Source organism: Tamandua tetradactyla, chromosome 4 (assembly GCF_023851605.1).
Source record: "Tamandua tetradactyla isolate mTamTet1 chromosome 4, mTamTet1.pri, whole genome shotgun sequence".
NCBI classification, from domain to species: Eukaryota; Metazoa; Chordata; class Mammalia; order Pilosa; family Myrmecophagidae; genus Tamandua; species Tamandua tetradactyla.
The window spans coordinates 90,290,290-90,434,468 of record NC_135330.1 but is presented as its reverse complement, the minus strand read 5'-3'; the positions used below and the strand labels follow the sequence as shown (position 1 = coordinate 90,434,468).

Here is a 144,179-nt window from a genome sequence, read left to right as displayed (position 1 = left end):
GTAGACTCATTTTTCATGCAAGCTCAATTCAATAGGAATAATAAGAATAGGAGGTGGAAACCTCAGATCTGTCTTTCAGAACTTCAAAAACGTTGAGAGTTTTGTAGTATTCAAAGGCAGGTACATCTAGGATAATGAGTATAAGAGCTCCAGATAATGAAGTTAGAGCTAGTCTAATTATTGGGCATGCATGGATTGTTTACATGCTTAATCTTAGAATATATATAAGAATATGGTGGACGTAAAATTACGGGCATGATTTTTAGTATTATAATAAGGTTTAGGTCACCTTTAGTATAAGGTTTAAGCTACCGCACATGTAAGGTATTTGGCCAAGTTTTGTCTTGTATGATAGCCTAGTAATTGAGGTGAATAAGCTCTGGGCTAACTCAGGTTTCTTCATTAATAACACTAAGAGGCTGTCTATAAGAACTCAAGACTTCAAAGTGATAAAGAAGGTAAGTGATACAGGTAGACCCAGTCATGAGTTATCATGAGGCCTTATACTTAAAGCCATGATTATGCAATTTCAAAATAAGGCATCATCATCAAAACCTCAAGGCATCTGGGTTTCAGTTCAGTGAGTTATACAGTTGCAGGCATTTGTTCTTGGCTACTTCAAAAGGTTAACAGTCATCAATACTATAGTTCAGTGGTTTACAATTATCAGAAATTTTGCCTTCTGATTATATTAAAATGCTAACATGCATCTATATTATAGTTCTGAAATGTTCAATGGTTTAGGTATTCTACAATATGCTAGAAACCAAAAAAAGCATTTATATAAATAAAACTATAATTGCTTATTAATTCTTGAATACTGAATTACAAGAGTTTTCCAGGGTTGCTGTAAAAACTCCACACACTGGCTGGCTTAAAGAACAGGGATTTATTTTCTCACAGTTTTGGAAACTTGACATCCAAATTTAAGGTGTTGATAACATCATGAATAATCCAGTATCTAAATGTTCTGTCAGTGGTTTTTAGGCAGTTCACAATTCAATCTCTGCCTCAGACACAAGGCCATGTCTCTCTATCTCTATCTCTATCTGTCCCTTAATGCCTCTAAATTTCATCTTTTTATAAGGAGTTCTTTCATATTGGATTAAGATCAATCCTGCTTTGGTTTACCCTCTCCTTTATTAGTAACATCTTCAAAGATCCTGTTTAGAAATGGACTCATGTCCATAGGACTGGGGGTAAGAGCTTGAACATGTATTTGTGGTGGTTGATTCAATCCACAACATCCCTCTAGTGCATCACCTGTGATTCTATGAGCCATTCTGTCACCTGCTGAACAATTCTGGTGCTGTCTGTGCTGGGGCCCTATATCTGGCCTCCTTCAAAAGGATTCAAATATCAGAGCACTCAATGTCTATGAATGTGCAACATAAAAATGTGGGGTGATGATTTCCCACAGGGAAAATTTTGGATAGTGGGGGACTGTATAAAGCTGATAAAGTTTATCAGCTTATATGGATCTTGGAAGATGGTTCTATGAGGTTAAAATCATCAGTTGCATTTAGCAGAGATTTATTTGGTAACATATCACTAGGTCTTCCCTCTATCCTTCCAGCCTCATTCTTTGTTTTATAAAATCTTGCTTCCCTGGAAAGGCAATCCACTGTAAAATAACAGTGGAAGCAAATTATTACCAGGGCTTTGTTTTTTGGGGGAATCCAGAGTATGGAAGTTTGTTTCTGAAATTTCACTTCTGCCCATTAATACAACTATAGTGTTAGTTTGTCTTAATTATAGTCAGGGTAATTCCTGAAAATTTTTTCCATGACCTTAAGATTGTTTTCTATTTTCATGGCATTTTTTCATAGATGAAAATGTTCATAGCTTGCCAGTTACACTCATGATGACTAGTTTGAGAATTTGTTTGTGATTACATTAAATCATTTGATAATTTGGAGAACAATGTTAAAAAAAAGATTTTGAAACACCAATCCATTGATTTGAGTCTTCACTATTGCCTATCTCTGATGTGTAACATTTTCTTGCAAGATCCTCTCAAATTTCCACTTATCTTAAATATTTCTTGGTAGTTTTTTTTAACTATTTTAAAAGCGTATGTACAGGGTCGTAGATTGTAAGCTCTTATAGCCCTCACATTTAGTCTGGAGTGGTAATTGTTATTTATGGATTTTGAAAGACTGTTTTAGATATGTATAACCTAGAATTTAGGTGGGAATTAAGGAATTGCATAATGCAAGGATAAAGATCACATTGTCTATATTTTAGAACCACATCTATGCTTTGAGAACAAAGGAAGAAAGCTTTATTTTGTCTAGAAACTAAATTTTCTGTAGCAGATAATCTAAATCAACCTGTCTGGATAGATTATTTAAACAACCCAAGCACAGGGATCCCAGAATAAGAATAAGCACCATTAATCTTGTATAGCTTAATGTAATGCCTGGATACATCCCAGAGTATATTAAGCAGATAATCAAAAAGTTTTGGCAATGTCCCTTGAGGAAAGGGAGAGAAATGATGGAGCTATTAAACTTTACCACTTATCAAGCCCCTGATCCTGTGTCAAATATTAGGGACACCCAGATCATTAGGCCAAGCCCTTGAAATTGAGGCTTGCTCTTATGAAGCTTATGTATATAACAGAGAAGCTTAGCCTACCTTTGGTATGCCTTCGAGTTACTTCTGGAGGACCACTTTTGTTACTCAGATATGGCCAATCTCCCTCTAAGCCCAACTCTGCAAATGAAACCACTGTCTTCCCTTCTATATGGGACATGACTCCCAGCAGTGAAAACATCTCTGGCAACATGTGAGTGACTCCCAGAAATGAGCCTGGCCCTGGCACTATGAGATCAACAATGCTATTCTTACCAAAAGTGGTAAAAGAAGCATAAAAATAAAGCATCAGTGGCTGAGAGAGTTCAAATAGAGTCTAGAGGCTACCCTGGATGTCACTCTTGTGCAAGCTTCAATTAGACAATGTTACATCTTATAACTTGCCAAACAACAACCAACACCATTCCTGCCAATCCTAAAGTACATCTAGGGCATTATATAAGATTCTACAATGTTTCCATGCACTAGAGTCACTTTCTAGAAACCTACAACCTCTAGATGGGTCCTGGTAATTCCTGAAATGCAGAGGAGCCAGCCTTTACAGAATATCTAGTTCCAACCCCTATCCCATATTATCTGAATTCACTTCTAACATGAAAAAAATAGAATGGGGCATAGCCCAAATACCCTTAAAGAGTGGGAGAAAGATCAAAGCTGATGGTGGAGTTATACTGAGAAGGTAAGGTTTAACAAATGAGCATGACTGCTGAATCATTGTATCCATATTTCCTTTAGTCTCCAGTATCTTAAAGCAGTTAGAAGTAAAAACCTAACGTTGTGAAATTGCAACCTGTACCAAACTCTGATAACTGTTACACAATTAATTGTCATGATGTGCTTTGAAATTTATTGCTTTTTGTATATATGTTCTTTTCTCAAAATAATAAAAAGCTAAAAAATTTTTAAAAGGACACATAGACTTATCACCCAATATGAAATCTAGGAACTTAACAGAAATTTTCAACCAAAATGTGCCATTCTTATACTTCATTTCCATACTTCCCCTACAAGAATAAACCCCATCCTGAACTTTGTGTACAGTATCACCTTGTTCCCCTTTCCATTTAGCTATATCCCATCTCACCATAGATATTTTTAAAACTTTGTTTCAATTTTAATGCTTTATAATATTATATTTTAAAGTTTTATGCAGAATTTAACCTTCTTGAATGTACTATTTTGGCATTGTATTATAGAGATACACATTACTCTTTTTTTTATACACGGTCAGGCACTGAGAATCGAACCCATGTCCTCTGGCATGGCAGGCAAGCATTCTTGCCTGCTGAGCCACCATGGCCCACCCCACATTACTCTTTTGTTTATTCTTTGGATTACTGCTGTGAATTAATTTTGACCATTATAATATATTCCATTGTTTGAAAACTTCACAAATTATTTATCTATTTTTCTTTGGATGTATCATTTGATATTTCCTCTGTAAAGAAGTGTGTTTTTTAACATTCCTTCATATGTATCCTAGTGTACTTGGAGAAAATCTCCCTTGGATGCATACACAAGAATATACATGATGTATTGTATGAAATGTGAATTTTCCATATACAAGGTAGTGCCCAATTGTTTTCCAATGGCACTGATGCCAGTTTTCATTCTCTTGAGCAATGCTGCATTATTCAACCAATGCACATACTCATGGACATGAAATATTTTCTTAATATTTTATTTTTTCCATTTGAATCATGCTAAAATTCCTCCTTGACCATTGTTTCAGATGCTTATCAACCATTTGGATGTTCTTTTCTATGAAATAGCTGTTTATGTATTTTTCTTAGAAAAGATCAGAGAAGGTCAACTCAAGAAGAGAGGGTTTTCTTTAGATTGTTTTGCTTTGTTTGCTGGAATTTGGACATAATTTGGACATAACTTGAACCCTGTGAATTTTGTTTTATCTCTGCACCTCCACAATACAACTACAGAAACTTAATTCTTTGGACTTAGTTAAAGCAAATATTGCATATATTTTCACTACTTTATCATGGACCATTTCTAAATAAAAGTCACCACCCCATTTTATATGAAAATGAAAACTTATCATGCTAACAGTAATTCCACAATGTCACCTATTAACTTTTCCACAGTCTGGAATCATTCTGATTATCTCAAAGATAATTCATTTTTAAAATGGGCATATTTGGATCAAGATATAAAACACTGGATTGTTGCTGGTGTTGTAATGGGTGGGTGTGGAGACTGACTCTTGCTTCTTATATAATAATCTTTTGCTTGTGCTCTGAGACCCACCTACATCAGCTCAAACTGCAAGGAAGGTCACTCTCTCAATGTGTAACAGGTTGGATGTTTTAGAGAATGAAAATATCTAACAGAGATGGTCTCAAACAATATTGGTGAAGTCAATCATGGTCCATGTGCTTCTGTGATTGGCAGGGTCAATTCTGAGGAGTTTATTTCACACACTTTCTCCAAGGTGAGCCATGGGTTTAGACTGTGATCACAAACTGGTAATTTACATAATAAGGCATTTTTTATGAATTTACATAATAAGGTATTTTGTATCAATTCTGTATGCACCTAATCTCAGTTAAACATCTTATTTCAAATTGCTGTCCTAGTGTCTGCTTCTAGGGAATCCTAAGCTAAGGCAAGCTTGACTGTCACCACTCTGTGATAGTGCTATTGCAATTTTAGAGATGTTTGTTCTATAGAATAACACATATTCTATATTTGACTGATTTTTCTGTCTGGAATCATTTCATTGTTTTCCCTCCTTAGTGAGCTTCTGGTTCTGGTTCAATGGTACTATCAAGAAAATTTCAGAGATGATGCTGTGTGTTTTTTATTGCACCTAATCATGTGGTCATGATTTCACTTGACTCATTTTTACTCATCCCAAATTTGAACTATGGATTCACTTATTGTCAGTTTGAATAATTTCTTATAAATTCCCAACTTAAGGTTTTGATTAATTATGAGCAGTCATTGATGGCTATTGCCTAGATTCATGATTTTATCAGAAGAGGTAAAATGAAGATATTTCTTCTGTCATTTCCTCTGCATTTTCTAATGAATCTTTCTCTAATAATCATTTTGTTAAACTGATATAATTCATAATCAGAACCCAAGATAAATGGTCTTCAGGTGGTAAATAATATATTTAGTGGTGGGGCAAATTAAGAACTAGGAAATTTCTTTTAAACTGATATATATCTTAAAGTATTGTTGGTATTTTGATGTTTAAATTGTACTATATTTGGTTAGTGAAGCCCTTTCAATCAATGTTTGTGGAACTATGATGCTCATAGTTACTGAATTAGCATGGCTTCTATTTTTCTACAACAAAGAGTCAGAAAATATATTTTATCTAAAAAGACAAAATTAGCCTTATATATTACATTTCTCATTCAAATAAAAAATTCCAGATTTTTACTTAAATTGATTTTATATTTTAAATGATTTACCCCTATGCTAAAAATCTTGGTTCTTTTCAATATTAGCAAAATTATTTACTGCTTTTTTGATAATAAGCAAGAATCAAGATAATAAGACAAACACTATTACAGAAAACATGGCTACTTAATATAATTTGACATTTTTTGTTGTAATTTTGTCCTGGGGGAGATATAAACATATATATATATTACATCCCACTATGGGTGTGTCTGTCAAAGAGTGTGTTTAATATTTGAAATATTTTTACTCAACTTTGCCTATTTGAAGTATGTTTTCAAATTTATGAAAAATATGATTATAATATACTGTTAACATCTTTTAAATGAATGCATAATCTGTGCTTATGTATCATTTTGTTGTTCTGATATTTTCATTTATCTTTTCTTACTGTATTTTGATCCATCTCAATTTGTGTATTTTATTAAACTAACCTTCAGCTTTGTGGAGCATCTCAATTTTGTGCTTTCTATTAGTTGCATGTATATATGTTCTGCAATTTTTTGTCCCATTTCTTCTTGTTCCTTTGGATATGTTTTGCTGTGATTATTTTTCTTTGGTCAGATAAATATTTCATTTTTTATAGTTTTTCCTAAATTTATTATTTATATTTATTTTTATTATATATAATACTATATACATTCTTCAAAAAAACTACCTATTTACATCACCTGAGCTTTTAAAAGTGAAATTGCTGATGGAAGTATGCCATGGGTTTAGGCTATGATCACAAACTGATAATTTACATAATAAGGCATTTTGTATCAATTCTATATGTGCCTAATCTCAGTTAAACATCTTATTTCAAATTGCTTTTTGATTTAAAAAAAATCAAAGAAACATGGGCTTTGGTATTTTTTTTCACAAAATGATCACATTATGATTAATAATAGCACACAATTAACATTACAAAGCACATTGTCGTAGTTAGGTTCTGGTTTCAACTTGGCCAGGTGATGTGCCCAGTTGTCTGGTAAGGCAAGCAATGGTCTAACCATGGCTGTATGTATATTTCATGGTTGACTGGTTGATAAAACAGAAGGCTGGTGTATTAAGTCATCAGTCATTTGATTGCAGTTGTAGTTGTTAAGTCTTCAATCAACTAAGGAGTGTTCTCCCACAAATATAATCATTTGAAGACTTTTAAAGACCTTTCCACTGCTTTCTACACCAGTGAGTCTCTCCTGTGGAGCTCATCAATTCTTTTCATAAGAGTTGGCAGCTTCACAAACTACACTACAGATTTTGGTCTCTTCCATTCCCATGGTTGCACGAGACACCTTTATAAATCCCATATTTACAGATATCTCCTGTTTGTTCTGATTCTCTAGAGAGCCTTGATTAATAAGGCTTGGTACCAGGAGTGGTTCTTGAAAAACCAAATCCTAAAAATGTGTTTTCATAATTGGCTTTTCACTTTTTTTAGTACCTATGGCACTAATGACTGTGCATCAAATAGTCCATGGTGAGTTGGCATAAGATATGCAAAATATCACCATTTTGATAATGCTAATTGTACACTCACATGAGACAAGGCTTTGTGTGAGAGTATTTTTGACACCCTTATGGATTTTGATGGAATTAATAGGTACAGTGATGTTGCCTGGCTGTTGTTATATATGCAGGACACATTTATGAAGGAAAGAGAGCAGCTGAAGGCTTCAAATTTGCAACTTAAGCATTGCATAGAATGATGTAAAATTTCCATGTGTGCCCTGAAAGAAAATACTACTTCCTATGGTTGAAGATTTCCAATGTCTGTAAACTAGACTCAGAGTCTCATTATATGAGTAGCAGATTCACAACATAAACTAAAATCTCAACCTTTCAGGTTCTCTGCTATTAACATAAACTTTGATTGGAAAAGACTGGGATCCTTAAATTTGAGATGGTGACATATGGCTTGATAATGATGGTAATGGGGAGATGTAATCCATGGAATCTGCTGAGATTTTGCTAGACAGACCTGTAATGGACTGTTCTGATGAATGAGCTTCCCAACCTCCAGCTTGCCTTGGAGAAACAGCTTCCTGGCCTCTACATGGCCCAGATGAGTCTGTTACTCAGCCTCCTCCTAATGATATTAACTATTCAGTGCCTGCTAATCATGTGGTCACTTTCTCTGGTGCCACAGCCATCACCCCTCTATCTGGAATGACTAATCCTGTTTTACCAGATGATATTGCAATGGGATGCCCTGAAGTAATGGGCTTGAAAGATACTTCCATCTGCTTTCATGAGCCACCACCACCACCTCTCTTTCCTTCAGGAACTATAACTAGAATAAAATTCCAACTGGCCCAAAGAGGTTATGTACAATGCATGATCCATAAGAAGGTACACTATACTCCAAAATAACATGATTTTTCCAATACATATAGATATTAATCAGGGGAATATATGGGAATGGATTATAAGGTTATGGGATAATTTTGGAAGGAATATAAAGTTGGATTAAGCTGAATTTCTTTATAGGGGCCCACTAAGCAGAGATTCTGTATTTGGTATTGTAGCTTAAGGGGTTAAAAGGACATTTATAGTCATATAGATAAAAAGGTGGCTGAAGGTGATGCAATGGTGGTTCAGTGGCAGAATTCTCACCTGCCATTCCAGAGGCCCGGATTCAATTTCCAGTGCCTGTCCATGCAAAATAAATAAATACATAAATAAAAAATTAATAAAATTTAAAAACATGGCTGACATTAACTGAGGTTGAAATGCCAGAGCTGTCCTGGTATGATGTAGATCATGGGAACCAGAGGCATAGAGAGATTGGAATGTACAGTGGATTTATCATGGGAGACCTGTTCATATCCCCCAGGAATGTTCACAGGACACATCTTTCAATGGAACCATGAGTATTAAATTCATGATGCTAGATCCATCAGCCTGAAAAGCTCTGTAGTTGCCCTTCTCTGTAGGTCAGATATTACTGTAGGAACAGCTGGAATCCTTAAACACAGTGGGCACGATATAATTCTGAGTTGACAAAAGTCATATGATGACAATTAATCAGCATAGACAAGGTGGGCATTACTATCATAATGGACAGTGGATTCAATTAGCAGTCAAAATAATCTGACACATAGAGACTTGTGGCATTGGCTTGTAGATCATGGAATACCTGGAAGTAAATTAGATGGACAATCTACTAAATTCTTGCTTGAGCTGTAAAGGCAGAAGAATTCTAGGTAAAATGAACAAAATTCTAACTTGAATTAGAAAAACAGAGAGAGAGAGGGACACACACTCTTAAGCACTTCTTGGACTTCAGGCATTTTACAGACCTAGAGTGAACCAAATGAGGGGAATGCCCCAAAGATTCTGCTCCACTGCTCAATATCTACACTGTTAACTTTCTTTCCAGCCTTCCCTAAGGAGAACTATGGCCTCTTACCAGGCTGACTGTGAACTGGGGAAGAAGAAATGATCTGATATTACAGATATTACAGGGATTATTAGACATTGGCTCAGATATGACAATAATTCCAGGAGACACAAAATGTCACTCTGGTCTACTAATCAGATTAGGGGCTTATGGAGGTCAGGTGATAGAATTTCAACTCAGATCCATCTCACAGTGAGTCCATTGTTTCCTGGACCCGTTCTGTAGTCATTTCTGAAGTTCATGAATGCGTAATATGGGTGGGCCATGGTGACCCAGCAGGCAGAGTTCTCACCTGCCATGCTGGAGGCCCAGGTATGATTCCTGGTGCCTGCCCATGCAAAAAAAAATGTCTGATAGGAATTAACATGCTTAGCAAATGGCAGGATCCCAACATTGGTTCTCTGACTCATGGGAGTGAGGAAAGGCCAATAGGATGCAAATAGATCTGCCCCTAACTAGCAAAAGAAGAATCAGAAGCTGTACTGGATTACTGGAGAGATTGTATAGATTCATTCCACTGTTAAGGACTTGAAGCATGCAGGGGTGGTGATTCCCACCACATCCCCAATCACTATCTTATTTGGCCTGTGCAGACAAGACATGAATCTTGGAGGATGACAGTGAATTACTGTAAACTTAAACAGATGGTGACTCCAATTGCAGCTGCTGTTCCAGATGTTCTATCATTGTTTAAGCTAATCAACACATTGCCTGGCATCTGTTATGCAGCTAATGAACAAGTACATGCATTTTTCTTAATAGTTGTCAGTAAGGACCTCCAGAAACAGTTTGAATTCAACTGTCAAGACCAGAAGTGTACCTTAACTCTCTTCAGTATACCTTCACTATACTGCCTCAAGGGTACAAAAACCCTCCAGCCCTAGGCCATAGGCTTCAGGGAGATTGATTATTTCTCTCTCCAAAAAGACATCACACTGGTCCACTGTATTGATGATTTTGTGTTGATTAGACCTACTGATCAGGAAGTAGCAAATATTCTAGACTTATTCATAGGGCATTTGCATGTCAGGGTATGAGAGATAAATCCAACAAAAACACAGTGTCCTTATATCTCAGTGAGATTTTTACCTGTCCAGTGGTGTGGGGCATGTTGAGATATCCTTTCTAAGGTGAAGGATTAACTGTTACATCTGGCCCTTCCTATGACCAAAAAAGAAGCACAGTACCTAGTTGGTCTCTTTCAATTTTGGAGACAACATATTCCTCATATGGGTGTGCTTCTCTAGTCCATTTACTGAGTGACCAGAAAAGATGTTAGTTTTGAGTGGGAATCAGAACAAGAGGAAGATCTCTGACATTTCCAGGTGACTGTGAAAGCTGCTCTGCTACTTGGGACATATGATCCAGCAGATCTAATGGTTCTGGAAGTGTCAGTGGCAAATAGGGAGGCTGTCTGGTGTCTTTAGGAGGCCAATTTAAGAGAATCACAATGTAAACCCTTAGGATTTTGGTGTAAAGCCTCACCATCCACTGCAGATAATTCTCCTTTTTTGAGAAAAAGCTTTCAGCATGCTACTGGGGCTTAATAGACTAAATATTTAGCTGTGGACCACCAAGTTTTCATGAAATAAGAGTTGCATGTCATGAGCTGTGTGTTTTCTGACCCACTAAGCCATAAAGTTTGTCATGTATGATAACACTCAGTCATAAAATAGAAATAGTATATAAAAGACAGGGTTTGGATGGGTCATGGTGGCTCAGTGGAAGAGTTCTTACCTGCCATGCTGGAGACCCAGGTTTGATTCTCAGTGTCTGTCCCTGTAAAAAAAAAAGGGTTTGAGCAGTTGGGGTCAAATGCCCATGATGCCAACTCTTACCATCTTATCTTCTCTTTCCCAGATCTAGGGCCTTTTGCAGTCAATTAACTGAGGAAGTGAAAACTCAGGTTTACAGATGGTTCTGTACAATATGCAGATACCACACAGAGATGGGCACCTACAACACTACAATCCCTTTGTGGGATGTCCTTGAAGGACAGTGGTGAGGGGAATTCCTTCCAGTGGATGGAACTTAGAGCAGTGAACCAGATTGTTCATTTTGCCATTTTTCTCAGAATGTGAACTGGCCAGAGGTGTTTTTGTATACTGATTTATTGGTTTTTTGTTTGTTTCTTTTTTTGCAGGGCAGGCACCAGGAACTGAAACACATTGGCTTTTGCTAATGGTTTGTCAGTATGTTCAGGGACTTAAAAGAAGCATGATTGGGAAACTGGTGACAAAGAGATCTAGGTGGAGGTATGCAGATAGAACTTTCTGAGTGGGCAAAAATATGAAGGTATTTGCATTCCATTTAAATGCTCACCAGAGGGTGATCTCAGCAGCAGAAAGTTTTAATAATCAAGTGGATAAGATGACTCATTCTGTGGATGCAAGTCATCCTTTCTCCAACCACTCCTGCAATTGTCCAATGAGTTCATGACATAGAGGGCATGGTGGTAGTGATGGAGGTTTTGTATGGGCTCAGTAACATGGACTTCCACTCACCAAGGCCAAATTCCTACAGTCACTGCTCAGTGTCAAATGTGCCAGCAGAAGAGACCCACATTCATTCCCCAATATGGCTCCATTCCCTGAGGTGATTAGTCAAATACTTGGTAGCAAGTTGCTTACATTGGACCACTTCCATCATGAAAGGGGCAATAATTGGTTCTAACTGGAATAGACATGTACTTTGGATATGGGTTTGCCTTTCCTGCATGCAGTTTTTCCACAAAATCTACCATCCATAGACTTATGGAATGCCTTTTTGATCATGATGATATTTCACACAGCATTGCTTTTTTGTCAAGGAAACCACTACATAGCAAATGAAGAATGCAAATGGGAACATAGTTATGAAATTCTCTGGTCTTACCATGTTCCCCATCATCCAGAGGCACTGAGTTGATAGAACAGTAGAATGGCCTTTGAAGACCCAGTTATGGTGCCAAGAAGTTGGCATTACTTTGCAGGAGGTGGTATACACCCTGAACCAGCATTCAAGCATTCACTGTAAGGTGCTGTTTCTCCCATAGCCAGGATTTACAGGTACAGGATTAAAGAGGTGGAAATTGGAATGACACCAGTCATTATCACCCCCAGTGATCTGCTAGAAATTTTTTTGCTTCCTCTCCATGAATCTTTAATCTCTGCTGGTCTATAGGTCATAGTTCCAAAAGGAAGTATACTACTGTCAAGAGACACAAGAGTGATTCCATTGAACTGTCAGTAAATACTGACAATTATCCACTTTGTTTTTCTCATGCCACTGAATGAACAGTTATAGAAGGAGATTACTACACTGCACTATCTGGGGTGGTTGACCCTGACTATGAAGGTGAAATAGGGCTGAAACTATGCAAGGGAGGTATAGGAGAGTTTACCTGGAACACAGAAGATCCCCTGGGGTGTTTCTCATAATACCATACCTTGTGATAAAAGTCAATGAAAAACTGCAGCAACCTCATCCTGGAAGGGCCACCAGTTGCCCAGAAACTTCAGTAGTAAAGTTTTGGTTAACCTAAACTGGCACAGAATCATGGTTAACTGAAGTGCTTGCTGAGTGCAATGGGCATGGAATGGGTAGTAGAATAAGGTAGTAATCAATATGAATTACAACCAAATGACCAGTTATAGATGTGAGGGCTGTGAAGGTATGAATATTTACTCCCTGTTTTCTTTGAGTATGATTGTATCTGTGCATAAGAAAATACCTTGTTTTCCTCTTATCATATAACATAAGTTGTATTGTTCATGTTATAGTATTTAAGTCATAGTATATAAAGTTTAAGAATGAATGTTTCCTAAGGAAGTTCACAATGTTCTGTAGAGATGTAGTGCATTTTTGGTTGTACAAAGGACAGTTGAATGTTATTAGGGGATGTGTACTTCTGCTATTGTGTTTTATTTGAAATGTAAGCATGTTTCAACATGATGTGTGCAGCTGCCAATTTGACAAAGGTGGACCTTGATGGCTAAGTTTTGGTATTACCTTGGCCAGTTGTCTGGTCAGGCGAGCACTGTCCTAACCATTGCTGCAAGCATATTTCCCTGCTGTGTAATGAACCAGAGGCTTGGTGTATTAAATCATCAGTGAATTGATTGTAGATTTGGCTTATTACATCTTCATTCATCTAAGGCACATCTCCCATAAATGATATAACCCAATCAGTCCAGGATTATCAAAGAAGATATGAGCCTTTTCCACTGCTTCTTAAGCCAACAAATCTCTCCTGTGGAGTTTTTCAAGACCTTTCATTGGAGCTGCAAGCTTCACAGACTGCCCTATGGATTTTGGACTCTTCCATCTCCATGATTGTGTAGACACCTTTATAAATTCCATATTTACAGATATCTCCCATTGGTTCTGTTTTCCTAGAGAACCCTGACTTATATAGTTATACACGATGCTATATATTTTCTCTTAAAAACTACTTACCTACATCACTCAAGTTTTAAAAATTGCATTGCTTGAGGAAGTATGTAATATACAAATAAAACATGCACTTCAATATTTTTTCCAGAAAAATGAACAGATCTCTTTAATAATGTAACCCATGACAAAAATTACCAAAGCTTATTGTGTCTACTAAAAATCCCTCAACACCCATCTTCTATAAAGGAAACATCTCCATTACTTCATACACCCTAGAGTAATTTCATAATTTAGTTTAATAGAATCAGAAGCAATACATTCATGTCCAGAAATTTGTAAAAATATATATTTGTGAGAATTATCATCATATTCTGTATATTTTTTGGTGAAAAACCCTTTCAAAATTTTGTTACTTTTTAAATTGGTGAGAAATTTGAAGCTGTTAGATATCCCAGAAAATGCAATGTGTTTTAATCCATTCCTGAGGGTGAAGACCTATTGTGGGTGGAAACCTTGGATTAGGTTATTTCAGTTGAGATGTGATCCACCTTCACAGTGGGTCTTGGTCCTCTTGATAATTCCTTTATGACTGGATAATGCACATACAGAAACTAAGAGATTAAATTAAGAGATGCTCACAGACAAAAGCCCCAGAGAAGCTAAAAGCGAATCCATGCTATCTCAGAGAGGAATCCACTGAAACCAGAATCCTAAACCTTGTAGTGGAGGATCAGTAGAAGCAAGCTATGAACATTCCCATGTGACACAGGGTCCCAGATGAAAACAACTAGTAGTCAGAGAGAGTATCATCCTGCCGATGCCTTAATTTGGACATTTTAAGCTGTTAGAATTGTAAATTTGTAAGCTAGTAAATTTTTATTGTTAAATACCAGTCCATTTCTAGTATATTGCATTCCAACAGCATCAGGAAACCAAAACAATTGAATTATTTTAGTTGTTGTTATCGAATTGTAAGAGCAATTTATATATACTGAAAACATGAAGTTGAGCATTGTATAGTTAACATAGCAGGTCTGAGCCTGCTGTCTTTAGAAAGGCTTACTTCCAAGATTGACCCTTCAATTGCAGCTAGGAGTGTGAGTCTCAGAGTGTTTCCAGGCAACAGCAAAATTGTAAATGTGCTTCATAGAGCCTAAAACATTTGTATAATATTTGTGTAACAATATGGTTAATGCAAAGTACATGATTTCCTTCTACCAGATGGGACTTTTGAAATATTCATGGCAGAGGGTACCTATGTTCCAGCTTCAATAAAAATCTCAGATATTGAGTCTATAATGTACTTCTCTCAGTAAGACATTACATACATTTACCTGTATGTTTGGTTGCTCATGGAAATGTGCAATCCTGGTGACCTCTCACAGATGGAGAGAAGGAAAACTTCATATGGATTCCTCCACATGTATTTTAGAACAATCCTTATTATTCATGTTATTCCACTGGTTATCATACATATCTCACTATAGTAAATCTTAGCATTGAATTCAACTATATTCAGAGTCTTGTAAGACCTATAGTTAATATCCCAAATAATTGGGAGAGCAATCAGAGGAGACAGAGAGTTATAACAGAGAACATAGGGCATAACAAATGAATATGAGTGCAGAATTTATATCAGTTTTCCTTTAGTCTCCAGTGCCTTTAAGCAGCTAGAAGGGAAAACCTAAAATTGTGGAACTTTGATGCATGCCCAACTCTGAAATCTATTCTGTAACTACTTGTTACAATGCACTTTGGGATGTATTGCCTTTTTTTAGTATATGTATTATTTCACAATAAAAATAAAACAACAAAAAATAGGTTTGAATAGTGAATTAGTACTGAAATGATAAGAGAAGTAAGGGAATTCTCAAAGTGTTAAAAAATAATAAATGATGAATGAGAGGTCCCTATGGGAGGAAAATATATATATGATATGTGATTGATGGGTGGTTTCTGAAAAGCAGTATTATAAGGAGGAATACTTGAGTTCACCATTGTAAAAACAGAGCTTTTTCTTTGCTGTTTTAAAGTAAACTACATGTTATTTCATGATGGTCTCTCTCTTTTTCATGTGTCTGAATTTGTAAAGACGGCTGCAATGATTTAAGGTTCTCACTTAGTGGGTGATCATTTCATTGGGTGAGCAAATGAGATTGGGTTAATAAAAGCAGAAATATATTCAGAAAACATATTATGCCTGACTCAATCTCTTTCTTAGGAAATGAATTATGCTTTAAAAATGTGCATTGGGAGAGTATTGTAGGAATATGGTAGAGTAGGAAGCTCCTGGAATCAATATGTTCAACAAAACAATTATTGAACTGCCAGGAACTGTTGAAACAACTGTTTTGGAACTCCATAGCATAAAGGAACAATGTGCAGCATCCAGAGTGTGAGGGGGGGATGAGACTGTTAAATCACAGTAAACACCAATGGCTTCTCCCTTAACCTGCAGGATCTACAATACCCCATCTCTTAGCCTCATGGCAGGCAGCACCAGGGACAGAAACTTAGGCCCCTGGAGCAGATTGCTGTTGAGAGGGAAGGAGAAAAGACCAAGTTCTCTAAATTCTGGTGAAATTTGGTTTCTTTGTTGATCACTGCTTTTGATTAGCTATTTCAGATCATGCAATGTCAGCTCTGAGGACAGTCATCATTCACACCTTACTTGGACAAAGGCAACTAAGGAACCTAAAGGCAATCACCATCCTCAAAACTATGGAAAACAGGTAAAAGGTAGATTAACTGGCAAGTGCTTTTCAAACAGATTTTCAAAAACCATAGAAGAAGCTCCTGGCAACTTTGCTGACTCCTCTCCCACCTCCATTATATGGGTTTAAGATAACTTGCATTCCAGGTGTGTGGGTCACTGACTCTATTCCAGAGGGAACAGAGTGGCCTCCATGGACAAAATTGGGTGTATGTTTGTCGGTGTGAATCTTTTAGTATGAGGTATTGAGATGGGGAAAATATCTCATATTCACCTTCCCAGACTTGGTCCTGAAGGTTGGGAAGAAGCTTGCAGACAGGATAATGTAGGAAGCAAGTTATCATGACCAAGACAGAGGGCTAACTGAATTAAGACATGCAAGAGAGCACCCAGAAGAGAGTAAATGTCTATTTCAAAGAGAGCAGAGAGGATGATCACCTAACTGCTGTAAACTGTGATTGATACAGAGGATAATTTCTAGGGCCACCAAGAAGAAAATACCCAGAAAAAGAAGCAAGCTTCTAGACTCCAACCAGGCTAAAACAAGACAGAGAGGACCCTGCACTTTGCATTTGCCTTGGTCTGGTTTTGATAGGAGGGCTAAGCTCTGAAAGAGACAATGAACCAAAACAATGCCAATTTGTAAAGCCTGAGGAAGGTATCATCTGCTTTGGTTTGTTTCAATTTACTTCTGAGGTTCAGAAATTCTCTGCCATATCACAAGTAGGATGCGCACTTAAGGAACACATGACTCAGGAACTAAATTCCAATGTTAGCACTAACACTTTAAAATATTAAAAAGTAAACTATTCAACAAGAGAACACAAGACAAAGAAACAGGAGATGATGGCCTTTCCAAAATGTACAAGATAAAGATCAAGAAACCATCAAAGAATAAGACCAGCCTGAGGACTTATTGAACCAAGATTTAAAAGGAATTATGCTAAATATTGCCAAAAAAGATGGAGGACTACATGAGGAAATAACTAAAGGATATGAGGAACATAAGAAATGAACAAGAGTAAGGGAAAATTTATGTATATTGGAGTCTCAATAACATTAAGTGTCAATTTCTCATGAGAAATTGTGAAGGCAAAAAGGAAGTGGTACAGAGCATTTTAAAAGCTGAAAGAAAATAATAACCAACCAAGAATTTTCTGTTTGTCAACTCTTTCTTTCAAAAATGAGGGTGAGATTAAGACATTCCCAGATAAACAAAAGCTGAGGGAGTTCCTTACCACTAGAAGTGTGCTTCAAGTAACAATAAAGGAAGTTTCTCAGACTGAAGGAAAAGGACATCAGAGAGCAAATCAACATGTCATAAAGCTAAAAAGACACCTGGTAAAGGTAACTATATGGGTAATTAAAAATGTCAGGATTATTCTATTGTATATTTAATATGCAATACTACATATTTCCTCACACAGGTGCTAAAATGTAAATTCATAAACATAATAAAAAATGTATGATTTTGGACATAAAATGTATAAAAGTACACTTTTACACAAGAATGAAAAATCATGGGGTAATAGGGGTTATAGGAATAATGTATGTGTATGCTATTGAATTTAAGGATGAAGAAAATCAAATATGACTGTTAAAGATTTAGATGTTGAATTCAACACTATAGTAACCACAAATATTGAAACTATATTCAGAATGAAATGAGAAGAGGCTCAAATTGGTAAACTACAAAAAACAGATAGACATGAAAGTTGACACTAATATAAGAATTCAGTATCAAAATTTTGACCTTACTAAGAAAAAATTGGAAAATGACAGGAGAAATTCCTGCATAATTATATTTTGAATTGAAACAAATTGATCTCTCCAGCCAAAAGGCAGAGATTGGCAGAATGCATAATAATGCATGACCCAACAAAACATTGCTTATAACAGACTGACCATAAATTCAGAGATATAAGCACATTGAAAGTGAAAGGATGGAAAAAATATATCATGCATGTAGTAAGCCAAAGAGAGGATGGGAAACTATACTAATATCCATTAAAATAGGCTTTATGTCCAAAAATTTTATGAAAATAACATCAGGTGATTATATAACCATAAACAGGTCAGTTCAACAAGAAAACAGAACAATTATAAATATACATGCATCTAGCAGCAGAGCTCCAAAATACATGAAGTGAACATTGACAGATTTGAAGGAAAGAATAGATGACTCCATATTACCAGTAAAATACCTCAATTCACAACTTTCAAAGACGGATAGAACATCTGGACAGAAGATCAATAAGGAAATACAAGACTTGAATGAAACTCTAAACCAATCAGAACGAGCACACATATATAAAACACTTCACCCAACAACAGCAGAATACACATTCTTCTTGAGAACCAATGGATCATTCTCCAGGACCCTTAAAACATGTTGAAATCATAAAATGTATCTTCTCTGACCACAGTGGAATGAAGCTAGAAATCAATAACACAGAGGAAAATGGAAAATCCACATGTATGTGGAATTAAACAGGTACACTTAAACAATCAATGAGCCAGAGAAGAAATCATGAGAGTGCAGGAGACATATTGAGGTGAATGAAAATGAAAACACAATATATCAAATTTTATTGGATGCAGCAGAAACTGTGCCAAGAGTGTAATTTGTAGCTACAAATGTCCACATAAAAAGAAGAATGATATAAAGTCAGAGACCTAACCTAAAAATTGGAAGATCAGGAAGAAGAGGAGCAACATAACCTTGAGTAAGCAAAAAGAATGAGTCAAACAATGATTAGAGTGGAGATCAATGAAATAATGCATTTTAAAAATGCACTAAATGGGATCAACAAAACCTAGAGTTTTTACTTTGCAGTATCAGTAAAATTGAAAATTTATAAACAATTTTGCTAGAGTAACAAAGAAGAAAAGAGACAGGATACAAACAAACAAATATCATAAATTGAAAGGAACATTACTAATAATTCTTAAGAAATAAAAGTGATTTTAAGAGGATACTATGAATAACTATATGCCAGCAATTTAGATAACCTAGATGAAGAAGACCAATTCCTAGAAACGCAAGAAAACCTACATTGACTCTAGAAGAAATAGAAGATCTCAAGAGATAAATTACAAGTAAAGGGATTGAATTATTCATCATCATCAACCTCCCAAAAAGAAAAGCCCAGGTCTAGATGCTTCACAGATGAGTTCTGCCAAACACCCCAAGAAGAAATAGCACAAATTATACTCAAACTATTCTAAAAATTAAAAAGGAAGGAACTTATTCTATCAATCCAATATCCTCTTCTATCAAAGATAGATAAAGACAGGACAAGGAAAGAAAACTACAGACCAAAATTCCTTATGAATATAGATGCAGATATCCTGAAAATACCAGAAAACTGAAGTCAATAACACATTAAAGGAATTATGCACCATGATAAATATGGCTTATCTCACTTGTGCAAGCATGGTTCATTATAGGAAAATCAATTATTTAATACACCACATTAACAGGATAAAGAAAAAAACAAATATCTAAATTGAGGCAAAAGTGGCATTTGATAAAATTCAGTATCTCTTCTTGATAAGAGCTCTAAGGTCAGGGAAAAGACAAGGATGCCCACTTCCATCACTCTGCTGTTACTTAACATTGTTCTGAAAGTTATAGCTGCAGGTACTAAGCAAAAGAGAGAAATAAAGGACATCTAATTTGGAAAAGAATAAGTGAACCATCCCTATTTGCAGATGACGTGATCCTAAAAAATCCTAAATAATACATGAATTCAGAATAGTGATAATATACAAGATCAACATGCAAAAATCAGTAGTGTTTCTACACACAAGTAATGAACAATGTTAAGAAATCAGGAAAAAATCCCTTTTACAAAAATAACTAAAAAATGGTTCAGTGGCAGAATTCTCATCTGCCATGCTGGAGAACTAGGTTCGATTCCTGGTGCCTGCCCATGCCAAAATTAATAATAATAATAATAATAATAATAATAATAATAATAATAATAAAACTACAAGAATAAAAGAGTTATGACTAAAACTAATTGGGAATATAAAGGATTTATATGCAGAAATCTATAAAATATTGCTAAAAAGAGATCAAATACTTAAATAAATGGAGGGACTTTCTGTGTCCATGGACTGGAAACCTAAATATTGTTAAAATACCAATTCTACCCAAAGCAATTTGCAGATTTAATGAATCTCAATCAAAATTCCAACAGAATTCTTTATAGAAGTGGAAAAGCCAATCCTCACATTTATATGGAAGGTCAATGGGCCCCAAATAGTCAAGCCATGTTAAAAACAAAGAAAGAAGTTAGAGAATTCATTTTCTGATTTCAAACTTATTATAAAGTCACAGTAAACAAAATGGCATGTTATGGCTACAAGTTCTACACACCTCTAGAGATAAATATTCTATACATCTGTATGGGTGTATAGAACAATGGAATCAAACTGAGGGTTCAAATATCAAACTTCATGTTTATAGCCAACTGACTTTTGACAAGGATATGAAGTCCATTCAACTGGGAAAGAATAGTTTCTTTAACAACTGGAGCTAGAAAAATTGGAGATGAATATGCAAAAGAATGAATTAGATTAAGGAGGCCCTTATCTAATAACATGTTTAAAGGTCAATTAAAAATACATCAAATGCCTAAATTTGTTAGCCATATCAATAAGATCATTAGGAGAAAATTTAGGGAAGAATCTTCAGGATATTAGGCAATGGTTTCTTAGACTTACACCCACATTACAAGTAGCAAAAGAAGAAATAAATAAATATAACCTCATTGAAATTAAAAAAATATATACTAATTAAACATTTGTGCCTAAAATGATTTTATCATGAAAATAAAAAGACTATCCTAAAGAATAAGTTAAAATATTTAGAAACTGTATATCCAATAAGGGTTTAATATCTAGAATATAAATGTAAACACTACAACTCAAAAACAATAAGGAAAATAATGTAATTAAAAATGGGCCAAATACTTAAAGAGACATTTGTAACAAGAAGATGAACAAGATAGCAAATAAAAAGAATTTCAGCATCATTAGACATTAGGGAAATATACTTCAAAACCACAAAGAGCCAGCATTTAGACCCTCTGAAATGACTACTATTCCAATAATTGAAAATGACAATTATTAGAGAGGATGTGGAGAAACAGGAGCAGTCACTCACTGTTGGTGGGAATTTAAGTTGGTGCAGCCAATCTAGAAGATATTTTGGAAGTTCCTAAAAAGTTAAGTATATAATTACCATAAAGCCTGACAATCCCATTTCTAGGTATATGTCTGAATGATTTGAATGCATTGATTCTAACATATCTAAACACTGATTTTCATAGTAGCATTATTTACATTTGTCTAAAATATTGAAGCAACCCAATTGCCCCATCAAGTGATAAATAAATAAACAAAATATGGTATATATACACAATGGAGGGTTATTCAGCTATATAAAGGAATGAAGTCCTGATACATATGACAACATGGATAAAACTTGAAGACATCATGTTGAGTGAAATATGGAAGGCACAAAAGGATATATATTACATGGGCTCACTGATATGAAATAATTTTAATAAGAAAATTCATAGAGTTAGAAACTAGAATATATGTTACCCAAAGCTAAACAGGGATAGGGAATGGGGAGTTAATGCTTACATTGTATAGAGTTCACAGTGATGAAAAATTTTGAAATGCATGGTTGTGATGGTAGCACAACATCAAGAAAGTAATGAACCACACCTAATTATATAGTTGAATGTGGTTAAAAAGAGGAATTTTATGTTGTATGTATGATACCAGAAGAAAATAAAGAAAAGAACCTTTAGAAATATGCAATACAAAGACTGAACCCTTGTGGACACCAGGGTCTATAGCTTATAGTAAAATTTTATAATTTTTAAATCAATTGTAAGAAATTTATCACACTATTGTAAGGAATTAGTAGTAGAGTGGTTATGTGGCAGATCCATGTTTTGTGAATGATTTTTCTCTAAATGCATAACTTTTCTAATAAAAATAAATAAAAAACCAAGTTTGCATTGCCCATATTAATTTACACAAAGTGTTAAGAATTTTGGCATAAATAAAATTACTAAATCTCATGAATATTTAAAGAATTCTCTCTTCAGTTAATTTCAGTGGCAATATTGGAAGTAAAAATAACTAATTGCAAAATATTCTCAGTATTCTATAAATACCAAATTCCAGATATCAATGATGAGTATTATCTTACTAAAATAAATTATATTATGTTGATGTTTGCTCAATGATGCATTGTCTTGTTTCCAATTATTTATTTTCTTGTTTCCATAATATGTAATTTAGATGCCTCAGTTAAAAATGAGGCAATTACAATAAAGCAACTGTAGATTATTATTTGTTCCCACAGCATCTCATTGTGCATTCAAAACCCAGTCAGACAAATAAAAAGAAAAAAGGAAAGATAAAAAGAAACCAGTCAGAGCAGAGTTCTCAGTGAATATGGCATATCCAGTGCTTGCCCAGCTCTTATGGTTTGCACATGTACTTAATTGTTCCCAAATACCATTTCAAATGTCTTTTCAAGGATATCTCTATTTATACAAAAGTCAGGTAGTCATCCCAATGATCCCATGGAATCCTGTCAGGTGACTTTATGGACCTAAACAGTAAAAATATAGATCTGGAAGTAAGCAGTGATGAATGAATTATGCATTATGCAATCATGAAGGAAATAATTTTCATGAGAGATGTTTATAAATATATGATAGTGTCTCAAAAAGGAGGAAGAGTGAAATGCAAATGCTAATTATAAACATGTCAACGAATGGCAATTACTAATATGCCAAGAAGTTATATATTGACATTAATGATGAGCAACCTGAAAATGGAATTCTGAGAACAATTCTTTTTATTATAGTAATAAATTTAACAAATTTATGTGAAAATTTTAATAAAATAAGTACAAGTCCTACACACCAAAAATTACAAAACATTTCTGAAAGAAATTAAAGTGGCTTAAAAACATAACCTGTGTGTTATTTATAAACTGAAAGACAATATTTTTAAACTAGTAATATTCCCAAAATTGATCTATAGATGAAATCCAATTCCTCATATTTTTGCAGAAATTGACAAGTGGATACAAAATTCACATGAATATTCAGGGGACATGAAATTATAAACACAAATTTTAAAAAGTTGGAAGCTAAAATAATATTGACCACAAAGCAGAAGACTAACATTTCTTTAATTCCAAACTTACTGCAAATCTATGGTTATCAAATAGTGAAGTACTGGCATAATGAAAGATACATAGACTAATGGAATTAACTTAGTAAAAAAATGTATAATTCCATATTCAATTAATTTTTAAAATTTTAATGTAATTTTATTGAGACAGATTCAAATGCCATACAAACCATCCAAAGTATACAATCAATGGTTTGCAGTATCAGCACAGAGTTGTTCATACATCTTCAGGATAAATTTTTGGGGGGCTGCATGGTCCAGGCATCAAACCTGGGTTTCCTGCATGTAAAGCAAGCATTCTACCACTGAACCACCCATGCACCCAATAATTTTTTTTTCTGTGCATAGTCTGGGAATTGAACCTGGATCTCCTGCATGGAAGGCAAGCGTTCTAACATTAAACCATTGATGCACCCCAAATTTTACAACATTTCTATTGCTCCAGAAAATAAATAAGAAAATAGAAATATCCCCATTTCCTTTATCTCCCCTGTATTATTGACCCATGATATTGATGTGGTTTATTTGTTACTGTTGATGTAGAAGTATTAACACAGTAATAATTTTGTTGCATTCTAAGACAATGTGTTGGAGTAAAGAATAGTGTCTTTGATAATTGTTGCTGAGACAACTGGATACACATGCAAAAGAGTAAATTTTTGCCTGATAAAGCTAGTGGTGTGAGAAACTTCAGAGCTTTGCTCTCCCATAGAAGTTTTGAAGAACAAACATGTACTAGCTGGAATATCTCCCTCAGAGTGCAAAAAAAGAAACAGTTAAATTATTGCAGGAATAGAGCAAGTGCCAAATCTAAAAAAGGGTAACTAAAAATGGTAGGATCTCATGGAGCTCCATCTTGTCCCTTCTTCTTATCCTCCCCTGTTCAGCAAAGAATCTGCCTGTGCTCCCAGTGTAGATCCATGCTCTATTTCCAGAGGGATCAATGAAAATCTTGTGCACATATTGAGAGCATATATATCTGGCCAAATCTGGGTGGCAGTGCTTTAGGGTAACAGGCTTGCTGTCATGGAAATTGTCCTGCTTGTAGAAGTAGCTCACAGCACTATCATACAGAAAACTCTGGGGAGCAGTCAAGCCATAGCTATCTGAGACAAACAATTGCTAACTGTAGGATATAAACTACAGTGCCCAAGCTATGAACACTGTTCCCTAGGGAACAAGGAACATTCATATCCATGCAAGGGGATTCCCAAGGCCATGCTCTATGCCCAAGACAAGATGCAAGTGCAGGAAGAAATACAGAAGCCCTTCTTCTTTGTCTCAGTTAGATCTATTAACTCATTTTATGGGTAATATCTTGATGAGAGCACACCCAGAGGTCAATTAGTAAAGACTGCAAAAGCATATTTTCCCTTTTTATTTTGTTAGCTCCTAATACTAAAAGAAAGCTTTCTTATGTTATTAGCTGGACTAAAAAGGAATGCCTCAGAGTCTAAATTACAATACCACATTAAAATGTCAAAATGTCTAGGTTTAAACAAAATACTATAAAACATATATAGAAAGAAGAAGAATTGACCCAGACAAAGGAAGTGATTAAATCATTTGAATCCATTTATGAGAGGGCCATGTCTTGGACATAGATCTTAGGAAAAAATCTCCTAAATATGCTCAAAGAACTGAAGAAAATGGACTAAGAACTAAATGATATCAGGAAAATGATACGCTGACAGAAAGAGAATATGAATAGAGATATAGAAATAATGAAAAGCAACCAAAAAGAGTTGAAGACCACAGAGACCAACAAAAATTTAACAATTCTGAAGATTTCAACAAATTTTAGCTGGCCCAAGAAGGTATCAATATACTTGAAAGTAAGACAATTGAAATCATTCAATGTGAGGAAGAGAAGGAAGAGAGAATGAAGAAAAATAAATTGAACGTGGAAACCCTTGCAACATATCAAATGTGCATCTATTCATTGTGGGAAACCCAGATGAAGGATAAACATAAAGAGAATTAATTCAGAGTTAATAGCTGAAGTCTTCCCAAATTTAATGAAAGACATGAGTACACACATCCAAGTGGTGAAGTGATATTCAAATAGGAATAAGCTAAAATAGATCTACACTGAGTTCTTATGTTAAAATTGTTAAATGTTAAAGATAGAGAACTGTGAAAGCCACATGAGTGAATCAGTGTTTCACATACAATAGAGCCTCCATAAGTTGATGTCCTTATTTCTTATAAAAAACCATAGAGGTGTGACAGTAGTGTGATAATATATTTAAAGTGTTGAAAGTAAAAGAAGTTTTCTACTGAGGATTTTATATCTGTCAAGTCAGTCTGATAAAAATGAGGGTGAGATTAAGACATCACAGAAAAACATAATTTGAATGAGTTCATCAGTATTAAACTAGCCCTACAAGACATGCCAAAGGAGCTTTTCAGGTTGAAAGGAAAAAATATATAAACAACAGACTGAGGCCATATGACTGAACATCTGCAGTAAGGGTGCATGGGTAAATAAAAATGCCAGTGCTATTATATTTTTGGTTTGTAATTCCACTTTTTCTTCCTACAGACTGTAAAAGACAAACCTATAACATGTAATGATAAATCATTACAATGGTTTTGAACTTCTAATATGTAAATATGTAATTTGTATCAAAACTAAATTAAGGTGTAGGGACAGAATGTTATAGAAACAGTGTACGCTATTGAATTTCAGTTGACATCAAAGCAAATGTGATTGTTACAGACTCATGATATTAATAACTACAAAGAAAGTATCAGTTAATAAGCAAGCTTATATGGACAGGAGCTCAAGTACAGGTTGCCTGGAGATGGCATCAGTGGGAATGAGGTTTAACAGAAGGTAGTGAGGATACCACAACATTGTGAGAGTGATTAAACCCACTGAATGGCAAACTTGGGAGTGTAGAGGTATGAAAATTTATATTGTATATATCTTCACACAATTAAAATAAAGAGCAACTAAAGAAACAATGACATTAAATGCAATACATGATCCAATGTGAGAACTAACAAGAGAGGAAAAAGGTTCAAAAAGAACATTATTGGTGTACTTGAAAATAATTGCAATATAGACTGTAAGCTTTATAATGATATTAAATGTTTAAACTTGGTGACTGCACCTAAGGTGATTACAAATGTGACTATATTTGTTCTTAGGAAATGTGCACATAGTATTAAGTATCCAAGGAACATGATATATAAAACAGGCAAGCATTCAAAATAGCTGGATAAATGAATAGTTATACAAACAGATGATGATAGACATATAAGATGATAGCCAGCTAGCTAGCTAGAGCTAGATGGAATAATAGATGAATGAATAGATACAAATATGACAAATATGGCAAAATGCTAAAATTGGTGGATCTAGGTATGTAGGGGAATTTTAGAATTCTTTGTGTAGAGTTGATATTATTTTTTAAAGCATCCTGTAAATGTGAATGTATTTCAAAACAAAAGGGCAAAAAATAAGAATAAAGTTGGCACAGTATCATAACATACAGCATGCAATACAATAATTCATAATGGATAATGGCCTAAATACAAGAGATAAAACTACAAAACTGCATAAAAGAAAAGAAAAAAGTAAATCCCTGAAACCTTCTATTTGACAATGGTTTCTTAGACATGACACCAAAAGCATAAACAATAGTAGAATAACAGATATATTGTACTACATCAAAATGAACAACTTTTGAGATTCCAGATACACCATCAATAAAGTGGAAAGACAACTCTTGGAAAGTAAAAATGTATTTGCAAACAACTTATCTTATATTAATATAGTATCCATATATAAAGAATTCTGACAAATCAATAATTAGAACAACAATGAATTCCAAATGATTTGAATGGACATTTCTCCTCAAAGGCTGTATCAGTGGACAATATGCACATGAAAACTTGTTCAACATCATCAGTCATTATGGAAATGCAAACTAAATACAAACATGGTATCACCTGACAACCACTAGTTTTTAGTTGAAAACTTCTTCTACTTTGAGCACATTAATTATTTCATCCCACTGCTGTCACAATTCCATGGTTTTTTATAAGAAATAAGCATTTCAACTGATGAAGGTTATTATATGTATTTTGGTTGATGACTATAACCAAAACAAAATGAACAAATAAAAGCAACATGAAAAATGGGGAATAAGAGCTTGAGAGGGTGTGTAGCTGTTGGTACTCTCATACACTGCTGGTGGGAATGATCTACAGCCACTGTGGAAAATATTTTTGTATCCTTCAAAAATTAAACATGGAGTTAGCGTATGACTCATGAATTCGCTCATGGTATTTTACTCATAAATACACTCAAGAGATTTGAAAACAGGTCCATACAAAAATCTGTATATTAATATTCATCACAACATTTTTCATAATAACTAAAAAGCGGAAACACCTGAAATGTACCTCAATTTACGAATGAAGAGACAACATGTGGTACAACATTATAACAAAATATTATTTAGTTAAATAGAGAAATTTAGCATTAATGCATGCTTCAACCTGATGAAACTTTGAAACCATAATGGTAAGAATCCAGTCACGGACTTCTGGAGAAGATGGCGGCTTAGTAAGTCATGCGGGTCTTAGTTCCTCCTCCAGAACAACTACTAAAGAACTAGAAACAGTGCAGAACAGCTCCAGGAGCCACGACAGAGACCAGACACACAGTGTACCTCATTCTGGAATGGCTGGAATGGCTAAGAGACTTCACTGCGGTGAGGTCCCCAAGAGGCACGCGCTTCCACGGGCCACGGCGGCTGGTGGCTGGAGCCCCTCCCTCCTTCCTCCCTGGGCCGGCTGGGAACTTTGGACTGGGGGCTCCCCAAGCCGCGGTGGCCAGTGCTGCTCCCCCACGCATGGCTTCCCGGGCCAGCTGGGAGCCTCGGATCTGTGGTTCCCCAAGCCACGGTGGCTGGCGACCGGAGCCCCTTCCACACACGCGGCTTCCCGGGCCAGCTTGGAACCTCGGATTGGCGGTTCCCCAAGCCACAGCAGCCTGTGACCAGAGGCCCTCCCCCATGCATGGCTTCCCAGGACAGCTGGGAGCCTTGGATCAGTGGTTCCCCAAGCCGTGGTGGGCGACTGCAGACCCTCCCACACATGCGGCATCCCGGGCTGGCTGGGAGTCTCGGAACAGCGGTTCCCCAAGCTGTGGTGGCTGGCGCCCCTCCCCCAAAGGCGACTTCCCAGAGGGAAAAGAAAGAGTCTCCAACAGTAGTAGAGACTGAGCCCAACCTAACACCAATAGTGGCATTAATGAACAACTTCTGACTACTAACAATAGGCCCTAAGCTCAGGCAAAACTGATCAAGTCAGAAGTGGCCAATTGGGCTAACTGAAAAAAAGGAAAGGGGGCGAAACAGAGCCTTCTGCGGCTGTTTCTATGGAGGCTTCATTGCCTCTGGGCTCAGCGCTGGGATTACACAAGTTGCAACTGCCCCGAACACAGAAACAGACTGCTTTCAGGGCTCTCTACCACCTGAAACTTCCCCGAGGGAGGGGTGAAACCCAACTCAGGTGGAATCCCTTTCTCAAGGAATTTAGATCACAGGACTTCACAATTTGAAGCCATTAAAACCAACCTACAACCTTTCCATTGTCTCCACCACACACCCAGCAGTGAGAGTTTTCCAAAGTTAAAGGAGCCACAACATCTTTTGCTGGTAGGACCCACAGATAGACAAGCACCACATACTGGGCAGGATAAGAAAAACAGAGCCCAGAGACTTACAGGAAACTCTTTCAACCTGCTGGGTCCCACACTCAGGGAAATCTGATTAAATGCCCAGGTGCCAGCAAAAAATAACAAATCACACCAGGAAAATGGAAGATATGGCCCAGTAAAAGGAACAAACCAATAGCTCAAATGAGATACAGGAGCTGAGACAACTAATTCTGAATATACGAACAGAAATGGTAAACCTCTTCAAAAACCAAATCAATAAATTGAGGGAGGACATGAAGAAGGCATGGGATGAACAAAAAGAAGAAATGGAAAGTCTGAAAAAACAAATCACAGAACTTATGGGATGGAAACACACAGTAGAAGAGATGAAAAAAAATGGAAACCTACAATGGTAGATTTAAAGAGACAGAGGCTAGAATTAGTGAACTGGAGGATGGAACACTTGAAATCCAAAAAGAAATGGAAACTATAGGGAAAAGAATGGAAAATTTTGAGTAGGGGCTCAGGGAATTGAATGATAATATGAAGCACACAAATATACGTGTTGCGGGTGTCCCAGAAGGAGAAGAGAAGGGAAAAGGAGGAGAAAAACTAATGGAAGAAATTATCACTGAAAATTTCCCAAGTCTCATAAAAGACCTAAAATTACAGATCAAAGAAGTGCAGCACACCCCAAAGAGAATAGACCCAAATAGGCATTCTCAAAGACACTTACTAGTTAGAATGTCAGAGGTCAAAGAGAAAGAGAGGATCTTGAAAGCAGCAAGAGAAAAACAATCCTTCACATACAAGGGAAACCCAATAAGACTATGTGCAGATTTCTCAGCAGAAACCATGGAAGCTAGAAGACAGTGGGATGATATATTTAAATTACTAAAAGAGAAAAACTGCCAACCAAGACTCCTATATCCAGCAAAATTGTCCTTCAAAAATGAGGGAGAAATTAAAACATTTTCAGACAAAAAGACACTGAGAGAATTTGTGACGAAGAGACCAGCTCTGCAAGAAATACTAAAGGGAGCACTAGAGTCAGATATGAAAAGACAGAAGAGAGAGGTACGGAGAAGAGTGTAGAAAGAAGGAAAATCAGATATGATATATATAATACAAAAGGCAAAATGGTAGAGGAAAGTATTACCCAAACAGTAATAACACTAAATGTTAATGGACTGAATTCCCCAATCAAAAGATATAGACTGGCAGAATGGATTTAAAAACAGGATCCTTCTATATGCTGTCTACAGGAAACACATCTTAGACCCAAAGATAAACATAGGTTGAAAGTGAAAGGTTGGGAAAAGATATTTCATGCAAATAACAACCAGAAAAGAGCAGGAGAAGCTATACTAATATCCAACAAAGGAGACTTCAAATGTAAAACAGTTAAAAGAGACAAAGAAGGAAACTATCTACTAATAAAAGGAACAATTAAACAAGAAGACAAAACAATCATAAATATTTATGCACGGAATCAGAATGCCCCAAAATACATGAGGAATACACTGCAATCACTGAAAAGGGAAATAGACACATCTACCATAATAGATGCAGACTTCAATTCGCCACTCTCATCAATGGACAGAACATCTAGACAGAGGATCAATAAAGAAACAGAGAATTTGAATATTACAATAAATGAGCTAGACTTAACAGACATTTATAAGACATTACACCCCACAACAGCAGGATACACCTTTTTCTCAAGTGCTCATGGATCATTCTCAAAGATAGACCACATGCTGGGTCACAAAGCAAGTCTCAACAAATTTAAAAAGATTGAAATCATACACAACAATTTCTCGGACCATAAAGGAATGAAGTTGGAAATCAATAATAGGCACAGTGCCAGAAAATTCACAAATATGCGGAGGCTCAACAACACACTCTTAAACAACGAGTGGGTCAAGGAAGAAATTGCAAGAGAAATTAGTAAATATCTCAAGGCAAATGAAAATGAAAACACAACATATCAAAACCTATGGGGCGTAGCAAAGGCAGTGCTAAGAGGGAAATTTATTGCCCTAAATGTCTATATCAGAAAAGAAGAAAAGGCAAAATTCAGGAATTAACTGTCCACTTGGAAGAACTGGAGAAAGAGCAGCAAACTGACCCCAAAGCAAGCAAAAGGAAAGAAATAACAAAGATTAGAGCAGAAATAAATGAAATTGAGAACATGAGAACAATAGAGAAAATCAATAAGACCAGAAGTTGGTTCTATGAGAAAATCAACAAGATTGATGGGCCTTTAGCAAGATTGACAAAAATAAGAAGAGAGAGGGTGCAAATAAATAAGATTAGAAATGGAAGCGGAGACATAACCACTGACCTCACAGAAATAAAGGAGGTAATAACAGGATACTATGAACAAGTTTATGCTAATAAATACAACAATGTAGATGAAATGGACAAGTTCCTAGAAAGGCATGAACAACCAACTTTGACTCAAGAAGAAATATATGACCTCAACAAACCAATCACAAGTAAAGAAATTGAATCAGTCATTCAAAAGCTTCCTAAAAAGAAAAGTCCAGGACCAGACAGCTCCACATGTGAATTCTACCAAACATTCCAGAAAGAATTAGTACCAACTCTGCTCAAACTCTTCAAAAAAAATCAAAGGGAAGGGAAAGCTACCTAACTCATTCTATGAAGCCAACATCACCCTCATATCAAAACCAGGCAAAGATATTACAAAAAAAGAAAACTACAGACCAATCTCTCTAATGAATATAGATGCAAAAATCCTCAATAAAATTCTAGCAAATCGAATCCAGCAACACATTAAAAGAATTATATATCATGACCAAGTAGGATTCATCCCAGGTATGCAAGGATGGTTCAATATAAGAAAATCAATTAATGTAATACACCATATCAACAAATCAAAGCAGAAAAATCACATGATCTTCTCAATTGATACAGAGAAGGCATTTGACAAGATTCAACATCCTTTCCTGTTGAAAACCCTTCAAAGATAGGAATACAAGGGAACTTCCTTAAAATGATAGAGGGAATATATGAAAAACCCACAGCTAATATCATCCTCAATGGGGAAAAATTGAAAACTTTCCCCCCCAAGATCAGGAACAAGACAAGGATGTCCATTATCACCACTATTATTCAACATCGTGTTGGAGGTTATAGCCAGAGCAATTAGACAAGAAAAAGAAATACAAGGCATCAAAATTGGAAAGGAAGAAGTAAAACTATCACTGTTTGCAGACGATATGATACTATATGTCAAAAACCCGGAAAAATCCACCACAAAACTACTAGAGCTAATAAATGAGTACAGCAAAGTAGCAGGTTACAAGATCAACATTCAAAAATCTGTAGTGTTTCTATACACTAGCAATGAACAAGCTGAGGGGGATATCAAGAAATGAATTCCATTTAAAATTGTAGCTAAAAGAATAAAATACTTAGGAATAAATTTAACTGAAGAGACAAAAGACCTATACAAAGAAAACTACAAAAAACTGTTAAAAGAAATCACAGAAGACCTAAACAGATGGAAGGGTATACCGTGTTCATGGATTGGAAGACTAAATACAGTTAAATGTCAATCCTACCTAAATTGATTTACAGTTTCAATGGAATACCAAACAAAATCCCAGCATCTTATTTTTCAGAAATAGAAAAACCAATAAGCAAATTTATCTGGAAGGGCAGGGTGCCCCGAATTGCTAAAAGTATCTTGAGGAAAAAAAACCAAACTGGAGGTCTTACGCTGCTGGACTTTAGGGCATATTATGAAGCCACAGTGGTCAAAACAGCATGGTATTGGCATAAAGATAGATATATTGACCAATGGAATTGAATAGAGTGCTCAGATATAGACCCTCTCATCTATGAACATTTGATCTTTGATAAGGCAGTCAAGCCAATTCACCTGGGACAGAACAGTCTCTTCAATAAATGGTGGCTAGAGAACTGGATATCCATATGCAAAAGAATGAAAGAGGACCCGTATCTCACACCCTATACAAAAGTTAACTCAAAATGGATCAAAGATCTAAACATTAGGTCTAAGACCATAAAACAGTTAGAGGAAAATGTAGGGAGATATCTTATGAAACTTACAATTGGAGGTGGTTTTATGGACCTTAAACCTAAAGCAAGAGCACTGAAGAAAGAAAGAAAGAAATGGGAGCTCCTCAAAATTAAACACTTTTGTGCATCAAAGAACTTCATCAAGAAAGTAGAAAGACAGCCTAAACAATGGGAGACAATATTTGGAAACGACATATCAGATAAAGGTCTAGTATCCAGAATTTATAAAGAGATTGTTCAACTCAACAACAAAAAGACAACCAACCCAATTACAAAATGGGAAAAAGACTTGAACAGACACCTCTCAGAAGAGGAAATACAAATGGCCAAAAGGCACATGAAGAGATGCTCAATGTCCCTGGCCATTAGAGAAATGCAAATCAAAACCACAATGAGATATCATCTCACACCCACCAGAATGGCCATTACCAATAAAACAAAAAATGACAAGTGCTGGAGAGGATGAGGAGAAAGAGGCACACTTATCCACTGTTGGTGGGAATGTCAAATGGTGCAACCACTGTGGAAGGCAGTTTGGCCGTTCCTCAAAAAACTGAATACAGAATTGCCATACGACCCAGCAATGCCATTGCTAGGTATCTCCCTAAAGGACTTAAGGGCAAAGACACAAACGGACATTTGCACACCAATGTTTATAGCAGCGTTATTTACAATTGCAAAGAGATGGAAACAGCCAAAATGTCCATCCACAGAAGAGTGGCCAAACAAACTGTGGTATATACATACAATGGAATATTATGCAGCTTTAAGACAGAATAAACTTATGAAGCATGTAATAACATGGATGGACCTAGAGAACATTATGCTGAGTGAGACTAGTCAAAAACTAAAGGACCAATACTGTATGGTCCCACTGATATGAACCGACATTAGAGAATTAACTTGGAATATGTCATTGGTAACAGAGACCATCAGGATTCAGAAATAGGGTTAGATAATGGGTAATTGGAGCTGAAGGTATACAGGCTGTGCAACAGGACTAGATACAAAAACTCAAAAATGGACAGCACAATACTACCTAATTGTATTATAATTATGTTAAAACACTGAATGAAGCTGCATCTGAGCTATAGTTTTTTTATATATATATTTTTTGTATTTTGTATTTTTATTTTTTCTCTGTATTATCATTTTATTTCTTTTTCTGTTGTCTTGCTGTTTCTTTTTCTAAATCGATGCAAGTGTACTAAGAAATGATGATCGTACATCTATGTGATGATATTAAGAATTACTGATTGCATATGTAGAATGGAATGATTTCTAAATGTTGTGTTAGTTAAATTTTTTTAATTAATAAAAAAATGATCATGGTCATGATACACAGCTATATGATGATATTGTGAGCCACTGATTATACACCATGTGTAGAGTGTATTTGTGTGAAGATTTCTCAATAAAAATATTTAAAAATAGAATCCAGTCACTATGGGTCACATATTGTATAATTTCATTTATCTGAAATATCCAGAATAAGGAAAACCAAAGAGATGAAATAGTTTAGTGATAATCAGGGGCTAGTGCCGAGGAAATGTGAAATGACTGCTAATTACTATGACTTTTTTGTTTGAAATGAAGAAATTGTTTTGAAATGAGTTGTGATGCTTGAAGAATTATTTGAATATTCTAAAATATTCCAAAATATCTCTGAATTGTTCAGTTAACCAGTTGAATTTATGGTGTATAAACTTCACTCCCAAAATCCAAACAAACAATCCTCACATTGAGAATGTTCTTTTTGCCTCAAAACATTTTATTATGTTATAAATGATGCAAAAGGTTATAATTCACAGCACATGTGCTTAAAAGATAAAGTCCAATTTAGTTTAAAACAGTTATATAGAAATAGAATATTAAAAATAAATAATCATTGCAGTAAAATTGTGCATAGATAAAACAAGGTAGCCCACATGGAGCCTGAAATCATTTTGGTTAACTTTAAAACCTATAGAGTATTTAAAAACATGAAGTTCAACCCATGATGACAGTTTGCTTACATCAAGGATTTCATCAAACAGTTGGTACTAGTGACACATTAAAGAAATTGGTTTAAATAGATTTAGGTCTCATGAACCTTCAAGTAAACTTTTGCAAGTTCATCTTGTAATGCATAAATAATTTTGTGACATAATTATTAAGCAATCATTTTATGAGTTATATAAATGTTTATGATTAATAGTTTCAGGAAATGATAGTGCTCTTATTTTTTCAATAATCATGATGGAGATGAAGTTTGTTCAGTAAAAACAAATAGATATGTTATCTGGAATATTATCCATTGTCAAACAGAGGTTATAATATGAGGCATTTCAAAGAGATTTTATAGACATGAGATTTGATGTGAAGATGTGCTGATACTTAATGCCCCACATCTACAGGCTTGGGAATGTAGTTGAGAAGATTCAGGAATAAAACAGTCAATAACCTGGAGTGAAGAGAGATGAAACTAAAAACAGTACTGGCAGGTAAATAATCAGTAAACAAAAGAACATCTCATCATAAACCATGGAACAAATTCAACTTTTACGCCTTGGATGTGGCAAAGACCATTAATTCTTAAACCTGATATGAAAGGCAAGTATTCTAATTCAGGTGCCACTGACAGCTAAAAATCAATGCCATAAGAAAAGTTCATATAAGTGAAGCAGTGTATGCTAATATTTAGATTCAGCTCACTGTACTCATTTTTTTATAATATTAGGACAACAAATCTTTAATTTGACAAAAAAAAAACATGGAAAAAATAGACCATCAGGAATGAATGCTTCAAGTGTTTCCAATTTCCTGGTGGAGTACTGGCCACATAAGAAATAAAAAAATGTTCCCTCAGTGAAATAAGTCAGGCCCAAAAGGATAGCTATTCTATGATATTGTTATTATGACACAGGTAAAGGACATCTCAAAGTTTACACTGTAGAATATAGCAAACCTAGAGGTACACAAAAGCTAGAAATAGATGGCAGGTAACCCAAAGAGGTTGAATCTGCATGCTAGGGAATGGATAGAAGTAATGGTAATAATTAGCAGTTTTATAAGTAAAATTCATATTGAAGGTGAATATGATTGAAAGGGGATGTATCCCACCGATTAAATCTGCAGTTATAAATACATTTGCACATGAACTAGTTCAAAGGTTAGATAGTGGATATAGCCAATAGTAGAGGGATGTAGGGAGAAACTAAAAATATGTGCTATGGCCAACAGTTATCAGCAAGACATCAACAGTACCACAGCACTAGGAGGTAAAACTAATTGGGGGGAAGGGGCAAATGATAAAGTATAGTTCAGATTTGATCGTTGGTGACACTGCATTTGCAAGTTCTTTTTCACTATGAACCAGTGAAAATTGTCTATAATTGAGATGCTGATGATTGTACAGACAAGCAAGGATGCTATAAGACATGGTTGTTTATTTTGGACATTATCCATGATGTCCAAAAGATAGGGGGAGCTGAAGAGTACAATGGCTGAGAAGCAGAGTGGTGAACTGTGATACAGTTATATGATGGAATGTGGTACAGCTAAATAAAGGAAGGATGTCAACATAGACACAATGAACTTAATAAGCCTTGTGGACAAAATGTGTTGTCTGAAAGAACAAATATAATAATGTGTCTCTCAGAAAATAATGATATAAAAATGGAAGCCTGGACTTTAGTCCCTTATAGCAGCCACATTTAGACAGAAATTTTAAATGTATTCCTGGATTCTGAAATACTGAGCTATTTGTGTATAAGCTGGTATTTCTTTGGAACTTGGAGAAACACTGTGACATCGAAGACCCAGACATGGAGTGCTGCAACCCGGAATGTTAGAAAAGCTATATATAATAGCAGTTGAGGGAGTCAATAAAGAGATCAGACTTTGATTAGAGTTTAAAATGAATCCGATCTGGCTGGGTCTAAGGTAAATTAGAATACAGGTTAAAAGACAATAGTGTAAGTACACTAGACCACCTACAGTATGGGACCAATGGTAGAGAGGTTTATTATGTCTACAACCTAAATTTTCTGTAGAACATAGTCTACATCAACCTATCTGGAGAGCTCATTTAAGCAATTCAAACTCATAATCCAGAACAGGAATGAATCCATGCATTTCTTATAGCTTGAAGTAATACCAGGATTACATCTCAGGCTATGGTAGGCTGATAATTAAAAAGCATTGGTAGAGCCCCTTGGGGGTCCAAAGGGGGAATACATATCCATGGAACTGTAAAACTTTTTTATCTGGGAAGGCCTGGGTATGCTCTCAAAAACTGGGGACTCCCAATAAAATTGGCCAAGCTCTGAATTTGTGGCTTGACCCTGTGAAACTTATTTCTGTAGGGGAGAGGCTAAGAATATCCATAATGAGGTCTAAGAGTTGCTTCCAGGAAGCTTCTTTTTTGCTCAGATGTCCTCCTTCTTTCTCTAAGCCAAACACTTCAAGGAAAATCATTAGCCTCCCCCATACATGGGACATGACATTTAGCAGTGAAAATCTTCCTGACAATGTTGGACATGACTTCCAGGGATTACTCTGGCCATGGCACCATGGGATCAACAATACTTCTGGACCAAAAGGGTGAAAAGAGGTGTAATAAAATAAGGCATCAGTGGCCAATAGAGTGCAAATGGAGTCAGGAGGCTACTTTTACTCAAGCTTTAATTAAGTAGTGCCATTTGCCAAGGTTTGCTAATCCCCAACCAACATCACTCCTGTTGACTCTTAAGAACACCTAAGGCTTAAACTGAGACTCTATAAATGTTTCATGCACTACGTTTGCCTTCTTGGAACCTATAATTTCCAGAGGGCTCCTAGGTCAGATAAGTCCTGAAGCTCAGAGGGCTCAGCCTCTCCAAGATTATCAATTAATTATATTTCCCTAGACTGTAGTGTTGACACCCCTTCTAAACATGAAAAGCTCAGAAAGGACACTGCACAAAGATCCATATAGATTGGGAGAAGAATCAAGGAGAAGGAGGAGATATAACATAGAAAATAGGATTTAATAATTGAACATGACTGCAAAATTACCATATTAATATTCCTTCTAGTCTTCAGTGTTTTGGAGCAGCTAGAAGGAAAAATCTGAAATGGGTGAATGGTAGCCCATGAGAAACCCTGGGAACTGTTCTGTAGCTACTCGTTGGAGTATGCTTTGAAACTTATTGCTTTTTTCCTTTGTATATGTTATATTTTACAATAAAAATCATTTAAAAGGTGTTTGATAGAATTACAAAAAGCTTTCCTTTTCTGAATAGTTTCTTAAGTCCACTGGATACTTCTTTGTCTGGGAGGCTACATATGAGCATGGGAGTGAGGATTCATAGAAGGTTAACATCACCATGTCCTAGTTAGAGGTATGGCTTAAGGCTTGTCTCATGTACATGAACATAGCAGCACCACAGGAAAGTCCAACCACAGCTGCGGGGAGGAGCAAATTGTGAAAGTCTAGTGATGCCTTTTCCCAAAGCCCCCGCATATGAGAACTTGAAAGACTTGAAGCTTAGCATCACCGCACAACAGATGAAAAGCAATCTTTCAAAGAAAGAACTGTCTGTGTAGGATGAAGGTAGAAAGGCAGCTACCTCACAGAAGAAGTGATGAATTTCCAATGATCTGCAGTACGAGAATGACAAAGCAGCTGCAAACACAATAATGCCATCACGAGATTCCAAGACCCAGGAAGCAATAGTCATGAATACAGTTTCTGATTCATGAGGACAGTTTATTTTAGAAGGAGCTGTATAACAACATAGTGATCATAAGCCATTACAGCCAAGAGGAAACATTCAGCTCCAAGTAGGGACACAAAAAAGAATACCTGGTTTATTAGTTAGGGTTCTCTAGAGAAACAGAATCAACAGGGAGCACATGCAAATATAAAACTTATAAAAGTGTCTCACGTGACCACAGGAATGCAGAGTCCAAAATCCACAGGGCAGGGGGGGTGAAGCTGACGACTCCAATGGATGGTCTGGATGAACTCCACAGGAGAGGCTCAGCAGCCAAAGCAGGAATGGAACCTGTCTCCTCTGAGTCCTCCTTAAAAGGCTTCCCGTGATTAGATTAAGCATCACTCACTGTAGAAGACACTCCCCTTTGGCTGATTACAGCTGTCGATGCAGCTGATGTGATCATGACCTAATCCTATGAAATCTCCTCATTGCAACAGACAGACCAGCACTTGCCCAATCAGATAAACAGGTACCACAACTTGGCCAAGTTGACACGTGTCCCTAACCATGACAGTCCACCCATTGTCAACTTGGCACCTATATATATATATCACCTTAAACCATACTTAATTTCCAAATGAAAACAAATAAGCACACATTTTTTCTTTCACCTGACAATACTCAACTGTCCTGCATATAACTGGAAAGACATTAAATCTCTCCAGAATAGGGTGCAAATCCTTGGGCAATATTCATTCTTAAACTTGATATCTTACAATTTAAATAGTATAACATGAAAAAAACAGCACTACAGTCCTCGTTTCTGTAACTCATCACGTGGTCGAAGTTCATATTTATCACTTCCTTCTTCCACTACCCATTCCATGTTCCCTTTTCCCTCAGCAAGCACTTCAGCTGGCCGTGGTTCTTTGCCTGGCGGGGTGACCCAAGCCTTCATTCCTGAAGTTTCAGAGCCATTAGTAGTCCTGCTTGGATTGTGTTGTTGCAGCTTTCCATTGATTTTAATCACAGGGCATGGTAGTACTAATAGATGCCCTAGGGGATCTCCTATATTCCAAGAAAACTCTTCTTTACCTCCATTATGTAGTTGCAGTCTTACTTCCTTCTGATAGTCAGGGTCAATTACTTCAGAAAGTAATGTAATCCCCTTCTTGGCTTGTTGATCCAAAGGCATAAGTAACCCAAAGTGACCAGGTGGCAATCTTAACTTCCAGTTCAGTGGTATCACTGTAGTTTCTCCTGAAGGAAGCACACCCCATTTTGGAACTAAAACCTGTAGGCCAGCAGAAGTCAGGGTAGCAGGAACAGGAAGCAAAAATTTTCCTTGTGGATCCCTAGGGGTAATAGTGAGTGGCACCACACCCATTTCCACCCCTTGGTTCCTGGACCCATGGATCCTGGCTATGGGAGAAACAGCACCATACAGTGGACGCTGATTCAGAGCATACACAGCTTCCTGGAGAACTTTACCCCAGCCTTTCAAGTTTTTGCCACCTAGTTGGCACTGTAATTGAATTTTCAAAATGCCATTCCACCGTTCTATCAATCCAGCTGCTTCTGGATGATGGGGAACATGGTAAGACCAGATAATTCCATAAACATGTGCCCATTCCCACACTTCATTTGCTGTGAAGTGTGTTCCTTGATCCGAAGGAATGTTATGTGAAATATCATGACAATGGATAAGGCATTCTGCAAGTCCACAGATGGCAGTTTTGGCAGAAGCATTGCATGAAGGGGAAACAAACCCATATCCAGAGTATGTGTCTATTCCAGTTAGAACAAATCACTGCCCCTTCCATGAAGGGAGTGGTCCAATGTAATCAACCTGCCACCATGTAGCTGGCTGGTCACCTCGGGGAATGGTGCCATATCAGGGGCTGAGTATGGGTCTCTGCTGCTGGCAGATTGGGTACTCAGAAGTGACTGTAGCCAGGTAAGCCTTGGTGAGTGGAAGTCCATGTTGCTGAGTCCATGCATAACCTCCATCCCTATCACCATAACCACTTTGTTCATGAGCCCATTGGGCAATGACAGGAGTTGCTGGGGAAAGAGGCTGACTGGTATCCACAGAACGGGTCATCTTATCCACTTTATTATTAAAATCTTCCTCTGCTGAAGTCACCCTCTGGTGTGCATTCACATGGGACACAAATATCTTCGTATTTTTAGCCCACTCAGAAAGGTCTGTCCACATACTTCTTCCCCAGACCTCTTTGTCACCAATTTTCCAATTATGGTCTTTCCAAGTCCCAGACCATCCAGCCAAACCATTAGCAACAGCCCATGAGTCAGTATACAAATGCACCTCTGGCCAGTTTTCCTTCTGAGCAAAATGAACAACCAGGTGTACTGCTCGAAGTTCTGCCCACTGGGAGGATTTCCCCTCACCACTGTCCTTCAAGGACACCCCAGAAAGGGGTTGTAATGCTGCAGCTCTCCACTTTCAGGTGGTACCTGCATATCATGCTGAACCATCTGTAAACCCAGGCCTGAGTTTTCTCTTCCTCAGTCAATTCACTGTAAGGAACTCCCCAAGAGGCCATAGCTCTGGTCTGTGAAAGAGAAGGTAATGTGGCAGCAGGAGTTGAAACCATGGGCATTTGTGTCACTTCTTCATGTAACTTACTTGTGCCTTAAGGACTTGCTCTGGCTCTATCTTGTATGTACTATTTCCATTTTACAATAGAGTGCTGCTGTGCACGCCCAACTTTATGGCTTGGTGGGTCAGACAACACCCAACTCATGATAGGCAACTCAGGTCTCATGGTAACTTGGTGACCCATGGTTAAATGTTCAGTCTCTACTAAGGCCCAGTAGCAGGCCAAAAGCTGTTTCCCCAAAGGAGAGTAGTTATCTGCAGCAGATGGTAAGGCTTTGCTCCAAAATCCACAGGGCAGGCTGCAAATCCAACGACCCCAATGGATGGCCTGGATGAACTCCACAGGAGAGGCTCACCAGCCAAAGCAGGAATGGAACCTGTCTCCTCTGAGTCCTCCTTAAAAGGCTTCCCATGATTAGATTTAGCATCACTAATTGCAGAAGACACTCCCCTTTGGCTGATTACAAATGGAATCAGCTGTGAATGCAGTTGACGTGATCATGACCTAATCCTAGATCTCCTCATTGCAACAGACAGGCCAGCACTTGCCCAATCAGATAAACAGGTACCACAACTTGGCCAAGTTGACACGTGTCCCTAACCATGACATAAGGTCAGAGGACCTGCCCTGAGTTGTACAACCCCTCTGCAGTAATGACATACAGTCTCATACCTACTTTGGGAAGTAATTGACTGGGATTCAGAAGACATAGGTCCTTATTATAGCAAGACACCTTGCTCTTACCAGTAATAAGAGCTGGAGCTAGATGGTTCGCATCTCCAAGCCTCCATGTCCTCAGTGTACACAGAGATAATAATATCTCTATAACATTGTTATAGAATGTCAAAGACAACTTGGGGAATCATAAGCAGTTCTACTTCTGAAAATAGCCAGCTATCCATAAACAAACATACATTTAAGCATACTAAAGGAGTTCTAAATTTAGAGGAGTTTTTCATTAACAAGACTCCTGTGATGGTGAGAAAAATCATCTCCTCAAAAACAGCTTGTGGGATAAATACAGAGTTGCAGGTCATGGACATGTGTTGGGGAGGAGTGGTTCTTATGCGGAAGACAAGCTTAGGTGACATGACTTGTTTTCTGTCTGAGATGTCGGAGGATAGGACAAGGTGAACTGCCCTCCTCTTCAAAGGTGGCAAGTTATGCAAGGGCCACTTGCTGGACCAAAAAAGTCAGCATTTGAAGCTGTCTTCTGAATGAGCGGACAACAACTCTAGGTTTTGTACCAGATTCAGGGTCCTGAAACTTTTCTTCTAGATCAAGGACCTTGTCTCAGGTCAGGACTGTTTATGTATTAAATACAGGAGTCACCCATAATTTGTAACTTTTCTTTAAATGATACAAAACATTGTTTTGCACTTCTTATGCCTACTTCCAAGGGTCTCAGATGGAGTCACAATGCACAGACTTTCAACAAACATTTTCATCGATCTTGCCTTCCAGCAGCCATACTAGAAACAGACAGCAGTGTGTATGTTTTCTTCCATGCCAACATCATTGACTTTTGCTGATTCAAGGTTTAAATTTATAATTTGCAATAAGGAGAGAAAACTGAAGGTTGCATAGAATTTTCAGTAGCTGGGGTACCTGTGGGCTCAACACATGCCCATTGGGTTCCTTACACACACAAACCACTTCAAGTGCTTAAATGACCTTTCCTCCCTTTCCTGTATATCAAAATTCCAACCATCCTACAGAGACCATTGTAAGTTCTTCTTGTCCTTAAGTCTCCCAGCTGGAAGGGATGGAATGCCTCTATCTCTGTTTCTACCTCTCTCATTACACTGCTCATTTTCTACTTATATTTTAGGTAATAGTATTCACATCTCAAGTCTTTGACTGAGGTATAATTTCCTAAGGATGGAACTGAATTTTATCACATTTTTTTTTTAAATATCCTCCTTCTCATGGTCCATTCTGGAACCTACTTGTCTCTTTACATTTAGTATGCAATCCGACTTTTATTTTAAAAATTAAGAACACAGGTATGAAGGTGTGGAAAACAGGACTAAGTATGCATATCCCTGAATAGGAAAGATAATTTCTTGCTCTCCAAGTAATAACATTTTAAAGGACAGGCATTTGCAATAGGAACCACTTACAATTAAAGTAACCCACAAAAGAAGATGTAAGTAAGTCAAGGGCTATCTAGAATCTCATAATATATTTAGATGTTTGTATCCATTCTGTTTCCATCAGAATAATGAAATATCTTGTTTAAGGACACCCATGGAAGTAGCCTCATTCCTTCAACATAGAAGCAGCCAGTCTGCTCAGAATCAATATACAAAACACGAACTCATCACACTCACTGAGAGATGCTCCCAACCCGATTGGTCAGCCATATCTGTGGGAGAGATGTCATTACTTCTGTTTGTGGTGTCCCCAATGTCATTTGCTGTTGCCCCATAATCTTAAATTGAAGAAAGGGGAAAGAGAAGACACCATAATGTTGTCATTAGTTTGTCAATAATCACAAGAACACAGAATCTCAGTAAGGTATAGAACAAAGTAATACAAGTCACCAAGTTTCCAAACCATGGATTCCCTGGCTATGGGCAATGCAGGATCTGGCTGCCTCCATTAAATCCATTGCTGCATTGGGAGTGTACAATACCTTGAGATTTATTCAACCCAGATCTTTATATCAATGCTTTGGGGTCAAATTCTAAGCCAGGTTCAGGATTGTTTTCTTTGGAAATGCAAAGTGTCCTTTTACTGATGGCATTTAAAATAAATACTAAGAAGAATCGATCATCTAAGAGTTATAGATTTACAGATGTGGAAGGGTTTTTAGAAATTTAGTCTAACCTCCAGGTCTACAACTGAAGAATGTCAGCCAAAGAAAGTTAGATGATTAGTCCACAGTCATGGGACAAGGGACTGGCAGAGTTTAAATGTGAACCTGGACTTGATATTGCCAATACCTATTCCCTGGGCAGATATATCTTATTTGGGTAAGAGGCACACACTCAATATGGAATGTAAGATCAGCATGGATATGGAGTTTTGGTCTGCAAATGAACTTTTGAAGAGTTCTGAATTACTAATGATTCCATTTCAGAATTATTAATTGATAGGGTATTGTGCCAACAAAGTATTTAGAATTGTAAGCATGCATTCTCATTTCACCATGTCTCAAATGTAATTGCTATCTTCGGAATCAATTTTAGTACAAATGAATCAGGCATGGAAATATAGGACTGATATTTTATGAACAGTCATGTTTTTACATATATTTCTTTATGCATCTACACAAGAAAAGGTCATGAAAAATGGTAACCTTTTTAAAGACAATGTTTTTGCAATTTTTTCAAATTTTAATGCTAGTAGGTAAGGTGCAAGCTACCTTGTTAACTTAGAGACCATTGTAAGTGCTTCTTGTCCCTAAGTCTATATTTCCTTAATTAGGAATGTTAGGCTGGGCTTGGGACCAAAAATGTAATTTTTTTTCTGCTATCAGAGTGTTCCTTTGAATGTGAATTAACAGAACGAACAGAAAGCACTTATTTCCTGTTTGCTGTTCTTTTTTAAATTTCAGAACAATATTCTGAATTTTGAATAACTTGTAATGTATTAATTTCAATCCCACACTAACAGACATAATTTGTTTGTCTTTCCTTCAATTAAAATTTAAATAAAGTATCTATAGTTAACTATCATGACACTTTGGCCCAAAGACCAAAATTGAGACCTGAACCATTGAGAAGATGACAGTTTTAAAGTGCTTAAGTCACTAAAGAGTCCCCCCAAAAGTTTAAACTATAAAATCAGAATTCAAACATTTTCCATCACCACCACCCCCTCATCCCATACCACCTCAGCCTTATGATACAATTTGAGACATTATTCCTTTAAATCATATCTGTACAAATAAAAACAAAAATATACAAGTCACATGCACACAATCATCCAAACCACAGCTTGCAAAAATATGACTTAATATGTATAAAACAGGTAAAAACAATATAATTCTCTAGCTAAAATTAGCACAAGTTAAATATGCACACAGCCATAGTAAATATAAAGCCCCAAAATAATTTTATAGAAAAATAAAATATAAATGCATATCTATAAATATATAAAATATTTTCTAGAATAAGCACATCAATAGAACATTTTAATCAATATGACCTTTAATCAGTCTTAATTGTCAACCCATTTCTTAAAATTTAGCCTGCCATCTCCCCACACAGTGGCCCCCTGATCATGAAGGTGGTTTTGAAATCTGTTAAAGGTGGATTTTTCACTCCTAGTGAAATATCCCTGGCATTCAATAAAAATAACAGAATAGAGGTGAGATATCTGGTCAAAAGCTAATACTGGGCAACTTTCAGGCTCTCCCTTTCTACATTCCTATGAGAACCCCATTTTGTTCAAGTGTCCATTCTTTGCCCAGTGAGCCCATCTCCTAAGGAAGGCTGACCTCACCTCCAGGGGTGGGTCCATTCAGTCAAGGGTTAACCACTCTTTAATCAATAATGGGGTAAGAATGAACAGTGACCCATTAAGTCTTTCATTTATTACTATTTTTTGCATGGGCAGGCACCGGGAATCGAACCTGGGTCTTCGGCATGGGAGGCAAAAGCTCAGCCTGCTGAGCCACCATGATCTGCCCTCATTAAGTCTTAAATCAAATACTAGGAGGATTTGCTGGGGACCTCTGGGAATGTTATCTCTCTTCTGGAACGCTTTTCCGAAGCTCTTCCCTTTTCCACACCTGTGTAATGGTCTTTTAGTAGCCCCTCTGCTGACATTGCCTTACACCTGTAAAGGTAACTAGCCTGCAACGAAGCTGATATAGTTGGTGGTGGAGTGGAAGGGGGAAGCGAAGCTGGGCTCCTGATGAAATGGTTGAGCTGCCCTACCTCTGAGGTGAGCCAAACTTTATTATAAAAGAGACATAACTCTGAATTAGGTTATCTGTTTTATCCAGAAACAGGCTAGCAGATACAACTCCTTTTTCTTTGTAGTTATGGCTTTTAAACAGGTAATTAGTTTCTAATTATGGAAACCAAATGTCTGCTGCAGCAGAATGGATTTACTACTTCCACAGACACAGAATGAGAAAGTGCTATTTACAGGCACTGTAAATATCAAGGGAGAAGGGCCATCAATATTGAACTCTTTTTGAAATATTATTTTGGCATATGTAATGCTTGAAGCATATGTTTAGCTGAACTTAATGGTCTTTTTTTGTTTACTTATTTCATTTTAGACAAACATTTTGAAAAGAAAAAAACAAAATAAAGGAAACATGATGGCTACCTTCATAAATCACATCAGGGTTTGCTCCTAAAAAGAGAGAATAAAGAAAAAACCCACAAAGATCTGTAAGTATGCGTTTTGGATAACAAAGAACTAACTTATACCAACTAAAATGAGCTAGATACACTTCAAGGTTTTTAGGATTGAACAGACTGTTTGGCAGGACAGACAAATAAAACCTGAAATTTTCATTGATTTCCCATCAGCTACGTCTCTCCCTCCTTAGCCCCCAGTCTCCCTTCAAAAAAGAAAAGAAAAGAATAAAAAGAAATCGCAAATCATTTTGGCTATAAAAACTTCAATCAACAAATTATGATCATTTCTTTTTTTATACTTTGTTACATGATTGGCCATTTTAATAGCAATTTTGTTAATTTTATTCCAGAGACAAATAACAATGTTCATATCACCTTTATTATTCTTTGATAGTTTAAGGGATTACTTTCAACCATGTTTTGGCAGGTCCATTTTCATTCATGAACATATTATTAACCACCTCCATAATGGCATCTAAAACAGTTCTTCTTTTACTTGGTTTTCAAGAAAGCTTCCAACACTGAGTAAATCTTATTTTTGTTCTAAGCCAACCAGGTAAAATAAAATATACTTTTCTACTGAAATCATTTATGTATAAGCAGTTATAAATAAAGCCATCTCAGAGAGAAATGCGATAGTACACCACCTTAATTTTTTGGCTTATTCTGCAGGCTCCAAGATTAGAATATTTTGTTTTAGGGTATTTCCATGAAAAGTGCCAAAAACATTTAAAATAGTTTTTTAAGTAACAACAAGAACTTGTGACTAAAATACTTGTTACTTATTTTCCAATCAAAGCTAATTGACCTTCTATGTAAATGCCTACTTTGAAATAAAATTAAACTTTGATATAACGTTTAAGTGAATTTATTTCCAAAGTTATTTCCTATGAGTTTTCATCCACACATACAAGTAAAGTTTGTTAACCATCAAACTTACTCATTTTTCATTTCACACCTAAACCCTTTGCAGAAAATATCTATTTTAAAATAAAGTGGAACTTGAGCCAGTTTTCTGTCCATGTATTCCCCTAGTAAATCATCAAGGTTAGTATAAATAAAGAACCAAATAAAAGTGGCCACAATGTTCAAATTAGTATTGAACATATTTTAACTAGAAGAACATATATTTTTTCAGGGAAAAACTTAGTTGAATGGCTAGGCACTTCAATTCAAGGATGCTGCCTGATGCTGTGCAGTCCATGCTTGCACAACTCTAGGGGATGCCATCCATATGTATTCTATATGCATGGCACCACCTGAGTTTATGCAGTTCATAACCTATACATACAGGCAGGGTGGTTCTGCATCAATTCATGTGAATTCACAGATTCCATTTAACAGTATTTTGATTATCCCAAATGCCATGTCATTTTGAGCTATATATATCAATATGTATTTTCAGTATTATTTGTGATTGAAGTGTTGGCCAGAGGACAGACTCAAAGACTGCCCTACAATTTGAGGGGTCACTCAGTGAATAAAGCAGGAGGAAATGCCAGTGGCAGTCCTCTCGATGTCATTTGCATGGCACACATCTGTCCTCTGAAGCCCTTTTTTTTTTTTTTTTTTTTTTTTTTTTTTTTTTTTTTAAAGGAAAGACAGAGAGAAGGAAGGAAGGATAGAAGGAAGGAAGGAAGGAAGAAAGGGAAACATTTTTAAACATTTTCTTGTTTTATTGTATTCTGTTTCTCCGTTTTTGTTACATGGGGTGGGGCCGGGAATCGAACCGAGGTCCTCCGGCATAGCAGGCAAGCACTTTGCCCGCTGAGCCACCGCGGCCCGCCCCCTTTTTCTTTACACAGTCCCTCATCCAAAAGATGTCCCCACACAGGGAGGATTTACTATTCCTGCCAAAGGAAAGGTTCTAGAACCCCAAATGGGCAATTATCCCTTGAACTGCTCAGACACCAATTTTTTTTGCTTGGGCAGACACTGGGAATTGAACCAGGGTCTCCAGCATGGCAGGCAAGAACTCTGCCTGCTAAGCTACCATGGCTCACCTGGACACCAAGTACTTTTGAAGGTCCATTCTCTCTTTCACCCATGTCTCAAAACAGGCAGCCTGAATCAGCAAGGGCATAGACCCATGCAGAGTCCACCTCTCACTTCTAGACCTCCCTCCAGGTGCCTGGAATTTTCTCCCTAAAATGACCCAACCCGCTTTTTAGCCCTGGTCAGTTCTTTCCCCTAGATATGTCAACCCAAGGGCCACATCATTAATATGAAAGCTCTTTGGCCTCTGACCCAAATAGGGGTAATAACTCACCTTTCACACTTGTGAAATCTCTCAAGGTAGAGATGGGAGCTATGGGCAGGGGTCATGGCTGGGGTCAGCCCTACCCAAAGCACAGGGCTTGAGCATGGAACATTGAATCTGAGTATTCCAACTTCAAACCCAGCCTTGCAGGGTGTTAAAAACTTATATTTATCAAGGTAAAAGGATAGAATCAATTTTATGTAACAATCCATTAACTTGACTTAAGACATAGTTATGTCCCTTGACTTGGGACATAGGTATGTGAATGTTTATTTGTATGGGTCACCATCCCAGTTGCCTGGGACTAAGGCAATTCCTGACATACTCAACTTTAAGTTTTAAAGCTGGGACAGTCCTGAGAAAATTGTTTCCACTTGCCCAGGATTGATGGCTTTTCCTAGATATGGCACTTTCAGTGTTGAAAATGGGAAAGTCCCAGGCAAACTGGGATGAGTTGGTCAGCACTTTGTACTGATGAGTGGGCCTTGCACACAGGAGAAGCAGTCCTGCAGTCACCAGTGCACAGGACAGCAAAAGTGCTCAGAGCAGCCTCAGCCACATCAACCTAAGACACAATTTTAAATGGCCTCAGTGAGTATGAATGGCATACAGGTTTAAATGGGCAGCACCCAAAAGGTGAACCCAAGCATCTTTCCCACACAGGGTCCCCAGGGATATCCAAGAACTCTGAGTCAATTCAATGACATATAGAAAAAAACTGAGACCAAAAGCAAATACTTAAGCCCCAAACCTAGAAAGCAGGTCTCTTTTTTTGTATGCTGTATGGCGGGGTCATGTTTCATTATCTTCCCATGTGAGTATCCCATTATTACAGTACCATTTTGTTGAACTTTTTTGTCTGTTGGTTTGTTTTGCTTGTTTTGGGGGGCATGCATGGATGGGGACTGGTTTTGCGAACCTGGGTTTCCCGCACAGCAGGAGAGAATTCTACCACTGAGCTACCCTTGCACCCCTTGAAAACAGGTCATTTTTAGACTTATCAGAATAATAGCACTGCATGCCTTACCTATCAAGTGCACCAGCAAAGCCATTAGGCAGCATCTAATCTTTTCTAAAAAGGACTGTTTTTTCCCAAGTTCATTTTTCTAGCTCCATGCAAAGTATTGTTGCTTTACGTTCATTGTCAGTAATGGCCAAATTTAATGTAAGATTATGAAACCAGCATAAAGTCCTTGTGGGAGAAATATCAGGGCTTTGGTTTTGTTTTCTCCCAGAATACTGTGGTTGGCCTAATGAGGGTATAGTTGCCCCAAAGGAGAAACACCTCTTCTCATACAAAGGTTTAGGAAGCATGGCACAAGTTAGGAAGCACAAATGTAGAGCTTATGAAAAATGAAGTTACATGACTCCAGCTGACCCCAGCTCATCAAGAATAGAATTTTGCTGCTAGCAACTTGTCATTCAAGCAAAACCTCCTATGATGTTTACACTCCAACAGTGAGATAGCTATTAATATAATTTTAAAGGTAGACACAGAAAAAAATTATCACTTTCTTTTCAGACTTCTGGAAATGGCCTAATTTTGAAAATCTCCTATCATTTTAGTTTAGTCTCTATTTCCTCTTCTTTAATTTATGTTTGTTCATTCTATAACAATCGTGATTCTTAAAGTTAGGAACTCCTGTTGGAGCTATTCAGAACAAAATGATAAATGAGCAAAGACAAACGCTGACTCTGAGGGAAACAATCCAATGAAAAGAAGAGAAAAGAATAGCATCAGTTTCAAGAATGCACTTCTTCTGGGGATATGGAAAGATTTATGCTTCCTTCAATACTATCCAGTAGCTCCCCAAAAGTATGAAAGCTCAGATTAAGGTAACGGGAAAGGGCATCAAGTACTAAAGCTTCATGTTAGAATCTATGTAATGAAATATGGATATTTGGGGATGCCATAAAAACCCACTGAAGTAGCATTCCAAATAAACAGCAAATTATACTTCCACATCTCACTCAAGCCCAGAAGCAATGACTTCTTCCCAAATAAAAGAAGAGCAGGGTCAAGTATGAATTTCTGTGAGTCTGATGTTCAGACTCTATTTTCTGAAGATTTACAGAGCGTTTTACAGCACTACACTCATCGTGACTTCGTTTTTGCTCTTACAAATATAGTCAGGACTTATGGGAAGAGGACCAGGCACTCCAAGTGAAAGAACATTAGAGACTATTATAGCCACTGAAGTTGTCCTGACAAAGCTCCTTATTGAATAAGGACAGACTCTTAGCACATTTAGGCTTCTACAATCACCCTTCTCCACAACAATATCAAACCAAAGCATTTCATCAAGTTCTTAATTCCACACAAAATAACCTAAGCTGAGGGTCTTTATATCTTACTTATATCAAGGTAAACCCTGCATCTGTCAGACTCTACACGCAAGGAGGAACCACATTTGTAGGATGAAAAAAATTTGTGGGAGAAGGGAGAGCCCAAAAGTAGGGTTCATTTTCCATTAAGTTGCTAAAATGAAAACATTGACAGAGACCAGGAAGGCCCATCTGTTTCCTTCCATTAAAGGTTTAAGTCTCCCTCTAATGCCCTATTGAGAAACAAGCAAAACAAAGAACTTCTCTTTCAATTCTATTCACAGACTCCAGCGTGATCTTGAAAAATAGTTCGAAGGATTCCATATGAGAAAGCAATAACAAAAGATTTGTTCATTTTAACTCGATGGTTTTTGCTTTGTCAATAGTGTGTCCCAACCCACATTTTCACTTCCAGGTCCTTTTTTTCTTCTTTCTGAATGGAGGCTGAACTCATAACCTGAAAACAGTGGGGTTCTGGATGGCTGGGTTTCATTTCTGGCTGAACCACTAATTTGCTATCTAGCATTAACATTGGGAGTGTCTTCACTTTTTCTGTAACCACCGAGTCTCCAATACAATCAGAAAGGATAATAGCATTCACTTTGGCACCTCCCAGGAGCCTTGGGAAGCATAATTAATTAACATTAGTACTCCTGAGATTTAAGTCATTTAAGTATAAATCTTGATTATCATGATTATTTTAAGTCTATGGCCAAGCCATACATTCTTGATTATTTAAGGTAAAAAAGAAGGTGGAACTTGCTTTCTTTCACTTTCATGACAAGAAATGGGCCCTGAAAAATGGCTTAAGGAAAAATCAGGGTGTGTGTTGGTGCCAAGGGCTGGGACAGAAGGGCTTGTAAGACATAAATGAAACTATATTTTGTGCTTTGTCTTCCTGCCTGGCTTAGTCATAAATTTCCCTTTTTGAATGACCAGCTAGCCCTGCCCTGTGTGTCACCACAATTAGCATGCAACTCTACATGGTTTGGATACTTTTTCAGTTTGCTAAAGCTGCCAGAATGCAATATATTATGAGTGCATTGGCTTTTTTTTCAGGCACCAGAAATTGAACATGGATCTCTGGCATGGCAGGCGAGTACTCCACCTCCTGAGCCACCATAGCCTGCCCTTTTTTTTTGGACTGGCTTTTACAAAGGGGATTTATTAGGTTACAAATTTATAGTTCTAAGGCCAATAAAATGTCCACATTAAGGCACCAACAAGAAGATAATATCTTCACTCAAGAAAGATGGATTGCACCCAGGGTTTCTTTGTCACATGGGAAAGCACATGGTGACATCTGCTGGCCCTCGACTCCTGGGTTTCATTGCTTTCAACTTCTGGTCCAGTGACCTCCTCTCTCAGCTTCTGTGGATCCTCACATAGCTTCTCTGGGGCAAACCCTGGATTTCATCTTTTAGCTTAGTATCTCCAAACGTCTGTGTCTTGGTTTCAACTTTCTGCTTTCTGTGTTGGCTCTGAGATCACACTCTCTCCCTCTGTGAGCTCTAAGGACTCTAGTAAACTAAATAAGACCCTCCTTGAATGGGCAGAGTCATATCTCCATGGAAACAATCTAATTAAAAGGTCTCACCCATAGTAAGTCTGCATCCACAAGATTGGGTTAAAAGAGTATGGCTCTTCTGGAGAACATAGCAGTTTCAAACCAGCACAGATGATAAGAGCTGCTCCTCACTTCTTTTCCAAAACACCCCTTGAAGTGTCTGCCTTCTCATGCCACATAATTTAAAACAGGACAGGTACTTCCCTATGGCTTGGATGGTAACATGCTGCTCTCAGCTTCTCCAAAGGGCCTTGCTGCTCTGGCTTTTCATGCTGTAGAGTTCGAATCTTCTAAGCCCCAGTATCCATGAGAAAATGCTACCCATCCCCTGTGGGTCATAAGGAAGGCAAGAGCCCAGGACCCACATGGGCTTCTCCCCCAGTTCCAATGGTTTCCTCTGCTGCCATCAGTCTCCCCTCTCCCACTCCAGGGCCTTCAATCTAACAAAGCTGTCCTTTCAAGCATTCTTGGCTGGTTTGCAATCTGTGTTTACACCTCATCACCCAAAGAACTTTCACATATCTTACCAAACAGGTCTCTACATTTTCTTAATGTATAACATTTGGAGAAATTTCTTCTCCTTAAATTCTTTGGATGAAGTATTTCAAATCTAAATCTGTCAGTTTAGGATAATTCTAAGTGTTCAGAGAGTTGTAGTTCATGCAGACACCATGAGTCTTTTGATAAAATGGCATAGAATAAGAAACTTCAAGGGAAACTCCACCAATATTTATAGTTTGCTCCTGGTGTGCATTTTGTATAGGAGACAACTGCTCTTGCATTAGGAAGCATAAGTCACTAACTCCCACTGCTTGTGTAGATGAGCGTTCTCAAACCATGACATTCTTCCTGAATGAGTAGACCATAGAGACATTCTTTATGCACTGCCTAAAGAATGCAGAGCATTAAGCCAATGGTACTTTATCACCTAGTGCCTTGACTGGGTTTGTTCCAAGATTAACACATTAAATTATTTGGGTAATGATGAAGATGAAAGAACCTGCTCCTAAACACCAAACATGTTCCTGTTTATGGAAATATCTGACCTTCAAAGCACTTGGAACCTCTGCCATCTGTGGTGGTTTGGAATGGTATGTACCTACCCCAGAAATTCATGTCCTTAGAGCTAATCCATTTCAGTGCTTGTAAACCTGTTGTATGATCATTTGATGAGGTTGCTTCAGTTAAAGTGTGACCCAGGGTAGGTTTAAATCTTCTTGCTGGAGTCCTTAGAATGAAATTTAGACAAAGAGAGAGAAAGCCATGGAAGCAAGAAGCTGAAAGTAATTGTGGTAGTTAGATTCAGTTGTCAACTTGGCCAGGTGAAGGTACTTGGTTTTGCTTCTGTGGACACGAGCCAATGGTACATGAATCTCATCCGTTACTCATTACATCTGCAGTCAGCTAAGAGGCATGCCTGGTGTGATTAATGATGTTTGATTTAATTGGGTGGTGCTTAAATGGAGAGCGCAACATAGCACAGCCCAAGAAGCTCAGCATAGCTCATCTCAGCACTCACAACTCACCCCTGGCCTTTGGAGATGAAGGAAGAAATCACCCCAGGAAAAGTTTTTGGGACCCAGATGCCTGGAGAAAAGGCCAGAAGAGACAACCCTGTGCCTTCCCACATAAGAAAGAACCTCAGTTGAAAGTTAGCTGCCTTTCATCTGAAGAATTAATGAAATAAATCCCCTTTTATTAAAAACCAATCCATCTCTGGTGTATTGCATTCTGCCAGCTAGCAAACTAGAACAGTAATGAAACCCAGAAGAGAAGGGAGAGACCAGCATGTGCCTCTATGTGCCTTCCCATGTGGCAGAGGAGCCAAGGGTTGCAGGCAGTAGGTCTTTGGGAAATAAGCCTCACCTTGATGATGTTTTGATATAGACACTCTCACAGCCTCCAAACTATAAGCTAATGAATTTCCATTGTTCAAAGCCAACACATTTTGTGTTATCTGCTTTCAGCAGCCCAGGAAACTAAAACACCAGATGTCAACAAAGGCTCCAGGTTCCAACAATGCCCACCCACTCCTACCCCTGTCATTAATTTCTGCTTTAAAAGGGGTATAGGAGATCCCACCACTTCTAATCTTCACTCAGCTTCCCAACACTCCGTTTCATGTTCACAAAGGATACATTTCTAATGCAGGATCAAATTCCAATGACAGTCATGGAGTGGATCAATTTCATCTTAGGTAAGTCTTTATTTTTGGCCTGTAAGCTAAATAGAAGATAATGGAATATTTGGAGATAACCTCTCTGTCTATGTGTGTGCAACTGGTTTCTCTACTTGTCATTCATTCTTCAAGGCCTTCTTGAGCCTGTCCTGAATTTACCCTACATTTAGCCAAAACTAATTAGAGCTCTTTCTGAGCATCATCTCTTCTATAATTTTGTCATTATTACGACTTGATATCCTCAGGGACCACCAGTGAGCTAATTTGACAGATACCTGGTAAATTCTTCAAAGGGCTCTCTCAGGTTTGAGGGGTAGTGATAGCCTGAAGGGAGTATACCATCCTCACTACTTGTATTAGTTAGGGTTCTCTAGAGAAACGGAATGAACAAGGAACACTTGCAAATATAAAATTTATAAAAGTGTCTCACGTGACTGCAGGAACGCAGAGTCCAAAATCCACAGGGCAGGCTGTGAGGCCGACAACTCCAATGGAGGGTTTGGATGAACTCCACAGAAGAGGCTCACCAGCCAAAACAGGAATGGAACCTGTCTCCTCTGAGAACTTCTTAAAAGGCTCCCCGTGATTAGATTTAGCATCACTAATTGTAGAAGACACTCCCCTTTGGCCGATTACAAATGGAATCAGCTGTGGATGCAACTGACGTGATCATGACCTAATCCTATGAAATGTCCTCATTGCAATAGACAGGCCAGCACTTGCCCAACCAGATAAACAGGTACCACATCTTGGCCAAGTTGACACATGTCCCTAATGATGACACTACTCAAAGGGTGATTTGTAGACCAGCAGCTACTGAGCACTTGTTGGAAATGCAGTCTTAGGCCCTTCTCCAGGCCTAGAGAATCAGAATCTGCATTTTACCAGCATCGCCAGGTGATCCGAATGCACATTAAATTTTAAGAAGCACTGGTTTACAACACACTGAGAGGTTTTATGAGAGTTAAGGTCCCAGTTAGCAAAAAGGAGGACAACTTTTCAATGAAACATACAGCCAAATTAAAAATAGCTGGATAGCCAAACATAGAGATAGCTCTGGCCATGGCTGCAAAATTCTTTGGGGATAGTGAGAAAGGAGGCTTTATTTTGCTCCCACTGGCATATCTCTGGGCCCTATTCCAAATGGGGAAAAGGAAAGGGAGAAAGAGTTTAGGTACGAGAGAGACCTTACATTTAAATTCCCTCCTTGGGGACCAAACTTGGTCTTAATGTTTTCTCCTGGTAAGGCCACATCTAGAAAGCTTACATAGTAAAATGGCAGAGTCCTGAGGCTCTCCTCTGGGTAGGCTCAAGCTTCTGGATAAGAAGGGCAAGGTCATTGTTGTCTAAAAACTCCCTAATGGCCACAGAGCATCAACACAAAGGGAAGCAAGATGTGGATGTGCACCTTCATGCTTTTACTCTCTGTACCCACCTTAGAAAAGGATGAGTTTTCTCATCCGCTACTGAATTAGGACCTTTCAGGTATACTCACATTTACAACATCTACATCAGGACTGGACTCCCACTTTTGATAGAGAAGGAAAGCCAGGTTCAGAGGAGTAAAGAAAATTTTCAAATAAAGTAGAGAAAATTGTTCAAAACTACAGTCAGTAGAGGAAGCAACTCATGTTCCAATCACATGAGTCCAAACCCTTTCTATGATGCCAAAGGTTCCCTTTAAACAATGGAACTGAACTATGGTGAAAATTCCAAATTCAAACACCAAATCTGAATGAGTGAATTGGATTAACAGTAAGTGACCTCCAAAATTTTATGTTGTTCTCATTAAAAAGTAAAATCTTAGAGGTTCTACTTTTTCTACTTAGCATCTGCTCATTCAGCTTTAACGAAAAAAATATTCAAAGAGGTGCCTCATATAATTTCTTGCCTATATGCAGATACTAGTCTACATATCTTCATGTGAATAATGCTTATACTTTAAATGGGTGGGCCCTGTCCCAAAGTGGGACATTTCTGGGAATTAGAGGCTGATCTCCATGCAACCACAAGGGTTGAAGGCAATCACAAATAGGAGCGAAGGATGGGATGAAAGCCCTTGTGTTTCTACATCTTTTATTGTTTTAGGGGTGGTTGGGTTTTTTTTCCTTTTGGGGGGAAAGTTTGTGTTTTATTCCCCCAGCTGTGCACCTTATCTCCAGCTTTGCAGGATCCATGTGGTCTCCAACTTTGTTACTCACTGCTGTGGGTATCACAGTGCCCTGTTTTTTATTTTTCTCACTCATGGAAAGATCCCAGGAGTGAAATGTTTGGGTTTAATGACAAAGTTAGACAGACATGATTCACTAATCCAGATCCATCCTTTTCTTACTTTGGCCTATTTGGGAAGATTTCTCACTTTTCTAAGCCTTAACTCCCTTATCTGTAAACAGGAAAAATAAGCAGTACTAAAGGAAGTGAAAAGAGGTTTGAGAGGGAGAATAATTTAGTACAGTGTACAGAGTATGAATAAGCACTGGAAGCTATGACCTCTGAGCACAGTGCAGCACAGAGAGGTTCCATTTAGTCTGATATTAAAAAAAAGAAAAAAACTGAATTTGAATGCCTTTATTAAATGGGTGTTTCCCAGCCCTCTGGCTCTCCCCAGCCCATCACTTCCTGGGCTTATAAGACCTGCCTTATAAGATCTACCTGCCAGTCCCAGAGTGGACAAAAGTTTGGTTATGTCCCCAGGAAACCCAAGTTCAAATTCTTGCTGGCTCTCAGCATGGTGAGTCTTTGTTCTCCAGAGTCTAAATTGGTCTACAGAAGAATGGAAAGCTCAGAATATTAAACTGAGATAAATCATCACTTAAACACCAAGCAGTTTGACTACAGAAAGCTGGGAAGCTGACAACAACCAGGCTAATTGTTCCTTATCTCAAAGATGAGAGTGCCAGCTACCAGGCAGCCTGATCTTTTACATCAACAAATTCTTCTGCAGCCCCAGCTGTGCCTCTAGCAAAAGAAGATCTCCCTCTGCTTGTCTTTTGTTGTGTAGAACAGCATTTAGATTTATGGAGCTACAATGTTGGCTCTTGAAGAATGAATCCTGCCCTTCCTGACAGTTGTCTAATAGGCCAAACTTCCCACACTGAGCAACAGGAATGTTAGGCTCTTTTCTGAGACTGTGATCCAGGATCCATTCCTGGATGTATACTACATCTCTCCACACCGAGGCATCCAGATCAGGCCACTGTGAGTGTTGGCTTCATGTGCATGCGCCAACCTTTCCTTACATAAATTTTGCTTGCAAAGTTACACTGCATCTCTGAAACCTTTAATGCATCCATTTCATTGCTGAGAATCCTTAAAATGATGAACCCACCATAAACAATGCTCTTTGCCTAGCATTTATTTTTTAGTTCAATGATGCAAGTTGCCACCATCTTTCCTGTTCTTTCAGTATCTCAACTGAACCCTCCACAATTTGTTTTCAGAGCATCAAACTCAGAGACTGTGTCACCCAATATGATAGCCACGAGCCACATGTGGATGTTTAAGTTAAATTAGATAAAATTTAGAATCCAGCTTCTCTGTCTCATCAAACATAGTTCAAGTGCTCATGGCTACTATAGTGATAGCATGGACACAAACATTTCCATCAATGTAGAATGTTCCATTGGATGGAACTGCATGAGGAGATCAGTTTGCTAACATGGACTGTAGATGCCTTCAGAATACCAAGATTCCAGTGTAACAAGAGGCTAAATGAGACTCTTTCTGCCTCAGTAACTGGCAACAAAGTAAATGTGAGACACTCATAAGCAGAAATCACAAATGAAATGGCTGAGAACTGGATCTGTGTACTTTGAAACCTCTGATTCACACTGGGACATTAAGAGGTGCCCAAGAGGAGAGAAAGAGGAAAGATGTTAATAGAAGTTTCTTTGGGGAGAAGTGTTGTCATGCCATGATGTCACTAGGGGACTTCCATGGAGCTTCTCTATGAACTTGACCTGTTTTCTTTGTAAGTAAAAGTCTCAGAGGACAAATGCCTGGAGAAGGCTAAAGCAGCAGCAAGGTGTAAGTCACAAGTGGGTTGGACCTGTGCTCACAAAAGCTCAGGAAAATGGACCATGAGTATTCCTTATGGACCAGACATAAGCAACTTGAAAGAAATCTTGTGTGGAAAATAATGAATTCTTTCCAATGGGGTCATCTAGAGGGTTAGAGGGACCCCAACAAGATAAAGCTGCATTCCTTGAACCTGAGGAAGGAATTACAAGCCACCATCTATAGTAGAGAAGCATTTGCCCATGTCATGAGATATTTAGGAGAGAGAATTCCAAAGAGAAGAATTTCCAGGGAACACACAAAGTATCCAGAAGAGAAAGCCTGTAGTCTCAGAATTGAACATTATCAGGTCCAAGAAACCGAAGCCAAGAGCTAGCAAACTTCTCTCCATCCTCTCATGCTCATCTTCTTCCACCTGAGCAGCAGGGGCCTGAGACTTCATTAGCAAGATCTGGTCCCCTAAACTGCACAGTCAATCAGAACCTGGAGAAGAGAAGAAAGATATGTTGTTAGAACAAGTCTGAGTTTTGATTTCTATCTCAGATAGGACATGCTATATCCCATTTGAGAATTGTGTTTGCAACCTAAAATGATCAGACACAGAATTGTTTGCTAACACTGAGTAGAAAAATCTTGGGCCAATCAAGAATTTTCATCTAGAACAGTGTACACTAGATCACCTGGAGATCTCAAAAATTAAAAAATGTCAAAGTCCAAACAAATTTCAAGCCACTGAAGTAGAATTGCTAAAGGTGGGCCCCCGGAACATGCATTAAAAATGAAAAGAAGTGAAATTAAATGAATGGAAAGAAAAGAAGAAAGCAGAAAAGGAAACAAAAGAAAAATACAATGGGAGGGAAAGGATAAAAAGGAAAGGGAAGGGAATAGAATGAGTTCTAATTTGAAACAACCAGCAGCAAGCTACTGTCCTAGGAGCTGGGGAAATTACCCCTAGTGAATACATTTTAAATGGACAAGAGAAAACAGCAATGAAGTACAATTGCAATTTGATTGGCACAAGGTGTATTCTTTAGTGTGCTGGAAAAATAAATACTACAATTCTCTAGAACTCAGTCTAAAGATGAAAGTTGCATTTTGTGATGCAAACTAGCTAGAACTAAACTCAGTTCTAAACATGAACTCCAAAATGATCAATCTGGCATTTAGAGCCTGGGAAAGTATTTTCTCCCATCCTCAATAACTAGCCAGGTTTCCAATGATTAACAGATGGGGAAGGCTTTGGCTTGATATGTGGAGTCCTGCTGACATCTAAAGCTCTGATAACAGCTGCTCTTCCACACCAGCACCACATCTGGGTCTGTGTCACAGTCTACATTGTCACAAACTCTCTGAAGTCTGTAAATGTGCATCTTGGCCAGCTAAGCCTCACTCTGTCAGGGCCCCACCTCAGAGCCTCATGCCTTGTAAATAGTGCCCTCTTGGCCTGGGCCAATGTTGTCTTAAAGGCCCATTTACCCATCCTTCCTCCAAGTGGAGAGCGAGTGTCTGCTCCTAAGTCTGGTAGACACACACACAGTAGTAAAGGTGATTTTTTTAATGTTTTAATATTTTTCAAACTCTTCTTTACATATCTCCAAACATGAACTCCTAAGCAAAGCAATCATCACACGGAAAGTTCACTTCTGAGAAGAATGAGGATCTCACTGTAAGAGACAGCCAAGCTGCCACTGGGAATCCCCTGGTTATATGTGGAAGGCACACCAGCTTTAGGGAGAGCCCAGGCTGCCAACTTCCTTGACAGCCAGGAACCTTGCAACAAAAAAAATTTTTGAAAACGATCCCATCAAAACAACTGAAAATCAAAACAGTAATCTAAACTTCACAGCATCAAAAAGAATTGTGAGAGTTAAACTTCTTCATAAATTACTAGTTGAGGACAGCAAAAATACTGAAGAAACATAAAGCAAAAATTGGCCTGTTATTCTTAACTTGGAATGTACCTTTAAACCAGTGGGAAAATAATATATATATCTTTTTACTATTTGTTTATTTTTCTTTAGTTTTAAAGAAGGTTAAGAGGGAAAGGGAACAATACTAAGAAAGTTCACTCTCTGTATGCTATGGCTACAAATCTCATAAATATATTGTCAAAGATTCTATCACACAAGGCAAGTAAGGTCAATTTCTAATTGGTCACACTAGTTTATGGTCCACTAGGGCCATTTATATTCACTATCACCCTGGGCCAAGTGTTCTTTTCCACTTTCATTTATTATTCCTTCATAGCTGGTCTCTGAGTAAATACTTAGAAAGAAAAAAAAATCTTTCCCCAAAGCAAGTATTTTATATTTTAAAAACCTAATAAAAACAAATGAAAAACTGAACAAAAAAGAGGAAAGGGAGAGGGGTAGAACACCATTATTAAGTTTAGTTTAATTTTTATTTTTGACAAATTAATCATTATCTCTTTTAAGAGGAATACTGGAGAGGTTTCAAGGTATTCTTGTGCCCAAAAAACATTCTTTTCCATCACTATCTAAGTTAAAACTAATAGAAACACTTTTGTGCATCAAAGAAAATTATCAAGAAAATGAAAAGATAAGCTATAGAATGGGAGAAAATAGTTGTAAACCATAGATCAGATAAGGTTTTATTATCAAGAATATATAAAGAGCTTTTGCAATGGAATGACAAAAGGACAAACAAGTCAATTAAAACATTGGCAATGCACTTCAATAGACATTTCTCCAAAGAAAATGTACAAATGGCCAATGAGCACATGAAAAGATGCTCAACATCATTAGCCATTAGAGAAATGCAAATCAAAACCACAATGAGATATCACTTCATCCTCACAAAGATGTCTATTATTTTTGCTTATTATTATTATTTTTTAACATGGGCAGGCACCGGGAATTGAACCCCGGTCTCCAACATGACAGGTGAGAACTCTGCCACTGAGTCACTGTGGCTGGCCCCTAAAGATGCCCATTATTTTAAAAATGGAAGATAACAGGCATTGAGGAGAATGCAGAGAAACTGTAAATCTGGTGCACCATTGGCAGGAATGTAAAATGATACAATTCCTCAAAAAGTTAACTATAGGATTACCACATGAGTTGCAATTCCACTCCCAGGGATATACCTAAAAAAAGTGAAAACAGGATCTCAAATAGGTACTTGTACACCAGTATTCATAGCAGCATTATTTGCAATAGCCAAAAGGTGGAAGCAACCCAAGTGTCCATACACAAATGAATGGATAAGCAAAATGTGGTGCTTATTCACAATGGAATATTACTCGGCCATAAGAAAGTATGAAGTTAGGAGACATATCACGACATGAAAGAACCTTGAAAACATATTCTCAGTGAAATAAACAAGGCACAGAATGGCAAAGACTGTATGATGTCACTTACTAGAGATGACCAGAAATAAAAAATCTGCAGAGACAGAAGGTAGATCAGAGGTTATCAGAAATGGGGGGAAGAGATAGGGGAAGTGTTTGATTTTTAAAAAAACTAACAGAATAGATCAATAAAAATGAGGCCACATGGATAAGAGGAGTTCAGCTCTATCAAATATTGGGACCATACAGAAATGTTCAAAAGAAAGCTATATCAAAATCCCATCTAAAATAGAAGCTACTGCCTTTATGTGGACAGTATTGGGCATATATCAAAGAGCACAGATATAGCTCCTGATGGCTTTTAAACTCCAGACCTTCACCCTGAATCAAGTTTCACTTTACTTCAAAAGGCAGTTATTGGTTAAATTCAAATAAAGTCCAAAGATCAGTTAATAGTAAATTAACAATGGCAGCTTCTTCATTTTGACAAATACAACTCGAAAATGAAAGATGTTAACAATGGGGATATCTAGGTAAGAAATATCTGGCAACTCTCTGTACTACCTTTACCATTTTTCTGTAAATCCACAATTATTCCAAGAATGAAGAATTTATTAAACACACAAAAGGCAGTCTTCCCAAATTGAAGTGCCCTGAGTTTAACTCTAAGTTGTTATTCCCTTAAGCATACAAGAAACACAGTCATCTATAGATTTACTTCAGCAAGCATAGCCATGCAGCTAAAGTCTCAATTAAGAGGAATATTTAATGGGAAAGACAATGACTGCCAGGGGTCCCTAGGTAATGCATCCAAACAGAGCTTGTTTTATGTGCTCCTGAAGGACTGTTTGTAAATCACATTTTTATAATTCAAATCACATTTTGAACACACCAAGGAAGCTTGTGCATTTAAAAAGCTGTTTAGCAAATGCCAGGGTAATGGGGAGAGTTATTATGTGGTGAGAATTACTGCATTCCCATCTACTGCTTGGAAAATGTGGCTTTGCCTGGGTCTCTGAAAGGCTGCCTCTGTAAGTCACACAGGTACAGGCCCTCCAAGAAGCCCCTGCCTCACTGGCCTCCAACTTTCTATTGCCCCTTCTCTCTGCCAAGTAATCTTCATGTGACTTTCATTAACACAGTTATTATGGTGAGGAATTCTATTCATGTACAGGTCCCAAATCTAAACATGAGTCTTAGTCTCTGCAATGGTAGCAAGTCTTGTGGCAAATAGATGGAGCAGGTAAGACTACTCCACTGCATAACAGGATCTGTAGTTAAAGTCATAACCATTGTCCCTGTGATGCTGGGGCTCCCACTGAAGTTCTCCCATTGTCCACAGAGTGGACCCCTCATGCTAGCCACCCTTCTCCTCACCAAACCATCAGTTGGATGTGAACTATCACCCCTAGAAAAAACAAGAAAAGATCCAAAAGGAAAAGATGATTCAGCTCATTCGTCCCAGCTAAGCAAAAATGTTCCAGGATATTGACTGCTCATCCATGGATGAGAAAGCAGAATTCTATATTCCAAATGGATAAGGAGCTAAAATAAAATATGAATATGCCATGGATCAACCAAACACTGTTCATATGCTCATGGTTTTATGTGGGTTTTGTGCTTTAGACAAAATAATAATAACAGCAAGAAGAAGAGTAATAATAACAACCCTCTTCTCATGAACTACCCAAACACATTAATTAGTAATCCTGTAAAGAGCAAATGATCATTCCAAAATATTCATGCCTCCTTCACCTCTCCCAGGTCCCTTGATTTGGCTTTGGCCATATGGTTTATTTTGGCCATACAGAATAGAGGCAGGAGAGACAGTGTGCCCACCCTGAACTGAAACCTTAAGAAGCCCTGACCTCTTGCACCTCCATGCCTGCCATAAGAAGCAGACCTATGTGCAGCTGATACTTACTCATCTTGCACCCCATGATAAATGCATCTAGAATAAAACCACCCCAGCTGACCTGCAGATCCATGAGCAAGAATGAATAATAATGTTTTGAGACATGGGGTTTGGGGGTGGCTTATTATTATGCAGAACATTTTGAAAGAGCTGAATGATACATCCTATACAATCCCCAGATGGAAAAACATTAGATACTCACCATCTTCAGGCCAGCCCATGAAAGTGAGCATAAATTTGTTTCTCATCCTTCCCATACTCATTCTTGGCTATAAAAATGTAGTCCCCCTTGTTCATGTGTGTGGGATTATCCAGCTAGAAGCAGCCATGGTACTCCGTATGATTAGTAACATGTATTTTAGTACAGATGTATTTGGACTTATTCAATATTGCCCCATTATAGAACCACTGAAGCGCTGGTTTGATGTTGCCTTTCACAGTGAATGGAATGCACCCGTGGTGGTCTGAGGTTGGAGATTTGAGAAGTGTGATAGTTGGTGCAACTAAATTGAAAGAGAGAAAGTAAATGATATCAGAAAGCTCAGAATTCTCCCCATCTCTAGATGTCTGTGACATCGACAGGGGATGTTCTTCAACCATTGTTTGGTTTAAGAAAACACATAACCAGCAATTCTGGAATCCATGAGTATTTTGTATTATCAAGATTGGTGCAGCTCCCCACAGAGAACTTCAGAGGGATTGCTTTCTCTACTCTACCTAAGTGTGTGGCAGTCATTCTTCAAATCTATTCAGTGTAAGTGTGAGCCAACTCCAAACAGATCCACAAGGCTCTGACAATGGGAAGGTTCAGTTCAGGTTGACCTTTGTTTCTATAGATTCATCACCAGAACAATGAAGGGTACTATTTTTTATAGGGCTTCTTTTCTAAATGATACTACCAACAACAAAAATGACTTTGCAAATCTTGTTCGAAGCTCTGAGCTGACAGAACTTATCCAAAGTAGATCAACCCGATCAATGTAAGGAATGTTGCTACTGATACAGATGGATTATTATAAAATATGGTAAGTTTATACTTTTTCACTATTGTCAATAAGAGATGCAATGGTAAAGAATCACATTTAATTTGTAAGGTCTATTTGTAGGATTCTAGATGCAAAGGGTCAATATTTTGATCCATTACATGTCTGGGTTCTTTTCTAAACCTGACCAGAGATTATTTCAAGTTTAAGCATTATCAGGTAGCATATTTAAAGAGAGGACTTATCCTAGCAGAAGGTATTTCAAATCCCAAATCATGATTTATTTTTACACAGTCCTACTTGGATAATTACAGAATCAGGAAATTCAAAATCTATGAGTATCAATTTTTTCAGGCAAAGAAACCAAAGTCCAGTGAAATTAATTGACTCACAAAGTTACAGAGATAGGCAGAGCTGGAACTGGAATCTGGGTTTTCCAATGCCTAACTCAGGAGTTATTACCTCTCATTATGATCTCTTGATTGTATGTGCTCATCACATAAGGGGAAAAAATCTGAAACCAGTAAGTCCTCTAATACACTCACTTCTGGATGGGGTCCCTGCAATAGCTATGTCAATCGTTAATATCCTGTATGACTTCTTCCTTCTACCATTTAGCTAAACCTGGAGAGATAAAGGTCCACCCTTCAGCTGATTACAATCAGATAGACATTAACTGAACAAAACTCAAGTTTGTCTTTATTAGAAAGCTGATAATCTTCCATTACCCTCTGATCTCCTTCCAGAATCCTACCAAAGAAGTACAAAGCTGATTTTAAAAGTCTAATTAATTTGCATAATCTACAGGAAGATTTCCAGATACCAGTAAAATTCCTCATAAATGAGTAGGTGGAATTTCTGAACTCTGCACTCATATAACAAGGTCCCACACCTTAAGTAAATGTAACATTGCAAAATCTAAATTTACAATGTGTGACTGTTTGCTTTAGCAAATATCTGTCATAAGCACCCTTAAATGGTTTGGAAAGTAAAATAACTCTTAATATATGATTTGATCTATGAAAATTCTATTTAAACACAATTGGGGGAATGTTTCTGTGTCCATTATAAGGTGCACATGTAAATACACAAACTTATGAGTCTGTGCTTCAAATCAATCACAACAGAGACCCCAGGGTGGGTAGGGACCATACTTTCCTTTCCCATACCTACCATCTCAGCCAAACCTCATAGCCCAGAACCCACTTTTTCCAACCACCATGCTCAAGGATCCTAAGCTTTGCAGGAGGTGCTGATTTAAGGTTATAAAGCTGGATACTGGTGGCATTTGTTTGGGGATAACACTGATGTGTCCAAATGATGAGAAAATATGAATCTAGTACCCAGTGGGCATCAGGATGGTTCTAATAGCAACAAAGGATTGATAGTTTCAGCCACCCACATTTTAACAATCACATACTAAATGCAGTGTGTACTAGGAGTGCATGCTAAGCAGTGTATCGACATCAACTATGGGCATATGTCTACATGGGTGTAATTTGTATGTATATTTAAACACATGCACACTCATATGTTTCTCATCCACACCTTAATCCAAACAAAGCCAAACCTCATGAATTTAAACCATGCCAGTTGGGAAATTTTCAGGGATGTGGAGTGCATACGTCATCTTTACTGAATGCCAGTCTGCACTGAACATCACAATCTGGATGGTAATACAGTATGATATACTATTTAGAATACTGGAAAACAATGCACATATGCTGAATTATGAAGCAGTCATATCTTATATCTTAATTTCAGTCTATACAGAAACTTAAAATGATGGTAATAACAATGTTTCTGCTATTATTTGTATTAATAGTTTTCATTTTCATTAATTTAAGCAAGACCCCTCTTACCTTCCCACAGAAATGTAACATAAAACTAATGAGGTTTTATGTTATCAACAGTGCAATTAGGTTTTTATGAGCAGGCAGCAAATACTTTAGATATCATAATTTTAAAGCTTCCCATTATTTTACAGAGTTAAAAAACACTTGGAAATTGGTTTATCAGAATTTCAACTAAAACTTATTAGCATGATGAGGAGTTCAAAACGTGCCCTATCAGAAAAAGACAGGGGGAAGGCACAGGATGAACTAATAGAATCTTCAAAAGAAAGAGACAATGCATGAGCAAGAGAAATTAAGCAAAAATAGAACAAGTGAAACAGGCAGATAAGCATTTCTTAATTAAGTGTGCACAAAACATTGCATATACTTTTAAAAACAAACTTCAGCAGCACCCAGGGTGCCCAAGTGACAGATTTGCTATTAAACACACAGTCTGGTCTTATTACTTATAATGCACAGTGAGGTTGACAGAATCTTGATCTTCTCCTACAATATTTTCTACCACAGAAGAGATTTGTTTTCCACTGTCATCAGATGAAATGTTAGTTTTCCTTAAGGAGCCCTGTGTTTGGCTTGTTTCATTCTACAAATGAATTAACAGACAAAAATAATCTTTATTAGACTCAATCCCCAAGTGACAAGATTTAGGGTTTCTTCTCTTAACTAGAGGAAAAATAAAATGCATAACATTAGAGAAGTTTCCCTGCCTGAATTGGGCACAGGCAAAGGAGCAAATCAGTAGTTATTCTGTTTCACTAGGTTTCAATTGCTTACTCTGTGAAGCTGATTTACTCTTTGAATTCCTACCTACCTTCCACCAAGGGAAAAGACCATGAGGAGAGTCACTCACCTTGCTCATGATGACACAAAGTGCTCACTAGGGACATAGAGCCTCTTTGGCCTATTGGATATACATAACTAAAATCCATTAATTAGTCTTTGTTCATTAAGAATCAATAGAAAGTAAATGCTTATCAAAAACTTGCCTTAAATATCTACATGTAACTATGAAACATTAAATGAGCATAACTAGGTTTAATACAGTCTCCCAAATTCTGAGACATCCTTATTGTCTCTCTATTAACAAAGACAAACACAAGCCTTACCATATGTTTGGTAACCAGATTACTGATATCCCAGTACAGATTAGGAATGGGGTTGCCCACCACACTGCAAGATAACATGACAGAATTTCCTTCCTCCACAGTGAGGTTAGGTGCAGCCAAATTTGCTGATGGCAAACCTGTGGAACAAGAAAAGTAAATGGAAACATTTGCACATCGTTAAATGCACCATCAAAAGAATAGCAATAATAATAATAATAAGGAACAACAACAAACAGAACACTCTTTGTAGTCCCATGTTTAAAATCAAGCATTATTCACTTTTTGAGGCTGAATTATATTGAACTGAAGAAGTGTCAGGTTGATAAACTCTACAGATTTAATGAGGGAAGAAAAAGTTCAATAATAAGCTTTGGAAAAATATTTCACACACATCTTGAAAATATTGCAGAATAACTTTTTATTTAAAAAATTCTACTTTATAGAACTATGTCTACGTTTTCTGTTCTACCATCACTAATCCAATTTTTTACACATAAAAATGAATTGGACTCTTCCCCTCTGCTTTTTAGCGTCAAGAATACAGAAGCGTGAGATGCATCCATTTTTGCATTAAGTGTTATGAATCAGATCCACTACCAGACCTAGATTTTGAAGAAGCCAGACAATTGTAGAAAATGTAGTTTTCAAAATGTTTTTCGAAGACATGAGACTTGAATCACCACAATGTTAAAATGTTTCAAAACTATATGTCACAATTAAACAATGTGGGTAAAATTGGTCATCCTATTTATGATATGATGAAAAAAGGTATATGGACCCATACTCCAAAGAAAAATTCTTTATTTTGAAAAATCTGGAGAATGCACATGTTAGCTGATGAAATTATAAAACTTAATTTCTGGAAAGCATCATTTTTATACTTCTGTGTTTCAAAAGCTAGCTTTTCTTTATTTTTCCCGCTAGCACTTTATTGAACTAAACACATTTATTGGTTGTCCACACCTCTTTAAGTCACAAAGAATTACAATAATTTTTACTTAAGATGGGTCTCTGAATGGCAACAGTATGTCAGATTCTTCCAACTCAGGCTGATCACTTCCTTGATATCAGAAACTCTGCTCATGGCTGCATCCACCCCAACAGCTGTGCCCCATGGAACTAGGATACATCATTAACTCTGGAGTAACCCTGAGGTTGGAAAAGGCAATTAATCTTCAACAGCTGTTAAACTGCAATTGCCCACCCACCTAATAGAATCTGACCTGCCATCTTCACATTACTATGGGTAAGCCCATCTCTTATGGTGCAGCCCTCACCATCAAAAGCCTTGTGTTTTATTATTGAAATCAAATAGAACAAAGTTTGTTAAGTGTCTGGCTCATGACAATCCCACCAAGGATAAAGGGCTACAAAATGCAATACTGAGCTCCTAAGAACCGAGCTACCAAGGATGATAAAACATATAGCAATGATCAAGAGGCAGTTCAGTAAATAGGAAAAAGCATTGGAACAGGGAATCAGGAACTTTAAACCTTGGACCATAGACCTGGCTCCTCCCAACTGACTACTTGGAGTCACTTCTCCTCTCTCAGTATGTCATCTTCTCGATAAAGCAAAGTAGTTCACTTAGAAAGCTCCCCAGATTTCTTCTAGCTCTAGTATTCAGTGATAACTTCTGTGATGACTGGACTTTCAAGTTTGTTAAGAAATTGTCAAGGCAAGATAGAAGAAATGGGCTTAATTGGTAAAAAAAAAAAAAAGAAAAAATTTCGTTGAAGTCAGTGGTATGATCTAGGGGACTTTAAAAAAAGTATTCTATTTTCTTTTGTATTTTAATCTAGTCACCTAGTTCAAAGAGACTATAATCCTACAAAATTTTATGTGAAAAAATACTCAACCTACTGTATAAAAAACAGTAGTCCCACCTTGTCTGTGCAGTTCTACTACCTGTTTCCTAGGCACTCAACTCATCTCTTTTCTTCTTTTGGTATTGCTCACCTGGTCACTCAACACCATACTTACATTGCTACTCCTTGATGATCCTGGTTTAACATTCATCATCTACTGATCTCCCATGATGGAAGATGAGAACTTGGCTCACTTCCAAACAGAATGCCAGCCCTCCCCCACATGACCATTCCACATTCAATACACTCTCCATTTTCACATCTTTCCATATGTTATAGATTTATAGGGTCTACTTATATCTGGACCTTATAATATGTAATAATTACTACATTTCACCTAACTGAAGACAACATCAGTTGTAGGATGTACCACTAATATTTGTATAATTAAAAAAGCAATGCCAATTCAATTATGAAGAGACACTTTCATACCATTTGGAACTCCTATCATTTGGATGTTGGACCTTCTGAAAAGGTCATCCAATTTTCTAATCCTTTCTCTTCTATTTTCCATCTTTTGTCTATATTCTCTACACACAGGAGACTTCCTCAGTTTTATGTCAACCTTTCTTTTGAGGTTTTCATTCCTCTGCTATATTTTTAGTGTCCAAGTCTCTTTTTTTGTTGCCTGATGTTCTTTTGTATGATATCCTGATTTTGTTTTACATATGCAACATCTCTTCTGAGCTCTATGAGATACTAATGATAATTTCTTTTGAAGTTTTCTTCTCTCCATATATATTTTGTTTCTTGCAACTTTTATTCCTCTTTGAATTTTTGAGTTTGTCTTTCATGTTATAAGTTTTTTATAAGATTTTCTCATACATTTGGTGATCCAACACTGTTTATACATCTTCAAGAACAGGGTACTAGAAACTTTGTGCAAGCTTATCAACTGTTGGTTTCACTGTAGGGCAGTATATTTGTCCTTTTTATTGTGACACGCTTCATGTTATTACCTTTATTTTTGCAAGAGTAACTTGTCAAATTCTTTAGATCATCCTCTTCCAGTATTCTGTCTGGAGACAGAAAAGGTTGGAAATATCAACATTCAGTATGTAAATTCCCCACTTTCTCTATGGTTCCCACAGTCTAGCACTAACCCTAAACCTAACCCTAACCCTAACCTCTACCTGGAGTTCCTCAGAACCTCTATCTTATCCTCTGTAAAGAATAAACCTCTAGTTTTCAGCTGAGGAGGCAGAGGTGCAGTCACCCAGGCTGTACAGAATGAAAATGAGTTTAACTGCTTCTTACAAGCATTCAAGCATTCTTCTGCATTTGGCCCTACCTTCACTATCATTTCTCAAGCCTTGTAGTAGTGCTATAATATAAACTAAGTTTCTCCCTGACATTCTCCATTGCCAACTTGGTAGCCCTCAATGACTACTCATCCATTTGGTTTCTGGCTTGTCAGAACCAAATTTTTGTACTTTGAAGAGTCCTCTCCCATTTCTTTTATCCTTATAGATTCATGTAGCAGGCTCTGGAAGGGCCATGGGGTAGGGGCCTGCCATAGGGCTTGTTTTCAGGATGACCTCCTTCACCAGTCAGACCCACCAATGACACATGAAGAGGCCCCTTTAGTACCTCAAGTACTAATCCATGGAATGAATTTTCTACCCTTTGTAATATTCAATAGTTTGCAAATTCTGAGCATAGGAAGATTAAAATAAAGAGATTCTCAATAGAGAATGCTATGTCATAATCTTAATTTTTTTCATAAAATCTAATATCATTTTTTTCTTCAAGCCTAACTTATATGATTAACAGCTCAAAACTGTTTTGTCTAATTATAGTAATGATAATATTGCCATTTGCTTGGTATTTATTGAATCAGGTAATCTTGTCTAGTGCTTTTAATTACTGTTTTATTTAATCCTTACAACTAAAGTAGAATGCAAACGTTTTGACCTCATTTCATTAATGAAAAACATGAGTTTTGGAAAAGTTGGTATGTTTTTCAAGGTCACCTAAGTACACATAGACATGGAATTTTAACCCAAAGCTCAGGGTCTTCACCACTGCACTCTACCACCTCCCTAGGCTGCACATAAACATTTTAGCACAGAGCATAACCATAATTGCTAGCCATGATCCAGGAATCTGGGTCATGTAGAAGATAATTTTGTGTCTATTTCTGAGGGAAGAGTTAGTCTTATTTGTTTAAGTGAAATTGTATCACTCTGTTATAGCAGTTTCTGAAGGAATCTGTGCAAAATTGATCAAGTCTAGATCTTTTAAATGTAAAGTCGTCCACAAATGAGTAAGCATCTGACTCACATTAATTCTAAAGCATTAATATGCTGGCCAAAGATTCAATAATGGAAAAAACAATCTGTACTTGAAATATCACTTGAGGTTTAATTAGCACAATTAAAATGAATTGGAAAGCATGAACAGCCAAGGCAGGATAAACCATTTGCCAGGCACTACTTCCTGACTTAATAAGATTTGAAATCAGAGCAAGTTCAGAGCAAATGCCCAGCAATTCTTCCGAGAGCACCACAATGATGAGGTCTGATTCTAAGCATCATAGCCATCTTCCTTCACGTTTGGGATGCCTCACTGGAGATAAGAACTAACCAACTTTCCAGACAGACAGACACCTCCTTGTCAACATCTCCTGCCCTGGTTGGATTCAGGAAAGACATGTGCTCCTGTAGATCTCAGGGAAAATCATCAGCCATCAGTGCAATCACTAACATTCTTTAGACCAGGGCTTTGAAAACATTAATGTGCAAATGTTCATCAGGGATGTTTTCAAAAATGTGGTAGGTCTGAGGTGGAACCTGCAAGTTTGCACTTCTAACAAGATCCCGGGGGGTAATGTCTCTGCATCTCTGGAGTTCTACAGACCACCCTCTGAAGAACAAGAATTCAGAAAGAAAGTGTTGAACAATTGTTCAATAGACTTGTTTCTACAACTATTTTTCTTCAATCAAATAGGGGCCTGAGCAGTTACTGAGTCCACCAAACTTCTCCCAAAGTGTGTTCTGTGGAACTCTAATTTCTTGTGAGTTTCTGGGAGTAAAAGGATCTAAATTAAAGAAACAGAAAAAAGCTATAGGAAATGCTATAACTCTTGAACACTGAAAATGCACATTACATATCAGAAGTTCTGAGAAATTCTGCTGTCAGGAACCCATTTAACTTCCATCAATTTTCCACTCTCAAAGCTTCTTTGGGCACATAAATATTTCTTTAAATTATGATGTATTTTTATTTTTTGATGTCCAAAAGTTTTATTTTTTCCATTTGATTTTGGAGGATTTTTTTTTATTAGAGAAGTTGTGGATTTACAGAACAACCATGTACAAAATACAGGATTCCCATACACCACCCCCAAAGCAACAGCTTGTTTTGGTGTGGGACAATTGTTACAATTGATGATAGCACATTTTTATAATTGTACTGTAAATTAAAGTCTATGGTTTAACTTAAGGTTTACTGTTTGCGTAGTACAGTTCCATGAAATTTTTTAATAAAAAATTAATTATATTACAATATATAATCTGAAATGTGTCCTTCTATTCATATTCAGATATTTATTTCAATGCTGTTAATTGTATTCACAATGTTGTACTAACATCACCACCATCCATTATCAAAACATTTCCTTCATTCCAAATAGGAACCTTATGTATTGTAAGCCTTAGCTTCCCATTCCCTAGCCTCACTGTGTCCCATGATAACCTATATTCTAGATTATGGCTCTATGAGTTTGCTTACCCTAATTATTTTGAATCAGTTAGATGATATAATGTTTGTCCTTTTGTTTCTGGCTAATTTGTTCAATATGATATCTTCCAAGTTCATCCGTGTTGTCACATGTATCAGGACTTCATTCTGTTTTATGGCTGGTTAATATTCCATTGTATGGCTGAATAATATTACATTGTATGCCTATTGCACATTTTATTTATCCATTCATTGATTGATGGTCATTTGAGTTGCTTCCAACTTTTGGAAATTGTGAATAATGCCCCTATGAATATTCGTGTACAAATCTCTCTTCACATCTCTGCTTTCAATTCTTCTGGATATATACCTAGAAATAGAATGGCAGTTCTATAATAGTAATTCTATAATTAGCTTTCTGAGGAACTGCCAAACTATCTGCCACAGTGACTGCATCATTTTATATTGTAACCACCAATGAAGGAGTGTTCTTATTTGTGTGTATCCTCTTCAACACTTGTTATTTTCCATTTTTTTAAATAGCAGCCATTCTAATGATGTGAAATGGTTTCCAGTGATTGAGTTTGCATTTTCCTGATGGTTAGTGATGTTCAGCGTCTTTTCATGTGCTTTCTGGCCATTTGTATATCTTCTTTGGAGAGATGACTGTTCAGGTCTTTTGAACATGTTTTGATTAATTGCTTGCCTTTTGGTAGGAAAGTTGAAGGATTTCTTTATATATTCTGGATATTAACATTTTATCAGATATGTAGCTCCAAAATATTTTCTCCAATTGGGTAGGTTTTCATTTTACTTTCATGAACAAGTCCTTTGAGGAACAAATGATTTTAATTTTAATGAGGTCCCATTTATCTTTTTTTTTTTTATTTTGTTGCTTACACTTTGGTTATAAAGTCTAAGACCATTGCCTAACACAAGGTCCTGAAGATGCATTCCTACATTTTCTTCTAGGAGTTTAATAGTTTTAGCTCTTACATTTAGACCTTTGATACATTTTTATGCTGATTTCTATATATGGTGTTTGGTAGGGGTGGGGTCTTCCTTCTATTTTTGCAGAGATCCAGTTTCCCAGCACTATCTGTTAAAGAGGCTAGTCTTTCCAAATTGAGTGATCTTTGCACCTTGTCAAAAATCTATTGGCCATAAATGTGAGCTCTCAATTCAATTCCATTAGTCTATATGTCTGTTCTTGTGCCAGCACCATACTGTTTTGATAACTGTGGCCTTGTAATGAATTTTCAGATCAGGAAGTGATATCCTCCAACTTCATTCTTTTTCAAAGATACCTCTAGCTATTTGGGTCCCTTTACCTTTCCATTTGATGATTGCCTTTTCCATTTTTGCAAAGAAGATTGTTGGAATTTTCACTGGGATTGCATTGACTCTATCAGTTGCTTTGAGTGGTACTGACATCTTAACAATATTTAGTTTTCCAATCCATGAACATGAACTATCCTTCCATTTATTTGGATCTTCTTTAAGCTCTTTTAACAATATTTTGTAGTTTTCTGTGTACAAGTCCTTCACTTCCTTAATTGGATTTATTCCTAGATATTTGATTCTTTTAGTTGTTATTTTGAGTGGAATTTCTCTTCTTCCAATTGTTCATTGCTTGTGTATTGAGGCACTACTGATTTGGGGGTGTTGATCTTGTACCTCACCATTTTGCTGAGTTCATTTAGCTCTAGGAGTTTTGTTATGGATTTTTAAGAATTTTCTGTATATAGGATCATATTATGTGCATGTAGGGGAAGTTTTACTTCTTGTTTTCCTATTCGGATGTCTTTTATTTCTTTCTCTTGCATAATTGCTCTAGCAAGAATTTCCAACACAATATTGAATAACAATGGTGACATTGGGCCTCCTTGCCTTGTTCCTGATCTCAGAAGGAAAGATTTCAATCTTTCATCAAGTAGGATGTTAGATATATTTTTTTCATATACGATATGTCCTTTATCATGTTGAGGAAATTTCCTTCTATTCCTAGTGTTCTACATATTTTTATCAATAAAGGGTGCTGTATTTTGTCAATTTTCTATATCAGCTGGGATGGCCATGTGGGATTTTTTCCCTTCATTCTGTTAATATGGTGTATTACATTAATAGATTTTCTTATGTTGACTCACGTTACCTACCAGGGACAAATCCCACTTGATCAAGGTGTACACTTCTTTTAATATGCTCTTGAATTCAGTTTGCTAATATTTTGTTGAGGATTTTTGCATCTATATTCATATGAAGTATTGGTCTGTAGTTTTCTTTTCTTGTGGTAATTTTATCCAATTTTGGTATGAGGGCTATGTTGGCTTTGTAGGATGAGTTAGGGAGTGCTCCCTCCTCTTCAATATTTTTGGAAGAGTTTGAGTTGGAATTAAGTCTTCTTGGAATGTTTGGTAGTATTTTCCTGTGAAGCCATCTGGTCCTGGGGTTTTCTTTGTTGGTACATGATCCACTTTTAAGAAGAATGTGTTTTTTGTATTCATTGAGTGTAGCACTCTATATATGGCCATTAGGTCTAATAGGCTTAATATATCATTCAACTCTTCTTTTTTGAACTTCTGATAGATGTTATATCTATTACTGAGAGTAGGGTGTTAAAATTTCCCACTGTCATTGTAGAATCATCAATTTTCTCCCTTCAAATTTGTCATTAATTGCTTCATATACTTTGGTGCTCTGCTGTTAAGTACTTTTATATTTGTAATTGTTACATTTTCTGTTGAATTGTCCTCTTTATCAGAACATAATGACTATCTTTGTCCCTCACAACTGTTTTTGACTTAAAGTCTGTTTTATTTTATATTACCATAGCTACTCTAGCTATCTTTTGATTACTTCATGCACAGTATATATTGTCATTCTCAATCTTTTTCTATCTTTGACATTAAGATAAGTCTCTTACAGACAGCATACAGTTGCATCACACTTTTTCATCTATTCTGCTAATCTCTGCCTTTTGATTGGAATTTAATCCATTTACATTTAAAGTTACCATTTATAATACAGGACTTTTCTCTGCCATTTTGCCACATAGCTTAAATCTTATGTCTGTTTTGTTACTCACTTCTATTAAAGCCTATTTTGTTTTTATTTCTTCTTTGTCTTGAACTATATTGAGTCACTTATATCCAGATATACTTTTTGTCTGCTTTCCTTGTGGCTACCATTGGGTTAAAATTTAGCACTCTAAAATGCATAACAATTATATTTGTTCTGATACCAACTTAACCTCAATAGTATGCACATATACTTTTCCTGTACCCATCTGTCCCCCACCATTTTTTGTACTTGTTACCACTTATATTTTTATATATTGTATGTCCAAAAACATAGATTTATCATTACTTTATACATTCGCATTTTAGCACCTGTAGGAAGTAAGAAATGGAGTTACATAAAAAAACAATACAATGGTATTAACATTTACAATTATCCAATGCTTACCCCACAGATCTTTATTTCTGTGTGCTTCTTTGAACCACTGTCTAGTGTCCCTTTCTTTCCATCTTAAGAACTCCCTTCAGCATTGCTTGTAAGGCCAGCCTAGTGATGGTGAACTTTGCCAGCTTTTGATTCTCTAAGAATGTTTTAATCTCTACTCATTTTTGATAGTCAGTCTTGGTTGGCAGTTGTTCTACCTTCTTACTTCAAATACTTCAACCCAGTGCCTTCTTGCCTCCATGATTTCTGATGAGAAATTGGAACTTGATCTAATTGGGACCCCCTTATATTGAATATGTTGCTTTTCTCTTGCAGCTTTCATAACTCTCTCCTTATCCTTTGCATTTGATAGTGTGATCGATATACCATGGCATGCTTCAGTTTTCCAAAGCTGCCAGAATGCAATATATCAGAAATAGGTTGGCTTTTTCTATGGGGATTTATTAGTTACAAATTTACCATTCTAAACCCATGCAAATGTCCAAATTAATTCACCAAGAGTAAGAGACCTTCTCTCAGAAAAGGCCACAGGCATCAGGGTTCCTCCATGACATTGGAAAGCACATGTCAATGTCTTCTAGCCCTTCTCTCCTGGTTCTGGGTTCAATGGTTGTCTCCAAAATGTCTCTGAACACTACTTTCTCTGTTAGATTTCCTAGAGCATTTCTGTCTCTTTGCATCTCTGAACTCTCTCCAAAATATCTCTCTGTTAAAGGATTCCAACAAGCAGATTAAGATTGACCTTGAATAGGTGGGGTCACATCTCCCTGGAAACAACCAGATTCAAACCAGCACATGGGGTGTTTTTTTTCTTCATGTTTATCCTGCTTGGTGTTCTCTGAGTTTTGTGGATGTGCATATTCATGTATTTTACTAAATTGGGGATGTCCTCTGTCGTTATTCCTTTAACTATTTGATCTGCTTTTTTCTCTCTTTCTTCTCCTTCTAGAACTCCCATAATGCTTATATGGGTATGCTGAATGGTATCCTATAGCTGTCTTACCCTATTTTTCACTTTCCTTCTTTCTTTGTGCTTCTCAGCCTGATCCATTTCAAGTGTCTTGTCTTCAACCTCACTGATTCATTCATCTGCTGGCTTCATTCTGGTCTTGAAACCCTCCCAGGGATCTTTCATTTCAGTCATTGGGTGTTCCACTCCAGTATTCCTGTTTGGTATATTTTTAAAATTTCTATCTCTTTACTTAGACTCTCATATTGCACATTCATTTTTTTCCCTGGTATCCTCAAGCTCCTTCCACAGCCTTGACCACTGCCTTGCTCTCCTTGGCCCACCCATGCCTCCCTCACAGCACATGTTTCTCTAGGGCCAGCCACACTGACCAGGCCCTTCCAGCACTGGCTCAGAGTCTGTGTCTTCACCTTCTAATAACTGAGGAAGACTAACCCTTCGCCACTTAAGAATATTAAATATGCTTTGTGATCAATGAGATGAATCAATCTGAGTCTTTTTGTTTTCACCAGGAAGTCCAGATTGTGTTCTTTCTCATTTGGTTTCAGTGACTCTGAACCCTGCTCACTTCATGCGGGATCATCAGTCTGAGTGTATCCATGTACTCATGTGGATTATGTTTTTCTCCACTTGCTATCACCTCTCCTCTCACTTCTCTGTGCACACTCACAAAGGACATAAAGCAAATGAAGAGTTGAAATTTCTCAATTCTCTCTCAAAAAAACATTAAAAGTCCATAACCTTCCCCTCTACCCTTTTATTTTCTTGCCATATCTTGCTAATTCTTGTTTTCATAAAGAGATTTATCCTGCAACCAGAAATGAAGAAAGAATGCACCTGACCTATTTAGAGGTGGCAGCTTTATAACTCGTTGCAAAAATGACAGAAAATTAGCAAAGTGGCTTTCCAAGTTCAAATTGGAAGTTGTTCTTCTAAGCTTCTGTGAGCCATGATATGACAGTGACAACAGCCACAAAACTTCTAAACTTAAAGATCTAAACAGCTGACAGTTTAGGGAAAAAGAGCCTCATTTGCATTCTAAAAAGATAAAGAAAAGCAAGAGTCTATTGTGTGCCTTACTTAATTTTAGTTAAAATCTGCTCTCTACTAAAATTAAGACATAGCAGTAAACTAAAGTCAGCTTTGTAAAATTGTTTCAGAAAATAATCAATCCAGTAAACACACTAAGAAAATGTTTTATACCAATCTAACTTACACTAAAGCCATTATGTAGCATCTCCTCTTTTTTTTTAAATTAATTAATTTATTTTTTTATTAATTAATGGAAAAAAGAAATTAACCCAACATTTAGAAATCATACCATTCTACATATGCAATCAGTAATTCTTAACATCATCACACAGATGCATGATCATCGTTTCTTAGTACATTTGCATCGATTTAGAAGAACTAGCAACACAACAGAAAAAGATATAGAATGTTAATATAGAGAAAAAATAAAAGTAAAAATAAGAGTAAAAATAAACAAAAAAACAACCAAACAGACAAAAACAAACAAAACACAAAACAACAACAACAACAAAAAAAAACCTATAGCTCAGATGCAGCTTCATTCAGTGTTTTAACATGATTACATTACAATTAGGTATTATTGTGTTGTCCATTTTAGAGTTTTTTGTATCTAGTCCTGCTGCACAGCCTGTATACCTTCAGCTCCAATTACCCATTATCTTACCCTGTTTCTAACTCCTGCTGGACTCTGTTACCAATGACATATTCCAAGTTTATTCTCGAATGTCGGTTCATATCAGTGGGACCATACAGCATTTGTCTTTTAGTTTTTGGCTAGACTCACTCAGCATAATGTTCTCTAGGTCCATCCATGTGATTATATGCTTCATAAGTTTATCCTGTCTTAAATTTGCATAATATTCCATCGTATGTATATACCACAGCTTGTTTAGCCACTCATCTGTTGAAGGACATTTTGGCTGTTTCCATCTCTTTGCATTGTAAATAACGCTGCTATAAACATTGGTGTGCAAATGTCCGTTTGAGTTTTTGCCCTTAAGTCCTTTGAGTAGATTCCCAGCAATGGTATTGTTGGGTCGTATGGCAATTCTATATTCAGCTTTTTGAGGAACCGCCAAACTGCCTTGCACAGTGGTTGCACCATTTGACATTCCCACCAAGAGTGGATAAGTGTGCCTCTTTCTCCGCATCCTCTCCAACACTTGTCATTTTCTGTTTTGTTGATAATGGTCATTCTGGTGGGTGTGAGATGATATCTCATTGTGGTTTTGATTTGCATTTCTCTAATGGCCAGGGACATTGAGCATCTCTTCATGTGCATTTTGGCCATTTGTATTTCCTCTTCTGATAGGTGTCTGTTCAAGTCTTTTTCCCATTTTGTAATTGGGTTGGCTGTCTTTTTGTTGTTGAGTTGAACAATCTCTTTATAAATTCTGGATACTAGACCTTTATCTGATATGTCATTTCCAAATATTGTCTCCCATTGTGTAGGCTGTCTTTCTACTTTCTTGATGAAGTTCTTTGATGCACAAAAGTGTTTAATTTTGAGGAGTTCCCATTTATTTATTTCCTTCTTCAGTGCTCTGGCTTTAGGTTTAAGGTCCATAAACTGCCTCCAATCGTAAGTTTCATAAGACATCTCCCAACACTTTCCTCTAACTGTTTTATGGTCTTAGACCTAATGTTTAGATCTTTAATCCATTTTGAGTTAACTTTTGTATAGGGTGTGAGATATGGGTCTTCTTTCATTCTTTTGCATATGGATATCCAGTTCTCTAGGCATCGTTTATTGAAGAGACTGTTCTGTCCCAGGTGAGTTGGCTTGACTGCCTTATCAAAGATCAAATGTCCATAGATGAGAGGGTCTATATCTGAGCACTCTATTCGATTCCATTGGTCGATATATCTATCTTTATGCAAATACCATGCTGTTTTGACCACTGTGGCTTCATAATATGCCTTAAAGTCAGGCAGTGTGAGACCTCCAGGTTCGATTTTTTCCTCAAGATGTTTTTAGCAATTCGGGGCACCCTGCCCTTCCAGATAAATTTGCTTATTGGTTTTTCTATTTCTGAAAAATAAGTTGTTGGGATTTTGATTGGTATTGCATTGAATCTGTAAATCAATTTAGGTAGGATTGACATCTTAACTATATTTAGTCTTCCAATCCATGAACACGGTATGCCCTTCCATCTATTTAGGTCTTCTGTGATTTCTTTTAACAGTTTTTTGTAGTTTTCTTTATATAGGTATTTTGTCTCTTTAGTTAAATTTATTCCTAGGTATTTTATTCTTTTAGTTGCAATTGTAAATGGAATTCCTTTCTTGATTTCCCCCTCAGCTTGTTCATTACTAGTGTATAGAAATGCTACAGATTTTTGAATGTTGATCTTGTAACCTGCTACTTTGCTGTACTCATTTATTAGCTCTAGTAGTTTTGTGGTGGATTTTTCCGGGTTTTCGACGTATAGTATGATATCGTCTGCAAAGAGTGATAGTTTTATTTCTTCCTTTCCAATTTTGATGCCTTGTATTCCTTTTTCTTCTAATTGCTCTGGCTAGAACCTCCAACACAATGTTGAATAATAGTGGTGATACTGGACACCCTTGTTTTGTTCCTGATCTTAGGGGGAGAGTTTTCAATTTTTCCCCAATGAGGATGATATTAGCTGTGGGTTTTTCATATATTCCCTCTATCATTTTAAGGAAGTTCCCTTGTATTCCTATCCTTTGAAGTGTTTTCAACAGGAAAGGATGTTGAATCTTGTCAAATGCCTTCTCTGCATCAATTGAGATGCTCATGTGATTTATCTCCTTTGATTTGTTGATATGGTGTATTACATTAATGATTTTCTTATGTTGAACCATCCTTGCATACCTGGGATGAATCCTACTTGGTTATGATGTATAATTCTTTTAATGTGTTGTTGGATACGATTTGCTAGAATTTTATTGAGGATTTTTGCATCTATATTCATTAGAGAGATTGGTCTGTAGTTTTCTGTATTTGTAATATCTTTGCCTGGTTTTGGTATGAGGGTGATGTTGGCTTCATAGAATGAATTACGTAGTTTTCCCTCCACTTTGATTTTTTTGAAGAGTTTGAGGAGAGTTGGTACTAATTCTTTCTGGAATGTTTGGTAGAATTCACATGTGAAGCCGTCTGGTCCTGGACTTTTCTTTTTAGGAAGCTTTTGGATGACTAATTCAATTTCTTTACTTGTGATTGGTTTGTTGAGATCATCTATTTCTTCTTGAGTCAAAGTTGGTTGCTCATGTCTTTCCAGTAACACGTCCATTTCATCTAAATTTTATTTATTAGCATAAAGTTCTTCATAGTATTCTGTTATTACCTCCTTTATTTCTGTGATGTCAGTAGTTATGTTTCCTCTTCATTTCTGATCTTAATTATTTGCATCCTCTCTCTTCTTCTTTTTGTCAATCTTGCTAAGGGCCCATCAATCTTATTGATTTTCTCATAGAACCAACTTCTGGTCTTATTGATTTTCTCTATTGTTTTCATGTTTTCAATTTCATTTATTTCTGCTCTAATCTTTGTTATTTCTTTCCTTTTGCTTGCTTTGGGATTAGTTTGCTGTTCTTTCTCCAGTTCTTCCAAGTGGACAGTTAATTCCTGCATTTTTGCCTTTTCTTCTTTTCTGATATAGGCATTTAGGGCAATAAATTTCCCTCTTAGCACTGCCTTTGCTGCGTCCCATATGCTTTGATATGTTGTGTTTTCATTTTCATTCATGTCGAGGTATTTACTAATTTATCTTGCAATTTCTTCTTTGACCCACTCGTTGTTTATGAGTGTGTTGTTGAGCCTCCACGCATTTGTGGATTTTCTGGCACTCCGCCTATTATTGATTTCCAACTTCATTCCTTTATGATCCAAGAAAGTGTTGTGTATGATTTCAATCTTTTTAAATTTGTTAAGACTTGCTTTGTGACCCAGCGTGTGGTCTATCTTTGAGAATGATCCATGAGCACTTGAGAAAAGGTGTATCCTGCTGTTGTGGGATGTAATGTCCTATAAATGTCTGTTAAGTCTAGCTCATTTATAGTAATATTCAGATTCTCTATTTCTTTATTGATCCTCTGTCTAGATGTTCTGTCCATTGATGAGAGTGGTGAATTGAAGTCTCCAACTATTATGGTATATGTGTCTATTTCCCTTTTCAGTGTTTGCAGTGTATACCTTACGTATTTTGGGGCATTCTGGTTCGGTGCATAAATATTTATGATTGTTATGTCTTCTTGTTGAATTGTTCCTTTTATTAGTAGATAGTGTTCTTCTTTGTCTCTTTTAGCTGTTTTACATTTGAAGTCTAATTTGTTGGATATTAGTATAGCTACTCCTGCTCTTTTCTGGTTGTTATTTGCATGAAATATCTTTTCCCAACCTTTCACTTTCAACCTATGTATATCTTTGGGTCTAAGATTTGTTTCCTGTAGACAGCATATAGAAGGATCCTGTTTTTTAATCCATTCTGCCAATCTATGTCTTTGGATTGGGGAATTCAGTCCATTAACATTCAGTGTTATTACTGTTTGGACAATATTTTCCTCTACCATTTTGCCTTTTGTATTATATATATCATATCTGACTTTCCTTCTTTCTACACTCTTCTCCATACCTCTCTCTTCTGTCTTTTTGGTTCTGACTCTAGTGCTCCCTTTAGTATTTCTTGCAGAGCTGGTCTCTTGGTCACAAATTCTCTCAGTGACTTTTTGTCTGAGAATGTTTTAATTTCTCCCTCATTTTTGAAGGACAATTTTGCTGGATACAGGAGTCTCGGTTGGCAGTTTTTCTCTTTTAGTAAATTAAATATTTCATTCCGCTGTCTATTAACCTCCATGGTTTCTGCTGAGAAATCTACACATAATCTTATTGGGTTTCCCTTGTATGTGATGGATTGTTTTTCTCTTGCTGCTTTCAAGATCCTCTCTTTCTCTTTGACCTCTGACATTCTAACTAGTAAGTGTCTTGGAGAACGCCTATTTGGGTCTAATCTCTTTGGGGTGCACTGCACTTCTTGGATCTGTAATTTTAGGTCTTTCATAAGAGTTGGGAAGTTTTCAGTGATAATTTCTTCCATTAGTTTTTCTCCTCCTTTTCTCTTCTCTTCTCCTTCTCGGACACCCACAACACGTATATTTGTGCGGTTCATATTGTCCTTTAGTTCCCTGATACCCTGTTCAAATTTTTCCATTCTTTTCCCGATAGTTTCTGTTTCTTTTTGGAATTCATATGTTCCATCCTCCAAATCACTAATTCTATCTTCTGTCTCTTTAAATCTATCATTGTAGGTATCCATTGTTTTTTCCATCTTTTCTACTTTATCCTTCACTTCCATAAGTTCTGTGATTTGTTTTTTCAGTTTTTCTATTTCTTCTTTTTGTTCAGCCCATGTCTTCTTCATGTCCTCCCTCAATTTATCGATTTCGGTTTTGAAGAGGTTTTCCATTTCTGTTCGTATATTCAGCATCAGTTGTCTCAGCTCCTGTATCTCATTTGAATTATTGGTTTGTTCCTTTGACTGGGCCATATTTTCAATTTTTTGAGCGTGATCCGTTATCTTCTGCTGGTGTCTGGGCATTTAGTCAGATTTCCCTTGGTGCTGGACCCCACAATTTGGAAGATTTTTCTGTGAAATCTCTGGGATCTGTTTTTCTTATCCTGCCCAGTAAGTGGCACTCGTGGCACACGTTTGTCTGCGGGTCCCACCAGTAAAAGGTGCTGTGGGTCCTTTAACTTTGGAAAACTCTCACCGTCGGGGAGTTTCGTCCTTGGAAGAGTGCCAGCCGGCCCAGGGTCCAAACGCAGAGAGGGTCGCTGGCCACCGCAGCCCAGGAGACTGCCCATCCGAATTTCCTAGTTTGTCCGGGGCGCAAGCATAGCAGGAGGGTGCCAGCCCCTGCAGCCCACCCAGGAGAGTGCACCATTCCTGGGGAGTCACGTGTTTGGAAGCGCCCCCCCATCACCGTTCTCCACGGCCTGGGGATTTCCGATCCAATTCTCTCAATTGGTCCGGGGGGGCCACCCATGGTGTGGGCACCAGCCACCACGGCTTGAGGGGACCGCCTGTCCAATTCTCCCAGTCGGCCTGGGAAGGGGGAAGGGAGGATCTCCGGCCGCTTGCCGCCCCACCCAGTGAAGCCCACGCCCCTCGGTGATCTCACCGGAGTGGGTTTTCTCAGCCAGTCAGCCATTCCAGGATGGGGTACGCTATCTTTTTGATCTCTGTCGTGGCTCTGGGAGCTGTTCTGTATCGTTTCTACTCCCCTAGTAGGTGTTCTGGAGCAGGAACTAAGATCCGTGCGTCTTACTAAGCTGCCATCTTCTCTGGAAGTCCTGTAGCATCTCCTCTTAATCTTCTATGAATGCTAGTGGAGCAGAATTGCTATCAGTCTTTTCTTTCAGTTTAAAGCAAACAAACAAAAAAAAGGAGTATGTACAAATATTCTAAACAGACTCATTGACTACAAACTATGGATGAGACCAAAAGTAAATATTCAAAGAAATCATTAAAAAATCAATTTAACTCATGGAACTGGGACTCTACTTCTATACACCTATGAACTGCCATTAACTTTCATAGAGAGTATTGTTGATATATCTTAAAGGGTTTCTACCCCAAAAGTTTAAAGGTTAAAAAAAGTGGAAAATTATGATTGCAGTTAAAAATTACAAAGATAATAAAGGCAGGTCTGATTTTAATCCATGGATCCTTTTAGGGAGTTTTTATGTAGTAACTGCCTAGTGTTTTAACCATCAGCTGAACCTACCATACTGAATTCATGGCAGGGCTATCATTCTCCATGGTAACTAATTACTAGTAAAATGAGTTGAGGAATTGTTTTGGTATTACTCAGAGGAGTACTGTCTTTCTCAAATATATTTTCCAAGTCTACTTAGAACAAAGCATTCTGTACCCTTCTTGAAGAAGCTCTCTTTCAGATAAGATTTAAAGCATAATAATAGAATTTAAAAATTAAAGTATAAAGTACAACATTCTTTAATAATCCCATCCAATCAAGAAAGATGATTAAAAGACATGTACCACAAGACTAATAACTGAAGATCAACCAAGAATACAGGAATTGAGTGCAAAAAATTTTAAATACTAGGTGATAATTTCATTTAAAAATACAAAAAGGAGTATGGAATGGGAAATTTGCACAGCCTGATGAAACAACTTCTTTTTTTCATTTTCACTTGTGTGATTCAGTTTCAGTATTCAAAATCAGTATTCTTGACACCCCATTATTCTAATTAACATGAAAGGTTTACATGCATATGTTTTGCAGTTTTGCAATTAATGAAGTTTTTCTAAGGTTTAAAAGAGCCTTGTGGAGAAACAGAACATACCATGTTTCACAGCATGAATAAATTTACAGTAATTCACAGCAGGAGGGGACTGTTAGAAAAATATTGTGAGGCATTCTGACTGTGCTGCTAATGGGAATAGCACAGCTAAAATTCCCAGCCCCTCCTTCCACACTTGCTTAATCAAGAAGCTTTAAGCAAAAAGAACAAAGAGCCTCACAATATACATTGACGATAGAAATTTAAAAGGGAACTATAAAATGTTAACATTTGGAATAATTTGGTTAAAATAATATAAATATTTAGGTTCTTTTTAATTAATTTAATATCTTTCACCATTCTATTAAAATATATGGTTTGATCTAATCACTATATAATATGGTTGATGAATTTATTGATTGATCAATTTGGCAAACATTTATCCAATTCCTATGATTTCCAAGGAATACACTGGACACCATAGAGGGTGCATATTTGTATATTATAATGTCAAAAATGTGTTCTCTGTATAAAACCTATATGATGGAATACTAAAGGAGGAAGCTTTTAAGAGAACCCACCCCATAAAGGAACAAAAACCCAGGAGTTCTTTTTTATGAAAAATTAAGGTATTACCAGTTACACAGTAAGTGAAAGGACCAAGGTCCTTGGTGAACTGCTGATTTACAATGATAAAACACACAGGATGATACTCTCACCCCATTCAGAATGTTTCATCTCTCCCCCCTCCTCCCAGAAAAAAAAGGTGGAAATAAGATGAACTCAATGAATCTGTGACAACAGATATGTTTTTAAAATTTACAGACTTCTAAAAGGAAAACCAACTAATCTTGAATCTATTCTTTAAACATAGCATCTAACCTGAAGACCAGTTCTGTCATAAGGCAGCACAAAAGTTCAGCAAAACAGAAAGTGTTTTTTAAAGGTTGAAAGGTATAGAAGATAGAGCCAGAAGTTGAAATATCCATCTAATGAGAATTCCTGAGTGTGAGAATAAATGGTAAGAACACACAGAGCAAATAAGTAAGAAAATCTTTCCAGAATGGAATAAACAAATCCTCATCTTAAAAGGGCACATTGCATGCCATGTAGAATGAGTAAAATTTAAAAAACAAAAGCAAGTTACATTGTGAAGAAATTTAAGAATAATATAGATGAGGAGAAAATCCTAAAAGCTTCTAGAGGAAAAAAAAATAGATTACCTCGAAAGAACCAAGCAACAGACCAATATCAAATTTTACAACAGCAATAGTGGAAACTAAAAAAATGTTACACAATATCTTCATAGATGTAGGAGGAAATTATTTTGAGACCAGAATTTTATACTCACCCAATTCCACTAAAAAGGAAAAATACAGACCTTTTTAGCCAGGCAACAGCATGGAATCTACCTTTTAAATTTCTCTGAAAGAAGTGATAGAGGATGTATTCCAGTAAAAAGAGGACCAATCCAAGAGAAAATATTAGGATACAAGAATCAATGTTATACACAAAAATAATAAATCTTCAAAAATTTTAAGTAACTAAAAATAAAAATCCCAGATGGTAACAATCAGAAATGGGAGGAGGAAACAATGGGAATAAAAAGTATCTTTTCTTGGGAGGGCCATGGCAACTCAGTAGGCAGAGTTTTTGCCTGCCAGGCCAGAGACACGGTTCCATTCCCAGTGCCTATCCATGCAAAAAAAGTATCTTTTTTTGCCTTGTTGGAGGCAGGGTGGGTGGGTAGAGGTACTGGCTAATTCTAGTCACATACAGAAAATATATGTTTAAAAGATGTGCAGTAGCTATTTTGGCATAGTATGTTTTTAAAAACAGAAATATAATTTATAACTTTCAAACCATTATGAAAAAAGCTAAACAAAAACACTATTAACAGAAGAAAAGGAATAGGGGAAAAACCTTACAGAAAAATGGGCAAAGGGATAAAAAAGCATTTCACTGAAGAATAAACACAAATGTCCAGTAAACACACAAAACAATACTCAACAGCAATAAGGAAATTGAAAACTAAAAAACAATGGCATACCATTTCTTTAAAGAAACAACAAATATGAAGTTTGCTAATATCTTGGCATTCCTTGAAGTGTTGCTATAAATTGGTATAACCAATTATTAATATGCACACTACATAAACCATAAATTCTGATTCCTACCACATGCCTTAGAGAAATCTATGCATTTGTACATAGGTCCAAAGATGTTCAGTGCAACACTTTTATAGTAATCAAAAACAGGGAATAATTCAAAAGTCCATCAGTGTGGGACAGTTAATATAATTATGATACATTCTACCATGAAATACCATGAAATGGTTAAAAAGAATATGATAGATCTATGGATACTGGCCTGAAATGGTCACAAGCCAGAAGAAGACAATCTTCATGCAAAATACAGAGAAAAAATTTACAGCAAAATGTATCAATATCATTTGTGTAACTACAAATATGCTTAAATCCTTTGAAAGAAATGAAAAATTAACAGGGAAGGATAAAAAAGTTTAAGAACTCTAAAGTGATAGAAAAACAAGTCTGTCAGTTCATCTGGCACATTCTTTTATAATGTAGCTCTTTCAAAATCTTCATTTACAATTAAATTAATTGTGAACGTTTGCATGTATTTCTATTCAATTCTAATCAATCAATCAAACTGCATACTCTCTGGAGAGTGGATTGAAAGTCTCACTCTCACACACACAATTCATTGACTAACTTAAAGGAAAGAGATGTGAAAAATTGTTGAAATTTGGCAAACATTAGAAAACCTTAGGACCTGTTCACTCCTTACTTATCTATCTCCTCCTGAAACACACGAAGGATGAAGGCCATTTACTGAATGTTTTCAAGACAATACAGCCAAATATTTTCTTTTTTAAATGGACTGGTTTAAAAATAAACAAATAAGTGGGCTGTCTGAGGCAGGGGCAAAAAAAATGTCTATCATGAGGCAGTTTGTGAAACAAGTTCAATAGTCAGCAGCCACTTCCTCTCTCTTCTCAGTGGTTGCAGAAACCAATGTGGTCACCAGAGTTATTGGGATTTGGGTGCTGCCTAAAAGGTCAGGTGACTCAGTGCTGAATTTCTTTTCCCTCTAGGCAATTTCTTGCAGTGGGATGGATTTATATCAGAATAGAGTCACCCTCTTATCAATCAGGAAACTAATATATATTAAAAGTGTGTTTTTTTAAAGTTTTGGATAGAAACCTGAGGAAGGCTGGTAATGGAACAAAGCTTGATTCCTCCATTCCAAAGCCATGAAGCCAAAGGACCCTATTTGTAGCAGAAAGGTCCACGGGAAGGGTAAGTGCTGTCTTCTAAGCCCCCTTGGGGTAAGAAGCAAACACTTGTCTTGTCTTTTATCACATTCCTCATTAACAGCAAGCAGCAGCTATATGTTTCTTAAATAAAAATTGACCTCAAACAGTAGAATCTTCTGAAAACAATGACCTGGGTGATACAAGTAAGTTTTTGTTCCTTGCAGACAAGTACTAGGTGTTCCAGGATTTTCTGCTGTGTTGCCAGCCATGAGGCCAGAAAATAGCCATGATTGTTTGCAGACTGATGGACTGGCTGACTGATTAAAATTTCAGTGGTGGAATAATAAGCGCATGTGGCTATTATAGAGGTGTGTCACAGAAGCCCTTACTGATAAAATCTGAACCAGTACACTGGGTTTTCCTTCCTTGTAAACACAATGGCACTCACATGGACCTGTGATGTTAGCATACAGTGCTGTTTCAATTTCTGGAGGTAAAACTGCTGAGGAAAGGATTGGAGGATGATAGTAACAGAAGGAGATTTAAAATCCAGACAAGGGGGAAAGCACCCCAAGTGGCTGGCCTATGGTGTCCCATCAAGAGATAGTCATCAGGCAATAAGGCAAGCTTCAGGGAGTGTGCGGGTTTGAATTGCATTTTCTCATGCTGCCAAGGCACTTTTGTCACCATAGGATCCTTCCCTCTGTAGGGGCAGAGCCCCAACCAACTATATATGTGACCAATGAAGTACCACATGCTAAGAAAATTTTTTAGAAGGATGGATGATGGATGGATAGATGGATGGATGGGTAGGTGGATGAATGGATAGATGGATAAATGGATAGATAAATTGAAAAAGGAGTGAACAGCGTATTTTTAATTTATGCACTTTAAAATCATCTACCCAGATCTAGTCTTCTACTTGCAAATATATTCAGTAGAGTTGTTTCCAGCTGATTTCTCCACACTGCACACAAATGTGCAGTCCCTAGAGACATCAGTGGCACACCATAGAAAATCTGGGCAGTGGTAATCTTTCCAGATTCCCTACCACACATGGTAATTAGAATAATTAATAGCAACTATAATTCAGTGATTTAAAAGTAAATTACAATCAGGTATCTGCAGTTGTGCCAGGGGAAAATTCTTGCTGCTTTCACTTATGCAGTACAAATCCTGAGTCTCTAACTGGATTTAGCCTCCTGGATAATCTTGATTCACATAATGTCACAGGAGCATGTGAAGGTTTGCCCACCAGAATCCTACATGAAACAAAAATGAAGCCCAATTAGGTTCTTTTTTCATTTTAACTATACCAGTTTTAATGAAATCCTATAAAATTATGAACTCTCTTTAGCCAGAAATGCTTGGAAGTCATACCCACTTTCATAGCATGACAGTACTTACTATTCATTCTTTTATCTAATACTATCTGAGCTGCTATGTGCAAAGATCATCATACAAGCTAAAGGAAGCAAAGTTATGTAAGACTGTACAGAACAACAGGAGAAACAAGATAAGAACAGAAATAGTTATGATATTGGACAGAAAAGGATATCTCATAAGATGGGACCATAAGATCTCATAGCAATTTTATTGTGGTTATTGTATAGCAATTAGGAAGATATTAAATGGAAAGACCAAGGATAAGTTTTCAGGAACTCTCACATATGTATTCCTGACCAGGCTAGAAATGTATTATCCTTTGGTAGGGTCAAACTTCAACAGGGGCAAAACAATTTTGTCTTAATTAAAAACAAGGTTGTAAGTACAATGCTAAGGAAAAAACAAAAGTATCAAAAGGTTACATTTCCATCTGCTGCATTGTGAAACCAAAGTCCAGTTTCAATGATATGGGAAAGTTGAAGTGAATGTGTGAGAGAGCCTAGAAGAGAGATTTTGGCCTTTTGACCTTCAATCTCTCTCTTTTTCACATTCACACACACACACACACACACACACACACAAACACACACAGCAGGCTCAGGGTTTCTGAGAACAAGGGCAATTGAGCTCTGAACTGAGTGCTTAACCCCTTGTGGGAGAGACTGCAAAGAGATGACACAGCTTCAACCTCAGAGAAGCTGCCTGGACTCCTGGGCCCAGAGACTGGTGAAAGAGGAAGCCTTCAAGGGGAAAATAAAAACCACAAGGAAAAGAATCTTTAAATGCTTATTTATAATGCTCTGTGGCCTATTTCAAGATTTTATGGTAATGAGCCTTTAAACGAGGCCATTTAAAATTGTTACATAGGCTCTATCTGGTATTAACCACAATACTTGAGATTTCCTTGAGGACAGGACCTGGGCTTTGCAACATCATGTACTCCTGTGGTTTTCTGGTCAGGTTCTAAGAATCTCTAGCATCCCTGGAGACTTTTCTAGGAGTTCCTCTGGGGAAATTATTGTCATGGCAGACTTGTTTAATTTGTGTCTGTCTGTGACTTATGAGTACTCTGACAACACAAAAATAGGATTTGATGCTACTGGGTATGGAACACAATGTTGGAGAGGTACACAATTTGTTTAAGCCCTGCTCACTGAAGATTTCCTTTGTGTTCTAAGTACATGAAAAGCTAGAGTCTTGTTTAAAAGAAAGTATTACTGAATTAGCAGAAAGCATTAAAAAGTGAAGGGAGGGTGGTATGATGATGGCTCAGTGGCAGAATTCTCGCCTGCCATGCTGGAGACCTGGGTTTGATTCCCAGTGCCTGCCCATGCAAAAACAAAAAGTGAAGGGACCTTTCAAGTATAAATATTGTAGTCATGCTCCTTGACCACATAACATGGGCAGGCATCTTGTTTCTTCCTCCAGCTCACTCTGCAAATTCCTTTTTCTGTGATGGTAGAGGGCAATACACTTATTTTTTTAGGTTTCCATCACTTCCACTGGACAGCAGCCTTCCGGAACACAGAAATTTTTTCTCTTTGTATCCTCCAGTGAGTGTCATGTCTGTTTGATTTGTAGTAGGTGCACAATAAACATTTTTTAATGAATTGATTAAATATGTTATAGGGAGGATATTGGGATGAGTGACTTTGAAATCAGCTCTAGTCTTTAATCCATCAGCAGTCTTCTTCAGTGCAGACCAGAATTTTTAAACTGAATATCCTACTCTGGCCCCCATATCTTGTTTTGGTTTTTCATGCCTAATCTTTGTAAGAAACACTAGGTGTTTCAACTCCATGAATTCATTTTATTCCAAATAACTGCCAATTCCCAAGCCCTGTTACCACCATTACTACTGATTAATTTATCAGTCTCAACTCTAGTGGCATTTTCTAATCTGTACAATTTCCTTGTGAATAAGGATGGACTACTGTAAAAAGACCCTACAAGTCAATCCAGGCAACATTTAGTTTAAGCAAAAGTTATTGCCTATAGTTCAAAAACCTTGTTCATCTGGGCTCTTCTCTAGCCTCAGACACCTCTGCCTTAGGGTTCTTTTGAATGCCTTACGCATAAGAATCATGACAGATCACGCTTGCTTCATGGTGATAACACAAAGAATTGAGCATCCTTGGAAATGCTGGCTGTTAGTCATCAACACATTGCAATATTTTTCCTATCATTTTACAGCAGAAGAAATTAGGACAGAAGGATAAATATTGAATGTAGTCGCAGACCTAGAATAAAAATCTCATAAATATGGGTGGGTAGGGAGAAGGGATACCTCTCCTTCAATAAATAAGAGTTGAGGTAATTATTTTCTTTTTGAATGGGTTTGCTTTACTTTAGGGCCTGGACAGAACATGTCACCATTTAATGAGAAGTTTCCTTTATCGTCATTGGAAAACAAATCATTTATGTAAAAATAATATTTAAAACTCATCAGAAACAATATATTTCTATTAAGAATTCTATTTTATTATTGCATCATGTTTTCATGAGAACAAAACAAACCATCAAGCAATTTCGAGGACAAGTCAGTTTGAAAAAGGATTTTTCTAGAATTGTGTTATAAAAATAGGTCTGCATCATCACTCATTTTTAAAAATATATTTAACCACACTTTTCTTTGAAAAATTTCCCCCAAATGCCACAGAAAATCATTACTTACAGCTCAGACAAGTCAAGGTGATGAAAATGTTTCCTAGACAAACTTGTCAGTTTATTTCGAGTAAAATTGCTGAAAGGAATAAAAAGCATTAAATGTGAAGTTGAAACATTGCATTGCAGGATTAAAGTATTCAAATAGAGATTGTTTTTCAAAATATAATTTTGTTTGATTATTTTAAATGCTTTACTTAGATCCAATATTCTCTTTCTTACACCTGGAGTGATAGCTTAATTTTTCCACTAGTCTCTTCTACAATTCTGCCTTACCTTAGGAAGAGGGAAGGCACATTTTTTAATTAAAATGTCTGTTTTTAATCTCTTTTTTACCCAAAACTTATCTTCAATATGGCAATTCAAAGCCTTTATATACCTCTTGGAGATCTCTGAACTTTCAATTAACAGGAAACTACATAAAAAACTAGAAACTTGATGAAGGGGAAAGATACTTTAAAACTAAAGGGTGGCAGAGATATTTTGCAGTTACATGGCACAAAACTCTCTGAATATTGACCAAATTTAACATGTCTTTATAGGATACAACAAACCTATTGATTGAGAAACTTTGCGGAGATTGTCTATATGTGACTTCTAGGTAACTGGAAATTCCGCAACAAACACCTCTAAGGAATTAGTCTTTATTTGCATTTTAAGAGTAAACACACTAAGGAAAAGCACTGCAACAGGCTGACACAGTGCCCAGTCCCTTTTTTTTTTTTTTTTTTTTTTTTAATTTTTTTATTAATCAAAAAAAAGAAAAGAAATTAACACAACATTTAGAAATCATTCCATTCTACACATGCACTCAGTAATTCTTAGTATCATCACATAGATGTATGATCATCATTTCTTAGTACATTTGCATCGATTTAGGAAAAGAACTAGCAAAACAGCAGAAAAAGATATAGAATGTTAATATAGAGAAGAGAATTAAAATAATAATACTAATAATATATATATTATATATAAGGAAAAGAAAAAACAAAAACAAAAGATACAAACACACAAACAAACAAACAAAAATCCATATTTCAGTGCAGCTTCATTCAGTGTTCCAACCTAGTTACATTACACTTAGGTATTATTGTGCTGTCCATTTTTGAGTTTTTGTATCTAGTCCTGTTGCACAGTCTGTATCCCTTCAGCTCCAATTACCCATTATCTTACCCTGTTTCTAACTCTTGCTGGTCTCTGTTACCAATGATATAGTCAAGCTGATTCTCGAATGTCGGTTCACATCAGTGGACCATACAGTATTTGTCCTTTAGTTTTTGGCTAGACTCACTCAGCATAATGTTCTCTAGGTCCATCTATGTTATTAATGCTTCATAAGTTTAGTCTGTCTTAAAGCTGCATAATATTCCATCGTAGGTATACGCCTCAGTTTGTTTAGCCACTCGTCTGTTGATGGGCATTTTGGCTGTTTCCATCTCTTTGAAGTTGTAGATAATGCTGCTATAAACACTGGTGTGCAAATGTCCGTCTGTGTCTTTGCCCTTAAGTCCTTTGAGTAGATACCTAGCAGTGGTATTGCTGGGTCGTAATCCATTCTGCCATTCTATGTCTTTTGATTGGAAATTCAGTCCATTAACTTTTAGTGTTATTACTGTTTGGATAATATTTTCCTCTACCATTTTTGGCTTTTGTATTATATATATCATATCTGATTTTCCTTCTTTCTACACTTTACTCCATACCTCTCTCTTCTGTCTTTTCGTATCTGACTCTAGTGCTCCCTTTAGTATTTCTTGCAGAGTGGTCTCTTGGTCACAAATTCTCTCAGTGACTTTTTGTCTATAATGTTTTAATTTCTCCTTCATTTTTGAAGGACAATTTTGCTGGATATAGGAGTCTTGGTTGGCTTTTTCTCTTTTAGTGATTTAAATATATCATCCCACTGTCTTCTAGCTTCCATGGTTTCTGCTGAGAAATCTACACATAGTCTTATTGGGTTTCCCTTGTATGTGACAGATTGTTTTTCTCTTGCTGCTTTCAAGATCCTCTCTTCTCTTTGACCTCTGACATTCTAACTAGTAAATGTCTTGGAGAACGCCTATTTGGGTCTATTCTCTTTGGGGTGCGCTGCACTTCTTGGATCTGTATATTTAGGTCTTTCATAAGAGTTGGGAAATTTTCAGTGATAATTTCTTCCATTAGTTTTTCTCCTCCTTTTCCCTTCTCTTCTCCTTCTGGGACACCCACAAACGTATATTTGTGCGCTTCATATTGTCATTCAGTTCCCTGATTCCCTGCTCAAGTTTTTCCATTCTTTTCCCTATAGTTTCTGTTTCTTTTTGGAATTCAGTTGTTCCATCCTCCAGTTCACTAATTGTAGCTTCTGTCTCTTTAGATCTACCATTGTAGGTATCCATTGTTTTTTCCATTTTTTCTTCTTGTCCTTCACTCCCACAAGTTCTGTGATTTGTTTTTCAGATTTTCTATTTCTTCTTTTTGTTCAGCCCATATTTCTTCATGTCCTCCCTCAATTTATTGATTTGGTTTTTGAAGAGTTTTTCCATTTCTGTTCGTATATTCAGCATTAGTTGTCTCAGCTCCTGTATCTCATTTGAACTATTGGTTTGTTCCTTTGATTGGGCCATATCTTCAATTTTCCGAGCGTCATCCATTATTTTCTGCTGGTGTCTGGGCATTTGATCAGATCTCCCTGGGTGTGGGACCCAGCTGGTTGAAAGGTTTTTCTGTGGAATCTCTGGGCTCTGTTTTTCTTTTCCTGCCCAGTAGGTGGCGCTCGTGGCAGTCGTTTGTCTGCGGGGCAGTCGGCCCGGGAAACCGCGCGTGGAGGCGGGGGTCGCTGGCCGTGGCTTGGGGGAGTGCCGGTCCAAATTGCCCAGCTGGCCTGAGACGCCAAGCGTGACGGGAGGGCCCCGCTATCCAATGTTCCCAGTCAGACCGGGGAGCCACGTGCGTGGAGGGGACCCCAGACGCCAGCCACCCCAGCCGGGAAAACGTGCACCCCTCGGGTATCTCACAGCAGTGGATTCTCCCTACCCGTTCAGCCGTTCCAGAATGGGGTACGCTGTCTTTTTTGGTCTCTGTCGTGACTCCGGGAGCTGTTTTGTATTGTTTCTGTTGCTTTAGTTGCTTTTCTGGAGGAGGAACTAAGACCCGCGCGTCTTACTAAGCCGCCATCTTCTCCGGAAGTCCCAGTCCCTTTTTAACCTACCACCTGGAGAGAAATTCAAAGACATTGGGAAGCCACACAAAGGAACACAAACACAGAAATTAGCTGTGGCTCACCCTACAGAGTAAACAATGTGGCCTAATGGGGAACTATTCCCTAGAAACATCTTTGCTCATGTAAGTACCAAGTAAACAAAATGTCGAGCTGTGTATTTGGAATAAATGTGATGTTGGGTATGCTGGCCTCATGTGCAGAGAAGGAATTTTGTTCAGAAGATGACATGACACAGAAAAGGAAGATGTTCATTTTCATCTTGAACCATTCTGAAAGCATATCATCTTGAGATTTAAACCAACCAGACAATGAAAAGATGGTATGTCTGTGATTAAAAAAATAATGATAATGACTTTGACTGACCTGCTCCAAACAGACAAATTTATTCAATGGATGGAGGTTTCCAATGATCAGTACTATGGGACTGTGGGCTGGGAAATTCAGCCATAATCTTGGTGAATTTGTTTGCTGTTTGAATTTATTTTAAAAATGTCCAATGCTAGAACCCTTAGGCAGGAGTTCACTAATAAGTACCCAAAGAAATCATCAGTTAAAGAATTCTTCTGTGTCTGAGCAGTCATCTTAGCAAGGGATTAAAACCTAAGAGGTAATGCAGGAGCTAAAGTTCATCAGCCCACAAGTAAAGAAGTTACCATGTTTAGTGTGTTATAATTTAAGAATGTGTGTCTAACTCCCAGCTGAATTTTATATTGAGCTTTCCATGCATCCAAACCCCTACCTACACAAGAATACCACCCTTCCTTCTACACTTGCATCTTCTTTCTCACAGTGAGTGTCAAGTGCTCACCCACATGAGAAAACTAATCTGCCCAGAAGTTGTAGAACATGCCCACATAAATCATTTCTTTTGGAATGTGAATTAAGAATAGGTTGCTTTGGAGCATAATAAACTGAAGTCAGTCTGTCTGTCTTTTCCACGGTCTTTGGGACACAGATGTTTCCAGCTTCATAAGAAATCCCCATTCTTCTGAAAACAAGCAAACAAACTTGCTTTTCCTCCTGAAGAAGAAGGAAAGAGGAGGCAAAAGAAAGAGAAAGCTTATTTTAAAGGTTGTTGCCATCAGCGAGTTGAGTGTGGGCTCTGGAAGCAGCTGCCTCTGTCAGGCTGCCAGCAGCCCAGCACAGAGCAGGATGATGTGCCAAAGAACAAAATGAGTTTTATGAACCATACTTATTACTGGGGCCAAAAGCCAAAAAAGAAGAGGAAGGGAAGAAAAGAAGCAACAATCCTCTTACTGTTTGATTGTAGAACTTTGCTAAGGAGCACCTCTGTAAAGCCTCTGGAAGTCCAAATACTGGCTTTTCTCAGAATCCTTGGGGCTGGGCAGGAACTAAAGGCACTAAGAAACAAACTTAGAGACCAGTCATAGGGGCTCTGGATGACCACACAAATATGGGTAGGAGGACGAGTAATGAGAGAGTATCCATAAAATCTGAAATGCAATAGAATGCTCTTGTGCACATTTCTATATGGTTGAGGAAACTTGGGGAGATGATCAGAGTACTCCAGGAGTAGAGAAAAACAGTTTCTATATACATTTCTTATACTTTATCTTTTTCATCCCTCTGTGTTGATATTTGAGGTACAAGTGTGATTTACATGTGGGAAATTGGGGGTGATGCAGTCATTCCCTGGAGTTGTCACTCAGGGGCCTGGAATTAAGTTCTGGAAAGGCAGACACATAATTTGATTCCCTCCTCTCTCTCTGTCATCCTCAAAGGCAAGTTACTTTATTTAATTTCATATTTTGGCAATTGGAAACCTTTTTCAAATGCGAATATATGAAGCTTAGTGACATTTTCCCACATCTTCAAAGCTGTCAAAGTAGTAGCCTAATTTCATTCCATCCTACTATTTGACAATGGCTCCACATATCAACATAGGTTTTGCAGCTTTATCTGTGAGTGGGAAGCCCAGTGGTTGTCCCTTTAGTTTCCAGTTTTCAAATGATAACTCTTTGGATATTGAAAAATCAAATGATAACTCTTTGGGAGACAAAGGGAGATATTTGACTTTGTATATGGCAAAAAGAATACCACTGAAATCATCTACCATATAACACCAAGAAAAATACCAAAGGTGGCTTTGGTATTCATATAAAAATATGCAATAATAAAATGGGGGAAATATAAGAGGCATTGCAAAATAATAAATAAATTTCTTAATATAGCTACAATTAACCATAGCCTAATGTACAAATCACAACACTAAGAAAAGTGATGTAAAAGAGTCAGTGAAATGTGGTCATTGAGTAATTTAGGTCTAAGGTCAGCTATAATGAAAATACCCAAACTTACCCATTGAGGTCATTCATTACACTTAAGTGACTGCATTAGAGCATTTTGCCTTCTTTTTCTATCCAATTTCTCTCTTGTTTATGCTATCAAGACCTACGCAGACATCAGATTTGTACAGGCAAACAGACTTCAGAGATAATACCAAAAGCATTTCAGTGAAATGTGTTAATAAAAGTTCCTGAGATTTTTACCACATTTTTGTTGAAAATTTTATATCTTACTTTTACAGACTATTTTTTAAAAGGGAATTTTAGTGCCACCCATAAAATTATAAGTAGCAAAACTGACTTTATGAAGTGAAGGTCTTCCCTAATACCAACAAATCTTCATATAGTGTCCAGGCCCTGTGCTCTGAGATCAATTTCTTTCACAACTGGTGTGGAATGCAGTTGGGGAGCTGCTCTCCCCAAGAAAAGCAAGAGAAGAAACCTTAAATGGCTGATTCTCTAATTACAGGAATGACACAATTTCATTTCCTATGCTCTTTTTGCAAGACATCGCTGAAAGATTGAATCCTGGAAGCATATATGCTCAGAATTTCTTGTCTATTTTTATTTCCACAACATGGAAATAACAAAGATTTTCTTTACCAATTGTCATAAACATCAAGCATGCTAATGCAGTTGAGAGTCTTATATGAAACTATAAACTGTAATGCATAGAAGGTATCATTGAAAAATGTGGCAAAGCCGAAAATGGTCAGTGAATGTTGGGCAACAGTCCTCAGTCAGAAACTCCCACTGAAAACTTAAGGTGTGGGCATCAGTCTAATCTGACCTTAGGGGTACACAGATGTTTTTCACTTGGGTGATCCTCTATTTAATGAAGAAGCCTCTCAAGAAGGCCATACCTTATTGATTAAGTGCCATCATGTTACAGGATTTAGCAGCAAGCAATCTAGTAGCTCTTATTTTCCCATATTTCCATTAGACTTCAGTCTATGACCCAAGGACATGACTTTTTGTATTATTTATTCATGTTATTAATAATCATCCAAACCTTTGGCATGCCCCATGATTGATTTTTCTCCCTTTTTATCAGTCCATGGCAAATAGTTTTGGGAAAATGAAGATTCAAAATCGTATCTATTGGGTGTGTGTATGGAGAGTAGGGAACATTAGCAATTTTCAGTTCCCTAAAAAGGCCAATAAGTTTGATGTCTTCCAGGGAGCATGTTATGCTTCCAAGGAAAAGAATCAAAGACACTGTATCAGGACATAATTTTCACATCAGATTCCCTGCCATTGGCTTAATGTTCTGTCCAAGATGAAAATGGCCCAGAAACTGATGAAAGAGAATAAACAGGCTGTTCAAATTACCCCTCTGCAGCTATTCAGAAATCTAACAAAATCAAAGTGAATGTTTCTAAACTATTGTCACAGCTACACTGACTTTAAAAGGAGGGAGTTTAGTTTTGGAGAGTAAGGAAAACAAACAGAGGAAAGAAAAATGTTGAATGAATTGTGTCCTGGGAAACAAATGAATCAAACTTTACTCACACATGCTTCAGGTTGGCATTTTTCAGAAATGCTTTATGAGCCACAAATTTTAATCCAGAATCCTATGACAACACAAAATTGTAGGCATATTAGAGCCAACCAGTGAATATTCACCTGACTGTAACAGAGCACAAGAAAATCTCTGAGATAATATATACAAGTCCTGAGTGCTCACAGGTTTTTCAGTCCAACATAAGCTTCAATGTCATCTTCATTGATGATTTCTAATCCTTTCTGATTTGCAATGTAACTGTAAAAAGCAGAGAGTCTAAGCCAAACTCTGCAAATAAACTCACTACTTTCTCCCCTAAATGGGACATGACATCCAGGGATGAAAGTCTCCGTGTCAACATGGGACATGACTCCCAGGGATGAGGCTCGCCTTGGCATTATGGGTTTGAGAAAGCCTTCTTGACGAAAGTGGAAATAGAAATGAAACAAAAAAAGGTATAGGTGGCTAAGAGATTTCAAACTGAGCCAAAAGGTCATTCTGGAGGTTACTCTTATGCAAGCTTCACCCAGATATTACAAATTGCCATGGTATGCCAAACCCCAACCAACAGTATTCCTGAAAACTCTAAAGAAAGCAGAGGGCTCTATTTAGGACTCTTTAAAAGTTTTATTTATTAAGTTAATTTTTCAGAAACATAAAACCTCCAGATTGTTCCCAAGCCAGGTAAGGTCTGAAACCTAGAGTCACCAGTCTCTCCAAGGGCATCAACTTAGTTGCATTCCCCCACTTCACAATGTCGACACCCCTTTTCAACATGAAGAAGTTAAAATGGCCATTGCCCAAATGTCCATGAAGACTGAGAGGCTGATCAAATGAGAGGAAAGAACTGTAACAGAGAAGTTAAGATTCGACAAAGGATTATGACTACAAAATCATTATATGGCTATTTCTTTTTAGTTTCTAGTATTAGAATAACCAGAAGGAAATACCTGAAATTGTGGGACTACAACCCATGCTTTATTTTGAAATTTCCTCTATAACTGAATGACAAACTGTATTTTGAAATTAATCACTTTTCTGTATATATGGTATATTTCACAATTAAAATGTAAAAAAAAAAGCAGAGAGAGTAAAAAACAATGACTCGGAATGCAGGCAATGTGAAAGAATGGGTAACTTCCATCCAAGCTTCCTAAGGAGCTCAAGGCAATATCCCCACCTCCACGCCCTTGCCCCACCCCTCATTTTCTCATAACATAACAAGGGGGGAACAACTGAGTGTGACTGAGAAGAAACTACAATTGACCAAGGACACAGGTTCCTCAGGTTTCACTTTTCTCTGATCTTTTACCCTTCTTTCAAACTAACAATTTAAAAGGTTGCCTGCCTTTTCAAGATATCACTTGTGTACAGAGGTAAAAATAACTTGGAAATGCATTCACCACCTCTCAAACATGTATCGCTCTTATCCTGACAGCCTCCAGGATCTTGATGTCACCATGATACAAGAAAAATCACAGCATCCCTCACATCCCAAGAGCAGCAGTTCATCCTTCCTTTGACGTTCTAAGCATCAAAGTGGATTTTCTTCCCTTCTTTCCTCCCTGCTCCTCTCTTTCTGGCCTCATGTCCCCTCCTTTCACTTTTGTTAAATAACAATACTAGTTTTTCCCTTGAGGAAGCACATTTCATGAACCCCACATGGTCCTAGAACATTGTCTGTAGGACTCCACCTCTCACCCCCACTTCTACTCCCTCAAATACAGAAGTAGACTGGTGACCTTGACTGGACAAAACACTCATCCCCTTGGCCTTGATGACTACCTATAGACATGCATGTGGCCCCAACTAGGACAAAGAGAATTTTCCCTAGGATTAAATTGATGCTTTCTCTGTAATCACAGCTGAAGGATGGCACTTGCCTGGGGCTTCCACCGAAAAAAACATTTCCCATAAGGAAAAAGACCATCCAAGAATGAAGTCAAGAAAGAGGTCATTAATCCTGTATAGATTATTGTAATGCCTGGAAACATCCTACAGCATAGTAAGCAGATAATCTAAAAGTATTGGCAAAGTCTTCTGAAGGAGGGAAGAAAGACTATGAAACTATTAAACCTTACCATCAGGAAATCCCCTGATACTGTGTCAAACCTTAAGGATACCCAAATCAATAGGCCATGTTCTCAATCATGAGGCTTACTCTTGTGAAGCTTATGTAGATAGTGGAGAAGCTTAGACTACCTTAAGCATCTAAGAGTTACTTCTGGAAGACCTCTGTTGCTGCTCAGATGTGGCCTCACTCTCTCTAAGCCCAACTCTGCAAGTGAAATTGCCCTCCTCTCAAAGTGGGACATGACATCCAGGAGTGAAAGTCTCCCTGGTGATGTGGGAAAGGACTCCCAGGGATGAATCCAGACCTGGCAACATAGGATCAACAATTCCATCCTGACCAATTGGGGGAAAAGAAGTGTAATTAATGAAGTATCCATGGCAGAGAGAGTTCAAATAGAGTCGAGAGGCTACTCTGAAGGTTGCTTTTATGCAAGCTTCAGGTAGACCATGCTACCTATCATAACCTACAACCCCCAAGCAGGACCATTCCAGCCAATCCTAAAGAACACCTAGGGCAATATATAAGATTCCACAAGGGTTCCAGGCACTAGAATAACTACAGACACCTACACCCTCCAGATGGGTCCCTGGTCCAGATAAGTCCTGAAACCTAGCCCAGCCTGTCCAGAGCATCAGATAGTCCCAACCCCCTACCCTATATTAGTTGTCACTCTTCCAATAGCAAAAATTTGGAATTGCCATAAACCACACAACCCCAAAAAGAGGTATGGAAAGATCAAGGGTGATGGTGGAATTATACATAGAAGATAGGACTTAACAAATGAATATGAATGCTGAATCATTAAATTGATATCTCTTTAAGTCTCCAGTATTTTAGAGCAATTAGAAGTAAAAACCTGAACTTATAAAATTGTAACCCATGTCAAAGTCTGAAAAATATTCTACAACTAATTGTGGTGCTGTGCTTGGAAATTTATAGCTTTTTTTGCATATATGTTATTGTTCACAAAACAAAGAAGGAAAAAAGGTCGGTTGTGATGATTAAGAAGTATTTAAGCCCTCTAGCCTCTTATATTCTGGAGCAGCTAGAAGGAAAAATCTGAGAGGATCATATGGTACCCAAGACAAACTCTGGGATCTGTCCTGTAACCATTTTTTGAAGAGTGCTTTGAAAACTATTGCTTTTTTATTTCCTTGCTTTGTACATACATTATACTATACAATAAAAAAAAAGTTAAAAGAAAAAAGAATGAAATCAGCACATGGAAGAAAGAGCTCAGCACATGGAAGAAAGAGCTCAGTGATGCAAAATGAGACAGAACCCTGAAAATGCTACTTGAACTCTAGGATCCAGCTAGCCCTGGGGTGAGATGTCACAGACCTAAAATTAGTCAGAAATGGTGGGGAGTTGGGGGGTTCAAGAGTAGTTCACTGGTAGAATTCTTGCCTGCCATGTAGGAGAACTGGGCTTGATTCCAGCCCAAGCACTTCCCAAAAACAGACAAGGGAAAAAAACAAACAAACAACAAAAATTCAACAGATGGTGCTGCAGTAATGGGATACTCAGATGGAAAAAGAATAAAATGTGACCCCCACATAAAGCATACAAGAAACAAAAGCCAGTTCAAACTGGATTTCTGTTTCTTGGAAAAAGTCTCTAGTAATATTAAAAAAAAAGCCATTAAAACTAACATCATGTAATTTCTCATATGCTATTGTACCACACACAGTAATTTTAGATCTTAACCTCTTTGAACATAATCAGGCCCTGTTGGAATCTGAATATGCCCCACAGCACCTGGTAAGTGCCTTGCATAAGATAGATAATCAAAGGAAGAAGGATGTATGGGTGGATGGATGGAAGGAAAGAAGTATGACAGACAGACAACAGGTGAAGTTACAAAGGCACTACAGGAGTGCCTTCGTTGTGCCCTTTATGAAAAAGAGTCAAGATACATAACCTATTCCAATTGAGACACTGAAAATAAAGATGTAACTCTGCTATTATAGACACAAGTTAAAATGAAACTAACATTAACCTTAGGGAGAAGATACAGCACCTACAGTTCCCCCTACCCAATCCATGCCCACCCAAAAAGAAAAGACAGGAAGGATGGTAGAAGGGTCTGAGCCCTTGTTTTCATAAAACAAATCTTAAAAATAAAATAAGTAAATGCTCTAGGGGAACAAAATTAAGCCAGAAAGAAATAACTTTTAAGAGACCCACAGGAAGATTGTTGCTGTTAACATAAGAAAGCAACCTCCAAGACAGAAGGGCATCTTCTCCTGAAAGACCCCAGTTCTACCTGCCATCTAGCAGATGGTGCTTTAATATACTGATGTACAGGAAGGATTTGTTCCCTTCTCTCTTCCTGCCACCCAAATAAGGAGCAAATGGCAACTCTCACACTAGGCCTTTATGTAATGTTTCAAAATTATTACACTTTAGGTAAATTTTTTCCCAAGATTTTCATGCCACTAACATTTTCAGTAGAGACCCCGGTGACCTCACCTTTCTAAATCACATCACATAAGAAATGCATTTTAGAGAGCCCTGCCTTGTAGTGCCCCATCCCTCCCTCCCAATGGAACTGGCAGCAAAAAAAAAGTGGATAATGTGGGTAAGGTTTCCTTGAGGACCATACTGTGGGTTTCAAGGCAAGCCTGTCTACTCATTATGACAGGTTAACAAACAGCACTGGTTAAGTCACTCAGTGTTCTTCAGCTCCCTTTGGGATTCCCACGTCATCACTGAATCCTCCAGGCTTAGGGCAGGGTCATGACATGCCACAGGCACTTAACCGATGTCTATGGCACAAATACTTTATTTTGAACATTAATTTTTCTTTTAGTCATTTATGCTCTGTACTGGTTTGAGGCCTTTATGTTCCCCAGGAAAGCATGTTCTTTTAACCCAATCTTGTGGGGGCAGACCTACTATTGCGTGGGACCTTTGGATTAGGTTGTTTCCATGGAGATATGATGCCATCCATTCAAGGCTTCCCTGGAGCCCTTTATGAGAGACAACTCAGAGCAGACACAGAAAGCAAAGAGATGAAACCGAGACACAGACATTTGGAGATGAAGATAGAAATACCCTGGGAGATGTTAGGCAAGGACTCACAGAAATAGCCAGAACCTGGAGAGAGCCAAAGGAAGCTAAGAGATGAAATCCAGAGTTTGCTCTGGAGGAGCTAAGAGAAGTCTCTTAGATGCTTAGAGAGAGAAAGCCACAAGACCCAGAAGCTGAAAAACAACAGATCAGAGAAACAGCCAACAGATGTTACCATGTGTCTTCTCATGTGACAGAGAAATCCCAGACATGATTGGCCTTTCTTGAATGAAGGTATCCTCTTGTTAATGCCTTAATATGGACATTTTCATGATCTTTGAACTGTAAATTTATAACCTAATAAATCCCCTTTGTAAAAGCCAATCCATTTCTGATGTACTGCATTCTGGCAGCATTAGCAAACTGAAACATGCTCTTTATTTTATTTTTGTCATGTATTTAATTTATACACAGCCATGATATATTCCATATAATATAAGTTGATATATTTAAAAAGGAAGGAATAGTGGAGACAAAAGCAAGGGTAGAGACATCAATGGAGCTAGCAATTAGGTTTTAAAAAGCATATTTGAATGGTCTATATATACAAGTTTACTTCTAAGGTTTCTAGTCATAAATACCTAAGTAAAGAAGAGAAAGGGGATAAATATGGTTCATGGCAAAATCATTCTGTTCATGAAATGAAAATAAGCCACAGCAAAGCACAACTGTTCTTAGTGCTAAGGACAGGGGATTTTGCTAAAAAAAAAAAAACCCATGAAAAGTACCATGTGATATCATGAAAATGGTCACTAGTGAATACCCTCCCATTGTAAAGGCAGAAAGGCCCTGGATAAATTAAATGAATTTTTCCCTTGGTTTAAGTGGAAGCACCTACAGTAGAACTAGTCTAAAAGGTTGCTAAGTGCTTCTCAGTAGAAGATCCTAAGAATTCCCCTTCATAAGCCACCATCTATAGAATTGCTCAAAATACAGTTGCTAGTTACAAGTGGTTCCTGAATTTGCCCTGTAAGAAACTCTCCTTAGCTACCATTAAGTGGGGACTCACAGGGCTTGAAGGGAAGACAATAAAGTTAATAACAGGTAATTTGTAGAAGGGGAAATCCAATGGCCAAGAAGCAAATGAAAAGATACTCACCAAGAAATGCAAATTAAGTCAACAATGGCATATCCTTTCTTTCCCATCAGATTCACAAATATTTAAAGTTTGACCATATAAAGCATTTGTAAGGATGTAGGGAATTTTTCTTACATTGTTGGATTGAGTGAAAATTAGTATAACTACTTTAAAGAACAATTTGCTGATGTTCTGGAAAATTATAAATGAGCATGCTTTATGATTCAGCAATTGTACTTCTAGGTATTCACCCTAGAAAAGTCCTCACATGTTCACACAAAGAGACATGACCAAGAGTTATTCACTGTAACATTGTAAGAGTCAAAAGGTGGATGCAATCCAAATGTCCTTCAACAGTCAAAAAAATAAAGTGTGGTAAATACATAAGCTAGAATGAATCAGATCTACATATTTGAGCAGAAAAAGCCAAATTGCATACTGAGATAAGTACATATACATGCACACATATGCATATATAAACATAAATATAATATAAAGCAATTTGTGTGGGTTTTTAAAACAATACCATATATTATTCAAAATAAGGTACATATATATAAAGTATCTTTAAAATAATAAAATACATAAGAATATAAATATAAAATAAATATAACTATAATATATATTGTATAATATACAATACTAAATAAAGCCAAGCTTTAAAATAATTTCTTAGAGTACTTTTTAAAAATGGCATTGCAAGGAAGATCATCTCAGGAAAAGGGAAATGGGTCTGGGGATAATGAAACAAACTATTAAACTGTATTTGATTAAATTACTAAACCACATTTTTATTAAAAGAGAAAAGGTTTGTAACAAGACAAAAAATGAAAGGGAGGGAAGGAGGAGGAGGAGAGGAGAGAAAGGGAGAGGAGGGAAGAGGAAAAAGGAGAGGGAGGAAAGAGGAGGAAGAAGAAAGAGGAGAGGAGAGGAAAGAGGGGAGGGGAGGTTAGAGGAAGGCAGGGAAGGAGAAGAGAAAAGAAAGAGAAGAAGCCAAGTGAAATGTCTGCAAGTATGCTGGACCCAGGGCTTCTCAGTGAGTGAGTAGACAAGTTACACCCCGCTGAAGTTCTTGGTTCCCTGGAAGACAGTCTGCTCCCTGCCCTGCAAACTCTGGGCAGGAACCAGAAAACTGAGGTGCATGCTGGGCTGCCCCCTACTGGTGATTTCCATTTTGGGTCTTGGCAATACCAGGCCTTTCTGGCTTCCTCATCTCTCTGTCACTCATCAGAAAAGCAGCAATGAGGGGACCAATCCAGGGTTAGGAAGAAGGTCAGGACAGATACATTAAAGACTTGCCTCACAGGCAATAAGGTAGACTTTCCCCCAAAGACTATTTCTCATCTATTAGGGCAAAGTTTTGCAAACTCTGTGGGTGCTATACAAAGTCAAGTTTTGCCTAATAAATCACATCTCTAAGCAAGGTTTCATTTCCCCACGAAACAGTGGGAAAGTCACAGAATTTTGTCCCAGGCCTTCCTCACATGCTTTCTCTCCATGACAGCCTCTACCTCCTCTCACCTATGCACACTGTTCTAGAATGTTCAGGCCCTGTGGGGTTAAAGGCAGCTAGGTCCCAGAGTCCATGTGCCAAAGCTTGTCTCATAGGAGTCTTCATATGAGATCAGCAGAGCTTTGGGCCTTCATGGAAAACTAAGCTTCCCCCATTCTGACCTGCTGATATTGTCTTCACTTCAGTTTAGCAATCTTTACAGAGTGACAAAGTGATTTGGTGCATTTGGTTTTTCAATTTGGTACTTCTTCAGAATTTCCCTGAGTTAACTCCTCAGCTTCCCAGTCTCACCAGCTCTCCCCTCCAGCAACCATTTGTCTGGAATCACTGCTGGCCTTCAACTATCCTGTGTTGACCAGAATACACTCCTCTTCCTTTCTCCAGTCCATATATAGGACTCTTGCTAGAACCTCATTTTATGAAAGTTGCAGCACTGTTATTTTTCACCTCTACTAAATCCCAACACCACCATCTACTGCCCTAAAAGTTGGGTCCCATGTTCTAGTGACATCTCAATTAATTCACCTAAGTCTCTTCTAGGACCCTATCAGAACCTTTTTCTTTCATCAACCTAGAAAGCATATTTTAGCTTTTGAGGTACTTCTTACATTTGTACTTAAGAATTAGAGGAAATGGGGGTATACTTTGTACTAACAATTGTCATTTTTCTATTAACCTATCTGACTCCCCAGCTGAACTGTGAGAGCACCAGATATAGACATCTTAATCACCCCACTTTACCTGTTTCCTGGCATAGACCTGCCTCCAAAGAAATCACCCAGATGTACCTGATCCTCCACTTGAAGTTTCTATAACCCCACTGCAAAGAATAAGGCATATACATACACCTGTATGTGAGATATACACTAAATACTGAATGAAGATTGTGAGGATATAAAATAACACAAAATAAAATATGTGGAAGCCAATGAAACAAGTCAAGATGATAACTAGGGGGTAGAGAGCCAATTCTGAAAGAAATTTTTTTCCAATCTAGACGGGACTTTAGATTACAAGCACACACCTCTTCAACTGCTTATTTATTTTTTTCAATGATAAAAGTTAAGGTGTAATGAAGAAAGGGCACTGAGATCAGTTCTTGAAACTCAATAGGTAGAGACTCAAAACATAAGCTAAGTCCATACTGTTTGTCATCTTGTTTTGTATTTGCACCAAAGCTTTTCCAGTCTTAAATTGACATGCAGGACCTTTATTAAGACATTTTCTTTACAGTAAAGAATTTCCTCTTCTTAGGCTTAATAAAAACTTATAGGTGGCTTCTTTTGAGGAAAAAAAAGAGAGAGAAGAAGTAATTCTAGAAAATTTCTCAAAAAACATTTTAATTATAGCTTCTTGGAAAGGGTACTCATCACATGGAATAGGTTTATCCCATACACTATATGACTGAGCATTTTCTAGGTACTTGGATTCTTAAATTCCTGGGGTATTTGGGGTATTCCAGGAAACTGCAATTCTCAGAGTTTGGCCATGTGCAGGTTTCTGGAGATTATTTCTCTCCCATTTTTGCTCTACTTAAATATAACATGAGACCATCCTGTAAAATTTCCTTGATTCTTTTTATCAACTCTTGTTTTTAGGCTCATCCATGATTGGTGGATGGATGGATGGAGGGATGAATGGGTGGGTATAAGGGTGGACAGATGAATGGGTAGATGGATGGATGGACAGATGGATGGATGGATGAGGAGATGGATGGATGGAAGGATGGATGGGTTGCTAAGACAGATGACAGATACATATGTAGATACATTGATAAAAGTTGACAGAACTCAAATTTTACCTCTTGCATCCATGAAATGGAGACATATGAACTCTGATAGAATTCTCTCTACCATAAGACTTCTTTCAAAGCAAATGTAATAAAACCTTAAAAAATACCATTGTTCCCTGAGTTCATAGCTAGGCAGCTTTAGTTCACCAACAAAAAATGCTAAAGAAGAGTTCTGAGAGTTAATCCATGAGTAGGCACAGGGGACATGCTGTGAGCTAAAGCAGGATTCAAGATATGACCCTCTTAATCTATAGCTCCATTCTTAAGAAAGGGAGCACTGCCCTAACTCTGAAGGTATGGACCAACTAACCATATCCAAAATCTGTGTCCAAACAGCACATCAGTATATGTAATTCAGCATCAGCACTTCCAGCTTTGTTTTTTGGTCAGGGACATAAACACCTCAGCAATTCCCTTTTATGGAGGGCTAACTGTGTGCCAGGCTGGGGTTGTCTGCCATAACACAACAATGCTACCAGGAGAGTGCTATGATTGTTTCCATTTCTCCAAAGAGGAAACTGAGGCACAGTCATCCCAGGTCATATCTCCAAGGTCACATTGCTACCAAAACAGATCCTGAATATGATCTACATAAGCCATGGTGCTAAGGCTGGACTTGTAAATTCAGCACCTTCAAAAAAGAACCATTTCTAAACTTTCTCCATAAAGGACATTCACAAGTAATCAGGGACTAAAAACAAAAGAGTTGATAAAAAGAAGCAAGGAAACTTTATGAGATGGTCTCGTGTTATATCTAAGTAGAGCAAAAATAGGAGAGAAATAACCTCCAGAAACCTGCACATGACCAAATTCTGAGAACTGCAGTTTCCTGGAATACCCCAAATATCCTGGGAATTTAAGAATCCAAGCACCTAGAAAATACTAAGTCATATGTTATATGGGATAAACCTATCCATTAGCCTCACTTCCTACTAGCTACGAGACTTTGCAAGTCTCTGCCCTCAGTTCCCATGTCTGTAAATTGAAGGAACAATAACTGCACATGGGGATGTTGGGAAAGTTAGAAAACTGCCCTTGCACATATGAGAAACTTAATTAACACCACTTATTATCAGCAAAGAGCAGAAGACTGGAGTTCACATCCTGGCCTGGTCACTAACCAGTTGGTGCCTGAGTCTTACTCTGCTTCTGTGAAAGAGAAAATGTGGACTTGATGATGTCTCAGTTCTCTTCAGCACACAAATTATAAGAAAAAATTCAGCAAAATATTATGAAGAAAAATTACACTCTGTATCTCTCTATGAGTGTTTGTACTGCGTTCTTCTTATCAGTCTTTATCATAGATTTCCAACAAGGAGCACCACAATGTGTGATGAGAACAATTAATTATTCAAAGAAAAACACTTAGGGTTGGTTTTCTACACAAAACACATTAGTCTCCACCAGGAAAAGGCAAGTTTAGTCTGACATGGACTCAAACCCCAGCCTACAAGCAATGTGGCCCATAAACCTTATGAACCGGTCAACTGGATGTGACAATGAACAGCATGTGGTTGGCTCTAATCAACACAGGCTGTTTTTTGTTTTTGGCTTTTTAAAATTCTCTTATTAGTCAATAACATTTCAAAATTGAAAGATGTTACATTTTAGAAATCTGAATTTCCATATTCTCTCAAAAAAAAAGTTGGAAGGAGGCTGTCCAACTGGACCCAGCATTTCCTCCTGGCAACAGTCAGGAAAGCTGAGTGGTAGCTGCTCCTGCAGTTGTGTTGCATGCTCCAACCTCAGCTATCTCACTGGTCCATTCATTCTTATTAGGAATTGCCTCCAAGATGTCAGTGGTCCAAACCTTCTCCTACTTTGGTTTGTCACCTCCAAGCGTATAGATCCCTAACATGAGTCTCATCAAGTAAAATCACACAGAGACTACAATTAAAATACCTAATTTCTTTTTCAAAAAAGCAACTTTTACCTATTCTAGAACATTTAGAAACTTCCTCTGTTGTTTAAATAAAAAAACTAAGACAGATACAGACATAGCCAAATAAAATTTCACACTCAGTGTATGAATAAAATGCCTACAAGAAGCACATGGTATGTATTTTTCTGGGAAAATAATTGGTTTTCCTTCCAACTAATTTACCTGACATCATTTTATATTTCATGCATATTATACATATAATATATATATATATCATTATATATTTCAAAATTACATTTGGGATTTTCGATAGGCCATGATAACCTGCCAAAATAAATAGGAAGTCAAGTTCCCATGTACCATGACATGATTTTACCACACTAAACCATAAAGAGCCCCCAGACAGAAATAGTCCCAAATACTGAACCACTGTCAAGAAGGAGGCTTACAAACCCTCAATCTTGGTGCATTTGCCCCTATGAAACTTATTCCAGTGAAGGATAGACTAAGCCTACTTAAAATTAGGCCTAAGGGTCACCCCAAGAGAACCTCTTGTTGCTCAGATGTAGCCTCTCTCTCTAAGCTGACACTGCAAGTGAACTCCTGCCCTCTCCTTCTCTACATGGGACCTGACTCCCAGGGGTGTAAACCTCCCTGGCAATGTGGGACATAAATCCCAAGATAAGCTGGGGCCTGGCATTAAGAGATTGAGAATCCCTTCTTGATGAAAATGGGGAAGAGAGAAATGAGAATAAAGTGTCAGTGATTGAGAGATTTCAAACACAGTCAAGAGGTTATCCTGGAGGTTACTCTTATACATTATATAGATATCTCCTTTTTAGTTTATGGTGCATTTGAGTGGCTAAAGGGAAGTACCTGAAACTATACAGCTGTGTTCCAGTAGCTTTGTTTCTTGAAGATGATTGTATAATGATATAGATTTTACAATGTGACTATGTGATCATGAAAACCTTGTGTCTGATGCTCCTTTTATCTAAGGCATGGACAGATGAGTAAAAAATATGGATAAAAAATAAACAACAAGGAGAACAAAGGTTAAAATAAATTGGGTAGATGAAAATATTAGTGGTCAATGAGAGGGAGGTGTTAGGGGTATAGTATATATGAGATTTTTCTTTTTAGTCCTTTTTATGGGGTGATGCAAATGTTCTAAAAAATGATCATGGTGATGAATATACAACTATATGATGATACTGTGAGTCACTGATTGTACACCATGTATGGAATGTTTGCATGTTAAGAATGTTTGCATTTGCATTTGCCACCAACAAATCCATAAATATAGAGAGAACATTTTATATATTAGAAAAAAACAAAGTAAAAAAAAGAATGTTTGTGTTTGTATGTTTTAGCAATAAAAATATTTTTTAAAAAAAGGCAAGAAAAGAAAAAGAAGGAAGCTTAGTTTATGTTGAAAACTAAATGTTTATTTGCAGGTGTACCCTAGCATTGGTTAATACGGGCCACACGTCAACCTGTTCAGTGACTGTGGTTCATGTGGGAGCTAATGCATCCTGGCAGGCCCACGAGGGGGCCATCCGTCTCAGGCTCGGAGGCACCACGGGGGCCCAGAGAAGCCCTGCCCATGACTGGGGAGCTGTCCAGTCATGCCTGATGCTACCAGTTCCTAGGCCAAAACCGTCTCTGCAATGCTCTGTGGGACAGAACTCCACAGATCATTCATGATTTGGGGCACTCTCAGAGCTGCTTCTCCACCATAAGCCAAAATCTACCTGCTGGTCACTGCAATTTGCCCTGGTACATGGATGGGTGGATTCCACTTGGACAAACACACACGATGGGCTCCTTTGTCTTTGCAAAAGGACGTCAGCCTCATCATTTGCTTGTCTGGTCTCCAGAGGGAATGGGCCAAGCTTTACCCAGTCACAGAGAATAAAATTTTCCAAGCTGTGGTCAGAGGGGACAACCTCAAATCATCCACAGTCTGGCTTGTATCAAAGCCTGGCTGCACATAGGGTATTTGGGACTGAGAGTCGAGGGGGGCTTTTTTGTCTCCTTCATCAAAAATCCTAAACTTGCTTCAGTTTTTTAATTGTGGCACTGGAAGATTAAATTCTTGGAACCATATTAGCCTCATTGCAGAACTGCTGTCTTGTCACTTGCCCCCCAACTTTCACTGGCTGTCTCAGAAAGAAAAAAATGAAATGTACTTCTGCATATTTTTTTTTTACAAAAGCTGTGCTTTTTGACATCACTCATTGTCCTTATAAAAGAAATTCCTTTCAGAACTTAGTACCAGACAAAGCTGTTTTCCTGTGGAATTAGTAGGCATTCTCCTTCTTAATAACGAGTTTCTCTTTTCACTGCCAGGAAGTTGAGTACAAATATTACACTCGGTTATGACAACTACATCAGTTATTTGAGTTAGTCAGAGTTGTCTTATTTTTTTAGTTTCTCATTCCCTATTCCCTCACTTTTACTATATTAATCCCATTGTGTAAATAATTATCAGTCATTCAGATACTGATGCTAAATTGATTACTTGTGCCATCTCTAACATTGACTCAACTCAAATCAAATGGCCATTATGTGCAAGATGCTAATACTATAGAATTATCTTATAGCTGCTTTCAATAATAAATTAGTGAATTATTTCCTCTAAGATTTTTTTTATGTTTCAGCATGAATGGTCATTTTAAAAAAGTGAAATTTTCTTGAAGTTGCAATCCAATATATAAATTATTAAAAAAAAAAAAAAAACTGTTTCCCTCTTTCCCAACAGTGATTCATTTATTAGTCAGGAAGAGCCACCAAGAATGAACCCTAGGCCTTAGAATTCTCTGAAGCATTCAACTCAACACTAATCACAGCAGCATGTAGTTTTGAAAGCTCTTGGCCTCCAGTCAGAACAAACCATTCCATATGAAGACATTTTTTGGAACTATTATTTCAGTTCCAGCTTCAAGATAGATCAAGTATGGCATAGAGAAAAATGAACATCAGGCATAAAGTCAAAAAAAAAGAATGATTCAAATGGTAAATCTTTAGGATATCTAAAAAGGTCTGTTCTGATTTTGGCACAATTTTTCAGCCAACATTTATAGGCTGGGAGTAAGGGAAGGTTAGAATGGGAGGGACATGTCTAATTTTATTTCCACTGATTTCACTTCTCATTTAACCTTTAATCACTTCCATAGAAGGCTAGAGATTACTTTCTATGGCATTAGTCAGTATCAAAGATACTGTTAGGAAGGGATCCCAAACATGATAGTCATACAAGGCTACATACAATAAAGAGGAGTCACTTTGCATAAAGAAAGTGAGCACATCTAAAATCCTAAACAAATGTGCAGTCAAAACTTTTAAATCAAGGAATATATCATTTTTCAAAAAGATGTATATTTGCAAAAGACTTTGCAATTAAAAAGAGTGAGAAAGACAATTAATGAAGAGAAAATTGAGTACAAGCCAACTAATAACTCCCAGAGTCTAGGGGACTCCTAGAAAACAACCTAGATGAATAAAATGAGCCAGAATGAACTAACAAACTAAAGTCTAAGAAGGAAGACCATGACCTGAATAAGAGTGGCTAAACATGACCCATTATTGCTCAGCACACAAATGATTAGTATCCCTATTGGCTGAGCACTGGAAAGCAAGACAACAGCAAAACAAAAGAATGAAATGTCACAGTTGCAATAAAGAGAATGCCTTTTACATCTGTCCTCTTGATCACAGCTCCCTTCTGTGCCATACTCCAGGTAGATTTTTTGCTTTCCAGTCCTCCCCCAATCTTACAGAGATCTACTCCCCTCCAAACTACAATCAAGGAAAGCAGCACAAAACAAAAATGGTAGAGCACTTCCTACATGTCAGGCACTGTCATAGGCATCTTACACACATCAGCACATTTGAAAACCACAGAAACCTATATGGTAGGTTCTAATATTATCTCCCTTTTACAGACAGGAAAACTGAGGCACAGAGAGTTTTCAGTAACTAGTCCAAATTAGCAGATCTATCTTCATAGACAGCTGAACCACTGTCTTAGTTCTCCCAGGCTGTTATGATAAATGCCACACAATGGGTTGGCTTCATCAACAGGAATGTATTGGCTGACAGTTTTGGAAGCTAGAAGACTTGTTTCATCCTGGGGTTGGTAGCATTCTGACTGGCAAGAAATCCTTGGTCCCTTGGCTGTAAATCAGATGGAGACATCCTCTCCTTTTCCTTCCAGGTTCCTGTTGGCTACTGACTCCTAGACGTGGCTTTCTCTGACTATGTCTGAATTTCATCTGCTTATAAAGGACTCCAGTCATCTGATTAAGAGCCTCTCTTGTTTAGCTGGGCCATCTTCAAGAGGTTTTATTTACAATGAGTTTACACCCATGGGAAGGCAGATTAAGAATATGTGTTTTGGCGGGAGTATAACTCAACCTGCCTCACCCACCAAGCAGTGCTGCCTCATGTCCCACATTCCTTTTCCCCATAAACTCCCAGAGAAAATTAAAAATTAATCCATCAATCCAACCACCTGTGTCAATGGGCATATCCAGTGATTTTTCAATTTGGAAAAGAAATAATAGGGAAAGGGACTGTTAGGCAGTTTTCAATCTCAGGATCCTCCCAGGATGCCAGTGAAAAAATTATCTAGCCATAATGAGCTGATTTTTGAAGCATTAAATTTAGATTCAAACCTTTCAGGGGCCACATAAAAATCTGTACAAAGAATTTTGCCAAAGGTGAAAGCTGGTAGCTAATGACATTTAACAATTCCCACGAACTTCTGGGGATAAGTCTAGGCTTTGCTTGTCATAAAATCACAAAGTTGGCTGTAATATAAGGAGGAGAAAAATGCAGCAATGCTGTCCTTATTGGAAACATGGACTTTCATGCTGGAGAATTCCCCTGGCATGGCTATTCTGCTGCACACTCCCACAGCTTGACCCTGTACTCCCTCTGTTTCAGATCAACATCACAGCTTAGAATCATGATGCAACAGAAGCTTGATCAGCTGCATCAGTAGTGCCCTTAGCTCTGGGTCATGGGGTCCCACCAGGCTTTAGAGGGCCTCACTCTAGTACCCTTCCAACCAAGCTTGTCCACATGGGGCAAAGAGCCCTCAGGGACAAGATGCTCCTACCTGGAGATCACACTCATCTGTCTCAACCCCATACCCAGGATTTCAGAATTTCCTGCCCAAACAAAGGGCCCTGTGTCCACTTCCAGGGTCTGTGCAGGCTCTTTCCTGTGTCTGTCCTCCTGAGGGTATACTAGGCCATGGATGTGCACACTTCTAGGCACAAGGGTCAGGTAAAGCCTGAGTGGATGTCTATGGTGGTGGTGATGGAGTTTGGATGTGCAACTGGGTTGTCTGCAAACATGCACATGAGGCCTCTTGAGTTGTTGCTGGAGGAGAGAAGGGAGGGCATGATCTGACTGGGGGCCTCCATTTATATCCTTGCTTTAGGCCATACAAATGGCAGAGCCTGACCTAAGGCTCAATACCCAGGAACCTGAAAAGTGTCCAGTGTAAGGACATGTTAAAAAAATATTTAAGGAAGTACAAGGGTAGTTCAATGGTAGAATTCTTGCCAGCCATGCGGAAGACCTGGGTTCAATTGCTGGTCCATGCACTTCCCAAAAAAACAAAGCAAATAAACCAAGAAAAACAAACAAGCAAAATTCAAAAAATGGTGTTGCAATAACAGGCTATTCACAGGGGAAAAGAATGAAATGTGACCCTGCCATATAGCATACAAGAAAAAAAGGAAGAAGAAGAAGAAAATATTTAATTGATTGACTAATAAAATGAATGTATCAATCAAGCAATGAATACACGCATGTATAAAAAGCAGATCCCTGTCCTCTATTTCAGCTATCCCTGGGAAAAGATGACTTTTTCAACAGAACATTTATTGCTCTGTGAATTATACATCTCTGTACATCTATAGATACAAAATCCAATGAAAGGGAGACTTCTGGGAAGATGGCAGAATAGGGTAGGTTGAGTTAACCCTTGCTCCAAGAAACAACTAAAGAAGTGACAGAAAAACAACCAGGACAGCAGTTCCAGGTTGCAAGTGACCTGAGAGGGTCTTCTCCACTATATAGGGAGGTCCTGAATGAAAAAGCTTGGGAATTGAGAGGCAGAGAATAAGGTTAGTGGGCAATGTCTAGACTTCACCAGGAACAAGATGCTGTGACCAGGAAAGTGCCTGCCACCACAGCTAACTTGGGAGATGAGCCCACAGCTCTGCAGCCTGAAGCTCTGGAGTCCAGAAGCCAGTAAACTTGCTTTCCCTGCACATAGAGCCCATCCAGCTAATGCATAGAGCCTACCAGTTCCCTTTCCAGACAGAGGCCTGGAGACCCCAGCAGTACATGAACAGGGAGGTGGAATGAGGAAGCAAGCCACTCTGCACCTCACGGCAGCCCCAAGCCTAGGCAGGATAAGTCCTGAAATCCAGAGAGCCCAGCCTTTCCAGAACATCAACCAGTTCCATCCCCCTATCCCATATTATCAACAATCCCTTCCAAGAGGAAAAGGTTAGAATAAGCATAGCCCAAATACCCAAACAGTGGGTGAAAGATCAAAAGAGAAGGAGGAGTCATAACAGAGAAGGCAGGATTTAACAAATGAGTAGAACTGCTGAATCATTATATTGGTATTTCTTTTTGTCTCCAGTGTCTTGGAGCAGCTAGAAGGAAAAACCTATAATTGTGGAACTGTAACCCATACTAACTGACATCTGTTTTATAACTACTTATGACAATGTACTCTGAAATTTATTGCTTTTTTGTCTATATGTTACATTTCACAATAAAAAATGTTTTAAAAAATTCCAACGTAAGGACAGTAGTAAGGGAGTGGATTCTATGGTAGGCTAGGGTAAGTAAAAGACTCAATAGCATGCTCAAAGCACCAGGCAGTTAAGCTCCAGAAGATACTTTTATTGGTGAGAGAGCAATTTCCTGAAAGGCTGAATGTGATGGCTAAGAAGTTCAATCTCAGAGGGTAGCCCAGGATTATCATGAAAGCCAATAACTCAACCAAAGATAAGACTTTTCACATCAGAATTCAACATAACATTGGCTCTGTAATGCCCATTTCTTTTTAAGATTTTAAGATTTCAAAATACATACAGAGTCTTAATTATTTTCATTTGTATGTATATTATGAACATATTGTATAGCATAAACATAAATAAATCAATGTTATTTATCTTGAGTGAGAATTATCTCTCTTTGGATTAATTTTTGGATTATTCAGCACAATCTGTTCACCTATACACCATCGCCCTCTATTTTTAGAAGTCTTCCAATTTCATATGTTTATCAGTTGTTTCATGATCACTTTTGCAAATAACCATAAAATTTTCTCAGATGCTTGATAGCATTAAGTACTGTAAATCTAATGAGACAGGAAACATTCCTAGGATTAACCCAATGCAATAAGGTTGCAAAAGCACAAGATTGCATGTGTTAAATTGAAACTGACACACTGATGTCTGCAGTTCTTTGAGGAAAATGAATAGCCTGTACCAGCCACACTACAAGAAGGATAAATCACATCTGAAATCTCACACCAGAATCACTTTTTAAGTGAAGGACCATGTGCTGGTTTGAAAGGAAGTATGCCCCCTAATAAAAGCCATGTTTTAATATAAATCCCATTTCATAAAGGTAGAATAATCTCTATTCAATGCTGTGTGTTTGAAACTGTAATGAGATCATCTCCCTGGATGATGTGATTTAGTCAAGAGTGGTTGTTAAACTGGATTAAGGGACAACATGTCTCCACCCATTTGGGTGGGTCTTGATTGGTTTATTGGAGTCCTATAAAAGAGGAAATATTTTGGAGAATGAGAGACTCAGAGAGAGCAGAGAATGCTGCAGCACCATGAGGTAGAGAGTCCACTAGACAGTCCCCTTTGGAGATGAAGAAGGAAAATGCCTCCTGGGGAGCCTCATGAAACCAGAAGCCAGGAGAGAAAGCTAGCAGATGACATCATGTTCACCATGTGCCCTTCCAGCTGAGAGAGAAGCCCTGACTGTGTTCACCATGTGCCTTCTCACTTGAGAGAGAAACCATGAACTTCATCGGCCTTCTTGAACCAAGGCATCTTTCCCTGGATGCCTTTGATTGGACATTTCTATAGACTTGTTTTAATTGGGAAATCTTCTTGGCCTTAGAACTGTAAACCAGCAACTCATTAAATTCCCCTTGTTAAAAGCCATTCCATTTCTGGTATACTGCATTCTGGCAGCTAGCAAATTAGAATAGACCATAAATGCAGTTGCACAGAAAACTACAATTGAGCATAGGTATATCCTTTATTAGCTATTGCACAGCAGAATTGGCACAAATCTTTCTCATTTGACTTTTCTGTTTTTTGGCAATCAGCTGTCCCTGGAATGATTCCTTTTCCTTGGATTTATCTCCACTGCACAGCTCACCTGTTCTGCATCTCTCTTCCTCTGTTTGTTTTCATCATCCCATTTCTTCCTTGACCCTCTTTCTTGTTGGATATATAATCAACTTGTCTTCCTTTCAAGCTGTGCTATGTCTCTATAATGAACCCATTTCATTCATCCATTTCATGAATCCATACATATTACTATGTATGAGCTAACATTGCACTATTTAATTCCATAAAGATTATTCATTTAGCAAACATCTTGACCTGATGACTTTAGGAAACCTCCACGGCTGGAGGTTTACATATTTGAGGCTCAGAGACCTGCTAACAAATAGTCTAAATGATGGATTTTCAGGTGTGTGTGTGTACCTAGGTGTGTGCATATGTGTGTATATCTGTGTGTGTGTGTGCTAGAGAACCAGGATATGATGCTAGGTGCAGAGGTGTGGTAAACAAGATCCAAATGGTCTCTTCTCTCATGGAGTTTATGTTCTAATGGGGAGAACAGATTGGCACACAGTGTGCTCTTAGGATAGGAAATGGACTGTACTGTGTTTGGGAAAAACAGGGAGTCATAAAAATAATGCAGGAGTGCATTCTTCTAGGCACTGGTAAATATCAGTGAACATGGCAAAGATCCCTTGCTTAATGGAGTTTATATTCTCAGAGGGGAGACTTTCAACAAGATATCTTAAGATTTTACATTTCAGTAATATCGTGTTTGATGGCTGTGTTATGGACTTAACATTTATTTAACTAATACTTTGTTGGACATTTAGATGTTTCCTTTTTTTTCTATTTTAAAAATACTCCTATGAGTTTATAGATAAATTTTTGAGCAGATTCGTGGTTATTTTGCTAGAGTATATTCTTAGAAGTAAAATTATTAGCTCCAAAAAATTTCACATTTAAATAAGACCTTAGTTTTTAAAAACTATTTCTTGTTAAAATATCATTAAAGAAACTTTAAAAGCAAATTGTTCACCTGCACTGCCAGAATCCTAGCACAAATATAGTCTCACTACTCCATGTTCTTTTCATCTGTATGTTTATGCATGTGTATTTTTATGTAGCTATCACCATTCTATTTGCTGCCTTTAAAATTTATTTTTAAATGTTTTCCATGATATACTGTGTCCTCTTGATGAATTTTTAAAGGTTTCTGTTCATTCCATTGAATTTTGATACATTATAATTTTTTACATACTTCAGATGTGGGGAGGCAGAGGAAATGACATCAGGGCTGCAGCCCAGAGGATCAGCAGTAGTAAGCCAGGAGTTTTCCAGGCAATGGGGAAAGCCAGGGTGAAGCCCAGAAGTCAAGTATGACCCAGTAGAGGAACTGAAAGCTTAGAGCAGCTGTATCATAGCATTGAAGAAGGAGAGATGCTGCAGGTGAGCTAGAAAAATGATTTAGAAACTGAGGACATGGGGCTTTTCAGACACTTATTAAGAAGTTAGATGCTTATAACATAAAAATCAATTAAAATACTGATCTATTATGGGGGGAGATAGGCAAGCCTTTCCTAAAATTCATGTAGAAAAATGATCATGTAAGAACAGTTCTGGACATTCTGAAAGAGAAGATGGATGATTAGGTTTGTACTCCAAGTAGGACAAAATAATATCAACTTTTAGGCAATAAAAGTTGGTGCTGGTATATTAATAGACAGACTGATTACTGAAACAAGAATGGCATGATAGTAGGCCCAAACAGAAAGATATTCTTCACATATAACCAAATTGTTTTATCAAATTAGTTAGAGGAAAGTAGAATTTTATAATAAATGGTGTTGAGAGACCTGATTAAATGATTGGCTATCTTGAAAACAAATAAAATGATTGCCACTTCACTCCTTATATTTTAAAAATCCAGAAGGAATAAAGTTTTAAGTAAAAAAACATGAATTATAATAAAAGTAGTAGAAGAAAACATAGTAGTCTTATTTAATGCTCTTAAAGAGGAGATCTTCACAAGCCACACTTACAACATAAAAGTCTTTAAAAAAACAATAAACTTAAGAAGGAAAATTTTTAAAATTCTGCCTTAAGAAATAAAACATAATCAACATCAGAATATAAGTGAAATTTTAGATAAAATGCAAATTTTCTTATGCAGAGAGTTTTTTATGCAGAGAGTTTATGTATCAATATTTTGAAAAGACCAGACCCAATAGAAAAAAAAATGATATGACATCATAGTTCACTAAGAAAGAAATATAAATGACCTACATACCTACATAAAAAATAAATAAATAAACAGCTTTCAACTTGGATCATAATTATGAAATTTCAGAATAGAACAATGGTGAGTTACTATTTCCCAGGAACCTAATCAACCAAAAACAAACGGTTTGAGAACGACTAGCATTGGTTTTGCTGTAGGGAAAAAGGCACTCTCAGTTTTGGTGGGAGAATAAAATGATATGATCTCTTTGCAAGACAAGTTGACAATGTCTATCAAAATCACAAATGTCTTACAAATGTACCAGCAGTTCAAATTCTAGGAATTTTTCTGACAGATAAAATCACACATATGAAAAAACTTACAGGTAAAGTTGTTCAATAGGAGATTGGTTAATGAAATGGGCTGCTATGTAGCTGCTAAAAAAATGCTTGTTGTTCATAAGCTGAGAAACATTTTAAAGATACACTGTTAAGTGAAAACCAGCAAGCTACAGAAGAATGGGTATAGCATACACTCATTTGTGTACAAACAAAAAGGACAGATGCTAGATGCCATGTATGTAATCACACGATTTCTGGTAGGAGGTCCACAAAATTAAAAGCAAAGCTTGCTATGAGAGAGGAAGGTTGAACTGGGGTCCAATGTGAGAAGGTGATAACTTCATGATGCATCCCTTTGCAGAGTTTGCATTACCACATTCAAATCTTGCATCTACCAAAAAGTGTTGATTGCTAACAAATTCCATATAATGAAATAAATTCATTTCAGAGGAAAGATGTGCAAACTCATTTTAGAGAATCTGAAAGGCTCCTAGGCTCAAGCAAGTCTTGGTTAAAGGCATTAACCTTTCCAATGGAAGAATGTGTCAAACAGAATTGGTGCTGGGCAGTGAATGAAGGCAAGAAAAGGAGTGTCCATCCAGAGAACACTGGTCTGGACTAAAGTACTTTAAGTTCTACATTCCTTTTGTGAAGACTCTCCCATTATGGAGATGGATGCTTCAGGCAAGCTTAGCTTAATGCCACTTAACATTTTAAATTCACAATTAAATGCCCTTGCTCTAATTCCAAGATCACTGAGCAAGGTTTCAGTTATATTGTGTTCTTTATAGATCTACTTTACTAAAAAAAAAAAAAACCTGAACAAAAACAAAAACTCTGGACTTTATCCTAAAAGACATGGGGAACCACAGATCAATTATAAGCAGGCATATGGTAAGATCAGCTTTTGGAAAGACCACAGCAGCTACAGTGAGGTGATGGGTTGAAAGGGGGCAAGGCTGCAGGATGAGATACCTATTAGGAGGCTGTTGCATTATTTTTGGTAAAAGATGATGGTTTTCAAATAAATAAATAAAAGGGGGGACAAAGGGTAAAATAAATTGGGTAGATGGAAATATTAGTGGTCAATGAGAGCAAGAGGTGAGGGGTATGGTATGTATGAGTTTTTTATTTTTTCTTTTTATTTCTTTTGCAAATGTTCAAAAAATGATGAAAAACCAACTACATGATGATATTGTGAGCCATTGATTGTACACCATGTATGGAATGGTTTTATGTCAAGAATATATGTTTGTATGTTAAGTTTTTACAATAAAAAATATTTTTTAAAAAGGCAAAAAAAAAAAGATGATGACAACATGAGTTCAATTATTTTGTATAAGTACTCTCTTGGTGTTTTTCTCCCCTTCCTACTGCAAGCTTTGTAAAGAGAAGAGCCCAGATCAGCCTTTCTTGCCACCTCATCCCCAGTACCTGGTGCCTGACACAGAATAGACCGAATTAATCTTTGTTGGAAGAAAGAATGAATGGAGAGTGGCAGAGGAGATAAAGAGAATTGGACAAATTTAGGAACTATTTAGGAAAATGAATTGGCAAGAATAATTGAGTGGATATAGAAGTTAGAGAGAGAAGTCAAGATTTATGGCTTGTATTGCCAAGTGGACACAGTGTTGCCATCTGTTATGAGTTGCATTGTCTCCCAAAAGTGATATATTCATTGTTCCTAACCCCCAGTCCCAAGCATGTGACCTTATTTGACAATAGGGCCTTTGAAGACACGATTAATTTAAAATGAAGCCAAATTGGATTCAGGTGGACCCTAATCCAATATGACCAGTATCCTTACATGAAGAGGAAAACTTGGACACACAGACAGACAGTGAGAGAAGGCCAGGTGAAGACAAGTCAGCTACTAGAGTTGTACAAGCCAAGGAATGCCAGCAAACACCAGAAGCTGGGAGAATGGCAAGGAAGAATTCTCCCTTATAGATTTTAGAGCTAGCATGACACTGACATTTTTATTTAGATTTCTAGCCCCCAGAATGTGAGAGAATAATTTTTGCTGTCTTAAGCCACCTACTTTGTCTTACTTTATTACAGCAGCCCTGGGAAACTAAGATAGGGACAATGGAGATAGGTTTGGGAGGAGAATGAGGAATTTAATTGTGGAAATGTTGAGTGGGACACACAATGATGTATCCAAGAGGAGATGTTCAATAAGTAGTGCCCAAAGGCACCACTGATATTTGATGGGGACATAGATTAAGACATAATAACATGAAGAAAGCCACTGAAGTCATGAACAAAAGTGGCATGTCACAGGTACAGCCCAAGAAGAGATGCAGACCTAGGACAGAAGCTCATGAGACATCAGCTCTAAAGGGAGAAGAAAAGGGAGGTCACAGATAAGACTAAGAAGTAGCAGCCAGAGAGATAGGAGACAAACAAGGAAAGAGCAGGACAGGGACAAGGATGCCAAAAGAAAAGAATGCTTCAAGACAGGCGTATGAGTAATGAAATCAAGTTCTGCTAAGGAGTCAAGTAAAATCAGGACAGGGAAATGTGCCCTGGATTTAGACACATGAAAGTCTTTGGGAACTGGTAAGTGTGAGTTTCCTAAAGCCATGGAGTGAGGCTGGATTGGGTGAAGAAATAGACATTATGAGTAGAAACCAGTCTTCTAAGGTTTGGCTTTAAAGAGGAAAAAAGACAGTAATTAAAGAGGAAGAGGAAGAATGAGAGAGAATAGTGTTAAAGGAATACTTTTCTAAAATGGGAGATTCCAGGTCCTGCTTAAATTCCAAAAATTAATGCAAAATGAGAGGAAGAGATGAAAAATAAAGGTTGAGAGAGGAAAAGTCACTGATAGAGGAAATAAGAGGGTGGATTTTTAATTGAGGTAGAGTGACCAGCTTCTGTTAAAAGATGCTCTATCCTTTCCATCATAAAATTATTAGAAGGGAAAGCATTAAGAATGATTTCAGAGGCAGGCAGCTAACTCTAGTGGAATAGGACCGGACGAAGCCACAAGCCCATCAATATTCAGCTGGGTTACTGCCACCATAGGAAGCAGAGGTAGTAGATTTCTCACATTCAATTGTTACATCTAGGCCTCCCACTATTAAACAATGAAAACTATATACACAATTTGGGAGGAAACACTCTTTGCAATTGCACCATATTTGGCTGAGGACAAAATAAACACAATGTAAATGTGGGTTTTACCCACATGTCCAATAGTCTTTGTCACATTATATTAAAATTAGATGTTTATTCATCTGTCCCTCCCACTACATATAAGCTACTTAGGGGCTCCTTGTCCTCAATACAGTATCTTGTTTGCCTATAATGTCCCCATGTCCACAGTAAATGTTGGAAACTGAACTAATGTTTGCAGTAAATCTGAATTATCTGGCAGGCAGCCTAACCTACATGACAATCAGACACAACATGGTCAACTACACCAGCTAGAATGGAAAGAAAAATTAATGGGGAGAATGATTTGATCCAGGTGAAAACTTCCACTGTGGGTTTCACAGAAGGGGAAGAATGAACAAAGAGGAAAGCCAGTTAGGAAATCCTCTGGAGCACTGTCTACAAAAATGGCCCAGGAGTGGGCTGAAAAAATCATGAAAACACAGCAATAGAATTTCTGATCAGATATGAATATCTGGATTGGTTTTGCAATTGTTTAAAGGGCAGGGAGTCAGTATATGTTAAGAAAATGATAGGGGGCATGGGACTTGTTTGTATTTGTGGGAAAGCCTGGAAGCACTTCCATCCAGAATGGCAAGAAGCAGGGGACCTGAAAACCATTCATGCAGAGTTGGACTTGGAGAAAACCCACACATAAGACTCCTGCTGCTTAACCACCATGAGAACCAAAGCAAGCTCTAATGGCCTTTGGGGAGGAAGTAAAGGTGAATTCCAGAACAGAAAAGGAAACACTAGTGCTATGCCTGATTGATTCAGAACCACAGAGTCTTCAAGGGATTAGCCTCCATGTAGATCCCAAGCTCCAGTTTTAAGATTAGGAAATTCAAGCTGGTGAGGTCAAATGGCTCACCAAAAATCACAGACCCTGCTACTTCAGAATTTAATTCAGAACCCAAAATCCCATCTCTACAAGCAAGTCTTCTTTTCTAACCTTGCATTGCACGCAAGAGTTTAGTTGAAATGATGGTGGTATAAGCACAGGATACCTACCTGAAAAGAGCATGCAACTCAAAATTTCTTCACAACCTGTTGAAGTGGCTTTGCAGTTTTTGGGGGATTGAATCATGTATCCCACAAAAGGCCTGTTCAACTCTTAACCTGCATTTCTGTATATGTGAACTCATTTAGAAATAGTATCTTTGAATACATTAAGGTGAGACAGCTGTGGACTCATTTGTGAACAGGATCTTTAAAGATCCTATTAGGTGAACCCAAAGTGAATAAGGGTGGGCTCTAATCCAAATGACTAGAATCCTTATAAGGAGAGAAAATTCAGACACAGTCACTGGAAACCAGAAGTTAGAAGAAGCCAGAGAATGAAGCAAATTGCCATGTGACATAGGCAAAGACATAAGCCAAGGAACCTCAAGAATTACCACAAGCCAGCACCACAGCCATACAGGTTCCAGGAGAAATGTCCTTGCCAACCCCTTGATTTTGGACCTCTAGCTTCCCAAACCATGAGACAATAAATTCCTGTTGCTTAAGCCAGTGAGCTAGTGCGTGTTATTCGTCATAGCAGTTCTGGAAAACTAAGACACAGCTCAACACCTGACTGAGTGCATGCATCTGTGACTTGGGAGTAGGGGAAAGAAGAATAAAATAACAGAAACAGAGGAAAGATAGTGAAAAGTCACAAAGGAAGAAGGATAAACCTAGAAGTGCAAGAGAAACATCCCAGGAAAATATTCCACAGCATTCTATGAGTTGTGGGTGGTGGCAAAAGAGATTTGAAATAAAAACAGGAACAAAAAAAAAAGGGTGTTTTATTTTATTTTTCAAAAGGAAATGCTTTTTATCATACCTTGCAAAAAACAGAACAAGCATAATCTTAGAGGCTATTACGTCAACTCTCTTGCCCAATGCTCCCCCACCCAGGCACATGCATTGCAGAGATGATTAAGCAAACCCAGGAAAGGTAGCAACTTCTCCCCCATAGTGAGCAAGAGTCAGAAGATTCAAATACAGCCTCATATTCCAGATCACAGCAAAAGACTCTGGGGTCCACTGAGTAGAAGCAACTTCTCTTACAAAGATTAGAATTTAGAAGATCCTATTTCTTTAAAGGGTACTAGATTTCAGTTGAAAGCCATAATTCTAATATCTTTTGGTTTAAATTACTTTAATGTAAAATTGTTCAAAAACACCTCACTGATATGTGGAAGGCAGTTGGGTGGTTCCTCAGAAGGCTAAGTGTACAAATGTCAGATGATCTGGAAATCCCAGTACTTAGGTACACATCAGAAGCACTGAAAGCAGGGACACAAACGCACACTTGCACATCAATTTTCATAGCAGTATTATTTACAATTGCCAAAAGATGGAAACAACCCAGGTGTCTACCAACTGATGAATGGAAGAAACAAAATGGGGTATATACATATGATGGAATATTATGCAGCTATAAGAAGGAATGAAGTCATGATGCATGTGATGTGTGGATGAATCTTAAGGACATTATCTTGAGTGAAATAAATCAGACATAAAAGGACAAATATTATATGACCTCACTGATATGAACTAAATATGACTAGCAATCCCATGGTGTTAAGATCTAGAACATAGGCCACCAAAAGATAGAATGAGGGCAGGGAATGGGGAGCTGATGCTTAATTTGTGCAGAATGTTTAATAAGTTGATTATAAATGTTTGGAAATGGATGGAGGTGGTGGGCGTGCATTGTAGTGAGTGTAACTAACAGTTATGATATATGGTACAACTGGTCAAAAGGGAAAGTTTAGGGTCATACATGTCACTAGAAGGAAAGCCAGTGGATAAAAGATGGGACTGTGTAACATAGTGAACCCTCTCCAGGGTGAAAATTTTCTAGTGTTGATTGTGGTGATGAATGTACAACTCTGAATTTACTAGAAGGCAATGATTGTGCACTTTAGATGGATCGTATATGTGAATTCATCTCAATAAAACTATTTTTAAAAGTATATACATTACTTATAACAAAATGTGTTTGTTCAGGTTGTGAACTGAGCAAAGACTCGGCAGGTAGATATAATGGATCTCTGAGTCACCAAGTTGGCTAACACTGAGTTGATACACAATACTCATGGGCTTCATGATCTGGAATGGTTAAAACAAAATGAAAACTCATGTGAATTAAAGAAGTAAAGCCTCAATTATTAGGAAAATGCTACAACTGTAGATAACTAAATCTGAAAAGATCATGCACAGTGGGGTTTTATATGCATTTTATATTTTATAGACACATCATACATACATAACTATAGTTCTGTATGCTTGTATGTAGATGTATCCAGAGAATTGTTGGGCTCTGACAACATTCAGAAGGGTACTAGACAGCAATAGGTCCTTATTCGCTAGAAAAAAGGGACTCTAAATAGTGTGTGATTATTCACATCTTTATGCTATAGTTTTATTCAAGAAGATGTTATATTATTAACCATTCATCTCTTAACAATACAACAGATTACAGTAGAGTGAATGGGGGGCAGAGGGATGGAAGAAGAGAAAGTTATGAGATGAAGCTCCAATCTACCAGTCACAATACCATGATGCTTAATCTTTAAACATTTATTTGAATCTCTCAACCTCTCCCAGAATCACCTGGGCTCTTCAAACCAAATTTGGGCAACTGTGATTAAGCACACAGAACCCTAACCAAGGGGTTAGCTAGAACCCTATCCCGAATTATGCTCTACTTGACCAGAGAGCCCCAGGCAAACAGTTAATCTGACAGTCCCTCAGAGGTTATCAAAAGCTGCCCACCTACTTCAGAGTGGTGTTTTAAACCTAAATGAGCAGATGTCCATTAAGTGTCTGTGAGGTCCCTGGGGAAAAGCCCTGCACAGAACCAGTGGTATGTTTCAGAGTGCTGTTAAAATGAGAAAAGTCTTGGAGCAGACACAGGCAAAAAGGCAGCAGGATGAGTTCTGGATGTGAGTCAACAATCTTAAGTTTCTTCACTGGCTCAGCCACTGAGCTCAGTCATCAATCTCAAGGCATAGGGAAGTAAGGGGGATAAAAAGAAGTCAAGAAAGAATAAGCAGTCTCTGGCCACAGGTCTTCCATGGGAGTTAACACAGACTTTCTATAAAGGGCTGTGAATTCCTCCACTTCTATAACCACTCCTGGCTGGGGCAGACTGCAGGGGTCCTAGCCTCATCCTCTGTCTGTCCTGTCCTCACTCTATCCCCAACCAGCCAAAACAGCACAGCAAACCTGAGTTAGTAGTCCTCATTGCTGGCAACCTATCAAAGCTTTCTTTTGCAACCCAAGTTTTCTGTATGAATTGCCTAGAGAGATGGAGGTCATGGAATTAAAAAAGGAAAAAAAAGCTTGCAGGAAACTAGAAAAAACAAAAATGTATTTCTTCCCATGTGAAGATAAGGTTATTGCTTTAGGATCATTAGCTCAATTACTTCCCGTCTTGGAGAGGCACTAGCTTATCTTCCCACCTCGACCCCACCCTACTTTATTTTCAAAATGGTAGTAGGGGGTTAGGAGCTCAATCTGAGGATGGGGAACAGAGAGGAGGAGTCATCCTAAAGTAGAGGCAATAGGGTTTTGTTTGAATGCTGAGAGAAAGGACATCTAGCCCTGCAAAGCTTTTAATGAGTCATAGCCTTGGGCAACTCTTAGCTGATGCAAAGCAGAGTTGGAGCAAAGTACTTCTAAGATTCACTCTCTTTCTATGATCCTAATTCTATGTGACCCCTGTGAAAACTGACCTGTGACATGGGACTCATTAGTGCAGCACCAACAGATTACCAGTGTTATTAGCAGCTCACAGTTAAAAAGACATGCTTTGGGGAAGTTCAGAGTGGACAAAGAAAACATGGCATGGATGACACTATGACACCAAAGGTTTTTGGATTCCCATACACCAATCCCCTGCTTCATAGCTGATGTATAAACTGCATTATCTCCATAATTGAAGCCCTTGTGGAACTCCACAGCCAGAAGAAACATGTCTCAGCATCACATCCAAAGCCCTTGTTTTACATCAGGCAAGTTGAGGCCCAGAGACATTAAGCCTTCCTCGAGATCAGGGAATCAGTTAGTGGCAGATAGGACTTGCTCCTCAGGTCTTCTGACTCCCATTTTCCATGACATAATTTTCTTTGAAAAAACACGTAAGGTTAAGAACTTAGTATCTCTACATAATTCTGTGCTCTTTGCAGGACTTATGATGTTCACCAACATTCACTTATTCATCTCCTAGATCATATTTATGACTTAGTTTTTTGGACACTCCAGAGAGCAAAGTAAGTGGTAAGAAGGCACCCCGATTATGTGGAATCTTTGCTATTTTAAATGCAGATCAATCTGCATCAAATTTGGAGCTAAAATTACCAGCCCACTGCAAAGTTTAGATTCTGCCATTTGGGGGCTCAGGGTGGGATTTATGTTTTAAAATAGCCCAACCAAGTGGAATATGAAAAGGATCAATCAGCCATTAATAACCCAAGGTTCAAGGTTTCTTTCTCTCTCCCCCTCTCCTCCTTCTCTCTCTCTCTCTGTCTCACACACACACAAACACACATGCACACACACACACATCATACAAGTAAAAGGTTTGCCCATGCCTAAATAATCTCTCCCCAAAATCTTCTTGTATAGACATCAAGAGCAAACAAAAACTTGCCTTGCTCCAAGGGGCAGTAAGTTTAATGTCACATTCTATCCTATTACTTTTGAACCTACAAGCTCTCTAGACAAGTGGTGAAGAGTAAAGTGAGCCTAAGGCATAAAGTCATGTCAGTGTATGGTATCAATAATAAATTGTTCAATGTTTCATTCCCTAACAGCAAGATGAACAATGAGTTAAAACTGGAGGTACTTGCTTAGTATCCAAGTCACAAGGGAAGAAGAAAAAAAGGAAAAGAATAAAAGAAAAGGAAAGAAAGAATTTCAAACTTCCCTTCCCCAGCTAAACAAAAACTCTAGGTTTTATACTCCTATGACCTATATATATAGTCAAAGAGATTATACAGAATGTTCCTAGGGAGAAAGGGACCTCAACTCTCAGCTGTTCAGCCAACTTTTCAGTTTAGAAAACCTCTTTACAAGAGAATATCTAAACAGACACAAACAGAGGTTTATGGGATGGAAACAGTGAAAGACTTTAAACAGACCTAAACTCAGAGCAGAGGAGCTGTGACCACACGGTCTCAATTTCCCATTACTTGTTTCTAATAACATATAGCCCAGGCTCTTCTCTTAACTCTAGTGCTCTGAATTTCTATAAGGAAATATCACTTTTTGGAGAAAAAAAAATCCAAATACATCTTCTTGTACAGTCAATGACGGGTGATGGAGAGGGGGAGGTGGAAGAAAGTGGTGTCAGAGGGTTACAGGCTTTTCAGTTGTTTTACCAATGTAATAAAAATCTCCATATTGCAGAAGTTAAAGGTATGAAATTAAAAAAGATTTCAAATTGCTGTGCTGAGCTGAAGTCTGTAAATATCTTCACTCCGAAGACAAAATGTTTTCAACTCCAGCTTGCAAGTTGCATTAAATAATGAATGATGTAAATTAATCTGCCTTATTTATTAACAAGTCTAGCATGGCCCATGTAGCAACACTCAAAATTTACTCTGTGGTTCTCAAATGCATGCAAAGCACAATCCAAAGTTCTAGAACCCCCGATGGAGGGAAGGAAAAGTAAACATCAGAGGAATAAAAACTGATGCCTTTCACCAAATCCTTGTGAATGCCAGGATTTTTTTCCACTACAATTAATTGCAATGACAAAGTTTACTAAGGTAAGAGGGCCAAAATCAATGTATTAATGACATAACATTACAGCTGTTTTACCAGACCAATAATAAATCGGACATAGAAGATTTGACAGCAGAAGTTGCAAATTCTATTTGTGTTGCATTAAGACATAAACTATCAAACTGATCTCCAAACATTACCCTCAAATTCAGTAATACCACCCAAGAAACTCAAAAAAAGACAGTCATTGATCTTTACAAAACCTGTGCAATAAAAAAATACCTGACCTATTTAGACCATGCCTTTTAACACTTGGGTGAGACAGAACTTGTCCTTTGCAATGCATTTTGGCACTTGATGCAGTTGGGAATTAAATGGCCAGTTACATAATTCCAACAACAGGATTTACTCTTGAATTCCATTTATACGTGACAATGGTATTGTGTTTAAAATTTAATTTACTACTGCTAGGTATAAACACCTCCAGATAACAGGAGCTGCCAGTTATCAGCAGTTTGTGGCAGGTGTGATATACATTTCAGATAGAGAAATATAGCTTACATTAGTGGGTAAAGAGTATGAAAAGATACCATAATGGGAGGATATTTAATAAAACAGTTTTAAACAATGCCTCTGAAAAAGAAATGTCAGCACAGCTTAAAATAATGCATGCAGAAAAAACAACAAAAATATCCAACCTCTGAATTAATCTCTCTGCATATTTTTAAAATGTTATGCTAGGGTTCGACAGCTGCACTGTCCAGGTCATAAATAGATACTGAAAGGTATTCCATTTTTAAATGATAGGGTAAACTGCTGCTTCAACAAGTTCTAATCACATTTTATTTACTTACATTATCCCTATAAAAAATGGAAACATGTAACTTCAGCTCAATACCATTGAACTACAATTTTCAAGCAAGTTATTTGGGGAATGCTACTGTGTCTAATAACAAAGGGGAATAATGGATAATTTGGTTCCACCTATAGCTGGTACCACTAGCGAAGAATAACAAAAGCGGTTCAAGGAAATATCAATCACCTGCTGGTAAGATCTGAGGCAGACTTACTGGGAAGGATGGAAAGGCAATGATTGGGATATAGTTTCTGACTAAGTTGGTTTCAGGACAGCTAGGTGACTATTCCTACTTCTCCATAGACAGATCCACTATACTATGGCTGACCCACTTTTGGTGGTTGGTTTTTTGAGAATCATGTCCCTTTTAGGGCATCAGGTTCTTGGTCCCTAATTCTTGTTTGGGATTATCCCTATTACAAGGGAGATCCTTAATCCAACATTCTCTAATGATGGGAACTTTTCATTGTAATCTTTACTTAAGCAAGAATCCTGGCCCTTTCAAGGTGCTGTGTGCTCTTTCTGCCCCAGGTCACTCCTACTGACTTATAGGTGGATATAGGGACCCTCGGAAGTGCCATTCATTATCATGCCTTTATCAATCAGGGACTTAATAGGCATTGAAGTTGCCCTTCTATCTTTTTTAAGCTTTTTAATTGTATAGTATAACAATATACAAACAAAGGGAAAAAAAGCAATCATTGTCAAAGCACTCTTTAACAAGTAGCCATAGGGCACATCCTAGAGTTTGTCAAGGGCTACCATACCATCCTATCATATTTTTCCTTCTAGCTGCTCCAGAATACAAGAAGTTAGAAGGAATAAATAGTTTTTTTTACCATCATGATTGATTCTTTTCTTTTTTTGCAAAAAATAACATACACTCAAAAAAACAACAAATTTCAAAGCACAGCACAGCAATTAGTTGTTTGGTATGGACTACAATTACACAAGGTTAGGTTTTTCATTCTAGTTTCTCTAAAATACTGGAGACTAAAAGATGCATCAATTCAATTATTCAGCAATCATTCATTCATTAAATCCTACCTTCTCTGTAAGCTCCACCATAACATCTTAACATTCTATCCCACTCTTTAGGGGTATTTGGGCTATGGCCATTCTAAACCCTTCATGCCAACAATAAGGGTAGGGAAATGGAACAAGCCAATACTCTGGAGAGGCTAGGCCCTCCAAGCCTCAGGACTTATCTAATCCATGGATTCCCCTGGAAGCTGTAGGTTTCTGGAAAGTCACACTAGGGCATGGAACTATTGCAGGATCCTACATATTTTCCTAAGTGTTCTCTGTGGTTCTGGTTGGGATCTGGCAAGTTATGATAGGTAGCAATGTCTAACTGAAGCCTGCATAAGAGTGACCTCCAGAGTAAAGCCTCTTGATTCTATTTGAACTCTCTCAGACACTGACCGTCTATTAGTTACCCTTCTTTTCCCCCTTTTGGTCTCAATGGAATTGTTGATCCCATGATGCTATGGCTGGACTCATACCTGGAGTCATCTCCCACACTGCCAAGGAAATTTTCACCCCTGTATGTTATGTCCCACATGGTAGGAGGGCAATGATTTCATTTGCAGAGTTGGGTTTGAGACAGTGAGGCCATATCTGAGCAACAAATAAGTCCTCCAGAAGTAACTTGTAGGCATATCTATAGGTAGGCTAGGCTTCCCCACTACCTGCATAAGCTTCACAAGAGTAAGCCTCATGACCAAGGACTTGGCCTATTGGTTTGGACATCCCTAATGCTTGACACAGTATCAGGGGAATCCCTGATGGTAAAGTTTTAGTTCCACATTTTTTCTCTCATCTCTCAAGTAACTTTGCCAATTTTTTTTTCTTATCTTCTTAATATATTCTAATATGTATCCAGGCATTATATGAAGTTATATGGTATAAAAGGCCCTCATTCTTATTCTGGGCTGCCTGTGTTCCAATTGTTCAGAGAGCTGTTCACATAGGGTGAGTTAGATTATTTGCTACAGAAAATGTAGGTTCTAGACAAAATAAAGCTTTCTTCCTTTGTCATCAAAGAGCAGGTGTGTCTCAAAAAGTAGGTGGTTAAACATAGCCCATAGCATGCAGTCACAGTTTTCCCCCTATACTCTGGACATAAACACTCTTTGTGCATGAATTATGCCTTTTAAGTAGTTTTTGCAAGAGCTAATTTATACTTCTGGTGTTAATTATTGGGGCACATAGGTCTATACCACCACTTTCAATCTCATTCTCATTTAATATGGTAACATTACTTATAGACCACTAGAGAACCATCTTAACTTATAATTTCCCTTATATTTATGTTCAATCTCATTAGTTAACCATTCACACATCCCTATATATCTCTAATTCCTCTATATTCTGTATTATAAGCCTCTGATTTTACCTTTACCATGATCATAAAAGTGGAGCCATAAAGTATGTATCCATTTATGTCTGGCTTATTTCACTTAGCATTATGTCCTCAAGGCTCATCAATTTTGTCATGTCCTTCAGGACATCATTTCTTGCTACTGCTTCATAATATTCCATCATAGGTATAAACCACATTTTGTTAATTCACTCTTCTGTTGATGGGCATTTGGGTTGTTTCCATCTTTTGGCAATTGTGAATAATGTTACTTTGCACATCGGTGTGCAAATGTCTGTTCATGTCACTGCTTTCAGCTCTTCTGTGGTATATACCAAATAGTGCTATTGCTGGTTCATAGGGCAACTCGATATTTAGTTTCCTAAAGAAATGCCAAACTGTCTTCCATAGTGGCTGTACCGTTAAACATTACCACCAGCATTGCATAAGCTTCCCAATTTGTCCACATCCTCTCCATCATTTGAGGTTTCCTGTTTGTTTAAAGCAGCCATTTTTATAGGTGTGAGGTGGTATCTCACTGAACTCTTGGTCATGATTGTCTGTTCCTGTGCTTTTGAGCCACCTGTATTTGCTCTTCAGAAAAATGCTTATTCATATCTTTAGTCCATTTTATAATTATGTTGAATGTTCTTTTGTTGTTGAGCTGTATGATTTTGATTTCTGTATGTATACAGAATATCAAACCATTGTCTGATGAGTGATTCCAAGTATTTTCTCCGTTGCTGCCTCATCACCTTTTTGAGAAATTATTTTGAGGTACAGAATCATTTGACTTGAGGAGTTCCCATATATCTGTTTTTCTTTTTTTGCTTGTCTTTTAGGTGAAAAATGTAGAAACTACCTCCCATTACTATGTCTCAAAGATGTTTCACTACATTTTATTCTAGAAGCTGTATGGTGCTAGTTCTTGTATTTAGGTGATTGATCCACTTTGACTTAATTTTTTTAAGGGGTAAGGTAAGTATCCTCTTTCATTCTTTTGGCTATTGTTATTCAGTTCTCCCATGTCCATTTATTGAAAACACTATTTTGTCTCAGTTCAGTGGATTTGGGGGCCTTGTCAAAAATCACTTGATCATAGATTTGGCAGTCTATTTTTGCACTCTCAATTTGATTCCATTGTTCAATATTTCTTTGTGCCAGTGCCATGCTCTTTTGACCATTGTGGCTTTATAATAAGTTTTAAAGTCAGGAAGAGTTAATCCTCTAATTTTTTTCTCTTTTTTGGATGCTTTTAGTTATTCAGTGTCTCTTTCCCTTCCAGATGAATGTGGTAACTAGCTTTTCCAAGTCTTCTAAGTAGGTTATTGAAATTTTGCTTGGTACTGCATTGAATCTGTAGATCAATTTGGGTAGTATATATATATATATATGATATATATATATATATATATATATATATATATATATATATATATACTTTTTTTTTACATGGGCAGGCACTTGAAATTGAACCCAGGTCTCTGACACGGCAGGCTAGAGCTCTGCCACTGAACTACCTTGCCCACCCCATCTTAATTATATTTAACCTTCCTATCCATGAGCAAGAAATGTCTTTCCATCTCTTTAGATCTTTGATTTCTTTCAGCAATGTTATGTAATTTTCTTTGTACAGGTCCTTTGTATCCCTTGTTAAGTCCATTCCTAAGTACTTGATTCTTTTAGTCACTATTTTGAATGGAATTTTTCCTTAAATGACTCCTCAGTTAAGTTATTGCTTGTGTGTAAGTTCTGATAAGTTGTATTCTCATTTTCATTCATCTCCAGATAGCTACTGATTTCTTTAGCACTTTCTTTTTTTTCTAACAATTTATTTTTAACCCACTTGTTGTTTATGTATGTGTTATTTAATCTCCATATATTTGTGAATTTTCTCATTTTTTTGATGGTTATTGATAGCTAACTTCATTCCACTGTGATCAGAGAAAGGGCTTTGAATAATTTCAATGTTTTTAAATGTATAAAAACCTGTTTTGTCTTGCAGCATATGATCTATCCTGGAGATGTTCCATCAGTGCTAGAGAAGAATGAATATCCTGATGTTTTAGTGTGTAATGAACTATGTACATCTATTAGGTCTAATTCATTTATCAAATTGTTTAGCTCCTCTATTTCCTTGTTGATCTTCTGTCTGGTTATTTTATATATAGAGAACAGTGATGTATTGAAGTCTCCTACAGACATTGTTGAAGCATCTCTTACTCCCTTTGGTTTTGCCAATGTCTGTCTCATGTGTTTTGGAACTCTTTTGATTGGGAGCACAAACATTTATGATTGTTATTTCTTGTTAGTGAATTGTCCCTATAATTGATATATAGTGTCTCTCTTTGTCTCTTATGATGTCTTTATATTTAAAGTCTTTTTACCTAACATTAGCATAGCTACTTCTGATTTCTTTTGGTTACAACTTGTGTGCAACATCTTTTTTCATCCTTTCACTTTCAATCTATTTGTATCCTTGTGTCTAGGATGAGTCTCTTGTAAGAAGCATATAGCTGGATTATATTTCTTAATTCATTCTGCCAATCTGTATCTTTTAATTGGTAAGTTAAGTCCATTAACATTCAAAGTTGTTACTGAGAAGGCGTTTCTTGAATCCACCATTTTATTTTTAGGGTTTTATTCCTCAAATCTATATATTCTTTTCCCTCTATCTTTTTTTATCTTTTAAGTTACCTTTACTGGTACTCTTCAATTCTGTGGCATCCTCCAGACATCCCTATCCTGTTTTTATTTTTTCTTTAACTTGAAGAACTTCCTTTAATATTTCTTGTAGGTCCAGTCTCTTGCTAACAAATTCTTTCAGGATCCCTTTGTCTGTGAAAATGTTAATCTCTCACTCAGTTTTAAAGTACAATTTAGCTGGGTACAGATTTCTTGGCTGGAAGTCTTTCTCTTTCAGGATCTTAAATATATCACACCACTGCCTTCTCACCTCCATTGTGCCAGTTGAGTTGAATCTTATATGGATTCCCCTGTACATAGTAGGGTTTTTTTTTGCCTCTTTCAGGATTTTCTGCTTCTCTTCCACATTTGACAGACTGATTAATATATGTCTTGGAGAACGGCTATCTATATTTATTCCATTTGGAATTTGTTGAGTGTCTTTGGCTTGTACTTTTATGTTTTTTATAAGGTTTGGGAAGTCTTCCCCCACTATATTCTCAGCTAATCTTCCTAGGCCTTTTTTCTTATCCTCTCCTTCTGGGACACCAGTGATTCTTATATTTGATTAGATTAAGCATCACTCATTGCAGAAGACACTCCCCTTGGCTGTGGATGCAGCTGACATGATCATGATTTAGTTCTATTAAATATCCTAATAGCAACAAACAGATCAGCACTTACCCAACCAGACAAATGGGAATCACCACCTGGCCAAGTTTACACATGAACTTGACCATGACAGTGATCTTCTGTTGTCTTTGTGGTTTATAAATACTTTGAATATTTATAAACATTTATGTTTTTGTGGGATAGATGTGAAGACAGATGCAGGTTATGGGGTGGGGCACAACAATGCAGTGATGTGTTGCAGCACTGGTTTAGGCACATTTTGGGGATGTTATGCTGATGCATGTTAGTGTGGGTGACAAGCAGCAAGTGTGGGTGTCCATGTCTGGGGGCATGGACCTAGTATGCACTGGTCTAGGATGTGGGGCCATTTGTGTGCATGCACAAAATTAAGTCAGCGGGTTGGCATTGAACCTGCATGGGCTGGGGTCAGATGTGGCTGGTTGTGCAAGTCAGTACTTTCCTAAAACTGGGGTCAGTGTGACTGGGGACCATGTGCACTTATGCAGATGGGTGGGCAATAAACTGATGCACCAAGACACAGATTTCAGAGCAGGTGAGGTGAGGCACCATGTTTGTAGGCTGGGTATGCAGGTAAGCACCAGCAGCCTTTATAACTGGTGACTGGGAGGTAGGGCTCAAAAAACATGAGAGAAAGATTGAGCTGCACTTGGAGTGGGACTTTGGGGTGGGTGTACATGGGAGAGGTTGGCAGGGCGGGAGTGTTTTGAGCATTGGGAGTTGGAGCAGGTGGGGAGTGGGAGCAGGTGATGGGGTTCAGGTGCATGGGGTTTGGGTTGAGTCTTATGTCACTGGTGTGCTGATTCTTTGCATTCAAGGAACATGGCATAGCTTATTTCCTAGTCCCTATCTCCCCCTCTATGGACTTTTAAGGCTCTGGGCTTCTGCCTGCCCTTTTATCTTATCCAAGTTAAAGCCATTGGGATACTCTAAATCTCCATACAAATGTGATCTGACACTCTTTTATTTGAACAAATAATTTCTTTAAGTAGAAAGAACAGTAAATATGACATTTGGATGAAGGAGGATTTATGATTGAATGGGGGAGATAAACCCCATAAAGCATAACCATGGGAAGTAGTGACAACAATGTGGAGGACATGGCACCCTTGATACCTATTGGTGGGCTCTGTTGGGAGTCACTATTCAGTGGGAAAAATAGAGGGATGATGGCTTGGACATGGTCGCTGGTATAGAAAAACTCACTGTTTGGTTTCAGGATATCTTGCTAAATGCTCCCATTACTCCACAGACAAATCCTTATAACATATGGCTAATCCTTTTTGGACCATTTTTTCCCCTTTTGGCATGTGAAATGGAGTACCAGGGTCTCTGTTGATCCCCTGGCCTGGGCAGGGTGGCTCATCATCCCTATGGCAAGAGAGGGCTTTAAGTCCCCATACGATTCTAGGTACTCTCCAGATGTGCATTTTAGGGTCCTCTTTTTCCTATTTAGATTTCAATTGATGTCCTGGACCCACCAAGGGTTCTGAACTTTAGGATCCCTGTCCTCCTGCTTCACCAGGCCCTTCTTTTTAATCTCCAGTCAGAAGTAAGGACCCTGGAAATTGGCCATATTTCCACTGCACAGACTCAGGATATGGGTCTCAAGAGTTCCCAGAAGAAAAGCTGTTTGAGTTGGTGGACTCTTCAGCAGTACACCCAGGAGACTGGTTCTCTGGATTTCCCTCCAGTTGGAACTTTGACTCTCTATCAAGATGGTAAAAAGATTTTGTTTACCTAAAAAGATTTGTTTTCCCTACTTCTTGCTCCCCCAGAAGGCTTGGTGGTGTGGGACATTCATCAGTGACTCAAATATTTATATTGAACAATTCTTCACTGATAAGTTGAGAACTTCCAAACTCACTGGCCCTCAGGGCATTTCTTGATTTGGGTCTGGGAACAGTGGGCTCCACAGCCTTCATAGGTTTTCCATAAGAATGCTCTGGTTGTCTGTCAGTGCTCAAGAATGAAGGGGCTCTGGGGTGTCTTGCTCAATATCAGGTCACTCTAAAATTCTTTGATAATTGAGTTCACAGTCCTGCCTTTGTTGTCTTGGAAATAATCCTGTCTCTTCTTCTTTCTCCAACCATACTGAGATGTCTCTGCTCATAACCCTTGTATCCAGGAGCTCCTGAGGAATAAACTGAAGGTAAAAGAATCTTCTACATGCCATGTCACAGAATTCAGGGTGTTTCCAAGGTAAGGTCTGTGAATAATGAAAAGAAAGACAGTTTTGGGAGAACAGTTTGAGAAGTTGTAAACAACAAACTTGCCAGATAGCTACCTCTAGGAGAAGGCTTAAATGAGCAAGCATAAGTCCTCCAGGCCTGAGAGTGTTGGAGCAGAAGATGCCAACCCACAGGGACACTGTGGAGACAAACTCTCTGCACCAGTGTTCAATAGAAAGGGAAATAAGTCAGACTAAATCAGCATATATGGTGGTGGGGTGGAAGGGTTAGTCATTGAGGTTGGCAGGTGGGTGACTCAATGGGCTCTATGGAGTTAATGGGACATATTTGAGGAAAGAGTGACATCCTGATAGAATAGGGTCAGGTGAGGACATCTTTCTCTTGACTCTACCTAAATCTTGAAAGAATCTGGGGCTTGGATCTAGCTCTCACACTCTTTAGGCAACTTATATGCCTTCATTATTTTTAAATGATATGACTTTCTCCTTCAAATTCATAGGATCTTGAATTCATTTTCTACTATTCTTTTTAAACTGGGTAAAAACATTTTCCATGGTTTCTTCTTTGAAAAGTTCAAAAAAGTGCTTTATTCAGTGACACAAACAGACATTTGCACACTGATCTTGACAGCAGTGTTTCAATCACCAAAAGTTGTAGACAATCCAAGTGCCCTTGAACAGATGAGTGAATTAACAAAGTGTGGTAAGCATATGATGGAATATTATGCAGCAGTAAGATAAAATCATGTCTTGAAGCACATAACAATACGGATGAACCTTGAGGACATATTACTGAATGAAATAAGTGAGACACAAAGGGATAGATATTGTATGATTTTTTTTTTGATGATCATGGTGAGGGTAAACTCAGAAGCTTATAATAGAGAACATAGGGAACCAAAGGAGATACAGAATCTAGAGATGGGTGAATACTTAACTAATGACACTAAACTTAAATGTAATGGAATGGAGAGAAGTGAGGGCCATATTGAAGTAATATTGCCATAATGAAGGTGAACATGATTGAAAGGGATTGTACAGACCCATGTGTCCTACTGATTAACATTAAAAATATAAATGAGTTCTTTTGAAAAACACTTCAGAGGTATGAGTCTTGTACAAAGATGGCATAATATTGGGGTATAGGGATAAAACTGCTATTGCATGCTATGGACTCTTTCACAGGAAGATTTCAACAGTAACACAGCAATACCAGGGGTAAGAAATGGGGATGGGTTGGAACAAGAGTTAAAGAGAAGTTTGGATTTTCTATTTTATGAATGTGTGACTATCAGTTACTTTTATCTTTGGAGCAATAAAAATTGTGTAAAATTAAGAGTGTTAAATGACTGTTAACTTTGGACATTATACATGATGTCCAGTGGATGGAGGTGGCTGAAAGATACACTGACTGTGAGGTAGAATGGGAGATGATAGTGTGTATATATAATCAATATTGTTCTACTGGAGAAAGGAATGAAGTTGTGAGGCATACAACATTGTGAATGAACCTGTGGGTCATCATTTATTCAAAATAAGCCTGAAACAAAAGAACAAATGTTGAGTCACAAATGTTGAGACATTATAAGGAGTTTCTCCATTGGTAAAGTTTAGTAGTTTCATATTTTTCCTCCCATCCCTCAAGTGATTTTGCCAACTTTCTTTTACTATCTGCTTAATATACTCTAGGATATATTTGGGCACTCTATTAAGCTGTACATGATTACAGGCCTTCATTCACATTCTGGCCTCCCTTGTGTCTGGGTTGTTTAAATGATCTACCAGGCAGGTTGAGTTAGATTATATGCTCAAGAATATCATCAAGAATCATTTAGAAAATACTTATAAGAAAACAGAGGCCTTGATTGTAAGCCCTTACAGCAGTCATATTTAATCTGCAGTGGTAATTGTCAATTTCTAGATTTTGAAAGGCTGTGCTATATATGTATAATCTATATTTCCCTGGGAATTTTGATACC

The 144,179-nt window shown here is 37.5% G+C and overlaps 1 pseudogene; it reads right to left on the bottom strand.

Moving 5' to 3' along the window:
• Nucleotides 1–44,088: 44,088 nt before the first annotated feature.
• On the bottom strand, nucleotides 44,089–102,672 carry LOC143680359 (BDNF/NT-3 growth factors receptor-like; annotated as a pseudogene).
• Nucleotides 102,673–144,179: the final 41,507 nt, after the last annotated feature.